This window comes from Netta rufina (genome assembly GCF_964035555.1).
Source record: "Netta rufina genome assembly, chromosome: 1".
Classification (NCBI taxonomy): Eukaryota; Metazoa; Chordata; class Aves; order Anseriformes; family Anatidae; genus Netta; species Netta rufina.
This window is the reverse complement of record NC_140123.1, coordinates 159,114,210-159,258,388: the sequence shown is the minus strand read 5'-3', so window position 1 is coordinate 159,258,388 and position 144,179 is coordinate 159,114,210. Positions and strand designations below refer to the sequence as shown.

Below are 144,179 nucleotides of genomic sequence, written 5' to 3'. Positions count from 1 at the left end.
TGAGTCCTGCTCCGTATATGTGCTGACAGTGCTTCCCAGGGGATCCTGCTTTGAATGAAGGCTTAGTCATTCAGGCTGGCAAGTGGGCAGGGGTGATCCCTACAGCCTCATGACTGTTCCTGCTGTTTTCTGCAGAAGTGGGGATGCTTTAGCTGCACTTAGACTCTTGGGTCTCATCCCAAGACTCTGGTGGGTGGTGGATGTGTTTGGTAGATGCATATCACTGCCCTCTTATGGACAGAGTCGGCAGTGGTCAGAAATCCATTATCAGTCCCCCACAGCAAGGCTCACGGTGTGCCTCATACCTAGAAAGCCTCTGTGGTTCAAGCAGTGGCAACCTTATCTTTCACAATATTAATATTATTAAGTGCATCCAGTCACCAATACAGTCTTTGCTGTGCTGTGCTGCACAGGCCAAAATCTTAGTCTTGCTGAAGATGGCTATCTGGAACCCCCTTATTCAAATGTACAAGCTGCCCATGGAACCTACTGTAAAAGCAAACTAGATTAGGAAAATGGCAATATTTGCAAGCAAACTCAATAATAATATTTAATCTGGTAGGTTAGTATTGTGCAGTCAATCAAAACCAAGACTTCACAACTTCTGTGCTAAGGAAGAGAGAAAGTGTATTCTCATTAGCTGGCATTAAACCTCCCTGGCTATATTGTTGAGCTGCTACAGTTTCAGTCACTCTCTCTCTTATTTATTTATTTATTTATTTAATGTCAGGCTGAAGCTCCATTACTCTGTTTGTGACCTCTGTCAATCAAACCTATTGGAGTTCTAGCATCAGTTCTGGATCAGGTGTTGAACACAATTCCCTGCAATAAACAGCTGCCTATTTTCTCTGTACTTGTGCACTGCTACCTAAGGTGCCCATCAGATAATGGCAGTTACATGCTGTAGCTCCCAATCCAGTGAATTACTAGATGCTGAAGAGGGAAGATCATGCCACCTCTTCACTCTGCTCCTTCTTCTTGTTGCAGAGCTTTGGCTGTCCTCTGCATTATCTCTACTACTCATCTGACTATACAGTGAATTGACTTAACATGTTAGCCCAGCAGTAAAATAACCCCAACTCAAAAACTAAGTAGAGCTTTTTACTGCTTAGCAATTTGATTTGGCTTTATTGTACAGTCAGAGCATCAGAAGTAACACAAGAGAGGAGTTGAGGCTGTTTTGTTGGGAACAGGAATACAGACAAAAAAGAGAGAAAGGGAAAATGGATGAGCAGGACCATCACTTCCCAATGCAACCAGCTGTTCTGTCTTCTCCACTGTGCATCTAGCTGTACTCTTAGCATCTCAGCACCTCTCTGTCTGTGGTCTGTGGTTGCCATTTTACAGGAGAGAAAGTGAAGCACACATAGTCAGTGAATGTTCCAGTGTTAAGCGGATGAGCTGAGACATGGCAAGAAATTGGAGTTGGGTGTTGCAAACCCAAGGTGAGTGCCTGAACCCCTCGCCATTCCTTTTTACCAGGCGGTGCAACCAATCTTTCCTCCTCTGTCTTTATTCCTGCTCTTACATACTAACTGTATGTCTGCTTATAAGCATACAGAGTTATTTTAATACTCTGCTGCAAAGGCAGAGGTTTGGAATCCTTATCCTATCCTTTTATCTATGGAACTACTGCAAATAATCTTGCCAGCTAGGAAGTAAAATGGAAGTTGCCTTCCATTTGTTGCTGCCCCATTGTAGACTGACTAGTGAGCATCTGTGGTCCTCTGTATCTGTTTAGCTGCAACAGTTTTCTAATTTCTAAGCTAAATGTGCTAGCACTTGGATTTCAAAGTGTAGCAAAGTATTTCAAAGTGTAGCAAAGTTTAGCATATTCATATGCAGGAGTGCTTCTAGCTGGAGTTTTTATGAAATGGAGTTTCCTTCATTGTCAGGATTGGGGATATGAAAACATGTCTTGCTGTTTAAAAGTCCTAAGGTAACATGTCCTGAAGATGAACTTGTTTCTACGTAATAATCATGTGACACTCTTAAAAGCCACTGTGCAGACTGTACATGACACTCAGGGACGTGTTTAAAAGCAGTGTTACCAACTTCCAGTCTGACGTTCCAGTTCACATGTATATATAGTAAGTCAGATAGAAGTGTCCTATGCTTAGGTCTCTTTAATTACCCACTTGTAAAATCTTCTAGTAGCACAGTACAAAGGCAGTAAACAGCTCATATAACACCTTGAAAATAAAGTAACACATTGGAGCTGAAAGCTTCTAAATTACAGCTTATTTGTTGCATTTAATATTAGCCTCAACTAAAATTTTTATTGGCTCTGTTTTGCTCAGTGAATGTAGCCTCTTCCACTTACGGAGTGCATCCAAAGAGACTGCGCTTTCCTTGTGCATATTCTGTAAGTATGTTTGCAGTATGGAATACTTGGTATCCACAATACAAGCTGTGCTATTTAGCTGTGATTAGTTACTTAAGTCACTTGTTATTATTTCCATTACCTAATTGGGGGAGACAAATTTATAATTAGCAGGGTGAGTTTGACTTTCTGAATAAGGCAGTAATTTGTGGGATGAGATTTAGCAGTGAAGTAGAATTAAGATATTTTCCCTTTTCTTAATTATATAGATCCTGTCCATAGAATCAATCCTAGAAAATTAAGTTACTCTTAATACTTTCAGAAGGGAACATATTAATTTTAAATACTGTATTCTATTAAAAAGGAAATGCAAATATGTTCTTGATACTAACTGAGAAATATTGTCAGTAGAGTTTGGTTTGTGTAGGTCTGTGTATAACATATGTACGATGAGTCTATTATGTACTTAGATATTTTTGATCCATGGGCCTTGGCTCTCGTAACCACCTTTAATTTGTACCTGAAATCAGTGATATAGCTGTGATTAGAGGCTGACAGTTTGGTACAGGTTTCTAGTCAAAGCCCTTCCTTGCTGGTAAGGCAGCTTTTCTGTGTTGCTTGTGTGGAACCGCTGAAATGTATTAGGAATTTTGACAATTAAGAACCACGAACTTGTTCTTTCTTCCACATTTGGTAGGACTGGAAGTCTTTCCAGGGATACATTTAATGTTAAAGTTGAAGTAGCAGTAAGAGTCTGGCCTAATTGGAGACTTCAGCTTCTGCTGAGTCTATATGGGAATATTTTACTCTGTTTAGGAATATTATCCTCAAATCTGGGCTGTTCAGTGTCAGTCATGCAGTTCTAAATATCAGCTCAGGCTTCTTTATTGTGCTGATTTTAAGAAACATAGTCTCTGGCACCTCAAGATTTAGTTTACTCTGTATTTGGCTTACAAATTATGTTTTCAACTCCAGTCAGTAGAAATGAGAGACTGAGAATGGACTCAAATGGACTCACAGACTTTCTTTAGGTTGCATCTAGCCTCTCACTGACCTATGATGAGCACGAGGGGCTGAGTAGTGCTCATAGGGCAGTCTTGAACTCTGTTGGGCTCATACAGAATTGATAAGCTAGGTGTCAGGATGAATTATCACTCAGGTGCTTATCATTCTTCATGGACTACACAGAAAAACTAGTGGGACTGGGATTCCAACTCAGAGGTCTGCATTAAATACCTACTGCTAGAGGTCTTTTTTTTTTTTCTTTTTTTTTCCTTTTTTTTTTTTTCTTTTCACGTTGGCAGTAATGCTAATGAAGATCAATTGCATAAATAAACATTCAGCACATCAGTACCAATCAAGAACTACTATTGAATTTACTCAGAATATTCTGATCAGGGGTTGCTCTCTTTGTCAGTTATTTTGAATAACATCTTGAGGTTTTTTTTTGACAAATACGGAAATACAGTGAAAAATAGGAAAGCTGGATCCAAAGTAGGTGAGTTGATTCCAGCTTTGTTCAGGCTTGATCTAAATCTGAAGAGAGTGCCTTTCCACAAGATGCTGGGTGGAGACACCCTGGGTTCTGCAGCTCAGCCAGTCTGGCTATTTCACTTGGAAAATTCTGCTTCGTTTATGCTTCTGCTCAGGCCAACTTTGTGCTAGCTTCTGCTTTCTAACAGATGTGCAGATTCACCTGGCTCCTATATATTTGGTAGAGAACTCCCCTCCTGAGTTCAATGGATGTGAAAATAGAAAATAAGCAGTACTTATTATGTCTTTCATCTATATCTGCATACTCTGTTAAGTCCTCGTACAGAAGTTCCCCTTGTAGAGAGAGGAAATTGTAGTTGTGAAGGGGCTGGACCAGGAGCTGATTCTTGCTTCTCCGAGGGTTGGGCTTGGCATAGAATTCATTAATCTGCAGCTCTGGCTTAGGCAGGCATTTTCCTCCCTCCTTCCTCCTCCTTTCCTTTCCTCCACTTGGCTGCTTGTCCTTGTCTGGCTCTCACCCCACCATGCTAGCAGAGTTGTGAGTAGAACTGCTGAATAAATTGGACTGGGGAACTGGTCCAGCTAAAAAAAGATTATTATATTGGAGGTCCAGATTATATTTCAGCTGAATCACTTCCTTAGGAGACTACACAAATGTTTGTGCTGGGAGGGCAGTGCAAGAAGCTGGATTGGACATGAAGTAGGAATGGCTTCAGCTAGCAAAAACATCATGGCTGCCAAAGCCTCAGTCACAAGAAAGTACTCTCAGAGTGAGGGCAAACCTGATCAAGTGACCTGATAGACTATTGGCAATGGACCTGCTTTGAGCAGGGAATTGGACTAGATGACCTGCAGAGATCCCTTCCAACCTGAAATATTTTCTGGTTCCATGATACAAACTTAAGTCCTGTTTCAGACATCCTTTGGCTTTCTAAATTTGGCACCTCATCTTTTCAATTTATCTGTGATGCTTTTGCACTTGTATTTTTTCAAGAGATGAATACAGAGTTAAGATCACTACTGTTCAAAAGAGGTAGAGGCCTTCTGACCATCTGGTATGCTGAACATAGTAAAAGCCAGAACACATCCATCCCTGTTTTCCTTAGTAGGAGGAACACGCTTGTGACTTTCCTTTACTCTTTTTTACCTTTTTCTTAAGTAAGAGTTGCGAATGTGGCGCTGAGTACTGTTGTATTTTGATTTGGTACAGCTTAATTGTAAATAATGTGAAAGCTGAAAGGATGTTGTCTAGGCAGAAACATTAGACAACCCCCTACCTGTTCTATTGTCACTTTCTGTGATACCCATGCTTCTGAGCCTGTTGTTGCATAGCAAGTGGCAAAGCAGGCAGTGCCTTCAGTGGTGCAGGACTGTCCCTGACAGCCATTTATCAGCTCTCTGGTTCAAGGCCACCGTGTGTTGGAAGTAGATTGCATGGGCACGTTGACTGTATACCTACCTCTGTTTCCTTTTTGTGCTGTGATGCTGGTGTTGAGACCAATGTTTATTTTCATGCACAAAGCAGGGAGCAGAAGACAGCGTAGCTTTCACTGTAGCTGCAGCAATGCAGATATCAAAGAAAGTGCTGAAAGTACCTGGAGATCCCACACATCTGATGCATCCTCTTGGGTATTGCAGCTTTGGCAGCCCCTGCTGTTTTCCAATGGGATAGCACTCAAGAAGACCACAGATTACTGCACAGAGATCCAAGGCCAAAGATGAGTACTATGTCTAAGCACTCAAGGTGCTGTGCCTGACTTTTTTGGCAGTCTGCACAATTTCAGTTTTAAAAAAAAAATATATCTTTTTCGTATGCATGAAAATTTATGTGGGAGACTTTATTCTAAACTTTTTCTGTGGCTTAAGTGAGAAACAACTCCAAGTATGCAAAGGAAACTGGAATGAACCAGTTCGAGGGTGATATACATGTAAATGTATCCAAGTTGGTATTTGTAAGAAATGGTGCAAGCAACTACAGCTCTGCTTGTTTGACATCCAGAAGGGGATTCATTTATGGATTCAATGGAGAGGCATAAGTACTCTAATACATTAGTCACCCCATTCTGAAGTAGATATATAGATTAATTCATACAAGTTGTACTCCAGAAGTGCCTCTCCACTACATTTAAAAGGTTGTCCAGATGACTAGCTCAGATTTGACTGTTTACTTAAAAGTTTTAGTGAAATGAATATCACCCCTGGTTTACTGCAGGCCTAACTCATGTCCAGCTTTAATATGGGGATGTGAGAGCCTCATCCTGCTACTGACATGAATATGTTAGCTCTGTGTGGATCTTAGCCATACTGAGAGAGGGGTATACTGAAATGCAGAGCCAGGCAGGGGGCCATCAGATATGCAAGGGCTTCATGAATTTTGTCTGTCACAACTTGGGGAGCATCCATGCAGGGGGACGTGCAAGGGATTGTCAGTAGCTGGTGCTGCCCAGACACAGGATCTGTGGGTCACTGGTGGCATCTGAAAGGTAGGAAGAAGCACTGCAGTAGGTTGGTCTGGGAGAGGGATGCTCCTAAAACTTTTTATGACAGCTCTGCCTGCATTTCTTGCATGCCAGCAAACACTGCTTCTGACCCAGAGAGAGGCACGTAAGTTGCATTGCTCAGAAGCCGACAGCAAGTTATCTGCAGCATGTGAAGGATATTTTAGAGCAAGAGTGTTTCAGAGAAGTATCGTGTAGGGTCAGGACCTCAGGGGCAGCTCAGGGATGAAGTCTGAAGAGGAATTCCCTGGTGGCAGACCTGATCCCAACCAAAATCTCTAGCCAGTTGGCCTTCTCCATGCCAGCACAGCTGTTCATATCACCATGTGGGAGAGCAGACTGGGAAACTGATGCCACAGAAATATAATGTGTTCTTTATTATTTTGCCGTGTTGTTTGCTGTCTTAAATGGCTCTGCTGCCAGTTGTCCGTGGTGAGATTCAACCAACAACCCTCGCACAAAGCTATTTTTCAAAGGCTCAGTGTAGCCCATTGGAATGAATTGCTCTTGAATTGCTTGAAAGAAAGGTCTGATGCCTGTAAACATTATTTGCACAAATAACATGCTTAGTGAGAGAGTATCTGAGGCCGACCAGGTATCTTACTTTTGTCCCCCCATTAGATTTCTGTTGCCGTCCAGTCAAGTCATTCTTGCTGGTGACTCAGGTCTTTGCATGTTTCCTGGCTACCCTTCAGCTGCTCCTCAGAGGAGATACGGAGTCGTGACAAGCTCCTTCTCTGAGCCTGGTGAGCCAGGCAATGTCGCAGTGCCTTCGCTTATCGCCAGTGACCTCACTGGAGAGACTGAAATCAATCCTCAAGGAGGACTTGCTCTTTTAAGGGAAGTCAGTGAGCCTTTACTAATTACTGGTTGGCATGATATGTGTTGGTTATTTGAACTAGAGAGGGCAAAATCCCTTGGGCCTGCTGCCCAGGCTTTATGAGTTTATTTGGGGGTGGCTGACAGCTTGCTGCCCCGGTGCTCTGCCTCATCCTGGACGTGCAAGGTGACTGAGTCAGCTGCTGCATCACCTCAGTTTACATCATGGTTATGTTCTGTGGTAGAAGAGGGCTGATTCATGTCGATTCACCAGCAGCTCGAATGTCCACGCAGTTTGGGCTGGGCAGAAAGCTGGGGCTTTACTTTTCACCTTTCGTCCCATCTAAGGCATGGGCACCTTCACCGCAGCCCTTAGGTGATTTGAATACAGGGAGATCCACTGCTCTGCAGAGTCCTTCCTGCTCACCTCAGCACCCTTCTGCCAGGGACTTTCTTGGGTCTGCAATCGCAGGAGCATAATTCTGGTGGGCTCTTGCTGTGCTGTCAACCCCTGTATGTCTTCATTTCTTCATAGCTCACTGAGTGAAATCCCTTTTCATTCCCACCCCTACTCATCTCCCCTGCTCTGCCTCTGCAGCTGTGTGTGAGGCAGCAGATTAAACCCTATCACTGCACTGCTGAAAGCCAAAAGGAACTTTATTTCTGATGGTTAGCTGCACTCCTGATTGTGATACAGTTGCACTCCTGGTGACACTCCTGATTGTGATAGAGTCAGTGGCACAGCCCCATGGTGAAGTTAGTAGTGGACAGGAAACTGCCTGGTGGCTTTGTCTTGCAGAAGACAAAGCTTTGTGGGCTGAAAGGAGTCTGTCAAAGGGGCTTCAATGTAAGAAGGGTGGGAGATCCACAGGATCTGCTCAGAGAGGCCTAAAGGACATGGTGGGGCAGGGTGAGAAGAATGGCCAGAAAGGTGGAAATGAGTGTGTGACAGCTTAGAGGGTTCAGGCAAGACTGTGAGTGCTGTCAGAACAGAGACAGGGCTAAGAGGAAGCTTTACCACGGAGAGCTGTGCATAAAATCAAGGAGGGGAGCACTGGAGGAATTTTGTTATATTTTGTTAGATGTATCTAGAAAAAGTCCAAAGACATTTCTAGGCACATCAACTTTCCAGTGGTGCAGGGATAGATTTGTGGTCCTGAAAATCTGGCTGCTTTTTTTCCCCCCAAATATACCACTTAATCAAAAAAAAAAAAAAAAAGAGGACCTCTCCTAACAAATGTTGCCTCTGTCCTGAGACCATCATAGCTCCAACAGCAGTGCTATTACAGGCAGAAGTAGAGACAGAATGAAATGTGGGGCACCAGCAATTGAATCGGAGGAAAAATTCAAAAGCAGCTCTTTCTCAAGGATATGTTAGAAACAAACCTTCCTCATGCAGTCTCTGCCCAGCAGTAGATTTTACATCCTCTGTAGTTCCTAGAGTTCAACCCAGTTTATCATCTAAAAATGCTTGCCTGTTTGTTACATAGCCAGATCCTGCTCTGCTTTCTCCAAAATTAGCAGGGCTTCTCAAATAGTAGAGATGACCAGGATTGGTCCCTTCCTGTTGTCTTTATGCACAATTTCCCATGTTGTTTACTGCATAAACTCCTCAAGCTAAATACGTCCATCAGTTTATGTGTCATGGCTCTGTCCCAAAGCTGGCCGTGGTACAGACACTGCGTGAAGGAAGTCTCATAGTGTATGATAACACACTGCCTTCGTGTTTCTAGTTTACTGCAGGGTAAGTGATGGTATATGATTTCAGGGAAGACTGCTGATCTGCAAACTCTTCAGGAAATTGTAACGTTCACTTAGACACTATCCTTAGTCTGAATACATTAACTCACTGCCGAAAAGACGGCCACAATTTAAGTTAATTGTACAGTTGTTGGAAACAATGAAAGAAAAAAAAAAGGTTTGTCATTGTAGTCAGTCCTCCCACTCATGGGATCAGCCAGTTTCATATCCTTGCTGTCTCACACCACAAACCAATGGGGAGGAAACAGTAGTTCCTGACTCCTTTTTGAATTAGAGGAGGCAAAGGAAGGACATTTTTGTATTCTGCACAGCTTTATTTTTTAGCAGTAAGTTTGTATTTCACTACAATTTTCAAGTGTTTCACGTAACATTACCACAGCTATCCTGAGAAATATCAGCACTGGAATTGTCGCTTTATTTTAAGCAAAGAAAACAAGATAAAAATAAGTGAAATTGAAGGAATTCATGACAGGACTTCCTGTCTCGATGTTTAGGCTTAGTTTATTAGAACCTGTTAAATGGGGAGGCAAGCTAATTGCAAAAGGCTTCTTGGTAAAATGCAATCAAAGGGTAATACTTCCAGACTTTTTCCTCCAATTTACAAGGTAGACCTGTGGAATAGGTAACCAGGCAGCATTCTGTTACATCAGTCCTCAAATCTGGAGAGAGTAAGATAAGGAGAAATGCTCTGTTTGCCTCTGAAATGCTAGCGGCTGATTCCGAAGGATCCCTGATCTTATTGCTGATAGGAGGAAGCTCTTCTTAGATGAAAGGACACTGTCTTGGAGATTATGGTCTTGGCCACAAATCAAGGCAAGAATGAGATATCACTGTGCAAAGAAGTTTTCCCCAGGCATTCAGGAGGGGCTGGGAACTTTGAGTAGCTCTATGCCTATTCACAAGCATATGTTCCCAAAACAGAGGTTTCTACATGCTTTCTGGGGACAAATGCTGGTGAAAGCATACACCAAAAGGTGGCACTGCATTAAGGCCAGCATAGTTGCCTAAAACAGCAGGCTGTTTCCCCTTGCTTCTTGCAGTCAGCCATTCCTGTTCTTACAGAAAGCTCCTAACAATCCCAACACAAGCATTTATATGACCCTGTGGCACACTATATTGGAAAAATTGCTTTTTTTTTTTTTTTTTTTTTTTTTTTTTTTTTTTTTTTTTCCCAGGGGCTGTTTTTCAGCTGGATCTGTTCCCTGATCTGGTTCACCACATGGCCACACAAATATTTATGATGGCACAGTACAGCAGATGATCTGGGAGTGATGTGGGAGTGGGAGAAATCAGGGGCTGCTTTATTGGCAATCTTGCACACTTAAAAGAATACCAAATTGTAGCTTAAGGAAGAAAGGAAAAGTCGTGGGGTGACACATCTGAGAAGAAGGGTTGAGGCATGTGCATTCTTCCCCAGAAATAAAAACACAGCTTCAAATGCCAAATGGTGCAATTACAGGAGGTGAAGATCAGCTAGCACAGCCATTTCAAATAGTGCAGTCTGCAGGCAGGGACATTTTCAGTATTTCATCCATCCCAAAACCTCACTTGGAGGGAGCTGGGAAGCAGAAGATGCAGACGGTGGATCAAAACAGCTGCAAAAGCAGTGGGTCAGCATGCAGATGAGTCCTACACTCCCTTGTGATCTGCAAGAGCTGTGGTGAGATCCTATGGGAGAATATCACCTACAAATTATTCATCACAATTTTCTTGCTAGGCGGGGCTGCTTGCAGTAGCCTTCTGTGCCTGGCACAGCAGCCTGGCTGAGCCCTCATGGGAAGATGACGTGGGGCTCCCTGCCCTACCGGCTGCAGTTGTACACCCTGCCTTGTGTCACCTCGCACTTGGGCTTTTCTGGCCTTGGGACAGGTGCCCTGTCTGTACCTGTCAATACCTCTCAAACAAGACTTTGCTGGGACTTTGGATGTCCTCTGGCAATTGCTTTAATATGTCTGGTTTTTATGCCAAAACATCCTAGTTCCAGGGCATCCGGGTGGAGAGGAAAGAAACTCAATAACTGTTGTTTTCTGCTTTCTGAAGCTCTACTGTGTTATAAAATGCTTCGGAGATAACTCCCAGTCCAGCAGGGAGCTCAAAAGACACTTCACCATTGTTAAATTAATGCAGTTGCCAAGTCTGTTCAGAGCCTTACAGCTCTGTGTGCTGAAAGGCTTTGCTGGACAGGACAGCAGTAAAAATGCTGGGCTACATCTCTGCTGCAGTCTCAGGCTCCAGTTCATACTTGCTTTTTTTTTCTCCAGGACCCAAAGTACAGCTTAGACACATCCAAGCTAACTTGTTAACTCAGAAGTAAAGCTACAGGGCAGCACAGAGTTCAGGAAAAATTCCTGCCAGAACATCTGGGTGAATGAAGCAGCACTGAGCTCCTTGGTGCTGTGGGTTGTTGGTTGTCTCTGCCCCCCAAAATTGGGTCTTTCCACACTGCACAGTGTTTGTGGGGCATTCAGTCCATTATGCTGTGAAGGACAGTACTTCTCACGTAGTAAGTAGGTATAAGTTTTCCCCATTTACAACCGTCTTTCAAAAGATTTTCAGGCCCCTGTTGTGTATAACCTCACAGTTACACAAGAGGTGAGGTGAGGGCATTTCTGCTCTGCATGCAGTGTCACAGAGGGATGGGCCCTGTGCAAGGACTTAGCCTGAATGCCAAGCCTGATTTAGTGTAGAGGTTCCTCTATTTTTGTTCCCGGGGACACAAGAGCCAGTTCCTTTCGGAAATGGTTTGTAATAAATGAAGTTCTGAATATCCAAGTGACTTCTCATTTTTCACCGGCACTTTGTTTCAGTAGATACAGTTTCAGTCAGTACTTCCCTATCTTTTAAGTGAATGATGTTATTATACCTCCACTTCTTCAGAGGCTCTGAGGATCTGTGGTGAGATCAAAGATTTCGACTGCTCTGTGATCTTCATTAAAATGGAGAGACAATAGGGAATGGGCTGGCTCAGGCAGTGAAAAGTTCTTTAAAAATCTTTGTCTCTTCAGGCCATAATAACTGAGCAATATCCCAGCTTGGGTAGAGGATGCAGGGCAAGAAGCAGAGCAGTGCTGGAATCAGACCATTGGCTCATTTCTTTCTTTTGCACTTTGGGAGGATCCTTTCCTGAACATTAAAAGTTCTGCGTTGCCCCTGCATCTGGCTGATGAAACCTGATGGGAAGGAACAGCCTTGGGAACAAGTTTACAGTTCCAGCTGCTACAAATTGAAGAGCAGGATTGCAGGGTCTTTAAAGCTCTGAATGAAAAGAAAGCAAAAACATCCCCATCCCCAAGGAGGTGTTCGGTACCCCCGTGCCCTGCTCCTGGCTGGGCGATGGGACAGGCCCTGCCCTGGTGGAGCCACGGGGAGCCCCCAGCCCCAGGAGGCCCCCGGCCCTCGTGGGGCACTGACAGCAGGTCTGCTTCTGCTGGAATCCAGCCAGTGCCTTTCTGCGGGCTTTTTCCCGGTGTGTTCTCAGCTACATGAATACGTCTGAGCTGACTAAAAATATTCTTATCTATTATTCAATAATCTCTTCATCTTTCACCTTGCTGCTGGGTTGCTTTGTAAAACTTTAACAATAAGCTCAGCTGATTGAAGTGCAGATAAAGAGTCAGCTCCTATGCGCAGATTTTTGCTGGGGAATGGTTTGTGAAACCCCCACGTATTCAGTCTATCTACTAGTTTCAAGACCTACAGACACCACCACATGAAAAGTGGGTGCTTGTTTGTTTCCACAAATGTTTCAAGTATGTAATATAAGACAAACATGTTATTTAGCTTTTATTTAAAAATATCCATTGCAAAAGCACTGAGCTAGACTCCAACAGCCAGGAATAGCAAACGAGCTGTTCGTTATGTGAAGCAATGTTCTCAACAGTGTTTTCACATTATCAAATATTTTCAATATTTTTTCATTTCAGTGATTCTTCTTCATCAGTGTCAGAATGTTTGGTGAATGCATTTCACAATATTTTCTTAGAGAGTGTGTGACAGCCACACGTTTGAGGCTGGAGGAGGAGGAGGAAGGAGGGAGTTACCTCGCGTATAAAGGAGAATACTGGAGCAACTTACCTCTCCCAACCCACTTCAGATTTTATGACACAATTTGCGTTTTGGAAATATGCCATTTCATTTTTTTTTCTCCAAGGGAAAAAAAAAAGGCAATACATTTTTCACTGTGACGAATTATCATTCTCCATTCTGCCCAACCTGTACGTGTGCTACATGCAGACAGTGTAACGCTGTCTCATGGAGGCACTTGTTCAGGAGTGACAATGGAAGTCTAATCCAGAGCACGATGATGGTTTTGGTCTGAAACACACTCCTACCTACATAAGGAAATTTCACCACAAAATACCTATCTGAGCTGTTGCCCAGTGTAGATAGGTGGATATCTGGCACCTTCTGCACTTTTGCCATTGAGGTGGCTGTGATAGCAAAAGCTTCTCCACTTCTTAGCAAGGAATTGCTTTCGCATCAGACATCCCTCTAGGTCTCCTGTGTAAACAGGACTGAAAGCGAAACCATCTATATTCTCAATATTTCCCTGAATCCAAATTCTGGAGGAAGGAAGGGCTAAAAGCATTTAAAGCATTAAGAAAAAAGTCTTATTAATTAAAAATGAATGAAATCCGTCTTAAGCCTCTTTGGCTGTAGCTATGCTGAGAAAAAACAACACTGAATCAGCTCATAACTTGCAGAAAATGCAGTTGCATTTAATGACATGGTAGCTTGTCACAAATTTCTGCCCTTGCCCATTCCAAGGACAAAATGAAGTTTAATGTTGTAATAGTTAGAAAGCATTTTACCTCATACATTTAACGCTGCATTTTCCCAGCGTAGCGTTGGGCTTAGTTATTCTAATTTTATCTTCAGTAATGGGTTCCTAATTTTATTGTTGTGGCTGTTGCTCCCTCAGGGCATTTGGAAATGAGAATCAGCATTTAAAAAAAACCTTAGCTATAACAGACTTTTAATAATGAAATCAATGAAAGGAGTATTCCTGACTATAAATCCTGAACACTTTAAGAAGGACACATGAAGCATCATTACCATTTGTTTAGTGCTGAGTTTTCTAGCCCTGTTGCATTTAACCACATTTTTGTCCTGAGGATATTCTGCCCAGATCTGCCAAAACCCATTCAGAAGGGCTGGTGCATGACATTTTTTTTTCAACCAAAACATTCGTCAGATGTGGCAGAGTCCAGGAAACCTTTTGAAATAACAGAGGATTGTGGTAACCAGTGTAGAGTTGTGGCATTATGACCAAGAAGCTGCTTTGAAGTAACAGCAGGCCTTTCCTCTGACACAGAAATAGGTGCAATTTTTCCATCACTTCTGTGGGAAAGTTGGTGACACCAGATGTAGGAGGAAGCATGTCTATGGCTAGGTGGGACTCTGGGTTTCCAGCAGCTCTCTTCAAAAAGGTGATCCGTGTCTCTGTATGTGTGCGTCCCTGGGAGATGGGCTTTTCTCCTGGGAAAAGTCTCTGGGTCTCCTCACTGGCTGCAGCTTTTCTGCTCTGTCTGCCCTGTGCCTCCCCAGCACCTGTGTCTCAACCACTGATGGCATTTGGAGGTAAAAGGAAAGCCTTGGTGCCACAGCTCTGGGATGGCCAGGTGCTCTCTTCCTCTGCTGCCCTTCTCCACATCAGCGGGGACCATCAGTAAAGGTGTCTGTGGGCCCCACGTCTGCAGACTTCTCAATTCCCAGGTCTGTAGATTACTCAAGTAGGATAATGTGTTTAAAAAAGGATTATCTTGCTGGCTCTTGTTTGCCAAATATCAGCCTGGAGCAAGTTTTTACAGCTGAGTTGCAATGGCCTGATAGCAGTGTTTATGATAGAAATTCTGCCAGCTATTTAATGCCAGGAACGCGCTGGTCGCTTAGTCACTGGAAGACTTTGTTGTCAGAATGACTTTTTTTTTTTTTTTTCAGATGGGAATATGTTTGGTGAATATTGCTTGGTGCTTCTAAGAGCAAAGGCTCCAGCTGGTTAGTGGTTAGCCAGCCCCACGGGCACTGCTTGCAAACGCCCCATGCAGCTCTGCCAGGAACAATAGTGGCTAATGCTTGCGCAGCACTTCTCCTCGTCAGGCTGATCACAGCGGTGGTGGCACCCGCGCTGCACAAAGCTGTGGGTGCTGCAGAGCTGCCACCACAGCTGTCTGGTAGTACAGGGCAGGAAGGGGGTGGTGGGATGCAGGACATATGCTGCCCATCGTTCCTGCGTGTTGTGTGAAGAAGAACAGCGCATCCCAGCACAGGCACTCAGCACTTACCAGGGCTAGCTACCGCATTGTGCCCACCTGGAGGTAGGACTCCTCTATCCTATGGACAAGCATGTCTTGGGATATTTTACATGGGAAATATGGCCTTGAAGTACCACAGCTATGGCTTCCTAAACTCTTTTTTTACTGCTCTTCATGTCACAGAATCAGAGAGTGGGGATTTGTTCCTTTAAGGCATTTTTTTTTTTTTTTTTTGATTTCTCATCTGATTTCTCACACTTGGAGCACTTCTGGGTAAAGAATACCAAATATGCAAAACTATATAGTACTTCTACAGTGGAGTTACTAAGCCCCATTCAATCTTGTGCCCTTGAGCAAAAATTAAAAAAAAATAATGACAAGGCAACCTCATGGCAGTGGACTTTGCCCTCATAGAATTGCAGGATAACCTTTCTGTGGATATGCCCTTGGGAGATACTGAGAGCCAACAGCCTCACATGTTGGTATGGACAAAAGCTACCTAGAACCTAGACTAAAAGGAAAATGTGTTTGCTGAGCTGCTCTGGGTAACACAACAGCTCCTACACCAATGTGTTTGTTGTCATTGGCCTGGTACAAGCAGCAGGGTATGTTCAGCTCAAACTCAGTCATATAAAAGAACATGAAAAATGACACTGTGATCCAAGACCACGGAGCTTCAGGTTACGTGGTACATTGCCTGCTTTCAGTTAAGCTCAATTCGAAGGAAATTATTGCCAGTTGTGTTTCATTAGTGCATTGAAAAAAGGCTGCGTTTATGTTTTCCAGAAAGTTGCTGAATCACATCACTGTGCAGAATATGTTCCTCAAATTGTGTCTCTCCAGTAATGCAAGGAAAAGAAAAAAAAAAAGGCAAACCCGTATCAAGACATGAAACCCTTTACATGGGTTAGTTAAATAAAAATAATACCACCTTTATTTAAAGCCTTGTGTTGCAGTGCCTGGGAGTTGAAGGGCATAGAGTGTTCCTCTTCTGTTCCACTGCTGCATGACCCTTGCTTAACTATTTATGCTGCAATCCTAAAACCTGCTCTTGCTCCCCAGGAGACAAACACTGAAGTGTTATTAGACCTTAGTGCGTGGGGGAGAGCTCTTAGTATAATTTTAATGTATAAATATTGTATGCTCTGTGCCTGTTAAGTTTTACAGACACACAAGTTAGCTGGTGCACACTCTGGTGGCCAGTCGTTCTGCAGAAGGAGCTCACAGGTATGACACAGTAAGTAGCACGTGTGTTTGCCATGCACTGTTTGCCAATTTCTCATTTATTCATAGTTATGTTTAAGCTGAGGATGCATATACTCAGTTACACATCTTATAAAAGTCATTACTTCCAAACAAATGTTTTTCAGTTGCTAGTCCTTCGATTTCAAAGGCTGAATCAAATCTGGGGTTGTTTGCTAAGTTCGACTTTCTGTCAAATTTTTTGGTTACAGCCCCCATCTCCTTCAAATATAAAAATGCCTTATCCTCTCTGTTTTGAACAATAAAATGCAACGTGAGGTGAAGGCTCTTGGTACAGATCTGTATCATGCTCAGCAAATGCAATTCTGACTAGGCTGGGCCTTCTGGGCTTTGCAGTTGAAAAAATAACTACCAACTTTCTGGGCTGACAATAACTATATCCATGGGTTAAAGGTTTCTATTTTTTTTTTCTCATGTAAATTAGAATAAACATATTTGATCTGTTGAAAATCAGGCATATAGGCTGTAGTCACAGGAACAACTCTGTGCTATTTCTGTATATTCTGTCTTCTGAATGCCATAATAATATTGATTCTGCTTCATACTGCTGCCTTTATGTTGTCTGTGACATACAGTTAATTATTCATTTTCTAATTATTCTTTTTGTTCAACAGAATAGTAGGCTTTAATTACTGCATTCTTCCCTCATTTCTAGGCAGCTGTCTATTGCTTAGGGGGATGAAATTCTTCTAAATCAAGGAATCACAGAATCACAGAATTGTCTAGGTTGGAAGAGACCTAAAGATCATAGAGTCCAACTTCTGACTAGCAAGTCCTCCACTAAAATATATTGCTAAGTTCAACATCTAAACATCTTTTAAAGACCTCCAGGGAAATCTCCATCCTGCAATGTGCAGAGAGAAGGCTGGGATGGGACAGGCCAGTGACTGTTCAAGAGGGAAATCACAGCAATTTTTGACTCCTTCCTGGGCTCAGGCGTGAACTTGAAGATGTGTAAAGGAGGAAAAGAAGGCAGATGGGCAGCTGCAGCCCTCTTGCCCATGCCCTGGGCAGGTAGGTGTTGCTGCTGCCCCTCCTCTTTGCAGGGTAACTCGATCTAGCCCTAGGGCTGCTCCCTAAGACATTTTCATCCTCTGGCTGTCCTTCTCTCAGGGTTATCACAAGCTGAAAACGGCTGTCACTCAGGAAAAGCGGGCGACATGCTCCCTCTATTGGCTTTTCTGGTTGTTGCTCTCATGAGCTGGCTGTCCAGGGGATCAGAGCCACATGCAGGTTTTGAAGGGTGGTGAAAACTCGTGAGTGCATTTATTTTAAATTTAGAGATGATTTTTGCATGTTTATATGTATACATTGGACACATGTTTCTCTATTTATGTATGTTCGCTAACACCCATGTATATAGCTACTTTTCCTGCAGAAGCCACATATGGAACATTTTTTACTGTTTAGTCTTAGTCTTTTTTGAACCAATTTATTATAGTTTTTTGTTGTTGTTGTTTGTTTGTTTGTTTGTTTTTTTTTTTTTTGGTACGAATTTTCTGTTAATGGCATTATGACAACACACTTTTGATTGCAGTCTACCTTTATTAAGGAAAGAGACCATCTGAACCAAGGCATGCTTCCGTGGTGGTGCCAGCAATCCTGATTGCTTTTCTCCCCGCTGCATCCCAGGGCCCGACCTCCTCAGTTGCACCAGCACTGCAGTTTCTGGCGTCACTCTGATAACAAAAGCAATCTGGATTAAGAACATCCTGTAAATAAAAAAGATGGTTTGTAATTTGGGTCAGCTCAGTGACCTGCAGCAGTTGCAGGTCTGCATGAGTGTGCAGAAGCAGCCTGAGGCAAGGCAGGGAGAGAAGGATGATGTTCCCAAGCTGGTGTTGCAACCGATTTCCCCCTCTTTGAAAGTACACCTGCCAGTGTGCTTCTTTTCTGGCATGGATATCAGAGGGAATTCCCCTGTAGTGCCTGAAATAACACTTCAGGGAAGAACTGCACATCTGTGAGTTATATATTAACAGTCACAGGTGACTTTCAGAGGGTGGCAGAGTAACCATCTCACTGAATTACTGATTAAAATAATGGCACTTTTTCCATTATGCAGAGCACAGATATTAACACCTAGGAAAATACTGCCAAACTCTTTCAGTTGAATGGTACCATTTTCAGTTCCTTCTTACTTTTGTAAATGTAAATAAATTGTTCAGAAGTTTTCAATGATAAATAGATAGCTCTGGCTGTTTCTTGTGGGGAGCAGAAGGGAGAAGGCAGGAAATGTTTTAGCTAGGATGTCGAGGGCATTTCCAAGGAAATGTCAGGAGAGTAACATACAAGCTTGCTTGAGTTACAGAAAAAAATCTTAGCAGTCATTCAGTGTTGTGCTCATTTTTCCTTCTCCAGGTCTGACCTTGTTCTGTGTTGAGCACTATTGGAAATCTGCTGCAGCGAAGTTTATGTACTTATGTCACTTAGGACACAAATGAATGGCTTTAACTCAAGCTTAAAAGCAAAACCCTGCCAAAGATGACAAATCTATATACCACCAGTTAAATGACTAATGATTTATTTGTCTTTGAAGCTTCTGGTGAAAGCTGAAGCATAATGAAAGAAAAAATAATGTAAGTTACATAACATCTCACATATGGAATTTATAATGCTCTGATTTAATATGGAAAAAAATGTTCTTCAGTGGTTATATATGTAGATATAATGATGATAATTTTATGCACAGTGCACATTGGACACCAGATATGTTCAGGAGATTAAGCTTTTTGACTAGAGAAGAAACATTCACAGAAGAGCCTTTTTTTGGTCAATATATTCCACTACTTAATTAAAAGAAATCTTGGTCATGTTTCAATTCAATTGTTTGGTTTTCAAGAGACATTTTTTGACCTTCAAACATACGAAAAATATCCTTGTTTTAAACCAGAATATTATCTTGACATTCATTAAAAATTGATATATACATATATTTTTTTTTTTCCAAAGATCGTCTTGTTTGCCTAGTAATACATTTGCTTCAGATTGGATGTTTGGAATTGTATGGAATTTGTGTAGCCAAGGATTTAAGCAGGCTTGCATAATTAATAATATGAAACAAAGTCCTTGTGGTGTTGAAGCAGTTATTCTAACAAGAACTCAGCTAGACAGACACCTGCAGAGACTCTTCAACTCCATCAATATGGGAAGCATGCTCTGCACTCAACAAGGCAAAATAAGAAGGGATTTGGGTGATGAAAGGCTGCTAATAAATACCAGCCATCACAGGAGATTTAAGGGTGGACCATATTCAGGGCAGTATATAGTTATAATTATAGTTGGGGAGGGAAGGGCTGCACATTAGGGATAGGGATATAAGGGCTCATATGTAAGGGTAGCTGATCCACCCCTTAGAGTTGCTACCACTTCACATGGGCCAGCGTTGTCCTGGGTGATGAAAGCTGTATCTCCTTTCATCACACCCAGACTGCTCCAAGAAAAAGAGAAGCATAAGTAAGGGAGAAGAAGATAAATAATTCTGCATAAATAGCTGGTGCTGTGGCAGCCGAGGAGGCAACCAGTGACAGGGGAGAAAGGTGAAAGGCATAGAGGATAACCAGGATTAGGTCAGAGTAAAGACTGAGTAAAAGCAGAGAGAGAAGCATAGGTACAAGAGGTTAGCCCACAGATGAATGATGCAGGGTTTTTATGCAATGGGTAGAGTCCAGGATGTAAGTGTGCTTAGGAGTAGAGTGGTGGTTATGTTTGGATGCAAGGGCATGGTATGTATATGTGCATTGCAGACACTGAATGCTGATGCCAGAAGCCTGCCACATATATCAGTCTTGGAATTGCTGCCAGTTTGCTGAGTACAGTGTGTCCGAAGGGTTATTACATGAGATCGCAGTTAGTAGCATGCAAAATGTAGCATGCTGCATGTAAGTCATACTTGCATCTGATGTTTGGGCAAAGAAAGGGGGAAGGAGATTACATGTGACAATTTTGATCAGTCTTTAAATAAATAAATAAATAAATAAATAAATAAATAAATAAATAAAGTGCTTTGTACTTGGCCATAGATTAAATTTGTGTTGTGATGAAGAGACAGTAACATCAATTTCCACCTCCTGGAGTTGTTTAACATGCAGGCTTTGACAACCTCATTTCTCCTCATGGGAGAAAGAATGTTAAGAAATTCCAGCGTTACCTTTCGAATGGTTATGCCACCATGCGACTGTATTGCACCACCAGGGCCTTGCAGAGTACAGTACAATGCGAAGCTACCCAGGCTTAAAAAGGCTTGGGAGTGACATATTCTTTACTGTACGCATGACACCATCTCAAAAAGGAAGACTGTGCTTATCATGCTAGAGGTGATGGGAAGTTGGGAAGAGTTGTTATGAACTTAATTTCAGCAACGATGTGGTTCAAATAAGAAGAAAACCATTACTGTCATTGTCCTCATTGCCACTTCTACCTGTAACTGTTCTCTTTCATTTCAGAAGAGGCAATCCCCACAAACAGCAGAATGAGCAAGTTTCCTGTGTATGAGCCAGAGCAACATCAGAGCGGGATGTGCAGAGCAGCTGGTGTGGCTGTTTGGGCCACTCGGCAGGACCAAGAGGACCACGTTCCGCGCTGGCTGCAGGGCAGAGGAGGGAGCTGCCAGCAGCCACCTCTGGTATCAGACTTACACAAATCAAACCATGTCACTGCCGCATAGAAAATACCCACATTTCTTTCTTGAATTGATGAGAGGAGCACTGCAGATGTGAGGACGTGGACAAAAGTAGCCAGTATTTCCTCTCCTCTCTACATGCTAATCAGCCATGCTAATGGGACACTGGCTAATCCCTCTGGCTTTTGAATTGAGAAAAGAAATGCTCCCAGTAACTAATGAATCATTCCTTTTAGTACATGGCATGCATGACTGCATTGTTAAAAGCAGCCTTAATCACTCACTGAGAAAAATGATATTGATCATTTCTCCTTTTTAGAGATGTTGTTAACTGTAAGCCTCGGGAACTCTGACTCACACTCGCTGTGTGCTGCAGCAAGCCCAGAATGACTACAGTAGATTTGTAGCTAGTTATAGAAGCCCCCTGAGTCTTATTCTTTGTGTCTTCCTAGTATGGCTATAATTTTGAAAGATGCTAGATTTCTTGGCTTTGTACCTTTCTAGGGATCTCTGGTCTGCAGACAGATTTGGACTGAACTTTACACCAAAGTTTGAAGAGGTGATGTACTTTTGGTAGGCAACTGACTTCTAGTGAGAACAGAGCAGAACAGTTCCTGAACTGGAGGAATGGTACACTCCATTTTGCCTTTAGTTCTGCACATCTGATGGACAAGCTACACGTGCAGCAGTTCATCCTGCTTTATGAGCATAGGACTATGTATCAACAAGACAGTGGAACGAGGACGAAGATTTAATAAGCATACATTTAAAAGTCCTTGACAGCTTCCTGGAAAGAGACTGAATGGTTATGAAGTGAGAAATACTTTCTGTTGTTGTCTAGGAATTGCCAATGGCAGAGCAAACAAAGTAAATAGAGAAAAACTTTTCAACCTGATGGGAAAAAACATATCTGTTGTTGTTTCAAATATAGACAGATGTACTGATAGAGGTACTTGTGCATTCCATGCATAGAAAATACCACACTGAAAGACTGAAGATTGTTACCAAAGCCAAATGGTCAAGTTTTCAGCTGTTGGGGTAAGCAGGAATCAAGACAGCCCACATCCTCTTAAATCAGCCCCTTTGTGCACGTATATGTATTATATGAGTATCATATGGCTGAATTATGTTATTACAACCAGGTTATTTATTAGGCCAGGACCTGAACTTGTTAATTGCTCCACAAATGCACAGGAAGATCTGGGGCCTCCACTAGGGGCATGTAAGGACAGTTCTGACTGTCAGTGCCTGAAAGGATGCTTGCTTTTACTGACGCTTTCTGTTATTTCCCCTAAACAGCCCTTCTCATTCACTCTGTGCAGAGACTGCCCCCATTTGTTGCCCAGTTCTGACACCGAGTGCCATCCTGCAGGTCCCCGCTGTCCCACCGCTGCCTTCCTCAGCTGCTAGAAAATGCAGCTTGCCTCTGCTGACAGCAGACTCTCAGGAGGCAGGAAGAGGGTAAAAAGGCAGCCGATGAACTAACGATTGCTCATGTAACCAAAAATGCATGTGTGACAAGACCTCATCATGTTTGAATGTAGCTGGGGGCAAAGGTGATGTGAAACTGCTGACACAAGCGGCTGGGGTGGAGGTGCCTGGATGCTGTGCGTGATGCCCCCTCGCCTGTGCTGTCTGGTAGGCTGAGGTTGGTGACACAGCAGCTCGGTGATTTGTTGGGCGCTGTTCAACTGTCACAGCTTTCTGTAACAAACAAGTGCAGGGCACAGTATGCTCAGACCCTGAAGTCCACAGCAAAGAGGTCTCTTCAAAGGGACCACGTTCACCCACAATGGCTGATGGCCTTTTATTTTCTCAGCGGGCCTTTCTGGCAGCTCCATCCCTGCTCTCTGAGGAGAAAGGACAGGAGGCACTCCCTCCAGGACCAGTTCAATGTAGGATTAGGATCCACTTGCATGCTGCCCAAATGCAGTAGAGTGTTTTTTATTTGCTGCTGTGAAACATCAGCCATAAAAAATAAGTGTAGGCTACTCATTAAATGTAAATTACTAATGATGATGGGGAAAAACAGAGAAAAAATATCTCCAGATAAATGGCATACTAAAGGTACTCAATAAAGGCTCTAGTTACCATCACGTGGTCTGCTCTTTGAGTTGCACTGGTAGAGGTGGAAAGGTGAGAATGGCTCAGAGATCCTGTGCTTTAGCCTGGACCCCAGGGACATGTTTGCTTGATCTGTAGATCAGGCAATCGTAGTTTTCTCTCAGCATCTTTGCATTGGAATGGAATTGGCATTGCATGGCATTGGATGATTGTGGTTTTGTTTCTTGGGCTGCCTTTGCTACAAAAGTTATTTCCATCTAAGAAATATCCTTTGCTATATGGAATGGAAATGGGATTTATCTAGTGACAGTCTCACTCCCCTTGCAGGTTGCCTGATGGATGTGGTCACTGGATGGATGCATGCTGTCATGGGGGAGCAGCCGCTGGGATCTGCCCTTGTGTCAGCTTGGCTCTCAGACATAAACTGCCGTCAGGAAGCAGATGTTCCCAGTGGTATCATGAGGAAAGAAATGACAGAGGGAGCCTCTGGAAGAAGAAAGAAATGACTGGGGGATACCTCTGGAGCAAAGCCCCAGTGACCACAGGCTGCCAGAGTTGTTGCAAGGTCTGACTGCCCTGAGGGTGCAGAGGGTGCAGAGGCTCCGGTAGAGCCACAAATCCCAGCCATCCTCTGTGGTCAGTGAGAAATACCAAATAGTAACTGTACAAAGTTCCAGCCTCTACATAGTTTTCTCTCAGTAGAAAATAACCTGGCTCTTGGCAAAGAAAAATGGACTGACCTGTTTTAATCATCTGTAAATGTTTTCACGACAAAGCAACAGTTACAGTAGCCAGCACTTGTTCTTTGTAAGTAGGGTAGCAGATGTCAGGAAACCAACATCTTTAATAGCAATCTGCAATGTGATGTTTGAATTCCTGACTGCAAATTCAGCTTAAGGTCTCCGTAATACTCCTAAAATATACTTCTGGTTAGGAACATCATTCAGCATCGTACTTTCTGCTCAGATCTGAGAGTACTTTTTAATACTTGCTTTTTGTTACATTCATAAAAATAGTAATTAAGCATCAATGGGTCCTTTATAATACAGGACTCTTGGATCACTTCACTAAATTACTCAGTACAACTAATTGCCCAGCACTGCACAAGGCCCCATTTCTGTTTCAGTGGCCTTCTCTGCAGCCCCCCAGTGAGATTGAGATATCTCCTCATCTGGTATCCCAGTATGTAAGGTGTAAGATGGTGACTCTCAATAGACTTGAGCTTTTTCCTCCTAGATCCCATGCATGTCTATGGGCAGGCCCAGGTCTTCCTGGAAGACCTCAGAACTGGGCCCTGGGGTCACTCTGGCTGTCACACTCATCCAGGCCCACTGCTGTGGCCTCTCACAGTCTGTGACATCTACAGTCTGCCTTTCCTTGTGAACAGAGCGTCTTCATTACTCATTACTGGAAATCTCAGTATTTGACCAGAAATTGCTAATATGAATTAAATATGCCAACTTCAAACAGCACACCTGTTTCCACTTCTTACTTCTCCAAATCACCTGTCGAACTCTACAAGAGATTTTGTTTTTCTAAGCACATATTCTAGCCAGTTAAACCACCACCACTGAGACATTTTGCAGGTTGGATGGTTTTAATTGGTTTTCCAAACTTTAATCTTAAAAAGATTTTTTCTTTAGAATATGCTTTTTCTTGCTTATTTGGTTCATAAACTTTTTTTGAGGCAGAGACTGCCCATGCTATGGACTTGTATAGTATATAATATCCAGTTTTGGAAGAGCCATTTTAGTATCATTACAATGCCAAGCAGTAAATAAGGAGTGAACACTTATTTTCTGAGCATATGTATCAATGCCATTCCTTCAAGTGCTCTCAAGAATCACTTATTTCTCCTGCATTGTTCTTGCTGTTACAGCTACCTAACAGCCATCCAAGAAAGGACAGGTATGGAGGCCAGGCCATGGTTCCACTGGGTGGTAAATATGGCTTCAGGGTACTTAAATACAGATTAGAAAAGTTACCAGCATGAATTGTAAAAAATACAAGTCTGGTGCAAACTCATTTGACCTAATAATTTAACATTGTTTTAAAGCAGTAGCTTTATTTATTTATTTATTTATTTTCTGGCCAGCTTTATAATGGACATGATGATTTCATTTTATTTATTTATTTATTTATTTATTTATTTATTTTGCTTGCAATCAACTTACAGTAAGCTAAAAGCATAAAACTTCTTTAACACTATATCCCACACTCCTGGTAGTTCAGAAGAAACAGAAGCACATTGGTGCACACATATTTGATTCAGATTAAAATTGTATTGTCAGTTGACCCAGTAATGCATATAACTGGCATTAATGAAAGGAAAGCCTCAGCTGTTGAAGGGTTGATTCTTGAGAATGATGTAGAATTTCATCATCCCACAGGAAATGCATTTGTTACTTTTCCCTTCATTGATTCCCAGTGCCTGTTTGTCCTAGGCTTTGGTAAACACTCTTAATTTTTCATTTGTAAATTAGCTTTTTTTTTTTTTCCTTCCCCACACTTTATGTAGTGTTTATGAAATTGCAAAACTTACCTGCTGCATGCCAGGAAAGGCAGATCAAGAATGAAAGGTCCACTTCATTATTCTTTTAGTATGTACATTTTAACATTAACAAAAAAAGGATTAAGTAAGAGATTTTTAATCCTGCTTTGGTTTTTCCCATCATTCTTCTTCTCATTTAAATCATTGCTACAATTGCTACACAGACAGGTTTGGCTAGTACTGCAAGAAAATCAAGGGTTGGTCAGCAGGGCTTTTAGCAGTGTAACACTGTGCATCTTAAAAACAGCATTTTGGATCCTAGATGCAGTAAATTTCTGACATTAAAATACAAATTCTGAAAGACTTTGAGAGGTTAAATTTATAATAATAGATGCCATGAAGCATTGTGTTGCTACTCTAGGCCTGTAGGAGTATTTGTGTATTGTTTGAAAGCCTGGAAACCTCCTTTTAGAGTTAAATTTTGCCCTCTTTATTTAGCAGCCTCTACTCTGACCATTTCAAAATATTTAACTGAATTGCTGATGCAATGCATGTACACAGTGACTCCCAACAAAGCCAACATTTATTGCAACTGCTTACTTACAAAGCCATGAACAAATCATGCATTAATTTTCAGAGAGAGTGAGGACAGTGTTTGAATCAGTGCTATATGGACCTCCATATATTTAGAAAAAGCTTGCTACTATGTTTGTTTAATTTTGTCTTTGAAAACTACTGCAGACCTTCAGCTTTTTTTTTTTTTTTTTTTTTTTTTTTTACAATTATTCAGAAGGTTTATCAAAACAATGCACGTAACTATTATTGCAATCTTTACATATCACATTGAAAATCCATCTTCTGTTTCAGCTTCAAATAAATGAGCCCTAGTAAGATTAATGTAAATGATCAGTAGTACTGGCATCCCCTACAATCTGCATAACCAAGAGCTCCTCTGGTTATTTCATTTGGAATTTTAAGTATTTTGCTGAAAAATCTTTGAAATAGCCTCAAGCATGCCTAGAATAATGGAGAATAAGCTTGTGTCTAACACCCCAAGAAAGAGAAATTATATACATATATGCTTATGTATAAATACATATAAAAGCACATACCAAAGTGAGCAGGTGAGTAAGCCCAAAGAATGTGTTCTTTAAAATATTTATGTTTTACTCTGCAGTGGAATTCCACCAATCCCCTTTCTTTTTCCTATTTATTCATTTTCTGTGCCATTTACTTGAAAGTGCCTAGGAAACTTGCCAGCAAGAGCTAACATCTCTTTGAAGTAACAGGATCAGAATGTCATGGTATCACTGCAGCTTTTTAGGGTGGAATTTGGAAGTCTTTGTTTCGTGGCACGCTTTCAATTTTATGCAGAATACTTTCTTAGCTGAGGCATTTGGCAGAGCGCTCTGCATGACTCAGCAGCAGATCTCCATCTCAGATTTTGGTCATATTAATATCAAGCTTATTTTTTACTTGAACTCATACATATTTATCATTTCAGCTCTCTTTCATGCTGCTGGGCTTTCTCTTGTTCCAATGCCTTTCTCTCCAGCTACTCTAGCAAAGCTACATGGCATGCTCCACATTCAGTCCTGGGGGATGGGAAAAGAAGTCAATTACTGCAGCCTTTTTGTTGTTGTTGTTGTAAATACAGATAATTCTATCCTGTCTGTCTTTAATTTTGGGTTACCCATGGAGAACAGTGCAAATCCTACAATGTTCAGGTTCTGTAACACCAGGTACAAATCTGGAAGGCTGTTGAATTTGTTACTAATGCTAGCCATGCAATCTTTCTTAGTACACCCACTTGTTACTCATGCAAGTAATTGTACTGACTTGAAAGAGGCTTTCTCTAGGACAGGACCTGGCCTGTAGTCACCTCTTTGTTACAGACCTCATCACATATTCAGCTTGACTCTGAAAAAGATGGGGAAACACGCTCACCCTGGCACATGCAGGCTGAAGTACTGATGCTCTGGCCAGCTTCTACAGTACCTCAAGTTAAGAATTGAAGAGTGGTTATTTTTCTCTGTAGTGAGAAGGGAACGGGTCAGGAAAGACTGGTGAGCAGTCTGAACAGCCTATAATCACCCTAGAGGTTTTGCCTAGCTCCTTAAGGAAGCAGAGAGGACCTCGTGTATCTTTCAACTTCCTTGCCTCTGCTCTCCACCAGCTCTGGACTGACCACAGCACTTATGTCTCCTGTGGAGTGACTTTTAACTTTGTGTGTCACTTTTAAAACTTTTTTTTTCTTTTTTTTCTTTTTTTTTCTTGATGTTCTGTGAGTCTCCCTGATGTCTTAGCCCAATTGTCTAACACTTATTTCTCCATATCGCAAATGTCACCAAGAACTTCGGTTTTCTACCATTGGTGCCACCTGCAAGAATGACAAGTTACAACTGGAGTTTCTCAGCAAAATGAAGAAAACATGAATTTGAACAGCACTGTGCGTAGTTAGTTTGCAAATATTTTTAATGGGAGACAGGAGTATCAATAGCTGAAATGTTCTTCAGGGTTGGTTTTCCTTCCTAAATTTTAATTTGTCCAGCCATGTTCTTAAATGACAATTCTGAGCAGGCGTTTTGATGGAATGGTGCTTCCATTTAGGAATACACAAATCCATAATTTTCTGTGGAATACATGCTCCTAAACCACTTGGGTGAGTTTGCACATTCCTGATGTTTCTCCTGGTTTCAGCAATGTTGTAAGTTACAATGTACTACTCATCTATGAATTACACTTCTGCACTTACAATACTTCCTTCCTTTTCTATTCACAAATTTACTAGCTTAATCTGTTTATGAAATGTTATGTACTTAACATATATATATATATATATATATATTTTTTTTTTTTTACAAGTGACCGAATTAGCATGGCAAACCACTCCATGATGCTGATCTAGCATTTTAGAACCCAACCTCCAGATGACAAGTTTTCTAAATCATTGAGGACTAAATGGAAGATGGTGGCTGTAAACTTTATCTGTATCTGGACTCCCTGGCTGCCATTTAATAAACATGCACAGTAGTTGTGCAAACCTTTTAAACAATTTCCAGAGCTAACAAACTTATTGTGCCTATTTGTTTAAGTATTTTAAGATAAAAGACTTAACCTGATCAATAATTTCCATATTGTAAGCTGTATTTTTTTTTTAAATATATATTTAAACTCTGTGTAGAATCCATTTTTTTCCCATTACCTCAAACATGCATTTGTTGGAGGTACTTGGGTGAGGAAGATAAAGGGGAGGTTATGGAAACTTTTAATCTTTGAAGACAGATGGTTGGCAAGTTTTTAATACTCTTAATCTTTAATCTTATTATTTGTCTTTGCCTGTTCTATGGTCTGTGATGTGGATTTCTAACATATTACTTTTACCTGCTAGTCATTATGGTTTTCAGCATACAAATCCTTTAAACCATCTGTTTTGTGCATTCAACTTAAATTCATAGAGTTTAACCTGAAAGAAAAGAGCCTCACAAAAAGATGTGGGCAAATCTGAAAGATGCTTGCTGAAAATACATGAACAGCATACAGTGACAGTCAAAAATGTACAACTTAAGAGCTAGGAAGAAAAAGAAAAAAAAATAAAAGAGAGAGACTTTATAATTCCCTTTATAAATTGGAAACTTGAAGGCAACATCTTGAAAACAATTGGATACTTTACTATTGCAGCACATCATGAACCCAATGAAATTGTGACCAAGAGATTTTGAGGTCAGGAACCTGACATGATTGAAAACAATCATCCATATAAACACTGATAATACACAGGACAGCAGCTCAGAATCTTTGAAAATTTACAGGCCACAGGTCTAAGCTAGTGTATGTGATGTTGATGTTATTGCACTTTTTCCCTATTGTTTTGTGCAACGTGCTGGTGGCTCCTTGTGGCTCTCAGGGATGGCAGAAGATTGTATGGGCATAGTGTCCTGTGTGCCACAGACCAGGAATCATTCCTTTTATTTGGCTATATGTGTAGCCATAAAACCAGAAACAAAACCAAAAGAAAAGGCAGCTCTCTGTTGGAATGTCTGTGAGGTGCTACTGCATGCTGGGCCATTCTGAATACTGCTTATACAGTCAAAAGATTGATTTTGATTGTTTGCTGAAATAAAGGCCTGCTGGGTTCTGCAGCTAATGGTATGCAAGAGGTTGATGTGAGTTCAGACTTTAAGCCTTTGACTTCTGTTCAGAGGATGAAGTACCCGCTTCCAGCTGGAACGTCCATGAAAGTCTTTGCCATGATTCTGGTCCAAGGCTCTTTTTGTCACCAATGAACTCCATAAAAAGGCACCAAACCCATTGCAGAGTTCATGAGGCTGGATGAAACTAAAATTTGCAACTCCCATGCCCAAGGGCATAAACCGTATTCAAACAGCATGAGAGTGCTACAGCTATTAATTCGTAAGCATTACTATATACATAATAATTAAAAGTGAGGAATTCCACTGGAAACAGGACTGATGAAATCTTTTTTGTTTTTTCTTCTTTTTTTTTTTTTCTTTTTTTTTTTTTCTTTTTTTCTTCATGTCTGCCCCAAGGGTGAATTCTTATGTGCATTCTTGGTATTTAGTAAAGGTAGTCGAGCTGCAGTCTTTCCTTTACAAGGGGAAATGAGTAGGCTCTCTGTCCTCTTCCTGGTTGCCTGCTGAAATTTGTAGGAGCTCAGTATCTTTGAGCCTTATCTGGCTCTGTCATATTTGATTGAAATTGGCCATTGGATGCAGAAGTCACTGAGTGAATGGACAGGGAGACAGATGTGCATGTTCACACAAACATCCACACAAAGAAACGGTCATGCATTTCCTTGCACTACTCATCTAAGAAAATCTTCCTCCGATGGACACTTTTCATTAGTGTCCTCAAATTTCTGTCACCTTTCTCTGAGGATGGAAGAATTGCCAACTTGGGAGAGTAACAAACGGGCCGCTTAAGTTACCTGGCATGGCGAACTGAGCACTCCAGCAGTTCATCATCTAAGTTGCCAAGTGCTCTTGTTGAAATACCTAGTAAAGGGAGTGACGTATTAAAATTTGCAGTCATTTTGAATAGATTTAGAGTAAACATCTGCAGCTTGGCTAGACATTTAAGTAACTGTACAGCTGTGCAAAAACAATTTTGTTCCAATTGTCAATCCCAAGCAGAAAATTCAGAAACAGATGCAATTACCAGATAGTACAGCCAATGTTAAAGCTCTTTCAAACTGTGGACACAGAAATGAAAATGATCTGATGGATGTGACCAAAGAAGTCACCACGCAGCAGCTGAAGCCAGCACCACCTCAGTGCGTGCTCTTAACCTGCCCCATGTGAGGATTTACAACAGCAGGGAACACACTGGCACCTGGAACTGGAGTGAACTCAGTTCAAACACGTAACGCTACGGTGCTTCAAGTCTTAAGCTGCTGCAGCTGAATCCTGCCTGCCCTGTGCTCATAACTCATGCTAACCCTTGGATTTTAGGATACTTAGAAAAATGTCAGCTCCTGAGTGGAAAAATGTTTTCAATCTTTGTATCGCAAGTGGCATTTAGTGTTTTCTGTGCTCAGGACAGTGTGTCATTGATCAGGTGTATTATGGGTCATGACCCTTTGCCTTGCATCACGTATGTAAAAGTTGCAGCTTTAGAACAGAAAAGGAAATGACAAATGTGTTCAGATGCATTCTGGAGGCTACTGGCTTTGTAGCAACTCTCCTGCCAAAAGCCTCATATGGGTTTTTGCCTCAGCACCAATAAGCACAGGCTCTGCCTTGATAGAACCACTCTTTTTTTAGCTATGTGTAAGCAAAGTACTAATTCCTGGTGGGTTATAAGGGGCTATGTGACGGGGCAGCCCCTCCAGCCCGGGGCTGTAAGGCAGCACGGGGGCACCCAGAATTCAGCTCCCAGCGGGTTTGGCTCTGTCGGTTGTCCACACGCGCTGTGACGGGGTTCAGGTCCTTCATCGCAGCGCGTCCCCACGGCTGTCCGGGGCGCAGGGCCCCGCTCCCCGAGGCGGTCTGAGCCGTGCCGAGCTGTGCCGAGCTGTGCCGTGCGGTCCCGCCCCGGCTGCTGCTCCGCCTCCCGGCCGCGGCGGCTGTCACGGGGCTCGGGGCCGCGCCGGGCTCCTGCGGGGCGGGGGCGGCGCTGCGCGGGGCCCCGCGGCTTCCCCTCGGCGTGGCGGCCACCGCGAGCGCCCGGCGGCACCCGGGCCCCGCCACCATGTTCAGGCGGATCCTGCAGCGGGTAAGGCGCCCGGCGGGGAGAGGCGGGGAGAGGCTCGGCTCGGCTCGGCTCGGCTCCGCTTCCTGCTGCCGGCCGGGCTCGGGGCGGGGGACACCGGCCCGGCCTGCTTGGCCGCCGCCGCTCCCTCTCCCTCTCCCGCCGGCCTGGCGGCGCCGCGGGGGCGGCTCCGTGCCGAGCCCAGCCGGGTCGGGGCCTGCGGTGTCTCCGCCCGGCGCTGGGCAGAGGCCGCGGCTCCTCCGGAGGCTCCCGAGCCGCCCGCGTCCATCTTGCATCCCCGGAGCCGGCTGAGCGCAGGGCGAGCCCCGCGGCCCGGAGGCTCCCCGGGCGGCTGCCGGGTGCTGGGTGCTGGCTGCGCCCCGCGGCTGCCGCAAGGAGGAGCGGGGGCTGCCGGGCGGCCCAGGGGACTTCACGGTGGCTGCTGGCCTCAAGCACGTGTCCCGAGTTGGCTGCTCCGTGCAGCCTCACGGGGGGAAGGTTGCCCCCGGTGTGCACGGAGAGCTGGTGGGAAGGCGCACCAGGAAGCAGGGAGACCTCGGCGTCGGTCTCACTAAAAGCTGCTGGCGTTTAACCAGGTGTTTTGTTGGTTCTGAGACATAGCAGGCCTTTGAGGAGAGGTTACGCGATGTGCAAAACACCTCGGTACGAGGGAGATTTGCCCCTGAGTGATAAGTTTAGCTGAAAACCTAAAGTCGGTATAAAAGTTTTCAGGTATTAGAAACAGCCGTTTTCACTGGAAATTTTAAACAAATAACCATTCCCCAGGGGTTCCCAAAATTGCAGGATTATAGCAGAGCCAATTGCTAACAGAGGAGAAACAAAACTGCCCCAAAATAAATAAGGAAATGGTAAAATTTGCAAGGGCCTTTTGATTGGTGCAAATAACTATGCTTTTAAAAAATCCCTATTTCATAAAAAACCTTTTCAGCAGAAGTAGTGATTGTACGCATAACCTCACACATACTTTTGTGACCCACAGTCTGCAGTTGGCAAAGTGGGAGGATAACTTCCGATGTGCTTTGGTGCTAAAAGTGAGCCTCTGGTTGCTGTCAAATTTGTGCACAGAGAAAATAAGTATTAAAATCTTTCCTATCTCTGAAGCAGTGATTTGAAAGCCAGGGGATCCTCCTCTTGGTCCTTCCTTGTGTGGCATCAATGTAACTGGTTAAAAGAGAAAAAACAAACCCTTGAAAAAACAATCCTTGCAGTCACTGAAACATTGTTTCTTACATAAGTTTTTGTTTTGTTATTGGCTTATAGGCAACAAGTAAACTTCTCCCTTAAGGTGTCTTTTTGTGGTTCAGAGACTGGCATCAAGCTGTAAAGGAGGAAGACCAAAACTAAAAAGATGCTGTTTGCAGTTTCAGTCACTTACTTGACATTCTGGTTCCTGACGTTCTGAAACATCAGATGCTTCTTTTTACACTCTTCCTGTTGGCTGATGACCTTTTTATTTCCTCCACAGTTTAATTTTTGTTTTTAGAAGAATACCCTCAGTAACTTTGGCATATTTCTAAAACAGAAAGTATTATGTACTTGTTACTACTGAACATCACTCAGTTTCTTTTTGAAGTTAGAGTCTCAGTGCTGTCTTGAACCAGGACCTCCTTTTAGGTCCTTTCGCTGCAGGCTCTTCCTACATTTTATGTGTTTTCAATGTAGTATCTCAAAGATCCATCTGTTCTGTGTGTTTGCACTGTAAAAAAAAAAGTCTTTCATTTAGGCTCTTGTCACTCCTCAGTTTCAGGCATCGTTTGTCATGCTGATCTAGGGAGAAGGTAGTCCTTCCTGAAAGAGGTCTGTGTGGAATGACTGACAGACAACTTTCCTGTCCAGATATTTTGATTTTTATCAGCCCTACTTACACGTATTCCCCGGAGAGCTGTCTGATTACGTTCAGCTCCGAAGGCCCTGTGTGGCCAGTGCTTCCCCTCCCAGTTGGGCATTTACTGGTGGAGCTGGTGACCGCTGCCTCTGGTCTGCTGAAGCAGAGAGCAGACCCCACTTCTTACGTTCACCAGATACCAAAACTTAGATGGGGGCGAGCATTTCTGTAGGGAGGAGGCATTTATTTTTAGTTCTTGGAAAACTAATTACTTAGGCCTTCTTCTTTCTCAGCTGTCCTATCTTGTGGTGAAGAATGCCTCTGGTGGGCCGGCGTGATTAATGTTTACATTAGTTTTTGCCTTAATCCTTCGTGTTTAGCAGGCTATCTCTACCTGTTAGCCACTGTGCTGTGTTTGGGTGGTAAGATGTTTTGTTTCTAACACTACTTGGTACACTTAGGTTCTTGGCAGGTTTTGCAGGCATTTCTGTATCCCAAGTAGCATGGAGATACTTTTCTCTTTCTCCATCCTCAGGACTGGAGATATTGACGTGTCTAGGGTGTGTTGCGTCTCACACGGTGCCAATGATTCTCTTTGTTACGTTTATAATTACAGGGCTGGCGCGTTTCCTCAGGTGGGTGCTGAGCCGTGGCCGTGCCGGTGCCCTCACACAGGGCGGTGGGGAGGCCTGCTCCGAGGGACGGGACAGGCAGTGTGGTGGGGGGAAGGCTTCGTGCCCCCGAGCATGGGAGTCCTTGCCTTTAACGCAGCCGAAAAACAGCTGTCACGCTTCCGAAGAAGTAAACGCTACTACTGTTCCGTACACATGGTGTACTCTGATTCTGGCATGCGAGCTAATTACTTTTAAGTGACAGTGTTATCAGGTGTGCTTAATTAGATTTACAGTGTTTTGAGACCTGGAAATCTCATAGGGAGGCCTTGAAAAGATGTTGACTGCAGAACATTGTTTTGAAGTGTGAGGTAGAATCTATCCAAATAAAAAAACTTGCTCTTTTCTTGGGAAGCTTCTGCAGAGAAAAAAATATTTTGAGTTTGTTTGGGCTATAATGTCTTTAAGGGTAGACACAAGCAAAACAGAGGGATGAAAAATGCACTGAAAGTTGTTTAATACCAGAGGCCTTTGCTGTCTTATCTTTTTGTTCTTGCATCTTGCTAGTTGCTTCAACACCATAGTAGGTTTGGGCAGTAATACCCTTATGCAGTATTTAAACCTGTGCTGGAAAAACTATATAAATCTATATTTGTTAAGACATTCTTGAGGCTTAACATATTTTTCAAAGGTTTAATTTATTCTGAATTTAAAACTGCTGAAAGAGCTTCACAAGTGAATGGAGCGTAGCTATAGACAGATAAATGACTGTGCAAAAATGAGATGGTAGAGATCCATATTTATACTCTGTCATTTTAATGTATTAACTCAACTCATTCATTATATAATTTTCTGTTCCTTTACAGAAAACAAGCTGCACTCGTCTTGCTTTCTGTTGTTAATGATGTTTCTTTATATTAGCTTGCAGTTTGGAGAAAACACAGAGAACAACATGATGAAGTTTAGCATGTCATTTCCACAGCTATAGCGCTATGAGTAGAAATGCATGCTTCTCAGCAAAATAAACAAACAGAACTTGGACAACTAGGAAAGAAATGTGTTGGCTTAGAGACTAATTTTGTGTCAGTCTTATATCTCCATGCGTGGCTTTAGGGATCGAATGTTAGTTATGTTAAAATACATATACAGAAGCCTGTGTGATTCATAAGTCATTCTTCTGCTCCCCTATATAGCCCAGAGCTTTATTAAGTAAAGAATAAGAAAGGTAACTGAAAACAGAGAACATCATTCTGGGTCTCTCCCTAGTTCACAAAGTCTGCGCCCCATTTGGTATGTTGTTCAATGTGTTATTTATTTTTTTAATGGAACATGGCATGGCAGTGGTGTGGGAGCCAAGCTTAAACATGTTTCTGAATGTATTTCATCATGGGGTGCTCAATAGAAGGAAAAAGTCCTGATGTATCGGTCCTCCCATTCTTTATTTGTCTGTTGAAGCACATTGAAATTACAGTACAGCTTTAAAGGATAAGTTAGTTGCATTTATGGTCTTGGTCTCCATAACATCCTTCCAAATTTGTATTAAATTTTTCTTGACAGTTTGTATTAGTTATCAGATGGATGCTGTGGTGCATTTCTCCTGATGTGGAAAGGTACTTAATGACCTTTTTCCTTCCCACCCTTCTTTCTTATGCATGCCACTCATGAGAAGTGTACTAACCTTTCTAAATCTAGCTTTGAATCATGCTTTCCATTTTAAAATGAGCACATTGTGGTTTTTTAAAGCATTAAAAGGATTTTACTAGGTACTGTTTAGTAATTTCTCTCTTTCATATTACATCTAATCAGACAAACCATGCAGTGCCTTTTAGTGTGATTATAGCATGTCTGAGGTGTTCCATACAGCAAGTATTTTAATCAACCTTGTAGTAATAATACAGTAATATATCATCTTTCATCCTCAAGGTTGTAATAATCTCCAGTTTGTGGTGCTAAAACTAGCAGAACCTAATATGCAAGTCTCATTGTGAAACACAGTCCTGCCACATGATAGCTGATGAACTCTGTGCTATTGTGTCGTCTAAGAAGTTACAATATAAAATGAAGAAAATGTTGTTCTTCTGTCTTAGTTGTCACGGGAGGTTCTTGGTTTGGGGAAGAAATGATTGATTCACTATACCGAAAGCATGCTGTCAGATATTGCAAAAGCAGAGGTATATTCTGCCTGCCTCAATAGATGGTCAGACCATCTGTTGCTCTCATTGTCCAGGCTGTCAACTTTTATTCAGTTTCCCTCTTCTGCTGTCCGAGGCTAGGTATGTAAAGGTATATTCTTCAGTTTTTGGAACTGAAGAGAGGAGCTAAAGGCTTCCATTTGTTGTAAAGGATTACATGTACTGCAGAGGTGCATAGCTGTTAATGCCGACACTTTCTCATCCCATTTCTACGTGTGGATGTAGGTATTGGGACAGATAGGGGTTAAATTTCTCAGCTTTTTGGGGGACAGAGGATCCTTTGTAGCTAATTGCCATACAAAATCCTTTTCATCATGCTCAGATTTTTAAAGCCTTTTGAAAAATTCCTGTCATTAAGAAACTGCTTCTGATATCTTGAAATTTCAGCTCCTTTATGGGAGAAAGCTGTGGCACCTGACTTAGTTGTGTTTCTTTATGCAGACATGTATATACATCCTCTTTGGGTTTGTTGTCCTCGCAGAACGTGGGTTCACAAATGCAGTCCAACCTCCTGCTGTGGGCAGGCTTGGCTGCGAGGTCAGAGCGGGCCACTAAGGCCTGTCCTCACTGTGAAGAAACTTCTTACCTCGAGTGGGAACCTCCCATCTCAATGATGACCCCAGAAAAGACCAGAATGAGGAGAGATGTTCTCATAGTTACTGTCACTAGCTCCTGATAGCTCGCTTCTGTCAGCCCTGCTCACTTCCCTTGGGTCAGTCTATGGAGCCGTTCTAAAATTTAACAGTATCTCGCTGGGTATGAAGTCCTTAATCAGTAAACTTGACGTTTTTATTATGTTTGTTTGATTACAAGGCTGTAGTCTTTATAAGAGGTGAAAAATAGAACCTTCTTTACAGAACACAGCAGGAAAATGTACCTCAGTTTCCAAGTATGGAAAAGCTTTCGTGTTGTACGTATGTTGTAAATCAGACTGATTTGTCTGAAAAGAAAGGATATATTCCAGAAGGAAAATCGTAAACCAGAATTTTGGAGACACCAAGATTTAGAAACTAAAACTATTTATCAAATTCTGTTCCTCTGTCTGTGGATTTCAATCTTAGTATTTTAAATTCTATGTCTTTAATCCCCCTACATTAAATTAGAAATTCCTTTATAACATTACATGTATTTCCAGATGGGCTGGAAATGCTGAAGTCACATTACTTCATCCCATTTTCAGTTGTCATCATGGAATTAGATAATGAATTTCTGTTCTTTGTAAAAACTAGGATTGAGTATCAGTATTAAGATAATTTATTTACCAGTGCTTGCTTTATGAATGCTAAACCTTCTGTCATTGGTCAAGCAGTGGAGTTGCGGAGACAAGTAAGAGAAGTTAAATTTAATTTGAAACAAAGTTAGATTTAAATAAGGTTTATAAGCAGTGATCCATCTATCCAATTTTTGAATCAAGTAGTACTTCAAATTTATCTGGAATTTATTTTCTCTGAATCTATGGTTTCAATCAGTAATGTTGTTTTCATTTCCAGCATGCTCATGGGAATTTATTTGTGTAGGTTGTCTTACTGAAAACATGGTTTAACTTAGCCATAAGTTTAACACTTGGGTATTTTTTCTATTTCAAATTACAGCACTAGTGTGCCTTCATGTCTGCTTATCACATCAGCAGGGTCCTTGCTCTTTAATTGTCTTTAATTTTTTGTCTTTGAGGTTGTAGATAAGTTGTCAAGAAAGCAGTATGGTATTGCCACTCCGAAAACGTTTATTGTGTAATTTCTGGTGTTCTATTTGATAGAGAGACCTAATTTAACATCAGAATGAGTGATGTAAGGGCAGGCTTTAGCTTAATTCTTTGTTTCATTTTGAGCGTTCATAAGAGGAAGTGAGTTAAAATCCTTTGCATTTGGTGTCTTCTTGTTGTATAATATATTGAGTCTTGGATAAAAGCTTTGTTGAAGTGTTGCACTGAAAATTAGGTAATTGGTTTGTCAGCTTGTTCATTTCATTACTCTGTGGAGGGAAAATACTTCTCTGTTTTAGTAAATAGAAGAGAGGCTTTTCCACAAGTTGCGTGCCATGCTTTGTTAAATGCAGTCAGCAGACATTTCATCTTTCCTCTCCTTTCTCTTCTAGACTCCAGGCAGAGTTGGGTCTCAGAGCTCTGATTCTGATTCATCTGCTGCACCAGGAAATGCTGTGGATGTCAACAATGAAGGCTCCTCTGAGGTACTGTGCACTGATACATGGATTTGGAGTTGTAAACCTTGTTTCTTGGGTCCGTGAAATTGGTGGGCATTCCTTTTGATGCCATACCTCAATTAACAGCTGTACAAAGTAAATACTAGCAAGTGTCATTGCATAAGAATAGGTCCTTGTTTAAATAAAAAGTGAGGGTAGATGACATAAATGTGTAACTTTTGATTAAAATAATCTGAATGGTCACAAGTAATCCTTCCTGTAATCATAGAGATGAATCATTAAAATTAAAAACAAGGAGACACAGCTTAACACTCCTCATTTATAAATGTTTTATGAGTTTGGAAATACAAGGCTCAACATTTTTACACACTTGTAATTCGTTTTTACCTTGCTTGTGCTAGCTGTAACGTATGTTGGAAATTTCCTTCTCCATGTAAAATAGAAAATGTGTTGATTTTTGTCTGTTTTTTATTTCAAAAAGCTACCAGTTACAAGTCCTATCTATTTTCTAATGTGTTGTATACCATGCTTAGCCAGCAGAATAAGTTGTTATTCTTGCTTCAATCCAATATTACGATGTCTTTAGATTTACAGTGTTGTCAAATATTAACTTTTAAAAATGCAAGCTGACTTCACTGGCTGTTGAAGCTATTTTGTGCTAACATAGCCTGATTACCTGGCTTGCAAATATGTATCAAGCTTGACATACAATTGCAGTGCAAGGTTAATTACTCCTATTACAGCATTAAAGGGAGCAAAGTGCCCTTTCTTACACTGAATGAAGTGTGCGATGATTCAAATACTCCTATGTCTGTTACGATAACCGATAAGAGAACTTTTTTCACTGTACTGTTTAAAATCCTAATTGCCTTCCATCTGTGCATCTGCTTAATTCTTAGCTCTCAAAGCCATATTAGAGTCAGTATAATCAAACATTCATTAATTTCTTGCTGCATGTTATACATGTAATGCATTTGTGAGTTCAGTTCTAGTTTGTATGCATATTTACACTGTCCCTGAAGCAAATAAATATTCTTACTTTACAGACTAAAATCTCATTACTTTTATAGTTAACAATGGCACAAAAATATGCAATTAGATAACTGTTTCTTTCCAAAGTTTGACTAAAATTGCACAGCTCTGTTAGCATGAGTGTAATACCACTGACTGTACAGCTGGTGGGTGTCACAAGGTACCTCAGTATTAATGTAGGGTTATCTTCTTGACGTAGGATGTGCTTTAACAGTGTTGGTGTGCCTGCCCTACTGCACCATTAGTTTTTCTTGCTACTGAGTTTAAACTCAAGTCAGGCCAAAGGCTGCTGTGTCACTTTCAGTTGATACTACACAACATATTAAAAAGTATTTTTTTAGTTGTCAATACTTCCACCATCTGCTGCATTAGTTACAAGTAGGGTGTTCTCTTTAGCACACAATTTCCAAATCTGATTAAAACTGAATTCATTGAAGCTGGTGATGGTTTCTCATTTTCCTGAGATTCATGCATTTTGGCATGCAACTTGAGCCTTTCTCTTGGCCTTCCTTTTCCTGTGCAGCTGTCCTAAAATGTTCTCTTTGAGAGAACTTTCTCACCAGAAGCACCTTAGCTAGGCTTTGCGGGATGTTTTCTGTCCTTCATATAGTTACAATCCCACCTGGTTCTCCAGTATTGCATAAAACCAGAAATCTAGTTGACTTGTTTTCATTCCAATTTCTTAACTAGATTTTCTAACTTGTATTTCTGTAAGATTCAAATGGAGAATAATCATTAAATCTGGATAGTTTCTCATGTTTCTTACTCCCTTCAAACCTGGTTGAAATCATTCCTGACTTTTGAGAGTTGTAGTACAAAACAAAAGGAGTGACGAAGGTTGGTTAAATTCAAACTGTTTATTGCTCAACAAGAGCAATAAACAAAAAAACTTGATTGAGTCCCTCCTGGGGCTATGTCACACATGGACCTGTAGTTAGCTCTGGATATGTATTTTATTTACTGTGCAGTCTAAGAAGGAAAAGTTTGAGCCTTTTCTTTCTTTGTACCTTAGGTCCCAGTGCAATTCCATCTGCAGTAAAGGGTTGCTAAATACTGCATGTTTGCAGTCCACCTGTGGTGTACGCTTTTGTTAGTGTATACCATGGCTGCAGTGGTTAGACAGACCTGCCACAGACCTCCTTTGTGGACGTGCACCTCTGCAGGGGCTGTGTTCAGGCCGTTCTCTCTGCCTCTTCAGTGGTCTGCCAAGGAGGTGCAGGCATCCTGCAGCCAGCAGTGTGCACAGAGACCCACAGCAGGTTATGCTACACCCAGTTTTTTCCAGGTGGTTCAGGATGTTTCTTGAGCATCTAAAGCTGCTGTTCTTCAGAATCTCATTTAACTTCTGGCTTTGGTGAATCCCTGGTTGAGAATGCTTAATCTCCTCCCTCCTCCTTTTTTTTTTTTTTTTTTTTTTAATTCTGCTTAAAAAAAAGACGCTTCTTTTTCCCTAAGTGGGAATACTGCTTGGACGTGCGGTTGCACTAGCACCTATGCCTCTCATTCTGCTGTAAATTTGCTTATTAATTTACAGAGATATTTCTGCAGTCTCGGTGTACCATCCTGGTCTCTTTCTGTCATGCATCTGAAAACGCCTGTGGGAAACTGCATGATGGATCTGATCTGATGCCTTTAATGGTCCATTCATGATTTGTTACACTGCATGTTCCTCTGCCACTTGAAGGGGGTCCCAAGGGTGTCTGGAAAACAATAATATGCAGCATGGTACTAGCTTTTAAAGTGTGTTCTAGATTTATTTTCATGTTCTTAATAACCGTTCTTTCTTTCTTTTTTTTTTTTTTTTTTTCCCCATGGAATTGATATGCAGTTTGCAAAAATTAACCTTCCAAAAGGAAGTAGCTGCAGACTTTGCTTTTAGTGCTTGTAAGAACTTTCATCATAAAAATTTGAACATCATTTGATTCCAGATCTTTTTGTGTCTTTATTAGTTTCTTAAAGACCAATATACATTTCACAGGGCTTCATCTGTCCACTCTGTATGAAAGTGTGTGTAACTTCTACTGATCTGTGTGAACATTACCAGAATGAGCACATGGGGACAGAAGGAAGACAGGAGCTTCGTGACCTTCCAGCTGTTACTGTGGGTCTTGTTTATTTTGTTTCAATAGCTTTGGTAATGGACTGTTATAAATGAACATGCATCTTTTCTCATGGCGTGGATATCAGCTTTTTTTTTTTTTTTTTTTTTTTAAGTGTGTTTCTTTTGATTCTTCACAAAAAAATAGTTGATCTCTTTGCAGGATTCAATAGCATACATTCAGCAGGAATTCATTTATGTTTAGCTCTCTGGTTTACAGTTTTGTCTCTCATGAAACATTTGCAGTATTGGGAGACTCACATTCACTAATGTGTTCTTTTCAAACAGCTTTTACTTGGCTTCCTTGTAAATGAGGCTTGCATTATTTGATATACTTCATTTGATATACTAGAGCCAGTTTCATGATAAATATAGTATTAAATCTTGTAAATCCTTTGTGAAAATACATGTTTTAAGCTTTTATTAGCTAATGTTTTAAAGCAGATTTCTAGAGGGAGACAGATACATTGCATAAAGGATAGAACTAAAGATAGGAATTTCAAAAATAATTTAGAAGTGTCTCTTCTTCAACATTTTTAGATCTCATAGGTACAACAACAACAAAAAAAACAACACCCACATCATACTGGAATTGTTTTATATCTCCAACAAAAAGCAAAGGCTGTTTCTGTTAATAGACTGTAAGTAGTAGTGTGTTTCTAAATTCTTCCAGTTGTAGGTCGTAGAATATAAAATAACAGCCTAAAGCCTTCAGCTATCTGATCTCCCCCCCCCCCCCTTGGGAACCTTCAGAGAGTAGATTTGACTTCTAAGGGAAGGCAACTTCCCATGCACCAAATGAGTCTGAAAGGAGATAAAAATTGTTTTGCATTCCTTTTGATGATCTTCTGAGTTTTGGAATCAGTGTTTATTCTTAGTTGTATAAGCTGGGTGATTTTACCCTGTTTGTTGCTATATGCATTTGCTAAGCAGTGCTTTTTTTTCCAACCTAGAACCTAACGTGTATTTATGCTGCATTTTTAAAGGGAAGACTTAAAAGTGTGGGACTTTATTCCCAAAGATACTGAATGCCCTCGTTACAGAGATTATCTCAAAGTCACCTGAGATCCCTTGTAAAGGACAAACTGTCACCTGTTACAGTGAGCAAGAGCTGTGGTAAGACTGGCAGCTGCTCTCCAGGTGCACAGAGGGACTTCCTCATAGCCAGTAGAAGTGGGAACTGCCTTCTGATTAATTCATCACTGCCACCTGTAGTGCTGTTTGTGGTCACATTGCCTTTATTTTGTCAATTTTCTGGTCACTATGCTAGTGCCTTAGTTGAGTAAGCTGTCACTAACAGTGACAGACTGTGGCATTCCTGATGCAATGGTATCAATAGATAATGGGATGTGAGCCAATAGAGATGCCTTGGTTACCTGAAGAAATCATTCTTCCATTTAATCTGGGCTGTGTTTAAGATAGTTTTGAGAGTTGCCTGTGGGTTCTTGCCCAGTAAGAGTTTTTGTTTTGCCACCATCAGTTACTTGTCACATTACAACTTTTTAACCTAATAACATTTGTGTGTTAAGTGTGGCATGCGAAAGGGAAATTCAGTTGTTTCTAACTCTTGCTGTTTGCTGTAAGCTGTATTAGTTTAGTGATTTGATAAATATCTGGGAGAGGTGAGAAACAAAGAATGCTAATATATAGGGAGTTATTTATCAGTTTCACCTTTATTATATCAGCGTTCATAGAAACATTGAAAAAGTGGGGTATTTGTTAATCATTTTCAATGCTAGAATGTAAAATTTTAAATACTTGACTACTGAGAAGCTGGTGGTTTGTATTTGTTGATGGAAAATGGTGGTTTGTATTTGCAACAAGCACATTCTTATCCTGAAACAGGAACACAACCAAGCTGTCACCCTTCATTGCATCATTGCCATTCCTGAGGCAGCATTATAAGAGTATAATCTGCTATCAGAGTCATCTTCTGTATCAGACATATGAAACATTGCTGACTTTGGCTTACTCAGACTGATATATGGCTTTGTGTGGCTTGTTAATATTACTGTGAAAAGCTCAGGTACATTTTGCTGGAAACAGTGATGAAGAAGCTCCTAATCTTTTTTATTTTTATTTTTATTTTTATTTTTATTTTTATTTTTATTTTTATTTTTATTTTTATTTTTATTTTTGCCAGTGCATTGTCCTCAAATTTAGAGACAGGAAGCATCAAAATGCCGGTGTTTAGTCTAATGTGTGATCTACAAAATGGGTCGTTGGTTGACAATTAGTACCTTACTTTTAAGTTTGCCTATTACTTTCTTCGCTAACTTGTCTTTTGCTGATTCAGCCCCCCTGCTGATCAAAATTTTAGTCAGTCAGGCCGCCTGCCACGCTGTTCTCCTTGCCCTTCCCTCCCTGTGTGCAAGGAGAGTTGGTGCCGTTCTTCAGGCAGAGGTATTCTCCCCTGGACCTTCTGAACGTGTCTGATGGCCTGCTGCAGGAAAGGGTCCTCGCCGCTCACCTGCAGCGTGATTTATGGTCTTTCCCTTAAATAGCTCTCTGTGCAGCCCTCATTTTTCAAACTAGGGACTGCTCCATATGATAACTGGTGAAAATAGCAGTGAAATACTTTTCCCCACTCCTCAAGCACTGATGAAGCCTTACCCTAAAAGGTAAGGCCTATGCAGCTGCAGGAACAGGCACCATAACGTTGGCAAGTGTATTTGTCCATATATAGTCGGCTTGGCCAAACAAATTCCTTACGGAAGTGAAACGCATCGCCACGTTCCCAAACAGGGACATTGTTCCCCAACTTTTATATATACACTGGAGCCGCTAACAAAAGCCGTGCGGTTCATTCTGTTTTGTTTTCTTTTTCCTAAAGGAATGATACATTTCTAAACTGTTTCCCCCATTTCCTGACTGCCTATGTTGGATGTTCATGATGTTTAAACAGTAAACCAGAGAAGCTTAATTTCAGACTTCCCGGTTTCTCCAGGGGCATCCAGAAAACCACTGTGTGGCACTTTTGCAGTGTTTAGGATATGCTGGCTGTTAATGTCTATTGTCTTAGCTACAATGCAGCTAAATGTAAGGCAGTTTTAAACTGTTCTTGGGTTGTTTTCATGACTTTCCAGATGCTTAGTAAATACACATTTCTTGGCTAATACAAGCAAAATATGACACTGTTTTCAGAAAAGGCTTTTTATAGCTCGTTTGCCTAGAGTGTAAATTGGAAAACTAGTTGTGCAAGAATATGTTTTCTGTCTTTGAAAATACCTCATTCTTTTTTTTTTTTTTTTCTGCTTGTCTCTTATCTCAATTGATTACATATTCTTTTTTTATGGATGCCATTGGAATGTTGCAGACTCCTTCCTTTCTTCCTTTCTTCCTTTCTTCCTTTCTTCCTTTCTTCCTTTCTTCCTTTCTTCCTTTCTTCCTTTCTTCCTTTCTTCCTTTCTTCCTTTCTTCCTTTCTTCCTTTCTTCCTTTCTTCCTTTCTTCCTTTCTTCCTTTCTTCCTTTCTTCCTTTCTTCCTTTCTTCCTTTCTTCCTTTCAACAGAGCATTGTGTCAGTGCTTTCATGCTGATACTATATTTTATCCTCTTTTTTGGCTGCTCTTTCAGCTGCTTCTCCAGTTAGGTTGCAGTTTTCACCTTGCTGGTACTTGTCTGCTTTGCACAGGAACAAAAATAATTGGCTGAGCTGCATTACTATATTAATTTGCTGCAAAATCTGAAGAATACTAAGAGAATGACGAATCATAGATACTGATTTGATTTGACTTGGCCATTTCATGTGACTTTCTTTTAAGAAATAGATAATCCACTGAATTAGAATTTCTAACTCATGACAAAATTGTAGTCTTGTAGGTTGTGACAGAACTGTAATCCTACTCATCAATAGTAATAAAAACAGAAGAGAACAGAACTAGAGATTGTTTCTTTTCACGTCAAGAAGAATGCAGATTCTTTTGTGGAAAGACATTGAGTCTGCAGTATGTTATAAAATAAACTGTAGCAAGGCACCCTTTTCCTTTTTTTGATCCGAAAGTTAAATACCTGCTTATAAAGTTGAAATGGATGTATCTTAATTTTATGGAATGTGACCTTTTAACCCACTTTTCTAATGATTAGAGAGAGATGTCATCTTAGTGTGTACGTAAACACAGGGGAAAGAGCTTTTTCTGGTGGAAGATGGGGGAAAAAAATCTGTCAATTGTATTTTCCTTTTAAGAATATATAAAAGGAATGACCTTATTTATTTGTTCTTTAACTTAAAATACTTTATTTTTATTTTTTGTCAGTATGTCAGACTTCTGAAATAAATTACAGGTGTGATCTTGCCCTTACTCTTTAGGCAGGCAGTTTAAATTGCGTTTGAGAACTTCCTGAGGATTCAGTTAATTGCTTCAATGTGTATTCAGGAAACAAAACCTAGAAACTACATGATACAGCTTTCAGCTCTGAAGCATTTTTGTCCTCTGGCCCTAAGTGTACACAGTTCTTAACCTTCTGTCCTGTAAAGTGTTTCAGCCTTTAAATCGCTGTTTAACTGGAGAATATCTGAATTTTAGTCTAGAGTTACATGTTTTCACTTAGCATTTAAGTAGTATCTGAGAAGGTTGAGGAGGTTCAGCTTCAGTGGAAAAACATGAATAGTGAATCTGGAATCTTTCCAAATAATTGGCACAGTTAAAAACTAAAATCACCTCCAGAAAGGTGTTTATGCCTCTGAGTACATGAACAGGTTGTTGAATGTGCTGAGAAAGTTTTTAAACCTGCAGAACATTATTCACAGCATCAGCTTGTCATACCAACACAGTTCTGAAGGTTTTTAATGTAAATCCGAGTTCTGAGACATTGGCAAACATAGATCATGGCTGGGAGGTATTACAGCTTTGGACTTGAATCACAGCTATCACTTTTTGTTCATGTGGCTCAGTGTAAATAGGCTGTAGGCTTGAGTGCTGGCCCAGTATTTCTGGAGGGTCAAAGATGAAGCCCAGAAAACTCAAATTTATGTAAACTAGAACCTGGTCATGTAAATGCCAAACATGCTAAAATATGTACTGGATTGGACTGAGCTGCTCCATAGTGTGCATGTGGTGGACTATCCACTCGCCTTTTCCAAATTGGTAAAAGTAGCAATTATACTGCAATTCTGTGGTTTTTTTTTTTTAGTTGTTATTGCTTATTTTTTGTTCACCACAGTACTTAAATATTTTCCAAGAAGAGTGTTTATGGAACAAAATCGACTTCTCAGTGGAAAATAGCAAAGTTCATTGGTTCTTTAAGCTTGACTCATGACGTAATTGCTGGGATAAAAATGCAAGATGTTGCAGAAGTTGTGCTTACATTAACAAATAGAGCTCCATGTGCACTATTCCTGTTATATGGCTCTCTACCACAGACAGCTGTACATCAGCAGTAATTACAGCAGGCATTTGTTTAGTTCTTTGCAGTATTAAAATGCATTGGAGAACAGAAAGTTACCCCAATTTTAAAGAAAATACTAAGGAAGCAGGGTAGCTATGACTTCCAAACTTACCTAGAGTGCCTTTTCTCTTGTACGCCAACTCCTTAAGCAAATCTGAATTCCATTCTGTAAAAGCTGTCTTTGCCCATGAGACTGTCCCTCAAGAAGAGGTGGCTTCTTTTTGCCAGATAGCTCCAATTTTTAATTTGCGAAAAAGGAGCCTAGAGTAAAGTTTGCTGTGTTTTCACTCATTAATTACTTAAGATTTACTTAAGATGGGAGGAAAAAAGCAGTTGGTAGAAGTTTAGATTTAGATTTAAGGCATATATGTGGAGTTGGTTCAAGCTTCAGTTATCAGTGATGGAGCCTAGGGAGCTGTTACGCTGACCCTACTTACAATGTACACATTTGTTAGGTCAGCTGATGAGTTTCTTGCTCCGTTATCTGTGTTGAATAGCTCTCCATTGATGGTGATTGGAGAGTTGGACACCTCTGTGTAGATGTGTTTTTTTTTTTTTTTTTTTCAATTGCATGCTGAAACCTTCAGTTTGTTGAAGAAATATTTTTGCATATCTTCAACTTTCGTTGCTACTGAGTAGGGAAAATATTGCTTATCTGAATGTGTTGTCACGTAACATAACTTCATGTTTAGATCAGGTTTGTGCAGAATGGTGAGGAAAAACATTTACAAGAAAGGTAATATTCTGAAAAGGTTGAAATTTTCAAATATATATTTTTACTTCCCTCTCTACTCATACAGAGTAATACAAGGAGCCAGAGAACCAGAATCCTTTCAGTCCTGTGCGTGCTTTTTTCTGTTACATAAACTACTTGTGAATCAGATCTAACAAGGCTGAGGGTTAGGAGGGCTCCGTGGCTGTCTGGAGTCACTCTGGCCATGTTCAGTGTGCCTACGAGACTGTGCCTCAGCTCTTGCAGGGGAGGGTTTCTGTGTGGGAGGCCAAAGTTCTTCAAACAGCTAATTGCCCTGTAAATTATATTGGTACAATAAAAATAAATACGGTAGCTCTTGTTGCAAGAGTTCCCTTCTAGTGTCACTTTTAGCATTCGGGCTTAGTTCCCCAGAAGTGCTGTATTAATGAGTTGTAAAAATACTAATGTTACCTACAAGAAATTTTTTGCTTTGTATGTCTTTTAGGAGAGAGAAGCTTAACTTTATCAGGTCTGAAAGTACATCTTAACTATTAGAAGATTTTTTGTGGCTATTTTTCCCCTCTACAGGGTTGGTCATTAGTCATTCTTGAAAAAGGCAAATAAATGAGCATCTGGTACTTCCATGGATTTCAAAATTGTTAGTAAAATTTGGCATTATAACCCAAGCTGAGAGAAGACACCTTCCTAGGCAATTTCTTAAAAAGCCGTGTCTGTTCCGCTCTGAATGAGCTTGTCTGTTTTGAAGTCTGCACTAAGGAGGACCCATCCCACAGAGAGCAGTGTGGTGCTGTGGAGGTGCTTGGTGCTATGCATGGCTCAGAAGCATCTGCCTGGAAGAGAAGCTTTTCCCTCTAGATCAGAAAATTGGGATTTGAAATCGAGTGCCTGTCTCATCTACTTTGAGCTCAAAGTTGTGTGCTGATTCCTAGTGGACTGTTTGTGCACGTATATGGTGTTTTGGTTTGGACTTATTCTTTTTTAAATATTCTTGTTCTATCTTGCTTCAGAAGGTCTGCAGTGATTCTAAGAACTGTTTCCTGATGAAAGCTTGTGAATGTGGTGGTTTTGATATTACTTTTCTTCTTCCTTAACTAACAGGCATCTGCAAAACATTTTGGATTCAAAAAATTGTCATTTATATTTGTATTTTATCTATTTATAAAAACAAAAAGCAACAAATCATCCTTTAACTTCTTCCAGGCTCTTTTCTCCCTACATAAAGCAAAAGATAAAGCCCCATTAGAAACATCAGTTAGGGAGTTAAAACTTACAGTGCAGCACTGCAGGGGTTATAAGTGATATCTTTGCTTTTATTAAATGAAGAATATTAAACGCCTTCCACTTCTCCATGACTGTGCCTTATGCAAAGTAACTCGTAAATGCATTTTTAAATGAAATCAACCAAATGTCTCTTGGCAAATACAACCTTTTGAAAACTGTAATTGTGCTTGTTAGGTGTGGTAGCTATCTTCTTCAGATACAAAAAGAGTGTTCTGGTACTTTCTCGGCAAGGGAGTCTGTTAGTTAAGGAAGCAAAATGTAGACTCACTGGAATGGAGACCTCCGTGCCCTCCTCTCCCCAGCTGTGGTGACCAGGGTGCACCTCATGGTTGTAACTGTGCAATCTCCTCTTTATCCAGGACAAGGCCTCACAACTTGATGTAAATTCCTGGAAACTAACAAAAATGCTTATGAGATTTATATATCTCAGACCATCAGTTTTTCTTCCCTTCCTCTTCCTTCTCACTCATTCATCTTTAATTTAGTGCAGTATACTTTTGTATGTTTTCAAAATACATCTCAAGACAATGCTGAGAAAGAGCTTTTTTACGGTTGCACTGAAAAGAAGAAAAAGTTAGGGAGACCCAGCACCCCAGACAAGATTCTCACCTGGGGCTAACAGTTGCAGGCCCAGGAAGGCTGTATGCTGCTGGCAGTTACTGGCTGATGCCCAGGGAAGTCCTGGTGATTCTGCTTTTCTTACTGTAAAGAGAACTGAATTAACATTTAGATGTCAGCCCTGGCTTCAGCAGTGTTACCAGCCTGCAAGAAGCAATCCAGGCCCGAGTGTGTAGGTGTAAGGCTCTGCTGTGGGAGCTGGGGCGCACGCAGCAGTAGGAGCTGGTGGTCTTGCCCATACCAGTTCTGGAAACAGGGGGAAGGTTGATGTCTTCCATCCTTCCCCAAGGCTGCCCTTTTGCAGAAGGACATCGTTCTCAGAGCTCGTGATTCGCACCTTTAGGAAGTGCTGTGTTAGCGTAGGGGCGTGTATGCAAGCTGTAGCCAGCACTGACCCCAGCAGTGCCAGGCCCCTCAAAAGCGAGGCCAACCCCGGGTATGGCAGTGCCGGTGGAGAGGCTGGGGTGGGTGGGTGACACACTCTGCCCATGGAAGGGGAAGGTGGCTCCTGGTATTAGAAGATTCTGTTATTATCTGGTGCCAGCAAGCCTGGCTCTACAGAGCTGGAGCTCCTGTCCACCGTGGGGGCTTTCACTCTCAGCCTGGTCCCTGGACAGCAGCTTTCCTCTGCATCTGGCCCCTCAGCCCTGCAGTGGCTGCAGTCACTTCTGCCTGCCTTTCTGGGAAGTCTGAGGCTGGCTTTGCTTAATAACAAGACAAATGATTGATTGCTGTCCCCTTGGGCTAATTGTGAACATAACCTATTCTTTCCTCTTCTCCAGGGCCCCTCTTTCCACAGAATAAAACCCGACCACACACCAAAAAAAACACCCATCCACCCCAAAACCAACCAAACAAAGAAATGAACTTGCTGTTCAAGTGGAAAGAAATAAAGGGCAAAATGAAAGAGAGGACAGAGCAGTTTTCTACACTCGTTCTTTCCAGATGCTCGTAATTGTGCAACGAGGAGTCTGCTTTTCTCTGAGAACTGCAGGCATTCCTGTCACTGGGAGACTAAACTGAATGCTGAAAATCGCTTGGTAGCCTTTCATCCAGAAGTATTCTGTTGCAGTGTCATTGTATGAGACTGTCTGCTTTCACCTGATAGTTAAAATACATTCCTTGCTCTTTTTGACCGCTTCTGTAGTTCACTGGCACTGCTATTTGCCAGGAATTTCCTAGCATTTCCCTCTGGTACTTTCACTGCCGTCAGGTAAATGTTATTGGGAATTTAGTACTTTAACTATCTTTCTGTACCCGTGTTAGTATGTATGCCTATATATAAATTACTTGTTTTAATCTGGAGTGGAACAGTGTGGACCAGTTCTGGAAATAAGTAAATGTTTGTTCAAGGTAAATGCTTGTTGTCTGCTGATGGAGTATGCTGTTCTCTTTAACAGAATTGTGCTAAAATTAGTCTTCAAAATAATATGCTGGATTTGAAAAGCAGCTATATTTAATTATTAATTTCAGTAAATAAATAATAGCAGTTGTGAAGTCTCTGCTCAGTGCTCTGGAGCTTCAGCCATGTTTGAATACCTGTACTTGACAGTTCTCTTGCAATAAATCCATGCCAATGTTTGGTTATTTAAGACTTAGCAACCAGGGGACCTTAATTTCACTTGCATGAGGTTCTCTTTACACAGTTTGGAATGATAAGGAGCCTTTAACAGGAGATTAAATTGTTTGCTTGCACTCTGAAATTTCTTTGTTTTGTCACCGTGGTGTATATTGGCTATGGTATAAATGAGAATTAGACTTGGAGTGGGCATGATAACCAAACGAGTGAAGAACCGAAACAAAATCCAGCCCCTAAAACCAGATGTAGGAGGTTGCTAGATAAAATGAGATGGATGAGACTTATGGTAAGTGTCAGTCTGGACACTCCACAAATATTTAGGGGTTCATAATAATAGCTGTTTTCACTTGGCTGTCATTTAATGGGTGGAATGACGATATTACTCTGATAAGTTTTTGCCCTGGTCAGCTTGTAGTAAATATCTTGGAATGAACGTGGATAACTTCAGCTTCTTTAGGCTGTTAAGATGTGATTTCCTACAGATAGTAAGTGCAATTCAGAAAAATACTAATTAATTGTATGTGATGTAAAAAGTGGTTCTTGATCTCCTGGTCTTTACTGAAATCAGTAGCCTAAATATGGTGGAAGTTGCAGTGCAGTCCTTATAACTTCTCATTTTTTGAATAAACGCCTCATTACTAGTATGTAATGCTGCTGGAAAAGAAAGCATTGAATAATGAAACATGAATTATTTAGGCATTTTCTAAATTTTTAATAGCCAAAGCTGCTATCAAAGCAGGAAATAAATAGTATGAATCTTTTTTTAAAATAACAATTGTAACTGCTACCTTTTAGATGCACAAAAAGCACATAGATTTGGGCAAGTGATGGAAAAAAAATTACTTCTCATCTCCTTTTTTTTTCTTTTTCCCCCCTTTTTATAATAGGGCTTTATCTGTCCTCTCTGTATGAAGTCTCATGGATCAGCTGAGGAGCTGTTCAAGCACTATGAAGCGGTTCATAATTCTGGCATTGATTCAACTCGTGGAGGGGAAGGTCATCTGTCACCGGAAAGGTGGAACACTACTCATTTGTGCATGTGCTTTTGTGTCAGTGTTGAGCTGCTTCTAATTACACTGAAGGCAGTATTAATTTGAAGACTTAATTACGTACTGAAGTATTTAAATGTTCGTGTCCTATTTCCAACTATAATTAAAAAGCAGCTTTAAACTTCCATTGGTTGATATTAATCTGACAATAAATGAAAACCACTTGTTTAGGTTTAAATTGTTAATTCTGTTTTTCATGCATCTGTTTTTCATGCATCTGAGAATGTAGTATAACAAGCTGGAACGATTTTTAGGAGTGTGGCAGAAAAATACTGCTTTATCCTTATTTGCATCATAGAGCTGAAATTTCATCTTTTGAGCTTGGGGCGAGGACAACCCCGACTATACAGGAGAAACCTGATTTTGTCCCTTAGTGGTTAGAGTTACTGGGTAAAAATAACATCAGTTTTTGCCTGAATAGGTTCCCATATTACCAAGCTACCTGCAAATCTGAGAAGTCTCTGTTGTACTCAGTCCCCTTCCACGTTCCAGAAACTCCATCCTCATTTGCAGAAATTTTCTCTAAATTATTTTGTTTAACTCTTTGGTCAAAAGCAAAGTGTTGAATATATTCCTAGGAAATATATCAGTCTGTTTTATTTCTGAGACCAGCAGACACTGATGAGATGAACCTTACTCTTGGTAGAACAGTTTAGGGTAGCTGCCTGTGTTTGAGTAATCCCTCATGTTGGTTTGGGGAACTTTTTCTTACGGGTAAAGTTTACACAGGGTTCATTTTCCTTCCTGCTGGTTCTTTTTCTATTTGGGGGTTATTGTGGATGGTTGTAAATGACAGTCCACATTCCTGTTTGGTCTCCCCTTCTCCCCTGACCAAACTCTCTCTTTTGGTCTGTATGCAACAGTGTCGCAGTGAGCAGCTGACTGGCCTCACTTTGCAAACAGGGGTACCCACTTTAAAACCCCGTAAGGTTATCCCCTAATAATGGAGCTGGCTTCTGCTGCTGCTGGGAAGTAAACTGTTCAGGTGTTTGTAACTAGTAGAAACATGACCCAAAATGATAAATGATCACATTGAAAAATACATGCAAGTATATAACTCGTGAAAGGTTGGTACTTTGGTGAGAAAAGTGTGTGGAAAGCAACTTATTTCAGTAATTACCCAAGTGAAGATCCTTGTCTCCCCACTGTTGTGCAGACCAAGCCAGTTAGAGCCAATGTTATCAGAGGTCTTGTCTTCATGCACGGATGGGCCCTTCCTTATGAGCTCTGTTCTTTCACAGTTGCTGTAGGTTTCTGGCTGTGCTCCCTGAAAAAGTAAATTGCAATGCTTCTTAAAGTGAGCATGCTGCAACCTAACTGTTCGAGGGGAGTAGAATTTTCTTCTTATTTTTTTTTTCAGTGGTGCTATTATTATGATCATTTTTATCCACAGTGTTCTCCAACTGTATGAAAAGCCAACAAGAGCCAATAAGATGTGGAGGATAGTTTGAAATAAAAGGAACTGTGTAGCTTGGGGAGAACAAAAGAAATCGAAATTCAGGCTTTATATATGAGGAAATAGTAGGGTACTAGCAGAGCTATTTTGGGTTTCCTATGTGCACGTTTACTCAAGAATGAGTATTTCTTCTTTGATTTAAATCTTTTCAGAGTGATATAACTTGGATCCAAAATAATACTTGTAGTAGAATAATAGCATTCACATGGGGGAATTATTGGTCATAACTATATTGTTTATATAGTTTATGAAAGATTTATTTTTATGCCTGCAAGTTTCCAATGTCAACCAGATGTTGGCTGGCAATATATATATATCTTTTCTGACTCTTGACAGTTTAAGAACAAGTGGTTTTGTTTTCTCTCATATAATTGAAAAAGTGAACAAGGTCAGGGAGCTTGGATGGAGTGAAGGGAGTCTGAGAGCTGTTGTGTAACACACAAGCTATTTCTTCCTGTTAGTGGCATTTTCACATGTTTCTCAGTTGCATGTCTTCTTGAGAAAACTCTCGTTCAACATAAACATTTTTTTTCAATACTCAGAATACTGCATTAAAGAAGTATTCCAACCTGCAGCAGGGGGCCACTCTGCTAGTGGTCTAGCAGCAAAATCTGCACATGATTCATAAAACTAAGTTTGGCCTGTGAAGTTCCTTATTTAGTCAAGAGAGAGAGACAGGTATGATGAATTACCCTGTGTCCTCCCGCCCCACCTTCAGTCAAGTACTGTAACTAGGGCCAAGAATAAATCATGTAACTCCCCAGAGCAGTTGAGCTAGGCCACTGGTACTCAGTATTTGGATGGAGGCAGCAGCGTTAGCATTTGGGAATAGAGAGGAGTGTAAGGGAAAGGCAACAGGGGTTTGCTGGATGGGGAGACGCAGGAGATGTGCTAAGAAGACAAAACTAACAGCACTAGCGGAAAGGGAGATTCAGTGAGGATTTGGATGGCAGTAAGAAAAACAAAGTTACAGGTCTAAAGTGATCAGTTACGCTTTTTTCCTTCTTTCCTGTTCATTTTCTGCTGGGCAATTAAGCCAAATTTAGGTTTTGTCTTATAAATTAAATGTCAAGCAAGACAGTGTTGGGAATATTGAGGCAACTATGGTAGAAGGGTGTTTTTTCTTGTTTTTCCCCTTTCCTCCCCTTCTTCTTCCCATATATTATGAGCTATTTTTTCAACAGTTCAAAAACTTACAAAGAACAGAGCATATTAAATGGTTTAGAATTGCAGATCTGGTATGTGTTCAGGCCAGGCTTTAATGTAGTTAATTGTTTCACCTGCCTGACATTTCATTTCTAATCTACCATGTGAATATTAGCTGATTTACTTAATACTGGTGAGAAAGTTGCTTCTGCTTTTCCACCCCCAAGCAACGTATGGGTTTTGAATTGCAGTTACACCTGTCTCATTAAAATTGTATTTATGAACCTCCAGCTTATCTCACACAGGCCAAATAATGTGTAAAAAGCAAAAAATCTTCTGACAAAAATATCCTCCCAGTATCACATCTTCATTTCACCATTAAAATTGGCAATTCTTAGAGTTTCTTTATTGTTCATTCAAGTGAACATATTTTGCTTGCTTCTTGATGACCCTGACCTGTTGCTAATGTGAACTGTAGGTTGAGTCTATTCCTTTGCAGTTTAGCTAAGAAATAACTTACTTTGTTTTGTTTTTCTCCAAAGTATGAGACAATTTAAAAGAACACCCGTGGAGGAGGGGATAATGCAGCACATGAACAATAAAATTGTATGGTGTAAAACAGAGAGAATATGTTGCTATTGTCACCCACATATACATATTCTGTGTGCCCCTCAGTTATGCCACCATACAAGCAATAGGAAAGGATTTGTTTGCATGGTTTTAATGATCTATATATTCTACATTTGAAGTGGCCATATCTCAGTGATGCAACATTATAATTGTGTGTATTGCTATCTCCTTCTGTAAGGAGAACTGAGATTTAGAAAGGTGCTGTCTAAACCACAATTTAGCCTTGCATCTTGTGTTCTTGCATGGCTGGAGGCTTGAACATTAAATTTGAGAATTTTAAATCCAATCACTTTAGGCATTCAAACTATTAAGTGAGTGTATCTGAATTGTTATGTGAATGAAAAATTATGTAACTACGTGTTTCTAAAATAGCATGCTGTCTCTTAGCATTGTTCCTTATGTGATATGGGAAATGAAGGAGAATAGACCTGTCCTTTTCATTACAAAGCGTGTTAAACATCCCAGTGCACAGCTGTGCAATTTTGAACTTGTGGTCAACCTGATGCACTGAATTAGATTTGGATTTTGTTTTTGTTTTCATGAGATTTTTTTCAAATCTATTTCTTTGCTTAGTCAGTGAATGTTTCAGCGTTTTTTGGGTGATGTGCAAAATGAACTAATAAGTATCTGTTATGCACTTTGTTCCAAATTTCAAAAAATATAACTATTTATGTAAGTTATACTTAAGTAGCATATGTCTGTAACTGTCTTGCGGTTATTTAATATACATTATAACCTGTACATAATTGACAAAAATATAACGGCTGCATATTAATTTTCTCCACTCCATGGATATATTTATTCAGAGATGAAGTATCACTGCTCCGACAAGAAGTACAAGACTTGCAAGCTTCACTGAAGGTTGGAAAGATATTTTACTTGCATGTATTTCTCTGTTTCAAATTACAAATTAAGATGTTCCAGTATCTTGATTAAACAAATTTACAGTTCTCTTTCCCCCATCTCTTTTTTTTCTTTCTAGGAGGAGAGGTGGTATTCAGAAGAGTTGAAGAAAGAACTAGAAAAATTGCAGGGGCAGCGGCAGCAAGTAATTGCTTTAAAATACTTGAAGCAGGTTTATCATCAGCATTGACATTGAAGATTAATACCTTTTTTGTAAGGCACGTGGCCTGATTTAGTCAGTTCCATAACTTGAATATTGACATGTTCTTGGAAATAAAGCTAGTTCTCTCTCCACAGTGTTAACTATACATAAATATGAAGAAAAAAAGCTAAGAGAAGATAATGATTCTTCCATACTGCTTACAACATGTTCAGTTCAGACTTTCTGTTGAGCTTCTTCAGAACTCAGCTTATTGAAGACAACAAATTGAATGTAGTGTTTCACCTGTAATGAGAAAAGTCAGTGGGGTCTTTCTTGTAAAAACAGAAAAACAAACAAAAAACGTGGGGAAGAATAGTAGTGTGATTTCACAAGTCTATATGAACTGAACAAACAATTGAAAACAAATTTGTGTGTTGTGCCCTAAGGAAACTCACTTAGTTACTTAGATAAGCTACTTAGATAACTACAAGCTACTTAGATATTGGATTGAAAATCTATGAACCTCAGAAATTATGTTCTGACAGAATGCCTTCTCAGATGTATTTAATAGTGTCTGTAACCTGTGTTTTAGGTCAGATTTCAATATTAAAGAAAAGAAAGGGGAGGGGGCTTAGAGTCTTGCAAGTCTGGAAGTTTGATAGCAATACAAGAAATAGAAAATCCTTTTCTTCCAGATATAAAAATACCTGATTTCAAACAATTATACTGCAGTATATGAGCATAGAAATCTTAATTTTTGTCTTTTCCAAAAGTGGGATGAACTTTTGAAGTAGTAGTTTTTATACCTTCTGTATAATGAAGCATTTATCCTTTTGTTTTCTTAAGGATTCTAAGTCTGATGGATTGACAACATCTGCATCTACAGGTGGCTAACATTTTATCGTATTAATTTCTGAATTATGTTGGGTTTTCTGAAGTTTTGTTCAGTGTAGCTTTTGGGTTGATGAAAAAGCAGTTTTGGTAAGCTAAAAACATAACATGCTGAAATAGTGCAATTACTGAAGCACTTGCTTGTGTTACTTGTTTTAAGACAGCTATAGTGTAGGGAAATGTTACAGAGGCTTGGGGTCTGTGATTTGTAAAAGTGAGAGTTTTCCTGCCTGTAAAAGCAGTTCTGTATTAGTAGTTTTAAACTTGTTTTAAATCATTTAATGTATTCAAGCATTCAGTTCAAGTCTTCTGCAGAGAAAGACCATGGCTGTATACATTTAAACTATGTCATTTGTCAGTGCTGGTTTTATTCAGTGTTCTTCTGTACTGATTGCTAGCAAAGAAAACGATGAATTTTGTTGTTTTACTTGTTTTCCAGGCCAATAATTTTTGCACCATGTTTGTTTTCCATGAGGTACTCATGGAATAAGTTTTTTTCAAACGTATCCATAAAGTATCTGATCATGATTAAAGAGCTTTTAATCACAGTTCAGGGCTCATACTTCAGCACCATGTTACAGTGATCTGAAGGACTATTTGTGACTGGTGAAAACCAATATGTACTTAATTTTGCATAGTACTCTACTAGTAGCAGGTTCCACTGTCATGCTCATAGATATTTAACTTGAGTAAAGTCACTCACTTTATTAAGGTAATTGGATTAGCAAAGTGAACTTAGATTAATTTTTTATCTGCTGTGGTTTGTTATTGATGTGAGTAACTGTATAACCTTGTCCTAGCAATTCTGGAAATTAATACTGTTCTTTTTATGGAAATAGAATCATTAGAACGACAACTAGAAGAGATCCAAGTAGAAAATTTTAACATTAAGCAAATGAAAGACTTATTTGAGCAAAAAGCAGCACAACTGGCCACTGAAATTGTGGGTGAGTAATGAGGTCTGATTCTGTTCTCTGCTTATGTAGCTTGTGCAAGTGATCATTTATTCAACTTCCTTCTTAATTAGATCTTAAAGCAAAGTATGATGAAGAAATCAGCCTTCGGGAAGGTGCAGAACAGAAATTGACAAACCTAACACAAGAACTGCTGAAGGAGAGAAGTACAATAGAAGACTTAAAGACAGAGCTGGTATTCATATCACACTATTAATGTTTTTATAACTTTTGAGTCAAGGGGAAATATATCTACCTTATAAACACAGCTTTAAATTAGACAAACTGTTGAGATTGCAGACATCTGATTGTGGGTTAAAAGGAGGTTCAGAACACCATTGTTTCTGCTCTTTTTCAGTGACTTAAATTTTCAACATTTTTCCAGTGTATATTAAAATTTACCATAAGTTATGTTGTAGTCTTCTTGTTTGATGCTCTGCACTTCAATAATTTTTCAGAGTATCACAGCTCTGGATATGTTACGCAGTCCTGCACTTGGTGAATGCCGTTGTTGACTTCAGGAGCTGTCTTTAGATCCCCCTTTTTCCATGAGGTGTTACACTATGACTGTCCCTGGACAGCTGCGTTCATAAGGAGTGTTCACAGGCGTGCTCCATGACATGGTGGCTAAATGTCTGGCAGCTGTCGTCTGTTAATGTTTTCCGTCTTGCTTTTGGCTGATGATACTGATATGTGCGTATTCCAAGATTTTGGCTCATGGTGACTTTTAGAGATAGCCATGGCTTCTGGGAATGATCTCCATGACTCAGAAGTTGTGCTGCTTCCAAAGCAGTGGCTAAGGGACTTCCTAAATTCTTGCTTGTCTTCCACTCAACCACTGCAAAGACTCCGGAGGACAGTAGGATGGTGGTTATTCCCCTTCTTCCCTGTAGTCAGCTGTCCTCAAGTGTTTACTGGTTCCTCTTGGCCCTGACCAGCCACTGGACCTATCCATTCCTCTCTACCTGTTTAGTTTTGTCTTCCTTTCTCCTTCTAAACTAAAAGAGGGTAAATTCAATTTAGATATAAGGAATACATTCTTCACTCAGAGGGTGGTGAGGCCCTGGCACAGGTTGCCCAGAGAAGCTGTGGATGCCCCATCCCTGGAGGTGCTCAAGGCCAGGCTGGTTGGGGCTTTGGGCAGCCTGGTCTGGTGGGAGGTGTCCCTGCCCATGGCAGGGGGGTTGGCACTAGGTGATCTTTAAGGTCCCTTCCAACCCAAACCATTCTATGATTCCACATTCCTACTCTTTTTCCTGTACCTGTTCTCTACAAACTGAGAGCACTTTTCTCATCTTTCTTCACTGCCCAGTATTGCCTTCTACTTTCCTTCACTCCATGAGTCTTCTCTTGGTAGGACTTCGTGGTGCTTTAGATATAATTACCAGCAAATTTTACGTATGGGTCTAGAGTGAAGTGTGTCTGACAGTTCCTTCAAATATCTCCTTCAGTTGCCCCCTTTTTTTTTTTTGGTCTGTTGTTTTCTGAAACAGAAGTTCTTGAAGACATAAACAGTATCATTCTAAACCTGTCTTCTACTGGATTGTTATATGTCTCAGTCATGAGAGGGGCTTGTGTGTTTTACAGCAGTATAACATATACAGTAATTTGTTCCATAGAGTAGTAGAATCAATGTAACCTACTTCTCATGGCATTATGACTTCAGATAAATTTATTGAATGGATTTCTTGTCACTTCAGTGTTTTCTCTGAGTGAAGACCTCCTATACTTAGCCATCTACCTACTTGAAAATTGTAGGAATTCAGTCTCTGGGACCTTATCCCTTTTTGTCAGCTTTAATTGATATCGGAAAACAAGTTCAAAATTCAGAAGGCAAGAACTGACAAGCAGGCATTAGATCCTATTTCCTTTGGGAACGATACATACTTTGTTTTGTCGTTGCTGTTCCAGCTATAATACTGTGTATGTCACCTTGTCTGTAACTTGGTTTGAAAGATTTTGAGAGATGAAATTTGATGCTGGAAGAATGTCTGCCAATGTCATATTGCTCATTCCTACTTTTCTACTTTCCAGCTACAAAGGCCTGGTGTGGAAGATGTGGCCGTCCTGAAAAAGGAGCTGGTCCAAGTTCAGACGCTGATGGACAAAATGACTTTGGAGCGTGAGAGAGAATCTGAAAAGCTGAAAGATGAGTGCAAGCACTTACAGGCAGAGCAGGCGAACTCAGAGGTAATAGTCATACCAAAAGACGTGTATTACCTTTGATGATATTTTTTTCATATGAAAATGGAAAATATGAATTTATAGTAATGAAAAAGCTTTGTTCTTAATAGGATCTCTAACTTATCTGAGAGACATGTTTATTCGATATTAACAGAATTATGCAATTTACTGTATTTACCCTCGAAACACCCCCATGCTTTTTGTTGCAAAACCTTTTCTTGGCAGAAAAGTTATTACAAGAGCCTAATAGCAGAGCACAAGACCTTCTGGTAGAGCTGTGTTCTTTCTACTTGGAGAGAGAAATAGAGCAGTACTTGTGTGATTCAGAGAAGCGTTTCTGATAGTGAGCTACATGTAGATAAAAACAGTTATTGAAAATTATGGCTTTAGTTTAATATTAGAGTTGATGTGTTTGAAAATGGATGCTAGAGTGTTAAAATGTATGAGAAGAATTATTAATACAAAGTAGATAATTTGAGGACATGGAATTATAGGACATGTAACTCTTAAGCTTACTGAAGATTTAAAAAATCTCAATGGATGTTATGTATATATATGGTTTTCATTTTTCTTTATCTAGCTTTTACTATTGAATTTGGAAACCTTTCTACTGCTAGTATTTATTGGAGATATATTTTGTGTGTAAGATACAAATCTCTTTCTCCTCCTTGCCAAAATCTACTACATAATAGCCTCCAAATGTTGCTTGTTATTCACTATACAAGAAAGTGAGTGATTCCCAGGCCTCTCACCATGGCTTAAAGTCAAGATGGCAGTATGTCACTTATAGTCTGTTTCAGGCAACAGCATTGTAGTTTTCTTCCCTGTTTGCTCTTTTCCTTGAGTTAGTTACTTTTTTGTTCGCATTTTTTTCTCCATAGTTCCTTGGATTTAAAGCTTTTACATTCCATCTGTAAATTGGAACCTCACTTGTTTATTTGAGTTGTGGAATATGCTGGTTTCTTCTCAGAATTACTTTCTGAAGGCTTGCTTCTCTTTTGGCTGAGTCAGTAGAAGATGTCTTAAATTGCTGATGGGAGATTTGAAAGCATTTGTCCACTTCTGTTATTCATGTATATACAACTGACGAGAACTCTGTGTAGGATGCAGAACTACCTAGCTTTCCCATACCAAATGTTTGTGGATTTTCTTTTGTGTGTGTTTTTTGTTGTTGTTTGTATGTTTGTTTTTTCTTGGTTTTGGTTCCTCTGCTTTTCCAGTACTGAAAGCTTCCATTTCCATGCAGGCTAGAGTAAAAGCAATGCAAGAGCTCTGACTTGGATTTTTTAGGTGGAATCTTACTCCTCAAACTGTCCTGAGATAGAGTCATGTCACATCTCTCCTGGCTAAGGCCTGTTTGATGTTTAACACAATAGTGAGGGAAGAGTTGTTGACAAGAAATCCTAATAAAAATCCGCTATCACCAAGAAGGCTTTGTCTAACATAATTTATTTATTCTGCAAAAGAATTCTTGTACTAGGTGTTGCATCTTACTTGTGGTTGGTGTAACTTGACTAACCATTGTTCCCCTACCACTGCAACAAGGCCAGCAAAATGATGCAGAATTATGGTCCCTAGTTAAACATGTTCACTGCAGAATTCCTCAGCTTACATGAGGAAATGAGTTTCTGTAGGATTTATACTATCCTCCATCCTGCTGAGACTTCTGAACATGAAGAATTCCTGACATCTTGTTGTCCTGGGGTTTCACGTGTCCTAGATTTCAGAAATGCAATTTTAAATTTCTAGTTCTTAATTTTCACTGAAGAACTTCAGAGAAGCTCTGCCCTGTATTATTTTAAACTCCTTAGGGCTTTCCATCCTGCCTTCCCCTGAACACTCCAACAGATATGCAGAGCTCCAGGAATTGTACAAGTGTACAGGATAGAACTAAATGAATCTACCATTGTTTTCAATTTAAAATTATGTATGCCAAGAGCTTCATCATACATGAAAAAAGGAGTATCACAGTTGAAGTTAGGAATATGATGTGGTTATGTGGCCATGTAAGTTGCTGCATAATTGTAATTTGGTTTTAACTGTGAGATCCCACAACTATGCTGCAGAATTCAAATTTCTTTTCAAAATACAGTCTTTGTAGTCTCTTGTGGTTTTGGATATCGTAGTTAGTTTTCATGTGAAGATAAAATGACATAGTGACAGAGGCGTAATGAAAATCAACTTGAAACACTCACAGCAACATGAGTTCCTGTTTCCTCAAATTAGGTATGTTTTTCTGACATAACTAGCCATTTTAAAATTTAGCTTTAACATGCAGCTTTTAACAGGAAAAAAGACAAACGAAGAAGGTTTTTCAGTCCTGATGGGAGTAATGGCAAATGGAGGAGAAGGCTGCATGATAACCCTGGCTGCTCCCAGAAGAACAGCCTAAGAAGTCTTAGATGTTATAGAAGGTTTATAAAGCACAGTGCAGTAATTATAAATTGGGTACCTATGTAGTATCATCAGTATGAGCTGTTGCATGAAAGAATATGGTATGCAGGGGCAGTCTGTTTCTTCTCAGAAAAGTTACTGTCTTCTCTGCTTAATTCAACATAGGACAACAATAGTCTAAGGCACAGGTAGCAAGACATATTCAAAATAAAAGCTTTTCTGTCGATGCAAAGTGTCAGTAGGTTACACTTTAAAAAACAAAACAAAACTGAGTTCATAGCAGTGAAAACTCTACTTTAAAACAAACAAACAAAACTACATCTTTGAAAAGTATTAGCCATAAGAAAACAAGAAGTGGAAATTCATTGGTCAGAATTAGTGCAGTTTTGTCCATAAAAGTTTGGCTGTGTTACACCTCAGCTTTGCTCTTTAAGTCAACTTCAAGGCTGAAAGAGTAAAATGGTTCTTGTGTCATCCTTGGCCATTTTGCTGGGATGGGTGAGACAATGTATATTAATATTGGTTTCCAAAGTGACACTTCTTTAAAATAAGGTAGATTTATAGTCTGGGTGAAGAGAATAACAAAGGTCTTCCTAACTCTAAGTGGGCATCTTAAACACTACAGGAAAGGGAGAACATGAAGGATAGTATACATCTGCAGTTGTCACCCAGACGTTTTCATTATTGTTCTTTCATTTTGTTGGGTGTTACACCCTTATTTCAGAGTTGTGCCTGAAGCTCTGGTGAAACTCTGGTGTCTGGTTATCTATCTCAGAACGATCATTCTGAGATACTCCTTCCATGTATAGATTCACTATAGGGAATCCTGTATAATGAACACATTATGAAAACAACTGCACTGCTGTAGAGCTAAGCATTTCTATGAATCTCTGCAGACTGGGATTTGTTTCAGTATCTGATAAATGTTCCTACAGATTGTTATGTTGAATGTCTAAGTTATTAAACAAGATTAGTAGATTAAGTTATGGAAAGAATTGATAAAGACAGGACTGTTTTTTTTTTTCTTCTTTCTTTTTTTTTAAACTAAACATAGGCATTAAACCCAGCAATATTTGACAAATTTGAGGAAGCTTATCTGCTAACAGCTTTTGTCACTGCTTATTTCCATCTTTCATCCATCCATTTTATTTTTTTTTCTGCTTTCTAATGGAGACGCTTACATTTGAGGTAACTTTTTTGAAAACTTCTTATTGTTACATTAGTTTTCTGTCTTACCAAGATAATTTTAGGAGGTTGTTAAACAGGTGAGTTCCTATTTGCTTATTGTTCTATTGCTTAATTTTTCATTAATCATATGTACACATCAACCAGACAATATCTGGAATGAATACTCATCCATGATATATTCCCATTTTAAGAATGAAATATAGGACAGCTCTTTGATTTGTAATTGAGAGAAGTGTATCTTAATGCATATAAATCATGGTTCTAGTTTGAACGGTTGCAGTGGCAACCTTAGCAAGGTTCTGCATATTTTCTGCATCTTCTCTCAGTAGTGAAAGCTGTTTTCTAAGAACATCCTGGAATGTTTGTCTGCCTAAGATATTTGTCTGAGATATTTGATATTTGAGATATTTGTCTGAGGTATTTGTCTAAGATAATTTGTCTGCCCAGGATATATTTTAACTAATAGCTATTTAATATAACAGCCTTGTAAAGTACAGGATTACAGAAACTCAGTATTAATAATGATATGTAGCCACACAATAAATGTGTTCGTATCTTCTCTTTGGTCATCCTTTTTACATAGGAAGGTCATGATATGTTTGTTGTCTACTACTTCTGATCTTCTACTTTAGTTCATTCTTGAATTCAGCATTTATATCTTTCTGCTTAATCTGTGGTTGTGAGAACAGTAGGAAAAAAATGAAGGTCATTGAAATGACGTATTTAAAGTGAGTGGATTCATACAGAACATTTCATTTTCTGTATTACAAATATTCAAGGAAACTTCATTGGTGTGTTTGTCAAAAAGAAGCTGAGCATTAATAGCAAGTACGTCAACTGCTAGCTTCTGGTAATGTACTAAAAATGTGTTTTAATTAGGTAACTCAGTATTCATTAACCTTCTGTAAAAACAATTACCTATTCTGTCCAGCATAAGAATCAGATTTTACTTTTTAAAATTATATATGGAGAGATCCCACTTTTGAAAGAATCCTTTTTTTTCTTTTCTTTTTCTTTTACTATTTTTTACAAATTCTCTGATATCTGCAGAAGGTCACAGGGTGACTGAAATACATGATATTATTTCCCATTAAATTGAGCACAACATGCTTTAGGGCAGCTTTTGTTACCCATCTAAAGTCTTTTTTGTTTGTTTTTCTGTTATTCTGTTTTGTACCAATCCTGTTTGATAGGGTAGTATTTGTTATCCTGATTATGCTGACCTGCAAGGTCAATGTATCCAAAAGTCATACACCAAGTTTGCATCAGATGCCAGACTCAAAGCTTCTAGTACCTTTTCCAGTGATTTATCCTTACAAGGCAGACAAAGGTTTTGGTAGTATAACCCCAATGATTTTTGGGGGGGAGGGGCTTCACCTCGAGCTAGAACTGTGATAGTGATTAATGGATAATCTGTTGTGATTTTCAATGCTTGTGGGCCCAATGTGGTGTTTTCTGTTGGGCTGGGACAAATTTTTGTCTTCTGAAATAGCATGTGAATTAATCTTTACTGGGAAATTATGCTCATTGGTACTTCTATAGCTGATGGTGCTCTGAGATGAGTTGAGTTTTCAGGAGTTTTTTATTTATTTATTTCCCTTCCTTTAGCTGTTTATGTGTATACAAGATGCCTTTTATTTTGCTACCAAACATATTGCTTCGGCTTGGGTTATTCACAACTTTGCTTTAAATGTGGATTTTGTTTGTTTGTTCAGGCTACCATTAATCAGTTAAGAGCTGAACTTGCCAAAGGACCTCAGGAGGTAGCAGTGTATGTTCAGGAGCTGCAAAAACTTCAAAGTTCAGTCAAGGAGCTAGAACAGAAAAACCAGGTGAGAATACTGTTATTTCCTATACTTGTCAGTTCACATTAAAATGGAAACATGCCACACATTGCCTTGGGAAGTGTTGAAGACTGTAACAAAACACTTCTTGGTGTTGCAGAAGTTGAGAATTGCTTTATCATTTCACTTAGCATATGAAGGATATTGTAATGTACAAGCAAACAGTGTTTCTTAAATGATCATCAGTACATTTCAACTTAGCTCCTCTGGCTTGTGTTTGCAGGTTTCTAACTGCTGTAGTTTATGCAGCATTGCCATCTCACACATTAGAAGAATAAAGCTGTAACGATCAAAATATTGTGATGTTTCTGTAAAAATCAACATTCAGAAGGCATTTTGAGATCTCGTTGTTAGTCTTACACTTTCTTTGCCTTTATATCAGTGTTGTACTAGTGTTGTATTTTCTGACCTTTTATTAGAGTCATGAATGGTGGAAAATTGAAATAAGCTCCTGAAGCTTCTTAGCTGATAAGTACTTCTTGAGAGCTTTTATCAAAGCCCGGTGAGCTTGCTGCATTTTGCATTTGCATTAAGAAAGCATGTAGTGTTAGGTAATAAATAGAGATAAGGAAAGAAAGGAGACAAGGAAAAAGATGTATATTGGTTATTGTTGTGCGTGTATATATAATACCGTATATATACTGTGAACGTTACATTTGTATTTAACAGCAACATTGTCAATCTTGGGGGAAAAAATGGAAAGGACAGGGACCAAGCAGTATATATTTAAAGTAATTTAATATTTAAAAACCATTTTAAAAGATATAATAGAGTACAATTTGGTAAATTAAACTTGGCTTTGGTAGTATGACTCTTGTTTTAGCTCATAAAATAAAGTGCAGAACTGAGATGGTGAGAATTACCGTGCTGTTCCTTCCACAGACCAGCAACACTGAATAAAGCTTGTGGCAAAATTATTTCTATAAAGCACAGGGCACTTGCCTGAATGTATTGCTGTTGTATTTACAGCATGAAGTGAAACAGATTGATGAATAAGATGACTATACTTTAAGAGAGTGTCCTCTGCCATGTCAGGTTAACACCAAACACCACATGAGGAACAGAGAGAGCAGAAGTGGCAGCGAGCTACTTTTCTTGTTTCAGTGACTTAAAGCAGTTTACAGCTTATGTAGCTTATGGTATGCTAGCCAAGGAACCTTGGCCTTGGAGGACTCGGATCTAGAGTATGAAAAGGTAAGACTAGCTTCCCAAACAACAGAAATTGCCCTACCTTCAGTGTGTGCTCCTTGAAGAAGCTGTCAGGAAGGCAGGATGTGCTATTAGCTGCATCCATACATGATGTTTTGCTGTGTACATCCTTGTATAATTTCATTCTAATGCACGAAGATATTTCTGTGCATTGATGCAGAGTTTTCCAAGATCATGTACAACCTCAAGTAAGCAAGCCATTTCTTGTATTTCTGGAAGCTATACTGAGAAGAGCAGATGACAAGCACATAAGATCAGTTTTCTGAGAACAGTAGGAATTGACTTCCCTTCATTTAGAAAACTCTGTAATTATGGGGCTTGGCCTGCTTTGCACTGCCAGGCAATGCTTTGGAGGCTAGTAATGGCCTGTAGCCCAGAGGAGACCTAATGTGAAAAAAAAGCATCTCTGCTGAAGTATAAAACTTGCTTTAATTTCCAACCCATTGCATGTGGGTTTTCTGTTTTCTTTTAGGAAATTTTTGATGCATTATCTACATGGAAAAATGCTTAGTTTCCAACTTACTACTGACATAACTGTTCTGAAATTCAGCCTGTTACCACAGTGTTCATTCTTTAATGCCTAACCATTGTGACTGCACAGTTTGTATTACATTCTTCTTGCATGTTTCCATGGAGCAATATAAAAGAAGGGATCAGAGTTGTGTTTCAGCTTATATCTTGTGAGCTTCGAAGGCTCAGGTCTTTGTTGTGGGCTGGAACACACTGACAATCCCTTTTTCTTTTCTGTGGAAATGAAACCCAAGCCATGGGGAAGAGAATGTGATACATGCCTTTTTTTTAAATCTGGGATGGAGCTGGGACATGCATCCAAACAGGAAATGCTACTGGGTTCCCTGGTAAAACCTGAATGATGATACATACATTAGCAGCTCTGTGGCCTCAAGTTTACTTGTGGGCTCCAGACACAAACAGAGGTAGAAGGCTGTCAGGCAAACACAGCTCTTGTCTTGAGAAAGCAGCAGTAACTGTTTGTGGCTTTGTCAGGCTATTTGTGACTGCAGAAGGTGTTCAGCTTTCAGGGGCAGAGGCTCTGAGTTGCAGCCTGTTAACTCGACCTTGCAGTTTTAAACATGAATATTCACTGTTCTATTGCTCAACAGAGCAGGGAGGGGAAGAGAAGCGCCAAATACAGGGCAGCATCTTGAACCATGTGTAGCTGCTGCTCTTGGCTGTCCTTTGTAATGAGATGGTGAAGAAGCTTTGCTTCTCTTTTGTTTTAAGTAATGCCCATGAATGCTTCCCAAAGTCTCATACTGCTTCAAGACAATGTTGGTTATTCCTCTTTCTCTTTTTTTTTTTTTTTTTTTTTTTTACCTCCCAACTTTACTTGAAAATTTGTGTGCTCTGCACTGACTCATGATGAAATAACTCACAGCAGTTCTACATTTGACATGCGGATCTAGTTATGAAGTACTAGTAATACTAATATCTTTTTTTCTAACTTGTCGAGTTCTGATGAAAAAGCTACTGTGGTGTGTTAGCATTTTGGGAACATGATTCAGCCTAAACGTTAATGATCCTGGCTGGCCGTTTCTTGGTAATGAAAAGGGAATTGCAACTTTATTTTAGATTCAGTGTGAAAGCAGTAGGAGCCTTGTCACTGACTTCAGGAGGGTAAAGGTGACAAATGACCTCATTATGTTCTTGAAGTTTTTTATTCCTTCTTGTTTTGTACATTTATATATGCCTGTACAAAAACTTCTGCATACCTGTAACAGCAACAATTTGTTTTGTTTTTCAAGAAACACTTCAAAATACACTACTTCAGGTCTTGGATGAACTATGCTTTAGAAAGTATATATTTTTAAATTGACACTTAAGGTATTAAATATATTTGTTCTCACCTGGATTGCTAAACTGCTAGAGTTGCCATTTTAAAGATCTATTGTTGTTTTCTAACATCTCTTTTAAAAAAGATACTCCCATTTATCATTAGTGTAAAATACAAGTGTGTGGTTTCTAATGGTCAGTATAGCTGTCATTCGTTAAAATCTGTAAAGAACAGATTCAACTTATTTGGATAATGCTTTTTTATTTCTGGCAAAACAGATTTCATCCCTGGATACTATGTGGAAGTGTGCTTTTAAGATGTTCAGCGTAGCCAGAATTACAGCTCTGTCTGTCTTCTCTTGGAACAGTGTTGCTCCAGAGTTGCAGAACTGTCTGAAGTTTTCATGCATAAGATTGACCTCAGCGTTGGCATTTTTTCAAGCTGACATGTTAGAAATACTCTTTCTTTTTCTGTGCTTTAATTGAAAGGGTCACTAGAGAATGTAGTAGTCATTGAAACTGCAGGAAGAACACAAGGATTTGAAAGGTGTGCATAATAATGCTTCACTGAGATACTGCAGTATCTTACTAATATCTAAATGGAACTTGCTAATACATTTCAAGAAGACAGAATGAATTACCCAAGCTGGATGGTGACCAGGGCCTCCTTGCAATTGCATTTCTGTGCTTCAGAAAATTCCAGTGGAAGTTTGAAATGGTTCTCATGGCTTCTTTGTCATGCTTGCAGATCTCTGAAATTGAAGTTAATGCTTAACCTAAGCTTGGGAGAAAACATAAACTTTCTTGAATTATATATTGCCCCTTAAGATACTTAATTTCTATCTGAATATAGTTTTGATTAGGTCATGAAAATTGGCTAAAAAAAATGTAATAGCTGAAATTTATCTATAAAGATATATATATTTGGCATGTGTCAATGTGTGCTTTCTCCAAGCAAAGGCAGTTGTAATAGCCTGCGATTTGAACTTTCTGGGAAAGCAAATTATTTTTCAGTATACATGAATGGAGCATGTATGGTGTTCTCAGAAAGAGGAGGTGGATTTATGTGAAAATTTGAAAACCAATACAACCAGGTGAAACTATGAACATTGTGGGCTCTGGAATTAACTTCTGTAATATGAAATAGAGACCAGAATTTCCTTTAATAAGACTTTTGAGTGAGTTCTTTGCTGTTCTGCATCGGCACTTGAGAAGACATTTGTATAATGTATTGAATATGTGTAATCAGAATTGCAATTGAACTGCTGTGTAACTTTGTTTGTAGAGTCTGAGTGAGAAGCTGCTGAAGAAAGAGCAGGAATACAGCCAGCTAGAAGAAAAACATGATGAGATATCTGCGAGCAAAAAGAACGTGCAGGCAAGCTTTCACCAGAAGGACCTGGACTGCCAACAGCTTCAGGCGAAGCTGTCTGCATCTGAAGCCTCGATACAGAGATTACAGACAGAGCTAGGTGAGAAGGGAGAAGCAAGCCAGAAGCTTAAAGAAGAATTATCTGAAGTAGAGACAAAGTACCAGCATCTCAAGGCAGAATGCAAACAGCTCCAGCAGCAGAGGGAGGAAAAAGAACAGTATGGCCTGCAGCTCCAGAGCGAGCTCAGTCAGGTAAGGTCATTAAACCTCCCAGACCATCATCCTATTAGGACCATTCCTTAAACCATACCATTAGGTTTTATTAGCTGTGCTTTTCCTTGTTGAAGGGGAGTAGAAAAGTAGGTAACTGGTATTTCAATAAGTCGCTTTTTCTTAGAGACTTAAGAAGAAAACAGGCAAAAAGAAGAGCCTGTGATATGAGTGCTGAAAGCCTTTGCTGTTTGTATGTCATACGAATCCTTTTCATAGGCCCAAATGCTCATCAAGGGCAAATGAACACAGCTGTAGCCCCCGTGGCACAGTCAAACTCAATGAGATCTACAATTCCAGCTATGTTTCTACATTTTTACTTCTGGGAATACTAATATAACATCTAGATATCTGTAGTATAATTCACCTTTTTCAGAAGGGGAAACTAGATTTCTGTTCTAGTTCTGTTCTAATTACCTGTCTTTACACAAATAGCTTTCAGTTTTGAAGATGTAGCTTATTTCTTGTGTTCTGAGAATTTACAGGACTCTCTTGTGTATTAATAAATAAGATTTTATTTATTTAGTGAAACAGATTTCTTGTTCATTCTCCTTCTCTTATTGCGTTAAATGAACTCTTCCTTCATCCTCCATCTTTTTCCCTCTGCTTTTTTCTGTTGGTGAAAAAGGCATAAAATTCCCTGAAATAAGGGGTGTATCGTCAAATGAGAATGCAGCCCAGAATATTGAGTTTCCATGGAAAATATGGTAATGGGCAATTCCTAAGAAGTCAGCAAGATTATTCATTTTGGTTCAGTAATGCAGCTGAACCTATAAAGAGTTGAGGCTATGAAAAAAAATCAAGTAGAGTATCAGAAATAGTAAGATTACTACTTGAAGTCAAACTACTCCATAGGAAGTGTGAAAAATTAAAGTCCTCTTGTTACATTAGAACTGAACAATTGTTTTGTTTTAAAATTTGAATAGTGAATGTAGTAGAGAATACTTAGTGTGAAGAGCAGGGATAATAAGGTCTTAATGTTGCTTCCCTTGAACCTATCCACTAACACATGTTGTCTGTGGCTAAGAGAACACCCAGTACAGTCATGCCTCCACTATCTCCATATTATTCTGCTGTGTACAATGAGTTATGGAAGCAAGACTTTCATACAACATTGAGCATGCTGACTTTTGAGGCTGCCTTCAAGTTGTTTTATCTAGCGTCTTGGGGAGTAATACATTAAACTGAAGAAAATTTGCACATCAGGAGTCCAGTTCTAAGATAGAATTATTTATTTATTTATTTATTAGGATGGAGCACTTCATTTTAAACTATAGCTATAACTTTATTACTTTAAAGTGAGTGTTTCTTAGTTTTCAATCCTTTGTCAAAGTTGCAAGCTCTGCATGTGTAGTTTATTTTGGAAGAAAATAAACTATACAGAACTTCATTTATGTATCCCCAAAATGTCTTTCCTTATCCCATCAGTCTTTTTTCGGTGGGAGAAGGGAGAGAGAGCTGTATTCTGCTTAGTCATCTGCTTAGGAATCTTCATTGGTAAAACTGCCTCAGTCTGTCTAGGCAACACATATGCAAGCTTCAGAAGCAAATACAAGAATTAGTGCTGAAATGCGGCTTCAGATTATTAGAGCATTTGGAGAGGGATTTTTGAGGTGGGCAGATGAAGAAAGATTGTGAATGATGCATGGCTGAATGAATTCCTCTGGAAGGAAATGCAGGCCTCGCACATTCTCTGGGGATACCACTAGGAAGGAAGTCAGTCTAAGAATGAAAACCCAAACATGCTGCTGGATCTCAGGGTGTGTTTTAGAATTGTGCTGTAAAAGAACAGTTGAGGAAAAAAGTCATTCACACATTCAGTTTATATGGTGTAGAATTAGGATTGAAACCAAGCAACATTTTTTTTCTCTGTCCCTCCAAACAAGTAACTATTATCGTGGAGAAAATAAATTTCTCTTATTTGTTCACATGTTACTTCAGTGGAATTACCTTTCTACAGATGTAGTCTAATAGCTTATGTTGTCACAGTGAAATGTTTTTTTTATGAAGACAGATACAGAGGTATTTAGTCAAACCATGTTTTCAAAGAAGCTGCCATCTTCTCAAAAATCCCTTAGATAAATGCAGGTCCTGGTACCAATGTACTTCTGCAAAGTGCTAACCCACCTAACTGCTGTTCTAGGCAGCAGCTGGGATTCTCTAAATATTAACAATTTTTATCCCACAGTCTTCATTGAGCAATTGTCATTGCTCACAGGCTTCCTGTCTTAAGTAATAGTAAGAAAGTTGATACATATTCAAGAAAAGCAGACTTGTATTTTGATTCTTCGAGTAACAGGAAGAGGTGCGATGCATTTTTTTTATTTTTTTATTTTTTCTGAAAAGATGGAATAGTTTTTCAGTTTTATGTGCCCCTTTCTGAGTGCTGATTTTAGAATTTGGGTGACCTGATGGAAATGATCTTCACAATGGAAGGAAGCTCTGATGGTGGCATTGGTTCCAGCACCGGGATGGGAAGAGGCTCTCACAGGGAAATAGGAACTCCTTTGATCTAGAAGAGTTGTTAGCTGCTAATAAATACAATTACTGTTGTTGAGGCAAACTTTAATATTTTCAAGATTGTATCTTTTAAAGCCTAAATATTCCTTTCTTTATAGTTAAATCTCATTTTTGTATTCTGTAATACAAGGTAATTCTGGGTTTCGTGGTTCTGTTTACTTAATGTCATTAAAAAGACTTCAGAGCCTCATGATTTTTTTTTTTGTTGTTACAAACATGTACTTGCCTTTTGCAGATTTTTTTTTTTTGTTATGCTATATGATATTCTGGTTTAGTTTAAGTATTTTGCTTAAACGTTTCACAGGGGAAAAATGACAAGACTTTATGGGTACTCTTATATTTCATAAATGACCTGCTAGAGAAGTTATTTGTGGTTAATGGCTGTTATCTTTTTTTGAGGTCATAACTTATATATATGGCCAGTAACAATTTAAAACACACAGTATCATCTGTAAGCATCTGTAACTTAACATTCATCTGTTAACTTATTGACTGATTGCAAGTTATTTCTTAGTGTACCTACAGTAAAAGTGACTTTAGTAGAATGTTGTTTGCTGATTTCCTTTTCTCCTTTCCAAATATTTTCTCTCTCAGTATCAGCATAACTGTGAACTCTGTAGCCATCTCATTGTGCCTTTTCTTTGATAGATTTTTTCCTTTGATAGATTTTTTTTTTTCCTTTGATAGATTTTTTTCCTTTGCTCTTGTTCATATTTTTAGTGAGGAAGTATTGATAATTCAGCAATTCCTGCAGAAAAAGACAAATTCATTTGTCAATTTTTTTTTGGTCAAAATTTGTCAAAAAAACATCTGTCATTTGACAAATGTTCTTGATTACTGGTATGTTCTCTTTCCATGCCCTGTCCTCTCTCTTTTTCTACTTCTTGTAACTGTGCAGTCACAGTTAGGAATCAGCATCTCAGCTGCATGCCAAACAGCTTTTCATTTGCAGTGTTGGTGGTTGTGGACGTATAAACAAATTTGTTTCTCCATCTCTATCACCTGTAACTTTTGCACTGTTTGATAACTTCAGCCAGTTTTGACAGATGGCACAAAGGTCTTCAGCATTAGGTTCTTCAGTGTTAAATTTTTGTGGAAACAAACAGCTGAGTGGAGGAAGGAGACTTATGTTTGTGTCTCACCCCCTCCATGCCTCGGGGGAGATTTAATGTTACCGAGAGCACTGTTCCTTTTTTTCTGTCCCAGTAGGCAGCCAGCTGGTGTGCATATATGGCCAGCCAGTCAACAAGTGGTAGCTTGCAGCAAGCAACAAGGTCACACTGCCTTTTGCCTAGGTATTAGTAAGAATTTGAGGTAGGGCTTAGGAAAAGGGTTTAGGAATATGAGAGGGAGGGCCAGGAGGTACAAGGTGAATGGTACAAAGGTCTTGGACATAAATTAATAGGAAACCAAGCTTCATTAATCCTGACAGCTTGTAGAAACTCCTTGCTGTGATGCAGGGTCTGATTCACTTCTTGTTTTTGCATTAAGTTGAAAGTTCATTTGTGTATCCATAAATTCGTTAGTGTGGAAGTAGATAGAAGGTTACCCAAAGGGAACAAAAATTGATTTTATGAAGCAAGCTTTTTATAATAGTAAATTGTATAAGGCCATTCTTGCACTTCAAAGATGGCGCAGTACTGCTTTTGGTGACCCCTAAAATTACAAGGGAGTTTATTTTCAGCTGGAAGAGCACTTCCCCTTATTACTCTCTGTTGCTGGGAGGAGCTGGAATATAAGCCACCCAAGTTACTGTGTACCCTACAGTGAAGGTTCATGCATGTCTTCTCAGCAGAGCATGAATGCCACTGATGTGCCTAACAACTCTTACTAGTCTAGCAATGCAGAAAACAGTATTGTTGGAGCCAGTGCAGCAGGTAAAGGCACAGTGTTTCTGCCACTGGATCTACATGGCTGAGATGTAAGATGTGATCGCTTAAGCATTACTATTTTCCTTGATAGTATTAGAAGGATTACTCTTTTTTTTTTTTTTTTTTTTTTTTAAAATCTCTGTAGCTATGTAGAAGGTCTTTTGTAGATAAATGAAGATTTTTCTGGGTCCCCCTTACCTACTGCTTTGAATATTTGTTTATGCTTGTACAGTTGATGCTGTTCTATAATGTGACTTATGTTTCTGATGACTATGATGTATGTGCATGAATTCAGGAGTTATTTTAATCTGGGTAATGAAAATTTATGTCAAACATAGCCAACAGTCCTGTATTTTAGACTCTGTGTGAAAAAATGGATTTCTATTTGCAGTTGCACAGTAAACTTCTAGAAACAGAGCGCCAGCTAGGGGAGGCACATGGGCGGCTTAAGGAACAGAGGCAGCTCTCCAGTGAAAAGTTAATGGACAAAGAACAGCAGGTGGCTGATCTGCAATTAAAGCTTTCTCGTGCTGAAGAGCAGGTAGGACATTTTCTGCAGGCTCTGATTTATACAGTTTCTGACAATAGCCTTTATATACTCATGTTATTTTGTTGTGATTTATAAAATTTGTCCTTATGAGGATTTCATTCGACTAATATTGCTGAAATCCTACAGTGAAATTGTGAAAATCTGCCTAAATATCATTTGTATTACAGATTTTGTAAGGCTAAATGCTCGTCTCATGCATGTATGTTCATGGTGCTTTAGAGATGAATGAAAGATTTTCCTTTTGCAATTTATGAGCTTTGTTTAAGTGTTCTATGAAAGACATAGGTACACCTAAGCCCATATGGAGTAATGTTTGGTGTATAGATGCTGTGGGATGAAACCCAAAACCAAATGATAACCATTGTTAGTTAATAAACTGTGTGGGGTGGATGGGTAGAATTTGCTTGATTTATTTTTTATTTTTTCATTTATTTTAACGAACATCTTGTATATGTTGCTGATTTTCTGCTACCTCTATGGGGATTGGCCAAATATGTGAGTGGTATGTTGTCAAAGCTTTAAAGCTTTTCTGTAGCTAATTTGTAAAGCCTTGAACAGTATAAAAGTGGAAATGCTACTAAACTGAAATTTCTACTAAAACTGCTAATAATAATAATGCTGTTTGTTTTATGGATACCTATATTGTTAGTCCTGTTATATCTTAACTGTTGGAAAAAAACATGCTAAGTTCTCTATTTATCTTTTATATTTTTGAGAACTAAATTACATATATGTCTGATAGTGTCATAGTTCTCGCTTATGATATTGGATCTTACCTATTAATAATAAAGAATGCTTCAGTTAGGTTTTGATTCTATAACTTAGCATCACATAGTTCTGTTTTTATACCAATTTTTAAATATTCATGTTTAGAGTAGACCCTTCTGACACTAGAGTAAACATTGAGTGCTATGAAAATACTGAATGATGCTTGATCATTCATTAGCCTCCTTTTTTCCCAGCTGAAGGAAAAAGCGGCAAATTCCACGGAATTGCAACATCAGTTAGATAAGGCAAAACAACAGCACCAGGAACACCAGACACTTCAACAAAACACAACATCAAAGCTACGAGAAGCCCAGGTAACATAGTAATATATCCTCACGTGAAAGTGTATTTCAGAATTTCATTATTTTCAATGCATTTTCTCTGTAAAATCAGCTTGCATGACTTTATAGTAGTTTCAATAATTTAATATGTAAATTTTGAACAGAATATACAGAGGATGTTAAATAAATGTATCCAACATTTTATGCGTTAGGAATAACTTCTAAGGTTGCTATAATTAAGGAAGCTACTATGTGATTTTCTAGAATGATTTGGAGCAAGTACTACGGCAAATTGGAGATAAGGACCAAAAAATTCAAAATCTTGAGGCCTTGCTTCAAAAGAGCAAGGAAAATATCTCTCTACTTGAAAAGGAAAGAGAGGACTTGTATGCAAAAATTCAGGCTGGTGAAGGAGAAACTGCAGTTCTTAACCAGCTACAAGAGAAAAATCATGCATTGCAGATACAGGTAAAAACTCGAGATCTCTTTCTTTTTTCTCTCATTATTGCATCTTATTTTCTTTATTTCTGTTTCATTAAGCATGGCATTGGTCTTTTCTATACTTTGTTTGCTGTTTCTTTGATACTGTGAAGTTTTTGCTTCTTACATTTCACAGTATTTGTGCTTTGGTGACCTCCTTGCTATCAGCAAAGAGGAAGAACTTCCTAGATGTTTCCTATGTAGACATGCTGGCAATATACGCTTAAAAAATGGTTACATACATGTTTGTTTCTCTTATCTTAAAAATAGGTGTAATTCCAGCTTTCAATACCAAAATTCAGTCTGTTGTTTTTTCAGTGTGTTGTTTTTGTTGCTGTAAGGCCAAATTGACCAGTCACTTTGCTTCATTTTTCAGCTCGTACGCTATTCAAACTGATGCCACGAGCTTCGTTGTAATAATTAAAGTTGGGACTTCAAAGCCATGATAAGATGCCCCAGAATTCAACAGGTTTATGCCTTTTTTGGTTATCCTGTTCCAGTCTTCTATTTAGCTCCTTTTTTCACTGCAGGTAACTCAGCTGACAGAGAAGCTGAAGAATCAATCAGAAAGTCATAAACAAGCCCAAGAGAATTTGCATGAGCAAGTGCAGGAGCAGAAGGCACATTTAAGAGCTGCTCAAGACCGTGTACTCTCCCTGGAAGCAAATATCACTGAGCTGAGCAGCCAGCTAAATGAAAGTAAAGAAAAAGTATCACAACTTGATGTACAGGTAATGGAACTCTGTTCTGCCTGGTGATGATAAATCCTGTCTGTGATTTCTGTATTCTCTCCAGAGAATGTACAAAGCAATTGGGGAAAAATTGCATGTTTCTACTAACAGATAAATGAAGTAGAATAAGGCAGATAAACTTGAGGATGTAAGTGGATTCAGAATAGGAATAGATGGCAAGGTTGGTGTGATTTCTTTTTTTTTTTCCTTCTTTATTGGGTGGGTGTTTTGTGGTGGTGATGGTCGGAGTTTATATTCAAGTTGTGCAAACTTGTCCTTGAGCATCTTTTTTGTATTCATAATGGTTAATCATCCACGAAACAGCTTTTAGCTGTCCTGGATTCTGTGCATCAGAGTCAGTCTGTTAAATCAGTAAGATCTTGCTGTTGCCTAGAAATTTCCTAAGCTGGTGGCTTTTATCAAAAACAAACAAACAAAAAATTGCAGGCTGCCTTTTTGTCAATTTAATTGAACTAAACAAGGGAAATCCCAAGTATGGATTCAACGTGGTCTCTCCTAATTGCTGCTTAAGCTAAAAGCAGCTAATTATATTCAGATATCATAAAGAACACACAACACTTTTTCAGACGTTTAGCAATTATGTTCCTAGATTGATACACTTGGTGCACATAGTACTGCTGTTGTTGGATTAATACACTGTGATGTCTTTTTAATTAGTGTTACTCAGTACCTTCTTCTGATGTAGCTCTGATGCTTTTGCTGTGCTGTATATTTCAGGCTACAGTATCTGACCCTGAGTATTGCTTGCAAGCACCAGCAGTATTCATACCTGCCCTATAAATTTTTAGCTAGTTAGCTATTTTGGGAAGAGTAGGAAGTTGCTCCCTGACACGCAGATAGGTACAGAGAAAAATATACATGTGGAAGCATGTTTTACTTGTTTCTTCGTCTTCTAACAATTTTATGTGCATGTAGTCTGAGGTTACTAAGGCATGCAAGAGTGTGAATGCAGTAAGTCTCTCCCATTGTTCCTTGCTTGTGAATAAAAACACTTTCCTAGAGGAGAATGAGTGGGACTGGTTTTTTGTTTTTTTTTTGGTTTGTTTTTTTTTTAAATTAAATTTGTGTTTTTATATCAAAGAAAGAACTGTGGCTTAACATCTTGGTTATTTGCTAAAACTAGAAAAAAAAATCTTTTTAAATTAACACATGAAAACTGCTAATTTTACTATTAAACTTAATTATCACAGAATCATCTAGGTTGGAAGAGACCTCCAAGATCACCTAGTCCAACCTCTGACCTAACACTAACCAGTCCTCTGCTAAACCACATCAAATTATGAATATAAAAAAAATAAAATCAGCTACAGTAAAAGAGATGTTTTAGTGAAGCATGACTTGTCTTTCAGGTAAAAGCAAAAACTGAATTGCTGCTCTCAGCAGAAGCATCAAAAGCTGCTCAAAGAGCCGACCTTCAGAATCATCTGGACACTGCCCAGCATGCATTGCAAGATAAACAACAGGTTAGGAGCAACACACAAACATAATGTTTCTACCTTACCTAAAAAGCTACTTACAATCCTACGAATAATGTGCTTACACACTAAACATGTGACTATGCATTTGAAAATAATCATGTAGGATATTTTAACCGTGTGATAGGTATTCAGTTCTTTTTGCTGTTATCTGGACCAGATACATTTTATAGTGTAAAGAACTTAATTAGGAATCCAATCCTTGCTGTATTTTTGGCTATGGTTTCCATATTGGAAACCATATTTGGTATTCTCAGTTTCCGTATTGGGGTACAACTCAATTCTAATCCATATGTTATGAAAAAAAAAAGTTATAGAATGCAGTAGGTACAAGTGAAAACTCTTAACTTGTATTGCATATCCAGATAGTTTCAAAATTAGATGTCTTTTTTCAGAAATAATTATCTGCATGCCAACTGACACAAAAGCTAGAAGGTGCTTGTTAAAACTGCATGTTTTATTTTACATTAATCCCAGTGAAGCATGCTACCAGGTACTGAATCAAACATTTGTACTGTTAGGATTAGTGCTGCTCCGATCTTAGTGGGAATATCCAGCAATTCTAAAGAGCACTGGTTTTTCGGGTGGGAATATAATTATTTGCTATAAACAGAAGACCTCTTTTTGCAGCTATTAATTAAATACATAATTACCTAATAGTTAAACAAATCAACTTGCTTGGAGAGCAAGGAGGTTGGATGTAACTGTCATCTTAGTGGTTACTAAGTGAATGCGTTTGTGTCTCTTGCAGAAATTATGTTGTTATTTGTTGAACAAAATGCTTTGTAATCATCTTTAGTATGTGAAGAGCATACTCTTCCCATGATACTGGCTTTCTTCTTCAGTGATTCCTTGATTTCAGGAAGACAGCAACATTTTCTATAAAGTTTTGTAGTGTTACTTTTAGTTATTGCTGTATTAACAGCATGCTCAAGGATCTTGAGCATTTATTGCATACAATTTCTCTTCTGTTTATAAGTAAAACCACATTTCTTAAGGTTTAGCTCACAGCCTGTAGAGTTTGAGAGGGATATGTTTAACATAGAGAATTTGTGCTTTTCCCACTCAATTTCCTGCCTCTCAGAATAAAAAACATTTTTTTCCTTTTTAATTTCAACACATTAGATCATTTAAAGCATTTATTCAGAGGACATTAGTCATTTTTGGAAGCTATTTAAAAGCTAACAACCCTCTTATTTTTATTTTACCCCAGGAGTTAAACAAGGTCAGCAGTCAGTTGGATCAAGTTACCACTAAGCTGAATGATAAGCAGGAATACTGTGCTCAGCTGGAAGCCAATCTCAAAGAACACAAAGAGCAATGTCTTTATTTAGAACAGAAAACCGAAGAGCTGGAGGGACAGCTTAAGGTTTGTATTGAGCAAGTATATAAGCTTACTGCAACTGATGTTCTCCACTGCTTGGTAGTATTTCATAAAAGCTGTGCTCAAATTACAGTGAAAGGATTTTATCAATATGACTTTTGTAGGTTTTCTTTTTCACTGGTGTTTCCTGATCTGCCCTTTAATCCTATTCTCTTCTGTGCTAGTATATCATACTAAGATTTAGGATGTTGCCCTTATGCTGTCACTTTCCACTATGTGTGCTTTTACCAACCTCTATGCTACCTGGAAAATGCTATGAGAAGGAGCACGAATACTTCTTGAAATTAAGTCTCCATGTCTATATATTTTACAAGTGGTACCAGTGAATATGTGTTACGTTGGTTAGCCCAAGTTAATAGTACCTGTCTGTTTTGATTTAATTCTGGAACCGTTCAGTAGGCCTTTCTGGGGGCTTTTTATCATGATTTTTGTGTATGAGAAATATTTTCCCACAAATTTGATCATGAGTTTTATATTCCATTTCTGGATTTGGATTTTCTCTTAAATTGCACATAAATCTGCCAGGTTTGCAGAACCTTTTGTTATTTTGCTACGTTAATGTTTTCCATTAAGGATGAATTACTCCTAATGCTTCAGTGTTTTTAAATTTGGGCTTTACATTTTGTTCAATATTTGTTAAGCATTCTTAGTGGTCAAAATCATGGTATATAAAATCATGTAATATATAGGTCTTGGGAGCAATGAAGAATTAGTTTTGCAGTGTTGTGTATCTGTTTTGAAAGAGATCAGCTGTCTAAAGTGAGTTGGGTGCTTTTTCTTGTTTATGTGCTTTTCTGCCTGGTTTCATTTGTGCTTTTATTTTTCATTCTTTTGCTAATGTATCACAGGTAACCAGTGTACTCAAATGCTTAAATGCTCAAATACAGGAATATGCTGTTTGCTTCCCCAAGATTTTATGAGGTCTGTATTAAATGAAGTGTGAAACTGAGCAGGGTTGTTGATGCTGTCAACAGGAGTGCAATTCTGTGTACAAGTCTTGGTGTCATCACCATTCTTTAGGATTATTCCAGTTGAATGCGTGGTATTAAAAATGATAGAGGAGGGAAAAAAAAAAAAAAGGCTGAAACCCTCAGGAATGTTCTCTTAGAAACTTGACCATGGTGACCATGGTGTTTTATGGCCACTGCATGAAAGCAGAAGCATCTATAAAACAGCCAGTGTGTTGAAGAGTCTAAGCAGTGCCTGGTTGCTGAGGACTCCTGTGTTCTTTATATTCCATGCAAATGAACAAGTATCTTCTACAAACAAAACAAAAGAAACCTTCTGCCAAACAAGCACAGTTTTTATTTATTTATTTATTTATTTTTTTATAGCTATAGTTCATGTCTTTGTATTTACACAGAATGGCAGAGTTGGGGGATATGTAAATCAGCAGTCATTTGAAACTGCTGAAACTACTTGTTGGGAGCTGAGAACAGGGCCCCAAAGCTGAACACTGTGTATGCCCTTTTAAAGATTTCTGCATTTTATTTACTACTTTGAAGTAAAATGGCTGCTTGGCATTTAACTTAAAGGTGATTTCAGAATGTTTTACCAAAACGGATCACTTCTGGGGGAGCAAAAGTATTGCAGGAACTAAATAATGAAAGACAAGTGGCCAGCTAATGAAATAGACTGTGTGTGAGAACTGTGACTGCTTTCTACAGTAAACACGTTTTACAGTAAATACTACTGGACGACTTCTGCTTTTTATTGTTGTTTTGTTTTATTGTCTCTGTTCTGATGGCTCTAACTTTTTTGTTTTTCTATCTCAGAAACTTGAAGCTGACATTCTTGATGCTAAAACAAGCAAAGAACAAGCTCTTCAGGAATTACAGCAGCAGCGACAGCAATCTACGGAATTAGACCTCCGAACAGCAGAACTGAGTAAACAACTTGAAGCGGAAAGAGAAGTGTATGCATACCCTGTGCTATAATACTTTTCAAAGTTAGATATAAAGCTAAATTAGAGTGGTTTGGACTACAGTTGAAATTTTATTCTTCTCTCCCGTGATTTCTTAAAATCATAAATAAAAGCGATGTATTCCCTCTGCTGTGAGAACTGAGTTATATCTCATCTGTTTTCTTGCACTTTACCTGCCATGCAGACTCCATCTGCCACATCATCTTCTGTGAATCACTGGCTGAAGTGATTTAACACACTTTGATATGTTCACTCTGCTTGTCAGCTAAATATCTAAGTAGGCTGACACGCTAAGGTCCGTCTCTAACTATCCATAGCTCTGTAACTTTCAAAGATTAATTTTCAATTTATGTATAAGAAGCAAAGGGGTAGCTTCTGTTCACAATATTTAAGGAAGGAAAATCCATCTCAGAATAGTGTTTATAGTAGCTTATATGTCTTCACTGGAGAGACAAATGCCTGTATTCTGGAAGGAAAATGTATTCTTTGAATTAATTCTACAGTTAATATATTTAAGTAGAGATGTTTAATGATATAAAGAATCTTGTGAAGGAGAATTTTTAAAAAAAGCTTTTATTTTTCTTTATTTTGCTCTGTATTTGCAGCACGTCTAATGCTAAATTGGATTTACAGAAGAAATCTGAGGCCCTTGAACAAGCAAAACAGCAAATTTCAAAGCAGGAAGAGGAAAATGCCAGCCTCAAACAAAACCTTGAGAAATCAAGTCAAGATACAAGTAAACAACTCAAGGAGTTAGACTGTAAAATGCAAGTAGCAACATCGGAGTTGCAACAGGTGAAATCAGAGAAGGATGCCCTATTAAAGGACCTTACAGCTACCAAAGAGAAGCTCTCAAAAAGTTCTGAATCCTTCAAAAAAAAGAAGGAAGAATTAGAAAAAGAAATACAAAAAGAAAAAGCAGCTGTAGCAGAAATGGTTAGTAGACTTTTTTTTTTTTATTAGAGCTTAAGTTTGAGGTATTTACAACGTGATATTAAGATTTTATTTTTGTTCTGAAAACAGTGCACATGATAAGTGCAAGAAAGTTAATTTCCTTAAGGAAAAACAGATTTTGATTTTAGTTGTTTATACATGTGTCCTAACTTGAATTTTTATCCTAACTTGAATTTTTGTCTCAATGTTTACTGTGGTAGACATCAGTTCATATCACACAAGATCCAACTGGCTGTTTTTTTGGGAGATGCCTAGCTTAAGGTTTTATAAGAGTACTAGAACTATTTGAGTTTCAGAGAGGTCTCACACATGACAGTATAGTAACAAACACTTGACCAGAGCAACCTGTTATGGTAAGAAGAGTGTACTCCCGGTAGCTTTAGAATGTACTTTTTTTTTCCTTCCCCCTTTGCTTTGTTGGCAACATGACTGACTACTATAAAAGTATATATTTTATAAATTTTCTTATACAGGTTTACTGACAGCCCTACCCTCAGAACGTGGTAGAGTTTCTTTCTCATTCCCTTCCTATTTTGCATGTCAGTATTTCAGTATTTCCCAGAATCCATGTATAGCTGCTTTTATCCTACTCTTAAACAAACAAACAACAACAAAACAATAACAACAAAAACAACCCTCCTAATACTTAAAAATAACACTTTCCTTTCCTACTTCACCTTCTTAAGATAAGCCTTTTTGCTTAGAGGCTTGATTAAATATTGTTTAAACATTTGTGTTTTTCCTAAAAGCTTGAAGGATTTTCTCTCCAATTTATACTCAAATACTATGTTTGTGTACTAATTCTGCAAATCTATTTACTCATGAGTTTTAGAACATCAAGAAATTATGGATCCTGAGGAGAGCAATGAGCCTACTGCTTGCCATAAGAAGAAGGGCTGCCAACAGCAGCTTCAACCAAGGCAATTATTCCTAATCAGAAAAACTTCTTGGCACATGTCTGCCTTGAAGTACTAAATATCAGCAGAGTTCAGCTTAGACTTATCACTGTTAATGGCTAGAGATGTTTTTAGCTGAAGATGTCTGCAACTGAGAAGAAAGACATTTTCACTAGAAAGAAAAGCATTCTTTTAGAATGCTTTGTAGCTCCTGTGAAAATACATGTCACTTGGTCTTAGAAGCTCACATAAATACTTGCTTGTCTTCTGTTTTTTTGTTGTTTTTTTTTTTTTTTTTTTAGGAAAAATCTTACCAAGAAGTAAAACAACAGCTCCAGGTACAAACAGAGTCTGTAGCTAAAGAGAGGAATGAATTGAAAAACTCACTGGAAAAAAAGGAGGGGGTAAGCCGTCTGCAGAGTTCCAAAAATCAAGAAAAGAATAATAACAAATGCTTAAAAGATTCATTTTCATTCTCATATGTTGGGATTAATGAGGAAAAAAAAAAGAGGTTGCAGTTCTCAAATTGTAACCCATCTGGGACACTGAAATTAGGTGATACAAAATTGCCTGGCAAAAGGTAAATGCTGTATAAAATTATGGAGAAAATTATTCTGGGAGTTACTGAAAAACACGTCAAGGACAATGTGGTCGTTGGTCACAGCTAACATGGGTTCATGAGGGGAATGTCCTGCTTAATGAACTTAATTTCTACCCACCTAGTTTACCAAGGGAAGCCAGTTAGTTGAAGTGATCTTTTTGGATTTCAGTAAAGCTTTCAATACAGTTTCACACGGTAACTTTATGGACAAAATATTCAGCATAGAGTTAGATAAATGCATAATACAATGGGGGAACAACTGGCTTGAGGGATCGGGCTCAAAGGGTTATAGCAAACAAGATTACATCAGGCTGGTGGCCAGTCACTAGTGGGGTGTCCCAGGGCTCCATTTGAGGGCCAGTTCTCTTCAATATTTTCATAAATGACTTGGGTGTGGGACTAGAAAATGTTTTGAGGAAGTTTGCAGATGATATTAAATTGGGAGGAGCTGTTGACCCTAGTAAGCATAGAGGCCTTGCAGAGAGATCTTGGCAAATTAGAGAGCTGGGAAATGACCAACAGTATGAAGTTTAACAAGAGCAAGTGCTGGATTCTGCACCTGGGAAGGGGCAACCCTGGCTATATATGCAGACTGGGCGACAAAAGGCTGAAGAGCAGCCCCACAGAAAGGGGTCTGGGTGTTTTCTGCATAATTTTGCCATGTTGAAAATAAGTCAACAATATGCCCTGGCAGCCAGGAGAGCCAACGGTACTCTGGGGTGCAACAAGCATAGCATTACTAGCTTGGTCAAGGGAAGTGATTGTCCCACTCCACTCTGCACTGGTGCAGCCTCATCAAGACCACTGTGTGCAATTTTGGCACCAAAGTATAAAAAAGACATAAAGCTATTAGAGAGCATCCAAAGGAGGGCTATGAAGATGGTACAGGCTCTTGAGGGGAAGATGTATGAGAAGCAGCTGAGGCCTCTTGGTTTGTTCAGTCCAGAGCATAGCAGGCTGAGGGCAAACCTCTCAGGTTACTGCAACCAGTGGACACTCCCCAACTTCGAGCAGTCCTTTGGGGGTTGGACCGGAGACTGTATCTTCAGCTTTAACAGTTTTTTCGTTTGTGAACTTGTCTGTTCACTTCTTGAGCTTTGCAATTTGTCATACACACAGTTTACATACTACAGCATGTACAAATAATGATGTAAATTAAAATTATATACAGTTATTTAATATTTTTGAATATAGATCTCTAAGCAGTTGTCGATAGAACTTGATTCAGCACGTGCACAAGTACTGGAAATTCAGGGTCTTCTGAAAGACAAAGAAAAAAGTGAGCAGCATCTTCAGGGAAAGCTGAGAGACCTAAAGGAATCTTTTGAGCAGAAGAAAAAACACAGTGAAACACTACAAGCTGAGTTAAAAACTGCCCTTTTAGAAAAGGTAAGGCTGGCCTTACTCGTGTAAGAAAATTAATATAAATTTGATACGTGCTGTGGCTTTTATGCCAATGTCTTTGGAATAAACAGCTATTTACTGTAGTCCTGCTGGAAAGGGTAATATCAGGATGTGGAAACAAAGTCTTCAATGGCTATTGCTGAAATATACAGACTCTCTAGGAGCTGAGTTTCAGTAAATTGGTAAAAATGGCTAGATTGTATGTCTTTATTTTGACCCAGGAGGATACTGTGAAGTAAGAGCTGCTGTTTTCTTGTAAAGCAGTAGACAGTTTTGTGAGAGCAGTTTAGACAAACGCTGCAGTGTTTTGGAATGTCCATGGCAGTTTTAAACTCTCTTTCATTATAGCAAAATAATTTATCTGAGTGACAGAATGAAACTAATAAACTATAGTGGAAATAGTTCAAATGTCTTACATTAGTGAATGTTGTGTTGTGTGCTGTGCACTATTAAATGTTTTGCCAGCTTCGGCTGCCCTGTACTATATGATCATACTTTTGCTTTAGCTTGTCTAGGGACACTGTATGATTAAAAAAATAAAATAAAAAAAAAAATATATATATATAATTTAAATTTAAAATGTTTGGTCTTGCTGTGTTTTACTAAGTCTTATAAAGTGAATTTAATTTTGTTGTGAAATTAGTTACAAAATATTGCTATAAAAACTGTTTATGTTAGGTTACTTAATTGCTATTTCATAAGTGTTTTTCAGTAAAAATAGTTTTTCAGTAACAATATGATTTATTGACATCATAAAACATACTATCTGTAACTTTAACTGACACTTTGTATGCCTATGTTTCAGGCAGAACTGGAGAATAAGCTGCAACAGCAGACAATTTTGTCAGCTCAGGAGCTTAAAACAGAGAAAGGAAAACTAGCAGATTTACAGAAGACCTATGAAAAATATAAGGAAAACATGGAAAAACTGCAGCTGGATCTTTACGGGAAAGAGTCTGAGTTGCTGGCGACCAGGCAGGACCTTAAGGTACTTAGAGACACTTTAATGTTATTTGTGACTTAATAGATCTGTCTGTATCCATTTTGAAGATACAGAAACAGTGCAAAAACTGTATGGGGAAAGAAAAAAAAAAAAAGAAAGCTCTTTGCTTCTATATATAGAATATAGTGCTGTTCAATCCTTTCCCCTGGGACAAAGGACATACTGACACTAATTGAAAGCCAAGTGTATTTGCCACCTTACCTGAACTACCCTTCCATTTTTGCAATGGCAATCTGACCTGTGGGTGCAAAGTGAAAGATGATTTATTTTCATATTCTTTTTTGAGTTTTTTGTTGTTGGTGGTGGTGGTGATGGTGGTATATATTGTAGCTTTCAACTAATTTAAATAGTGTAGCTAATTAGGGCAAAGTCACTGACAGCATGTGAGTAACCACTGCCTTCTAGATGATTTAACGAGAATTGTAGTTGTCAGTCTGCTCCTATGCCCTTGCCCCTTCTGCTTCTTCCTGGCTCATTACAGACTTTGAGAGATGTTATACTGATAAAAACAGTAGGTTTAGGGACCTGCCTGGAGTGCAGATGTCTGAATGTAATCCTCCAAGATTTTGCTATTCCTAAGCAGAATTTACCTGGTTTGGTATTCAGATGTAATGCCTTCAAAAAGATGTTGCTGGGAATTGAGTCGATAAGAACAGGTGTTTCTTTATCCTTTTTCCATTCCCCCGCCCCATCCCCTCATGTCAGTGCTAAACAAATGCTCAGGTTTGTTCCAAGACATACTATGCTGCAGAGATGTGTGGCTTTGGCGCTTTTCACTTGCAAAGCTGGAGAGGGAGTCATTGTCTGTGTGACACTGTTGTTTTAAGATTTCCTGAAGTTCTTCGAGTTAAATAGGTGCTTCTGGAGAACTGGTCATCCAATCCATTTTAGATGCTGGCTTCTGTTGCCTTCACTATATATAAAGAGAGCTTTTGGTGACTGGTTAGATTTAATATGTCCCTTCTACTTCTCCCAGTGTAGTCTTTTCAGTCCCATCCTTGAAATATTAAAGGTTTTGTGGCTATTTCAGATAGCTCCATATGAGCTGTGGAGTCCTCGCCAAACTCAATGTTTTGAGTTCCTTTAAGAAAAAGAAAAGTAGCTCCTTTATGCATACATCATTGGATTTCTCTTAATCATACTCTTCCTCTGTGACATTAGATTACCTGCCACATTTTCCTGCACGTCAGATTAGCTTTATTTTTGGTGCTGCTTGATTGAATCCTTGTGCAAGGGTATAAAGAACTTTGGCCTGCTTAACAAGCAAAGGTGGTTTAAACATACGGTTAGTTACTATAGCTTGCTAACCTCCTTTCTGAGTTAATTTCCCAGAATGTGTTTAGATCAACACATTGGTAATTATGGTATAATTTAAATTGGTAATGCAGTGACCTGTACAAGCATTGGATGTTCATTTAAATATTGCTTGCTGCAAAGATAGCTCTGAATAAGTATTATTAAGCCAGCTCGATGACTTCTAGTTCTGACAAATATAAAATGGGACAGTAGGTCTCCCATGTGCTTTTAAACCTGAATTGGGATGGTAACAAGGGAGAGATGGAACATCAATGCAAAAAGGTAAAATAAGGTGATGGGAACAGGTGACCAGCAACACCTGTAATATATAAATAAGGTGACTAGTAACAGGAGAATAAGATTGTTAATATGAACAGGTAACACGATTTATTATGTAAATATCTGTGGAGCCTAAAGAGCCTGCGAAATATCGGTGTCCTCGGTGCTGAGGTGATGTACCAGTTTGGAGGCTGTTTGCATGGTTGTTTATTTATTTATAGTTATTTACAGTAATTATGGATGGTGAGGTCTGCTTGGCACCGCTTTGCTTTTTTTCTGTAAAATCCAGGAGAGGAAAAAGGACAGGGCCAATATATGTTTAATCACAAGTGTGCCGTCTCATTGCAATGTTAAACTAAAATAGTAATGATATTCTTTGCTGCTTTCTCAGACTAGTTATAAAAAGTGTCAAGGAAGACTAATGCTAGTTTGGAGAGCTGAACATAAAAGTACCACTCAAATCAGAAGAACTCTGTGGCAAAGATTCATAGTCAAGCCAGTTATGTGCATTATGTTTGTCCTTAGGGGAGTTATTTAATGAAGGCAGATGATTTGAGCCAGAGCTACAAATTTTGGATGGTTTGGAACCAAGGAGGGCTGGGGTCCAGAATGGTCTTGATATTATTGGTAGACAGTAGAAGAACTTTTTAGAACTTGTGTATTAGGTAAGCTTAGATGTCTTATTGCAGGATTTGTAGCAGAAGTATGAAGTCCCTGCACAGCTGTGTTTAGTGAGCATGGTTTGAAGCCCAGTGAGCGGGGCTGTACGCAGAGCACCATCTGCTGGCTTCTGGCTGGAATATCACTGCCAGGCTGCTTGGCTGCTGGTCACCTCGGGCTGAGGGAGCTGTGAGACTGGAGTGTGATAAAAAGTGAGTAATGCTTACATGAAGTTTTGCAGTTGGGGATGCAGCACTGCGTGAGAGCTAGCTATGCCTAGCTAGAGGCAGAGCAAACGGGCAGCTGCCTGGCACACCAGCAGCACAGGCTGAAAAATTGAACGCCCCCTTAACACTTCAGTTTCTGGTTCAATAACAGAAGGTCCAAGTTATGTAGTGTTAGCCAGATGCAAACTGTGAAGCTGTAAGTCTCCCAGAGCAAAAGTGAGAAGTGTTGTAGCAAATTGTAAAGTGAGAACATAGCTAGAGTCTTATGGATACGATATGCTGCACATTCAGTTTAATTTAAAAAACCTGCCTTCTGTAACAGTAAATAAAATCATGTTTTTGTCTCTGATGGAAAAAAAGAAATTGGGCAAGATTTGAGTGCTTGTAAAAGTTATATATATCTCCTATATCCTATATATATATATATATATCATTTATATCTATAAATGGGATTCCTTTTTGTGGAAAAGACTATTTTTATTTACAAGACTTATTGAAAATGAAGAGCTGTTATTATTTCTGCCTTGATTTTGAGTTAGTGCAAACATACTTGTGCATCTTGCTCTCCTGAACTCTGCCAAATACTCTTTGGTCTTGGCATTTTTGCTTTTTGTAGTCAGTCCTAGTTTCTTCTGTGTTCTCAAAAGAATGTTTCTTTGCCTCCGATATTGGCACCACTCTCCGTGTATCTTCAGTGGATGTTCTGGATGCTCTTTGTGCTGCCAGACCTCAAGTCTCTAAGTTAGGAGCCTAAGTTGCCTGTGGTCAGTCTAATCCTACTGCCGAGGAAGTGAAGCGACATTAGGTTATCATCTGTGAATAACGGCATGCCCCTTCTGTGAGCTGGGTGGGGGGAGAGGGGCATGCAGACTAAAATTGTTCATTTGTGCACCTCACTTCGATGGAATGAATCCAGGACCTAGCACCTGGCTAGTTCTGCTGGTGGCTCCATGTGGCCTGTTTGCAGTGCAACAGCCCAATTGTACTGGACTGGGCTGAGATTTCCTTTTAATTGGTTAATTAGTTATGCCAGTCAACCTAATATCTGGTTTTATTTACACTTAGTCCAGATTGACTTCACAGAATCAAACAGAATCACTGAATTTCTAGGTTGGAAGAGACCTCAAGATCATCGAGTCCAACCTCTGACCTAACGCTAACAGTCCCCACTAAACCATTTCCCTAAGCTCTACATCTAAACGTCTTTTGAAGACTTCCAGGGATGGTGACTCCACCACTTCCCTGGGCAGCCTGTTCCAGTGCCTCACAACCCTTTCAGTGAAGAAGTTCTTCCTAACATCTAACCTAGAACTCCCCTGGCTCAACTTAAGCCCATTCCCCCTCGTCCTGTCACCAGGCACGTGGGAGAACAGACCAACCCCTACCTCGCTACAGCCTCCCTTGAGGTACCCATAGAGAGCGATAAGGTCATAGAATCATAGAATCATAGAATATCCTGAGTTGGAAGGGACCCTTAAGGATCATCAAGTCCAACTCTTGAAACCGCACAGGTCTACCCAAAAGTTCAGACCATGTGCCTAAGTTCACAGTCCAATCTCTTCTTAAATTCAGACAGGCTCGGTGCAGTGACCACTTCCCTGGGGAGCCTGTTCCAGTGTGCAACCACCCTCTCTGTGAAGAACCCCCTCCTGACGTCCAGCCTAAATTTCCCCTGCCTCAGCTTAACCCCGTTCCCGCGGGTCCTGTCACTAGTGTTAATGGAGAAAAGGTCTCCTGCCTCTCGACACCCCCTTACGAGGAAGTTGTAGACTGTGATGAGGTCTCCCCTCAGCCTCCTCTTCTCCAGGCTGAACAGGCCCAGTGACCTCAGCCGTTCCTCGTACGTCTTCCCCTCCAGGCCTTTCACCATCTTCGTAGCCCTCCTCTGGACACTTTCCAACAGTTTCATGTCCTTTTTATACTGTGGTGCCCAGAACTGCACACAGTACTCGAGGTGAGGCCGCACCAGCGCAGAGTAGAGCGGGACAATCACCTCCCTTGACCTACTAGCGATGCCGTGCTTGATGCACCCCAGGACACGGTTGGCCCTCCTGGCTGCCAGGGCACACTGCTGGCTCATATTCAACTTGCTGTCTACCACGACCCCCAGATCCCTCTCTTCCAGGCTGCTCTCCAGCGTCTCATCGCCCAGTCTGTACATGCAGCCAGGGTTTCCCCGTCCCAGGTGCAGGACCCGGCACTTGCACTTATTGAACTTCATGCGGTTGGTGATCGCCCAGCTCTCCAACCTGTCCAGATCCCTCTGTAAGGCCTTTACGCCCTCATTTGAGTCCACAACTCCTCCAAGTTTGGTGTCATCAGCAAACTTGCTCAAAATACCCTCTATTCCTACATCCAGATCGTTTATAAAAATATTGAAAAGTACCGGCCCTAAAATGGAGCCTTGAGGGACCCCACTGGTGACCGCCCGCCAGCCTGACGCAGCCCCATTTACCATAACCCTTTGGGCCCTGCCCGTTAGCCAATTACTCACCCATCGTATGATGTTTTTATTTAGCTGTATGGTCGCCCCTGAGCCTCCTCTTCTCCAGGCTGAACAAGCCCAGCTCCCTCAGCCGCTCCTCGTAGGACTTGTTCTCCAGGCCCCTCACCAGCTTTGTCGCCCTTCTCTGCACCCGCTCAAGCACCTCGATGTCCTTCTTGTAGCGAGGGGCCCAAAACTGAACACAGTACTCGAGGTGCGGCCTCACCTGAGTACAGGGGGATGATCTTCTTTTGTTCTGTATGTTTTCCTTGCATTTGGTTTTCTCTGTCATCCTAAAGAGTAATCTCATGACTGGGGTTATATTGCCGCTTTTGGAAAGCGATGTCAAAATTGAACAATAATTAACGTGAATGGCATCAGATTTTGAAGAGGTGATTTTCTGTTAAAGATGTGAGCTCCTCAGGAGTCCAAAAGAATCCATCTGAACTAGTTGGAGACTGAGCCAGGAGCAAGGACAATAACTGGAATGTTTTAGCCATGTGCTGGATTTCTGCTGATTTCCAAAGGGTGCTGTGAGGGACTTCTGAAGAAGGCAGAAAGAAAGGCACAGATAGATAGAAGGTGGATTTACTGCTAAAGTTATATTGAATGTTTTCTCAATTAAGGCCAGTAGCATTATTGTTAATCACAACACAGTTCAGAGCCACTTGCTGTGCATTAGCTGTAGTAAGATAAATTGTGCTCAAAATTCAGAGTCCCTTATATTGCAAACGTTTATGTATAAGACATTGCAGAGCAAGCTGAATACTGACTCCTCTTTTAAGGACATTTACCTTGTCTTAGCTTGGGCATAGGCACAGTCAGATTGCCTGTCCTGTACTGACACTTTGGGGATGGTTGAGGGAAGAATATCTGATAGGTGAAGCTTTTTGTTGGGCTACCCACTTCATAGCCAAATTTTATCATCCTGTACAAATTGTCTACAATCCTGTACAAAATTGTCTACAATCATACTTCTGCAAGAAGCAAATCTGAATAAAAGCCATGTCTTCAGAATGAAGACATGTCTTCATTCTAAATTTGCAAAAACTATTGGGTTTTCCTGTGAAGGTGTTTTGTGATGATGCTACACTTCCCATCCTTTCTCAGTTGTAGGAAAATACTGTACTCCACCGCCCACAGTGAAATAGAGAGGGCTTATTTTCTTTTCTGAAGGACCCACTCTGCTACAACCTTGAAATTGCAAAAGCACCTACTATTTTGCTTCATTTTTTTCTTGAGCTAAAACCTTTTGAAGTTTTAAATAGTAAACTTATAGATCAGAAGACAAATAATTGGCCTGCAAATTAATTCAAAAAGGCAGTTTGAATTTTTTAAGTGACTGAAGCTGTAGAAAGTGCTATTGGATCAGCAGTGTTCCATCAGTGGTGTTTCAAACTAAATCTCATTCTACCAGTAAAACACTTCAGACTCTACAAGTAAGGGTTAGGAAACAGAAATCAGTTTTTAAACGAAGACAGGAGCTGCTTAAAACAGATGTACAATTAAGTGAAGTCAAGGTTGTTGAAGTTTAGTGATTTTTTTTTTAAAGGAACAACAAGTACAAGAGGTTTAATTAGGGTTTAAGTAAGAGGAGTAACAGCTAAAAGAATGTAGTTTATTCTGAAAGAATATAAATCCTTATTGGTGCACAGAAGGTAATAAATTAATCGTTAATAGTAAATCTCCCCACCTCACACTGTGTATCTTAGCATAAAATGTTTACATCAAGTACCATGATTTTGGTGACTTAGAGGATGAGTTGTTTATTTTTTTCATTCTGGTTCTTTGTGAAATGACATGCTTCTAAATGTAGCTAGTCTATGGCTAAGCCAAAGGCTTTAAAAACATCACAACACCCCCTCTTCCAGAATACTAAATTAAGAAGAGCCTCAAAGTTTGACTTTGCTGTGAGCAAATAGAATGAGTCTTGGGTGTGAGTTTGAGATTGTTACTTGGGTTTCTGTGACCTATTGTGTAGAGAAGTCTTCTTCTGTATAACAAAATCATAGAAGAGCTTGTATTGGAAGGGACCTTAAAGATCACCCAGTTCCACCCCCCTTGCCATAGGCAGGGATGCCACCCACTAGATCAGGTGGATGTCCCATTCAAGCTGGCCTTGAACACCTCCAGGGATGGGGCATCCACAACCCGTGCCACTGCCTCTCCACCCTCAGAGTGAAGAATTTCTTCCTAATGTCTAATCTAAATCTATCCTCTTTTAATTTAAGACCATACCTCCTTTGTCCTATCACTGTGTACTCAACTAAGGAGTCCCCTCTCCATCCTTTTTATAAGACCCCTTTATGTATTGAAAAGCTGCAATGAGGGCACCCTGGAAATAAGGAGAGTTGGAGGCCAGTTAAATTATGGTATATAATAGATTTTGAGTGGAAGTTTAAGATCTGATTGAATTGAAATGCTGATACACATGAGACTGTGAAACATTTTGCTCTGATTCTAGCTTTTTTAGGTTGCACATTTCACTTCAGGATTTTCAAAAATTTCTTGACTGTGCTAGTGCTGGTTTCGTTAAGTCATTGGAAAAAATACAGTAATAATGAATCACTCCTGGAAACTTCACAGTGTAGCTTTTTTGTTGCTTAAATACCAGCTGTATAGAATTATAAGGTAGTACATTTACCTTGAGAATAAATCAACTTGTGTAAGCCAATTCAAGTTCGTTCTCTTTTTGTCAAACAATCACTTTTCCTTCTTTGCCCTCTGGATGTTTTCACATTTTGTCTGTGGAAGGATGGAGTAGGTACTGCTGCTGGAAATGTTTCTGGGGTACTTTGTTTTTGCTAGGCATAACCTCAAGACCCAGAAGTTCCTGTAATTATGCTTTGTCAACATTTGAAGTAAAATGTTGCATGCTATGTGACAGTTTTTCTTTGGAAAATGACTAAATGATTGTCAAGTATCTGAAGCTCTTATACTGACAGATAATTTACAGAGTTGTCTTTGTAATTAGTCCACAGAAGAAAAACTTGCTCTTGCTCAAGAAGAGGTAGTTTCCAGCAGAAATCGAATTGCTAATAATAATCAGCAGATCCAGGAACTGAAGAAAGCAAAGTCTGCACTGGAACAGGATGCATCAAAGAAGGAGCAGCAGCTGGGTGAGAAGACCAAAATGCTACAGGATCTTCAGAATGATAGGGTAAATGTCTCTGTCTTTTGAAATCTTCCCACAGAAACACACAGCCTCTCACCCTCTCCCCACCCCATTAATTCCTGGTACATCTCTAAACAGGGGTTGTTTTGGGGGCATACCACTGTTGTAGAGCATAGCAACAGCAATTTTATTGAACCTCCTGCTTGAAGACTGCCAACAGACAGCTGAAATGAATTTGCTTTAAAATAGACTGATAATTTGTACTAAGTGGTTAGACATGCAGAAAAACATTATTAATTTTAAATATAAAACTGTAAACATGCTGCTAATTGTTTGCCCTGCTAACTGTGGATAGAGAGATGTGACGGTTGTTTTCCTTCTTAGAGCTTTTGTAATTAAGGATTTGGGGTACTAGATGGTGTTTTTTTTATTTTATTTTTTTTGTGGACTTGGAAGAAGTCACTTTTCTATCACCTTTTAAGTATGTATATATATCTGTATATGTATTTTTTCTTCAAGATTTTGAAAGAAAAAGACTTGGCTAATGAAAAATGTAAAACAACAGAGCTCCAGGAAATAAAGAGTAGACTTGAAAAAGAAAGTGCCAAGCTGGGTGAAGAGCTCAGAGTCTGCAAGCAAGAATATGAGAAGGTATATTGAAACAAAATGAATCTTCATGTGCTCAGTTATCTGATCAGAAATACAGAAATTATCTGGAATGGCTTCGCAAAGGTGGTTGCTGTAAATATCAGTATTACAGATAAGGGAACCAAAGCACAGATTTCACTGGGGTTCCTGAGCAATGCTGACCTGATTAGTGATAGTACTGGAGCTCCAATTACCAGTGTGCTTGGCCAGGTAGATCATATGACTTGTCTTAGTTTCGGGGCTTTTTTTCTGTTTTACTGTAGATTCACTGCACATACACTTGCTTGACAATTCTGAAGTGTAGAAAAGATGTCCCAAAGTGTCATGAATATGAACTTTTCCAGATGTTCTAGGAACATCTGGTACTTCTCAAATATGTGTGGTAGAGTGTGAAACTTCCTTGATATGCTGTGGTTTTTAAAATGTCTTAAAAAGTCACACTTGGGGTGGGGGGAGGGACACAACATCGGGAGCCTCATAAAAGACTGTTTTCCAAAATCATAACAGTCAAATGAGATGTCTAAAGGGTAAAAATCTGTAGACTTCAATTAAATAACTTTAAGTCTTCAGTAAAACAAACTATTTCACAGTATGAAATGTGTGTACACCAACGGCGGCTTAATACATTCATCTCTTGATCTACATACAAGGATTCAGACTAAAACAGAAATTGTCTCCTACAGGCCTATACTCTAATTCCCATTTCTTGTCAGGGAATGGACTCTTATCCTATAAGATACGCTCTTATAGGACATCCTTTTGTCCTCAGGTTATGTTCTCTCTCTGTCTTTGGTTTGGCTTTAGTTTTTGTTGAAAACTTTGATTTCTGGAAAACTGGCAACCCCTGTTAGGCTCTTAGTACCTGTACATTTGGCTGTATAATTTTAAGGAAAGAGATTCCTATAAATTTAACTGAGTATTCTACGTCAAGATTTTTTTTCATATTTTTTATTACAAAAAAACAAACAAAAGTTTAAAATCAAATGTATCATCCTGCTTGCATAAAATTTAGTGCATATATTTATACTTATAAGACTAAGAGAAGCCAGCTTTTTCCCATCCGTGTTTGTTTTTAACTTGGTCATTATTATGCTTTTAACCTGATTACTACAACCAAAGAACAAAGTGAAGTAAATTTTAGAACTGACTCTAGAAAATGACAACAGTCATTTATTTTCAAAGAACAGTAAAAAAATAATCCAGCACAGCTTCTGCTAGTTTAGTAGAAAAAATACAGTAAATTTAAGTTTATTTTAAAAATTGAGCATTATTCATAAAAATTGTATAAGTTTAAAGTCTTTGATCATGAAAATCATTGGTACTCTATGCTGTAAAGTCATCCTTTCTTCCAGTGATAAAATGAAAAATTATTGCTGTGCTCTCCCTGGAAAGCAATTGCATTAGTTTTGAATTTGTCAGCAAAACTTTCAATGTTGCCACTTTAACGTTTAGCTCTGTATCCTAACAGGAGGTATCAAATCTCAAGGATGCAAAACAGCTATTGATTCAACAGAAATTAGAGCTTCAGAGCAAAATAGATCATATGAATTCAGCTCTGGAGCAGGAGAAAAAAAACCAACAAGCTGTCAAAGATCAGCTGAAAAAGAGAGAAGAAGAACTGAAGAAAGAATGTGTTGAAATTCAAGATAAACTGGTTAGTATGTGAGAGACTGTAAGACTGTTTCGTGAATGTGCCTTTGGATTTTTTCAGGGGCAGAGAGGAAGCATAGAGTTGTCTGAAGTTTTACATCACACTAATTTTTAAATGTCAAGATCAAAAATCTTTGAGGCATTTAAGAGTGTAGGAAGTTTCACTAGGATGACAGTCTTGTGTAATAGGGTTCATTGGTTAAAAGTAATGATTCTAGTATGGTAAAGACTCTTTGCCTCATTTGAGTTTAATGAATACAGAAAGAATACTTGGAAGGTTGTTTTTCACTATTTCTTGATGTTCTTAGCACACAGAGGTAAAAGAGAAAGAAGAAGAAAACCGGAAACATGAGGAAAAGGAGGCCAAGCTCACCATGCAGGTAACAGCTCTGAATGAAAATCTGGCTACCATGAAGAAAGAGTGGCAAAGCAGTCAGAGGCGAGTGAGCGAGCTGGAGAAACAGACGGACGATTTACGTGGGGACATTGCTGTCTTGGAAGCAACAGTGCAGAATAACCAGGATGAAAGAAGAGCATTGCTGGAGAGGTGAGCAGTGGTCATGATGAGGTGGAAGTGTAGTTTGGGAAATGGGTAGCCTTGCACTGAAAACTACTTTCAGTTGACTCAAGCTCTGCATCCATGCTGTACTTAAATCCATGCTTATCTGGGCTGTGGCTTCCAAACTGGAACCTTCTGTTGTCCCTGCCAAAGCGCAGCAAGCGGTGTTGTGAACGAACTGTACTCTGTGAGCTTTTACAGGGTGACCGTATTGTAGGAAATCAGGCAGGCTTATCAGAACCTTACTGTATCACTAAAGCCACATGTCTGTGCCTCCGCTTAAAGATTTATGTCCGTCCCTACTGGGCGCCTTGGAATTTTAAGGTGTGTAGGTTGTGGCTTTTCATGTCATCTGTTGCATGAACCATGCAAGGCCTGGCTCTGTTACCTGAGTAAACTTATCTTCTCTGTCACTCTGAGACTCCTTGGAACTCGATTCATTTGAATGAATCAGAATAGATGCAGCAGTCATCGAGAAACCTGGATCAGACTCATTAGTGCCTCCAATAACACAGAATTTGGTTATGGACTTCTAGGTGTGCCCGCTGCTCATCATTAGGGTATTGAACATGTAATTGGCTTAGAGAGACTTTCTAAGGTTCATATGAGGCATTTTCTTCCTCCTAAAAAGCTAATATCTTCCTTTCTCCAGTTCTTCTGTTGTCTTTACGACATAGTCGTTAAGACTTACATAACCAGAGCTGCTTTCCTTCAGGCAGCAAGAGGCACATGTAAACCAGCAGGAGTGGCTTGAATGTAGAGATTATAAGGTTTACAACATCTGTGAGACTGGAAACTTCTTCCATCCTTATTTCCTGAGATGTTTGGTGAAGGCAGAATGGAAAACTTTATTCCGTCCTGTCAAGCTTGCTGCTTGGCTTTTAAGCAGTAAGCCTTGGGAAAGGATAGGATCAATTCAAACGAGATTCTTTTTCTTTGGCTATCCCTTGTCATACTGTGCTGAACTCATCCAGTAACACTTTTACAGCTTAGTAGAAAAACACCCTTTAAAATCTGTGTTTCAAGTTAACTGAATTTCAGCTGATGAGAGGTGGCCTTGCTAAAAGAAAAAGGTTACTTTCTGCTTTGTTGTCTGAAGTGATTTGCTGCAGATGCTTTGTGAGAGTGTTCTGTTGCACAGTGATGCTCATCAGGGCGTGTTGATTAATGGGCTGCATTCAGTACTGTCCCTGGTGCTGGGAGTAACTCCAGGTATTAAAAAGCCCCAGTTATTTGGGAGCAATGCCAGATAATCTTAAACTGGTTGTTACAACAGAATATTTTTCCAGCCAAGAACTTTCACAGCAAGTGTATTTTCAGACGGATTTTATGAGGCTAACTCTTCTCAGTCATGACAACCTGCCCAAAGGAGGCAGAGCACATTGCCTTTGGACTGACTATTCACTCTTTATCCTCAGGTGTATAAAAAGTGAAGGAGAAATTGAAAAGCTTCAAGCCAAACTTGTAGAAATGAAGAAAAAGTTGGACAACACTACTGCTGCAATGCAGGAGCTAGGCCGAGAAAACCAGTCATTACAGGTATCATTTGATTTGAAGCAAATCTGTTGATTCTCTTTGTGGGTCTTGTCATAATTGTAAGTTTGCATCATATTTGTGGCAGGTTATCTTTCCACAGTGATTAAGATGTTCCTGTGGTGCACAAGGACCGTATTGCTGTCTGTAGGTTAACTCTGCTTTTAGGTTTCTCTGTGAATTATAAGCTCTCGGTATCATGGCAGAATTGGTGCTTTTATACAGCATTGGGTAGTGTATGCAATGTAATAGAGCAAATGAGTAAGAATTACATATGCTTTTTCTTTTTTTTTTTTTTTTTTTAAATTAAATAGATCAAACACACCCAAGCTCTCAACAGGAAATGGGCAGAAGACAACGAGGTACAGAATTGTATGGCCTGTGGAAAAGGCTTTTCAGTGACAGTGAGAAGGGTAGGTTTGTCTTTCGCTGTATCTGTGGGGATTTTCTTTTTCTATTGTTTTCAAATTGTTTTTCATGAGATGAAACTTTAGAAAATGGCTTTAAAGTGGTATGATACTTGGGACGTCTCAGAATACAAATACTGCTTATGGTGCCTTAAATACTAAAAATACAGTTTGTGGGGTTTACTGCATTCATGCTGCTTTTGTCATTTTAATGATAGCATTTTATAAATAATGTTAAATAGCTCAGTCCCCGAAGCAAGCAAAATGATACTGTTTTAAGGGTACTTACAGTAAACGTATTTAAAACCAGTCTGGAATGGATTTTGAAGAGAAAAAGGAAGGTAAATTTGTTGAAACCACATATATGTGAAAATATAAGACATCAGCAAGATCTGGAGCTTTGTGATTGTAAATGCTAAGTAGACAAAGAACAGAAGAAACAACTGGGTATGTTTTAGGTCTGTAGTCAGACCTTCTTTGTAAAAACAGCTGTGGTCAGTTAAGGTGTTAGCATCCCTTCCTTGGCAGGGCCTGCCCTTCATCCAGAGATTATCATCCCTCCACCAAGTGACTTGGCAATGAAGTAGGTGAGGGATGTTGGTGAGGTTCACTCTGCAGTGCTTCCTGACTTGGTATTAGGTGGCTCTCCCTGTCCTGCATTGTGATGTCCTTTGGGTAGTCTTTGAACAAAGGCTTCTGGTTCCTTTGATTCAAGGGTGTACTTCCCAGTGTGAAAGCAGATAGTTACATGTCGGATGAATGTGTTTCATGCAAACAAAATAAGTTCAAGAGGAAAAATTCAAAAGGAGAATGAATTTCAACCAGTTCAGATCTGAAACTGGTATGGGTCTCCCTTCTCAGTGAAGCAGCGCTTGTAACTGGTATTTTAAAAATCTGAAACATGAGAGTGCTGATTTGACATGGTAATTATCTCCATTATTAATCTACACCCGTAAGCCTGTAATTGATGTTCACCATGTGTGTTTTTTTCTTTTCTTTCACAGCATCACTGTAGACAGTGTGGAAATATTTTCTGTGCTGAGTGCTCAGCAAAGAATGCCTTAACTCCTTCCTCTAAGAAGCCTGTTCGGGTCTGTGATACTTGCTTTAATGACTTGCAAGGATAACTGGCTATCGTGAGAGACAAAAAAATGTTACGCTAAAATTTATAATTTCTGTTGATGCACTTCATTCTGCACTCAGACTACTATTCAGTTTGGACAATGATTGTAACACTTGGCAAAATTTAGTATATTTTAAAATGTTTATTGATACCAAGTAAAACTATTGTATTTTTTGTGAGATATGGGCTCAGATCACCCATAGCTTATTGCCATTTATCCTGGAAAGAGCTTCTATGTCTAGATTAGAAATACCAAGTTATTTGTAAATAAAGTTTAAACAGAGGAGTAACAATGTATTTTTTTATCTTTATTTTTTTTGTTCAAGAGAAAACGCGTTTATGTGATATTGCAGTTTATTCTTGTTTCCTTCAATGGAAAAGGAGGATGCAAAAATTTGTGAGGATTTTGTGTATCAAATGTTGCTGTAATAGCATAACTAATTGTTGCATTTGATTACGTATCTCATGTTCTTTATAACCCCTTTGTTTTGCTTTCTCTCTCTGATTCTTGGACTTTTCTCTCTGAAGTTCTAACTCCGCAGTGAGGGTAATGGGCTGGACTCAACTCTGTTTTATTTGCCTGCTTAGAACTTGTAGTGTCAGCACCTGAGTTCTTTCCCAGCTACAGCACTTGGATACTGGAATACCTTTACACATTCTGTACTGCATTGTGTGTGTGTGCGTGTGTCTGTGTGTCTGTATGTGTGAATTAATGATGTGACCAAGTTTAGTGGGCATTGTAGGAGTACTACACAAAGCTCTCCCATATTAATCGATTTCACTTTTACATGTTTGATGAATGGATTTTAATATTCCAGAAGCCCTTTATATGCAGGTTTTAAATAGTAAACAAACAAGGCAGATAGTAGCCTATAGCCCATCTGACCCTCTGCCCATACTCTGGAAGCCCCAAGAAGTCCTTGTGGTTCTCAGGGATGTCCAGAAATGCCTCGCTAGGTATCCTACTAAGAAAAGCTCTTTTTTTTAGAGGGTGCTGCAGTTTAGCTGACCTTTTTCTCCTATCCCTTCCTTCAGCTTTTGGTGGAACAAGTTGAACTCCTGCTAGCCCTAACAAACATCTTTTCCATTGTTCTTTCTGTTCCCCATTGCTAAGGGTTCTTAAATGGTTTGTGAATTCTATGATTTAGTTTGCTTAGGATGGTGGTTTAATTCTCCTGGTGCTGGCTTAGTTATAAGCACACAACTCTAAATAAACAGGCCAACATATATGGTTCTAGAGCATAGAAGCATAGAATGACTTGGGTTGAAAGGGACCTTTAAAGGTCGTCCACTCCACCCCTCCTGCACAGGACCCTAGATCAGGTTGTTCAAAGTCCCATCCAGCCTGACTTTGAACGCTTCCTTTGAACATCAATGGAAATTGATGGGACAGCCACAGTGTCTCTGGGGAACCTGCTCCAGCGTCTCATCACCTTGTATTTGTTCGTATTTCCTTTTCTGTACTTACTACAGAGGTTTCCTGCTGAGTTCGTATAGACTGCTCTTTTTGTTGTGCTTTTATTTACACCTGTTTTTTCTTGCCTGCCTGTGTCTAAATTTTCCTCCCTTTGAAAGGAGTATCTGGTAACTGGCCTCAAAACCATTAAGGTTATTTCTTCTGATCATTGATTATGCCTTCCAATACTTAGGGACCCTTAGTCTTCATTATCCTAGTAAACTCTCTACAACCCAAGCCCTTCTCTGTCTTAAAAAATTGTGCCAGCTGTTCAGAGAAAAGGACTATGTCCTCAGTTCCTCTCCTCCTTGCCTTCCAAGGTAAGGAAACACGTTCTGTTACACTGATAGATGCTTAGCCATCTTTAGGCAGACTTATTTACTTTTATGTATTGACAGCTTTTTATGTGAATGAAGAGGAGCCTCTTTTATGAAAAATGCCTAGTCCTGACTAACTCTCAAGTGAAAAGACTTGTTAATCCCTATTCCCCTGTAATGATCTATATGTTTCATATCCCATCTTAGCTTACCTATCTAGTTCTAAATTTGCATCCTCAAGGAGTCATCTTAAAATTTAATTCTTATTATTCCTTATGCTTGGAATACATGCATGGTTATGTGCAGTACTTACCAGCTTTTCTAGTTCGAACTTCTGAGGTTTGTTTGCTTGAAAGAAACAAGTGCTGTAATGATTCTGTATGAATAGATCCTGTGTGCTTGCTGCTTGTCCTTGTCAGGGTAACTGATTGGAATAAGAATTCTTTGACTGGGAAGTATGAACAGAATCTCTGCCTCTGGGGATTTTTTTCTGTTCAATTACTTACTGATGGAATCCAAAGAGTTTGCTTTCAAGCCTTTCTGTGTCTGATGCGTGGCTTCAGAAATCTGGCAAAGGTAAAGATGTCACAGTCTTGCTTCTGCCTAGGTACGCACCATCTGGTTGTGTAACACAGAGTGTACAGCTTTCAGGGTGAAGGACAACCATGTAGAACGGAGGGGATTTTAAGAGGGAAGAGAGAAACCTCCCACAACTGCATGAAGGACAAAACGTATGTGGTGAATGAAGATGGAAGTTTCTCAGGGGGAGCTAGGGAAATGGTTGAAAGATCCGCTTGTGTTCAGATGTTTTACTTTTGAACAGAGGAGAGAGCTCTCCAGCAAAGAGGAAATGGTAGAAGCTCTGCTATCATTGTTCTTGATTTTGGGATGCTTTGCTGTAAAGACAAGCAAAGTCATCTCACTCAGCTGGCTGCTGAATAAGTGTGTTTGGTTGGTCACCAGACAATTCAGGAGTTGGATGTTGGACTTGATGATCCTTATGGGTCCCTTCCAACTTGGGATATTCTATGATTCTAACTCAGGATGGAGCTTCCCAGCTTCAAGGTGAAACCAGCTCAATTTCTGAAGGCTTCTTTTTGCTGACTGATGTGTGTGACTGACTTCTTGAGGGGACAGAAATACTTTTCAAATACACAATTGTAGAAAGAGGGATTGCTAAGATCAGGAGGAGCAGTGCTGAGGTAGAAACTTTGATGTTTGAGACTGAGGCAAAGTTAGGAGTTCTGCAGCTTTTCACTGGAATAAATTAGTGGCTTCATTGTTAAATCTTATGCTCCTACTCTTGTGTTTATGATTTTTAGTACAGGTCTGTATTCTCTGACAATTTGTTGGTATGATAGACCACATAATACTGGCTGTCATGATGGAAGTTGTGCTCAAGCTCAGTAAAATGACCTAAGGGTATTACTATTTATATAAGGAAAACTGGAAGGTGAAAAGTGTTGTATTTGTAAATGTGCTTGTAGATTCTGACTGCTTTAAGGGGTATGTTGTCAGTAAGATGTGGGTTTTTTGTTGCACTCCTTTCAAATATAAATAATAGGAAAACCTAGCAAAAAGTCTGCTGGGTTTTACCACACTGAGATAAAGGACTCTGGACAAAGTAGTTAAATGCACTGATTTTTCAGACTACAAACATGGAAACAGAGGAAAAAAATGGCAGAAGAGACTAGAACATGGAACAAGAAGGTGAAAACGTGTGGTGATGTGTTTTAGCAGCCTTTAGCAAGAACCACATAGCTCTGATTCACCAAGGAGAGGCCATTGTAGAGTAAGATGTCAAGGGGAAAAATGGTGAAACCAATGCTTGAATCAGAAGGTATGTGGGATCCCCGAGCTGCCTTTAATTGCCAGCCATTACCATGGCATCAGAAATTGAACAGTGGATATATAGATAGAGTGGATAGAGTGTCTTCAGGGGCACATTCAGCATCTCTGGTGAAGCAGAATCTGAAACACCAACTGCTGCATGGGCTGAGACAATCTACCAAGTCATTTGGAGAAGCATAAAAGATGGTCTTGTTAAGGATGGGGAGAGGTTCTTCTAACTTTTTGGAGATGCTGCATCTCTTCCCAGTCAAACAGCCACAATCCCTTGGGTTGTTGTCTCCAAAATGCCAAATCCCCACTGTTTTATTCCGGCCTCATGTCAACAATGCATACTTCATATTTTCATACTGCAGTCCCCATGTAGGCAGAGAGCACTGCAGGGTTCAGTGGCAAGCTTTTGATCTTAGCGGGATATGCTTCACTGTTGTTTCTTCTCCCCATGTATTCCTTCCCTCCAATAACCTTCCCCTTTCTGCAAAGGTTTAACAAAGATTATAAAATTGAGTCACAGTAGGAAAAATTGCTGTCTGCAGATAAAGAGGCAAAGGGAAGTTTCTGCTGCTACTTCCAGCAGAGACAAGAGGTTTAGAGGGATCTCATTTTTCGTCTGGCTTTGCTCTGGCACAAGAGTTCAACGCTCTACCATAGAGTGCAGTTTTTTTCCTCTGTTTTTGGAAAGTATTAAGTAACCAAGTTGTTGTGGAGTGTGGAGTGCTAGGCATGCAAGAGCAATGAATGTTTTTGTTGGTTTTGGGGCCATTAGGTTTATTTGTGAATCCTCACTAGAAAACCTTTCTTAGTGAAGCAAGAGGGTACTTGGGAGTGGAAGCATGAAGTAACCTCGCTGTTTGTATCACATATTAGCAAGAATAATTGTTTCTACTATGCTAGATGTAAAAGAAGTTGTATTCCTAAAGCAGGGACTGGAAAAAAAAAGTATTTTTTTAGATTGTTCAATGTCAGTTAAATGGAAAGTTGAAACAAATGCTTTTTGCAAAACTTAAAAATTTATGACCAGTACTCAGTGGCAGGCAGAAAACTGCTGAAGCTGGAGCTCAAATAGAGCACGAACTATGTCAGGAAGAATGATACCGTGGTTTGAGTATGCTAAAACTGTTAAATTACTCCTCCAAGTACCACCCCTTCCACTCATATTCTTGTGGGACTAGGAAATAACACTGTCATTTGCACTATGCACTTTTTGCTGTCTAACTGAATATAATCTCCAAGAAGCGGAATGGCACTGCTGGCATTGCGTGTGCTAGCTGTAATCAGTGGGCAGAAGGTTTATCTTCAGCTGGACTTTCACTGCATTACATTTGGCCCCTTGCTATGTAAGGAGAATTGCACTCATAATTACTTTGTACCAAAAATAAGGTCATCATCTGGGAGCACATGTAACAAGAAAATTCATGTAGTCACTCACACGTTGTCTTTGTAGAGCTTCATTTTAAGCTTATAACGTGAATATACATTGATTTTATGTATTTTCAAGGTTCTTGCCAGTTGTCTAGTCCTTCATTTTTGAAGTATTGACCTCACCATCCCTTTTAGGATAAGTTTAAAATTATTGTCCGACCACAGCCTCTCTTGGAAAACACTAAGTGGTCTACTTTTCAAAAACCAGCAATAATTGGATAGTAAAGTCCCTCCACAGAAACTCAGTTGTGTTTCTCTCTCTTTTTTTAAAGTGGCACTGAATAAAGAGCTTTGTATCTTTAGAGAGAACACAAGATGCCACTTAGAATCACAGTAAGAAAGAGAATAGACACTGGTTAATGTAATAAACTCTGCCTTTTGTCTGCAGTGTGCCATATACTATGCACTTGCTGTGCAGCAGATACAGGAGTACCTGCTCATGTGGAGATTACTGAAGCCCTGCTAACCCCTTTAGATCAACGTTACTATGAAAGCAGAAGCCTGGTAGTCATGTTTTCCGACTTTGCCTCCCCCTGTGACCTAAACTAAAAAACAAATTCACCCGTTTCCTGCCTTTTTAGGGTAAAGAAGGCTGGGAACAGTGTTCAGTGTTAAATGTCGACAGGCCAGCACTGGCAGGTCTGGGCTCCTGCTGCTGGGTTTATGGCAAAGTGCTCTGCTGTATCACGCTAAGTCTTGAATCCTGGCACAGGAGGGATGTTTAGAAGAATGTCTCGCTGAGTTAGCAAATACCAGAACTTTTTATAGTAATGTGTCCAAAATGCTGCTTGTATAGGATTTGTCACTTTTGTAAGAAAAGGAAAAAAAATCAGAAAAAAAAATAAAAATCATGAAACCCCACCATTTGATGCCGTTACTTAAGATTTCATTTGAACTACCTCTCAGTGTGAAACTCAAACACTAGGTAAGTTTAATAGGATTTGCTCACTGTCACGTTATGTAAAAATTATAGTGAAAGCCAAAATTGCAAAAGTTTATCACCAAATAAAAAGTCTTTTTTTTTTTTTTTTTTTTTTTATATGTTTGGAAGTATCCAATAGTTTCAAGTTACTATAAACTCTGTTGAATTCTTTTAACCTCTGTAATTTCAATCTTGCAAACTAGCTGCTGGACAGGAAATAAATCATAACCACAACCTTTCATAATCATGGTCTGCTGGGTAAAAACAATTTTGTATACAGCTTTGTCATTTGAGTATGGATAACCTCATTCACCAAATGTACCATTAATTTAGCATTTTTTTCCTTCAATACGCAAGATGTGAACTTGATGAATGGTTTCTGTAATGGATGCGTGCCACAAGTAGCATTGTGCTGTTTGCCTCTTTTCAGCATTTTATTGATCGGTTTATTATTGCAGATGTGAATATCACACATACAACTTATTTTCTGTAGAATTGTATAAAATATAAATGGAAGAAGTTTTAAGTTCTTACCCAGTATTTAGAGGTAATGTATTATAATAGCCTTATGATACAATTTTACCTACAGAGTACTGCACTTCTTTTAAACTGGATCATACCATCTTGGTAGGTGTAGATAAATTTTGCATGAGTGTGTTTGGATTTTGTTTCTTTTTCATTGGAGTTTGATTCTTAAGTTCTATTTTCAGTGTTTGTGTTTACTACTTGTGATCATGTAGTTGTGCCTTACATTGTGAAAAAAATTTAGTCCAGCGTGCACTGTAATTGCTAAACTCTGCGATTTGGAAGGTGGCTGTGGATTTGGATGAGTAAATGACACCATGCATCAACCAGTTCTGTATAAACTATGATGAAATGTTATTGAAATGTAATTTTTGTTTTCTAACCTGTTACAGGAATGATGAATGACAATAAAAGAAAAAATTAGACCTTTCTAACAGACCTTTCTGTCATTCACTTCAGACAGCAAAGCTACTTTGAATTGGGGAATATATCATAATATAAGGGAACTCTTGGGAAGTCACACATGTGGGAACAACTAAATGCTTCAGTTTCTCAGACTGGTTGGAGGCTGCAACAAAAGCTTTCGCTTTCATGAGGAGGATGTGATAATGACTGGTTTTCACAAGTTAAATTCAGAGTGGTTTTTCCTTTCCTAATAACTGTGCAAATCTGCTGGTTATACTGGGTTCAGTTATTCTTTCTGTCACTGACCACATTCCTACATTGTGTTCGGTGCAGTCTAACAACTGACATAACTGGAAGGCTCAAAATTAGTGCTTGTTTTAGTTCTTCAGGTTATGTGAGGTTTCACTTATTGAATGAAAACCTCTAAAAGAGCAGAACTGCAGTGCAGAGAGAATCCAGGCAATCAGCATGTGCCCCATGATAAAGCCACTATTGCATTGTGGGGGCATTTACAAAAAACTACATTTCAAAACTGAAGTAGATCTTCCTAGAGGCTTGGTGTGTAGACAGTAGAAAAAGTTTGAGAGAGGCTTTCTTTGAAAGGGGATTCAAGTTGAGAAGTTGATTTCTGCTTTGATTGTTTTCTGGGGCATCTTCCTCTCCAGACCACAAAAGAGCCCGTTGAGTTTGTCTCCCTAAAGACAGCCTGTGTGAAAGTACTTCCTTCCCCTAGGGTATCCCCCTTAGAGATGTGCTGACCTCTGGGAGTACTGAATCTCCAGGACTATTTAGTTACCTGGTAAACTGAGCAGACCTATCTTAAAGATCTTTCTGGAAGGAAAACAACAACAACAAAAAAAACAAACAAACAAAAAAAAACACAGGTGCAAAACACCCCCTTCTCTTCTGCCAGTGCAGGAAGCACAGGGCTTAATCTGACAGGTGTGACTTCTCTGGGCTTAAAAATCTTTGGTATCATCACTGATTGCAAGATACTGAGATTCTGTAGAGGTGCTGGGGATGGAAGAGTTTGACACAGCACACAGCTGAGTGTGGATCAGTGGAGATAGAGCACAGCTGTTGAAGCCAAGCTGTGGCCAAGTGTTTGTAGCTTGCGTGGCTTCCTGGAGCAGCTCTGCTGTGTCTGCTCAGTTCTGCTTTTGTGCTGTATGCATTTACCCCGGGCATGCAGCCTGGGTAGCTGTCCTTTTCTCACTAGTCTGTGACAGAAACTTGCCTGTTGTGGGCATAAAAGGGAAGAGCAGGAGCATGTGCTGCAGTGACATCGGGAGGATGATGGACCAAGCAAGTCCACACAGCTTCCAGACCAGAGTTTGTGTGTAGATGTAAACCACTGAAGTGGAGAAAACATATCATAACATCCTGATGGGTGGAACCGGATCACTGGATTAGACACAACATTTGAATTTATGACTAATTTGATGCCAGAGCAGAGACAAAAGATAGGGAGGTATGCTGACTTAACTGTGAGTAATGCAAACAACTGGAACGGCGCTCCCAAATTCTTCAGCATAGTCTTCATCTGTGTGGTTTCTCTGTTCAGTTCACCCTGAAATAATTTCTGTTACTGAAGGGATATTCTAAAGGCTTGCTTCCATGCTTAGGGAGAGACTGACTGGGCACAAGAAGTGGGAGAAGTGGCAGGATCATTTAGACTGGTTTTAGAGAAGTCTCTCTTCCTCTGCTATGCTAATCTCAGACTAGCCCAGGCTAATGTGGTGAGAGCACCCTCCCTCTACAGGAGTAACATTGTGTCAACCAGTTACAGACTGTTTTGTGGGGCTGTTCCAGCACCTCAAAAAAAGAAAAAAACATACACATACTTGACTATATGGACCACAGATCTGGGATTGCAATGAAGTATTGAACATTTTAATATAAAAGGAATGTTTGAGTTTTTGAAGAAAAGTTGAAAAGACTGCGAAATTGAACTCTGAAGGCTGCACTGAGCGTAAATAATGCATAATGACGGATCTGCTGATAACAAAGCTGTGAAAAACTTTGGGTAAAAAAAGTCCCCATTAGAAGGGGGACATCATTGCACTTCTGTTCTTTTTATATATTCTGTAGCATCTGTAGTTTATCTGAATATTAGATGTAAAGATGACCATTTTCAAATAAACAGGGCACTAAGCAACCTTTTCATTTTGAAAATTAATTGCTACTCAAAAAAATATGTTTTTACTGATCTTCCCCCACAAGCTGAGTGTGAGATGTTACTTTAGTATGTAAAAAGGCAGTAAGTACAGGGAGCTATGACTAGTTGCCTACAATTTTAATTTTGTGAAATTTATTAATACAATTTGAATGAGCTCAGAATGACCCCTCTAGACTTCTGGTGAATAAGTTCTCCTCATCAATATAGGTGTATTCCCTGTCCTGCTTTCTAGGAAAGAAGTTGTGTTAACACTTCCCTGGATGGCAAGAGCCTTCCCCTAGCTGAAGCAAAGGAGCATTTAAGAGTGATGTGTTTGGTACCTGGCTCATTCTCCCCCTCCGATGTATTCCTATATTCTGTGGTCAAAACTCATCACTTCTGTCTAGTCAAGTCAGAAGTCTGCTAGTGTCAGAAAGCAAAGGCATGCTGGAAGAAATAACTATGTTATCACCACAATAGTATTCCACGGGATCTGTCCATGCTGTGCTGGCATTATTAAATTTCAGAGGATTCAGCTGGGGAGCAAAAAAGTGTGCTTTTCTTGGTTTCATGTTGCTTAGTGTAATTGGAGATTGCCATTTCTATCTGCGACATCCATGTTTTCTGTAACAAGAAAAATAATCTGTAAACCCAGGCAATCTGCAAAGTTCTAGTAATTCAGACAGATGAACACCCATGAGCTTTCAGCTGTATTTGGTGTTTCTTCAGGCCCTTGCTCATAATTCCTGAAACAAAAGTGAGTTTTCCCTGAGCCCCAACACTCCCCATTGCGAAGGCCACAGCACATCACTAGAATCTTTGTCTGGAGCCAGAGATTTCCAATGAAACTTTACTTTTTGTTATGAAGATGGGACTTTAATGCTCTGTTTGCTTGAAATTTTGAAATTTGCTGCAGGCTATTTCACCTGTTTTTGTGTAGCATTTATTAATTTAATGCTGTCCCTGCAGTTTGGGCTCCCTGCTACCCTGATTAAGACAGCTCCAGTGCTATCAATATTGCAAGTTGTTGGCCCCTCTGAGGTCTGTCATGTGCTGCCACATGAATTTGTTTCCTGCACCATGCTGACAGCATTCATCTCTACATCCCCTATCATCCAGGTACGAAGGTAGGGGGTAGTGGCTGGAGAGAGGGGTTTAAATACATAAACGTAACTTCTCTCTGTGCTAGTCCAGATGGTCTGGGTCACAGAAGCTGAGCTGTCTCTGAACTGCTGTGATGAGACATTGCAAATTGTTTGGCAGCAATACAAGCTGGAGGTCTAGCTGTGCTTCTGCCACCCCAGGGTTTTTGTTTTGCCTATTCAGTGGCTGCTCTCCCTGCTGTAAGGCACAAAGAGTTACTGGGCTTTGATGCAGGGCATAGAAATGCATGAGGGGCAGCTCTGCTTTGTGCTACTTTAGGATTCATAAATTTTGTTATTGACCCATCTGGTTGCTTCCTATGTGTGCTTAAACCCCAAACAAGACAAATGCATCACTTTGGAAAACAGAAAGCAGAGGAGAGAGATTGCATGCTGGCTTCAGTACGGGTGGTTGCTCTGGCCCCTCTAGAACTGCCAGCCGAAGAGGGGATGATGAGCTGTGCAGTGGTGGTTGCACAGGGTTGGCCGGGCAGGAGTAGTCCCTTACAACTCAGGGTTTCAAATGTTTAGGTTTTTGTGGCTCAGAGAGGAGGACAGTGAAGAAGGGTGGGGCAACTGCATGGATGCGCTGAGTGAGTAAGAGCAGCGTATTTTCAGTTCTGTGTTTTTGTGTGTCTGAGAGGGAGGTGGGAGTGGGGACAGGTGTCCAACGCATCTCCATTACGTACATGGTGAATACTCAGGCAGCAAAATCTGGAAGATGTGCTCCGTGTGCAGTCAATGCGGAGCTGTATTCTGGTGAGCCAGTGAACATGGGCCTTGTGAGCGAACACAGAGCCCAGGCAGGCCCCTTGCAACACTGGGAAAACCTGGGGGTGGCCTGCAGCGTAGCAGGCCTCTGCTTGGGATGGCTCAATGGGAAAATGGCACCTACGTCTTCATTCAGCTTACCATCTCTCTTGTGATGTGGTTTATCCGATTAAAGGATCTGATCAGAGCTGGCAACACTTAAGGATATTTTTTCTTAGAGCACAAGAGCTCTCTACTCCCATGTGTAATAAATATTCCAGGGAAGGTAGGAAACCATCATGGCTGAATGAGGACCTGCTGGTCAAACAGGCAAAAGGAGGAAGTGCACAGATGGTGGAAACGTGGCCATGTGCCTTGGGAAGAGTACAGAAACACTGTCTGGATGTGCAGGGATGGGATCGGGAAAGCTAAGGCACTGACTGAACTAAACTTGGAGAGTTGTGCAAAGAATAACAAGAAGGGGTTCTACAGGTACTTTTATTCGGGTAGATAATGGTGGGACAAAGGGGGAATGGTCTTAAACTGGAAAAGGATAAATTTAGATTAGATGTTAGGAAGAAATTATTCCCTCAGAGGGTGGCGAGGTACTGTCAGAGGTTGCCCCAGGGAAGCTGTGGCTGCCCCATCCCTGGAGGTGCTCAAGGCCAGGCTGGATGGGGCTTTGGGCAACCTGGTCTGGTGGGCGGTGTCCCTGCCCATGGCAGAGGGCTGGAACTGGGTGGGCTTTAAGGTCCTTTCCAACCCAAGCCATTCTATAATTCTATCTACCTCAAGGTCCTGATCTGATGGCCCTCAAAAATATCGGTTGTCTTAGGAAGATCATCGTCCTTTCTGTCTTGCAGATCATTATCAGCTAAAACTGTGAGGCTAAAACTTTGCTAAAATTAGTAAAGTTTGTTTTAAAAAACATGCTGACTGTGCTGGGATTGGGTTTAGTAGCAGAAATATAGTAGTTTATCCAAAACTGTGATGGATGGGGTCTACGTTTCTGAAGAATCAGGGAGACAAGTCAAAATGCTGTAATGTTACTACATCCATGTGAAAAGAGACTTTCAGTACATAGATAAAATGAAACTGGGAGACACAGAAGGTGGTTGTTACCTGGCATGAGTACTTCAAAAGGGAATGGTAATATTTCAATCACAGGAGATGGTAACTACTTCTTAAGTAGATATTTATTCCAAGTAGGAACCAGTGGCTTGGAAATGCAAAGAATTCACTTATTGTTTTTCCCTGAAAAAGCCTGTCTACTGTGATTTATTTTTAAGAATTAGTATTAGTGGTAGTCAGATTTTTGTGCGTTAGGTACTAGAGAATGAAATTCAACTTACAGGAAAAAAAAAACACCCAAGCTGTGAAGTGCCTAGCACACTTTCAGATGTTAAAAACAGCACTGCTGGTAGAAGTGTGATATGGTGTGAAAGTGAGGGGTAAATTTATATAACAGTGGAATTAATCATACCATCTGTTCAATCTGAAACTGCAAGAGTGTGCTGTGCATAGATGAACACAATTTTCTGATCTGGATACTACAGATATGAATTGGGGGGACTGTTTTGTTTTTGACTTCTCTGGAGGAGCTGACTGTCTTCATTTCTGTTATGCAAGAAGTGTCAGTTTTTTTTAAGCAAACAGAAATGATGTTGTTTTTCAAAAAGATATGGCTTGCTATCAACCCTGATAGAAAGTTGGTACGTGTTCAACAGTAAAAATTCTGTAGCAAATAAAATGTGTGAACCAGCGCTTTTTTTTTTTTTTTTTTGGTATGTTTGTTTTGGTTTTGGTCAAATGTCACAACTTTAATAGATTCTTAGCACAGCATGGCCACTTTCAGGCTGAGGTCCTCCTCTAGGGCAAGCGTAGCTGTGTAATTACACAAGAAAAAAGATGTATTACTTACCTTGGCAATCTCTGTTTGTGTTTGTAGCAAGAAGACTGCTATGCACTGCCGATACCTATTTTCATGCTGTATTAGGAAAGCATTTCTCAGGCTGAAGACTGAAAAAAAAAGTGAAGAAATTATATAAATTTCCTCATGCAGCTGCCACTCCAATTTCATATCACAGTCTACTAATGGCTGAAAATATGATACATGTCGTCATCTTTCCTGATTCTTAATAGGGCAAGGCACCCTTCTGGGGTTAATTTTTGTTATGCGGGAAACTTTGTTAATTCAGAAAGTTAATTCTGCTTGTACTAGTTTTATTTTTAATACAATTTTTACTCAACCATTGTGTAGCTCAGTTGCTTTTGAGTCTTGCTGAGGATTGTTAAAAGAAGCTTCCATTCAGAGTAGACTAAAGCATAACTGAAGCTAGAGAAGAACAGGTATCGACAACTTTTATCTGATTTCAAATATGTCCATTTGAAGGCTGCTATGTAGGGAAGTGGCTGTGCTCTCACACTGGTGTTGGGCTTGGTCTCTCCCTGGAGTGTGTGCAGGGTGCAGGGACCCATTGCAATGCAGCAGACTCATTTGGCATTGCTTTTTGTGGCCAGTATACATGTACACTGCTGTAAATGAAGCAACGGTGAGCAACGTGAGAGACTGCCCCCTTGCAAGTGGCAGTCCTGGACCCACACAGCCAGGAGAGAGTACAGATCGCAGACCTCAAGACTACAAGTAAATAATGGAGACTTGTGTGGCTACAGACAGTAAGAAAATTGGTAGGAACATATGGGGAAGAAAACCAGCAATGAGGTCCAGAGTGTGGGGTAGGCCATAACCAGTGTTTAGAGCCTGGCTGGGATGCAGCAGGTGATTTTGTCTGTTCTGCTGCTTGTGGCTAGGTCACGGGGAGCCTGGTTAGAAATCCCTGAATATAGCAAATGGCAGCTAGGAAAAATTCCTCAGATATTATTCTCATATCCTGTGTGGCTTTTATGCATGGTGCTGTACATGCAAGCCGGAGGGCTGCTGCCATGTCCCCAGCAGCAGCCAGAAGCTGCTGATCCTGTGTTGGGCCTGGGCTTGGGCAGGACCATGGGGCTGTCGGGGCTGCCCTGGCTGCCACGCTGCTGGTGAGGTGCAGCCACTGGATTCATGCTGGGTTGGCAAGGGGATGTCTCAGGCAGGCAGATGGCATCTGAAGGATGTTTAAAACAAGGTTATTCTCCTCTGTTTTCATCCACTTCTCATCTTTCTTCAGTTTCCTCTTATTGCCTACCTTTATTTCCTGTCAGTGTTGATGCTGAATGGTAATTACCGTAAGTGAATAGGTTATCATAAATTTTATGGGCTCTAGGTTTCTTTTCCACGTCTATTGATTTCCTACAGAGTGCTCTAGCTTCCTGAGCTTTTCCTCCCTGTCCTTGGGGTTAGGATGGCTGGCAGGCCCTGGAGCCCAGAGTTTTGTATTTCTATTTCTCTCTGATAGAGAGGAGGCTCCTGGGGTCTTTACAGTGTCAGGTCAGTGTCACTGAGGTGTGTTAGACCTTGTCCCAGCGGATCAGACTTGGAGGCCTGACTCAACCTCTTATTTGGTGACTGCATGGATGCTCCTTAGGCAGGGCAAAGCTGGATACTCTCTGTGGAGGCTGGTCCTCATTCCTACTTCACCAAAGGGCACACCAGATGTTACCGGAGGTGGTTTTCCATGTCAATGTGTTTGGAAGTCAACGAGCAGGGAAGCATTGACTTAGGGTGGGTGATTTCCATCCTCTCAAGGGCCAGTGGGGAGGTGAGTCAGTGCAGCAGCAGGAGGTAGATCATCTCTCCAGCCTCCTCACATTTTGCTGCTGTACACATAAGGACACCAAGGAGAGTAGTGCACTGTAGTGCTGGCAATTGGGACAACTGAAAAAATGTTTCATAACTACGGTGGGATTGACAGTGTCCTTTGGAAATAGCTCCAGGGATTGATATAGCATGGTAAGGTGGTTAGGGTAAGAAAATACTTGGCTCACGAGATAGAAGTCATTGGAGTCTTCATACCTTCTATGTGGTGAATATCTAGATCCGAAAGTTGCCAGTATGCATGTGAAAGTCACTGTTATAGACACTGCAGTACAAATGGATCTGTGAAGCCAACCGGTGCTGAGACATTGGCACTCCATGCTTCTGGGGGTGGTTTGTGGGCAAGCAGTGTCTAATCCTTTCACTGCTACATACACAAATGGATGAAGATGGTATTTATGAAAACATTCAAATGCACCCAGGCACGTACCTGTTACGTGGACGGGGTCAACATTTTTCAATATCAGTCTGTCCAGTGGGATGGGCTGGTCGAGGACCGAGCAAAATCCACCTTCTCTTATGAGTGACTGCAGCTCAGGAGTGAGGGAAGGACAGACAGGGATTATGCCTGTATCTGAGCCCCCGTATTTCTGGGAATAGAAAATGAACTTGATTAGCGGGTTGTATGCCATCTGCTCATGAAGTATAGGCAATAAACAGCCCTAAATTATGTACTTTGTCTTATCAAAGGTGTTCAGAGAGCTTATTTGCCTAAGCAACCCTAGAAATCTTTTCTCTGAAAAACTTATCAGTATCCGGAACTCTCTTGTCAAGGTCATGGCCTGTATTAAAACAACATGATAGGTACACAGTATAGGTACACAGGCAGGAAACAGTCAAAGGTGTTCAAAGATCCCCCCAGCCCCATTCTTTCAATATCAGGAGCTCTTCTCCCTTTCTTGGAAGTTATTTTACTGTTAGCATAAGGAAATGTTGCCTGTCTTTCATGCCTATTAGTCATCTTGTATTTTTCTTGCTGAATATCAGCCTTCCAAAGTACATTCAAAATATTTACCAAGCCAGAAAATACAATAATGTCTGCAACAACATCCATTATTACCTTTTTGTTACGTTTAATTTTGGTAATTAATAGGAAATCATCAAATAGGAAGAGGTAGACATCAAGGAGTTTTGTGCTTTCTGAGGAAGAAAACAAAAAAAGTCAGTTTGGCATGATTATTTTAAGGAATGCTAAGAAATTTCTAAATTGAGGCACATCTATGAATCATCTTACAATACTTTTTTTTTTAAAAAAGAAGCATGACTTTCAGCATAGTACACAACTACTCATCCCCTGGTCTTCACTCAAATACAGTGCTTGAAAGTCATATACGCCTTTTGATGATTTTGGCTCTTAATATTTGTACTTTGTAGCAACTACCACTTCATTATGCAAGAATAACTACTTGCCTTCCAGTAAAAGTGATCTGAATCACCTGCAGTTCCTAAGAATACAACAGCTGACATGCTACAAATCAGCAAATTCTAACCAGTAAACAGTGAAACTTCTGAAAATGTCAGAGAGAAAGAAATAGTGAAGTACTGGTACCTACAGATATTTGTTTGCAGCCCTCTGCACAGACTTTCACACTGATGAAATGTTAACTGATGATATCACAAAGGCTTTTCAAAAACTATACAAAATAGAGTTGGCTTATCTTTTCTTCCTAATTTGGAGGTTGTGAGGATGCAAGGAATATAACAACAGATGTCTGTGAGAATGGTTCTAAGTTTTTAAGGTTGATCTCCATGCCTTGATGAAAATTCAAGTATTGTTATTATATAAATAAGGGGATAATTTAACAGAAGCAAGAGTACTTTTAAACAACGTACTGCTGGGAATCTGGCTTTTAGGGTTACCAGGAAGTTCTTTCCTGAACTGGATTTGCAGAATTTGGTCCTTTGATCTCTTCCCTGTTTACAGTTCCTCCTACCCCTTTCCATGAACCTCTGTTTCATCTCCCTATTTGGTCTCAACTTACTGCCCTATGTAACTTCTAGAATCACTTCTTCTCTCTGCTGCAGGCTTTATGCTTTGTAATATCTCCTCTGACTGCTCTGTACTGATAGGGCATCTCTGGGCATGAAAAGCCTAGCTACTGTTCACTGCAAATAGGGATGCTCAGAGCTATTGCTTCCAGGTAATCTGCAGGATGATAAAATGCTCTCTTGCATGCTTGGTTCTGAAAGGCTTTGGCTTGAAAACTCATCTCACTAAGATTAAAACATTTTCTATGAAAAGGAACTACCTTGAAGAACTTACATGCTAATTGAGATTCAGCAGACCAGTTATCATGTATTAGAAGTCTTTTGAAAAATACCCTTCTGTAAGTTTCTGTAAAGTCAAAAACTTGGTATGGTGTTTTCCACAGCATCTCTTATACAGCTGTAGGCTTTTGTGGGCATTACACATGAAAGAATTATTTGTTGCAAACTCTCTCTACTGCTGCAGACCAAATTTTCTGTTTCTTTGATCTATGCTGTGTTCAGAAAACCAACGAATGACAGCAGTTGAAAGAGACCTCTGGAGGTCCCTGGCTGAATCCACCGCTCCAAGAGCAGGTCATTCAGTGTTTTATCCAGTCAAGTTATGAATATGTTCAAGGATGAAGACTATGCAACCACTCTGGTCTGCTGCACCAATATTTGACCGCCCTAATTTTAGTAAGGTTATCCAAATATCTAATGGGAATACCCTATGCTGCAGCTTGCATTGTTACTTCCCATCCTTTCACTGGGCAACTCTATTAACTTCCAAAAACTTTCCATGTTTTTCACAGAGTGACATGACAGCTTGATCTGGCGGAATGCTGATCAGGAGCTTTCTGATTGTCTTCTCTCTGAGTCCCAGTGCCACTAAACATCAATTTTTGATTGCACTATTTTTAAATAGAAGCAGACAGCAGAAACACTTGCTTCCTGAAAATTCAGACAAAGCACCAATGTTTCTTCAAACAAGATTTCTAGCATTTCCTGTGTTATCTTCCTGATGCTAGGATTACCAAAATAACATGCAATTGTGGTCTCAGAGATTGCAGTTTCATTTGAAGAAACATGGTTCACCTCAAAGACAAATTTGTCTGAATCTGTTCAGAAGTGTGACATTAGGACACACTTTTTGTTGCACAGCACTGTGTTCGAATAGTGATTTCATTTTTGTCTTGAAAGATATTTCATCTGGACAGGCGGCCAAATGCCAGGCACTTTTATACTGCAGATTGCAGGCATCTGGCTGTCTTGTTGGGTAAGATTTATGCTTATACCTTCTTCTCCATTTTCTAATTATGTACAGCAGGAAGAAATGTAGCCCCCCGAAGGCTACCCTTACCTCACTGGATCATGTGCTGGTGTCTCATCAGAAGGGCAATGAGTGCAGAGGGGAGCACTGGCAGAAGAGAACTCGGTGGCTTTCTTCCTTCTCTGCCCACCATCCCCTAAACATCAGTAGCAACCTTATCTTCTGCTTTCCATGTGCCTGATGTTGTATCTTCACCTCTGCCACTATAAATCTCCTCACATGGGAGGAAAACCAAACCCACTGATCCATGGGCTGTGCCCCTTGGCTGCTCCCTCTATGACAGTGATGGTGGGAGGCAGAAAATTTTGGGTGCAGACTCCCTTCGCCTCTGCTCCTATTGAGGTGTTGAAGAAACTGTAAGGCAGAGCTGGGCTCGTTTCTGCCAAGGCCCTGCTATAGCCCTGTTGCTTCCAGTGCCCTCTTGGATGCTGGTCTTCTCCAGGCATGGAAAGCAATCAAACTGCCCGGGCTCTGCTTCAACGCCCAAGTAGGACCTCAGTGCTACACGTGGAATTAGGGGCATGTCCTGGGAGACTGCTGGTAATGAAAGGGAAGGCACTCATCTTGTTTACACATTACCATCTTGTTCCTAGATGTCCGTCACAACAGCAGTCTGGGCAGAGATAAGTACAAAATAAAAAAATAATAATAAAAAAAAAAAAATAAAAAAGAAAACTGTCTGGACTGTCCTGTAATTTTAAATACAACGTTTAACAGATGTGATGCCAGAGAGGTGGGGTTTGTTGACATCAGTCCCCGGGTATGTGGGGCAGTTTGTATGAGACAGTCTAAACTTCTTGATGTCCTTTTGCCACATTCTTGAGCTTGACAGTAAAACTCTCCCTCTGAGTGACAGATGTAGGCAAGTCAGTCTGATTTCCTCTGCATCTGGCAGATTGAATATCCAGATGTGACAAGAAACAATCATGCAAATTACTCATCCTTTTGGTAGTTCGGGTATTTCTTGGCCTCTGACAAGCCGTATGTTTGCTTTTTCTTCCCTGCATCTGCCTGAATACTATCACAGAGGTTCATTCCAGCCCTGCCATAACAAAGCATAATTCTATTAAGCCAGCGCCTACTAGAGAGACATTTATGGCCATTACCTGCTAGTGTTAGTCTCCCTTCATGGAGGAGAAATCTGCTCGCTGAAGACAAAATGTTTTCACTGCTATTTTCTCTCAGGTTTTGTTTCAAGCACTTCACCCCAAAAAGAGAGAGAGAGGAAAAAAATAAAACAGGGAATCTTGCGTATCTGATTATGAACTGGGAGGCACCCAGCAGTTAAACAGAGACAACATGTCATGTTATATCAGCCTAAATTCACCACATAGCTGATAACTGATCATGGCTGTGTTTCTTCAGCAGTGCTTCTCTTTAAACGTGTTTAAGGTTTTGAAATATTAAGCTGTATTTTTTCATTTCTGGAGTGAGTTTAATGTTTTTTGCAGTTCTGCACACAAATAGATGTAATCCTTGAGGTAAGACCCACTTGATGATGTTACCGTAATGCTGGTTAAAGTATGTCTGTCTGGGTAAGGGAGCAACCACAGCAGAAAGGTGCATCTGTTCCCAGGGACGCTATAATTTTCTGTAATGGTATTCAAGTAGGAATTTCTTTGGGTCATCTTGAGGAGTGGAAGAGGAAAATAATTTATGTTTGCTGTGCTGCTCATAAAAGGTATTAATAGTTATATTTATCCCATTTCATTCTGCCCTCTAAAAGTAGACCCTGGCAAGTCCTCCTGGTCGTACTCTCTTTGATGCTAGCAGAGAGCAAGCCATGCTGCCATCCAGGGGACTGTGCGCAGCCTGCACGTTCAGCTTCAGCATTTGCAGTGCACAGGCTGCTCCTGCTAGAGCAGAGTCACCCACAGCAGCTAGAGCATAGGCAGACAGACAGCTTTAGACAACACTGTAAAGATAGGAAACTGCCTTCTTTCCACAAGGAAAAATGCCCTTAAAGTGCTTACCTCTGGGACAAAGAATCTCTTGTCACGATCCCAGATTTGAGGCCAAATTATGACCTCATGCAGCTGCCGGAACTTCTGAAAGTTGTCCAGCCATTTGACTTTGCCTTCCAGATCCCCTGAAATATGTAAAGCATCAGTTACTGCCAATACCGGCAAAAATAGGCTTGTTTCTAGAAGACGCTGAATACTGATTTTCTTCAGTGGAAGCCAAAAATTCTCATGTATGAAACCCTGGATGAAGTCCTCACCTCACTGAAATCAATGACTAAACTCTTCTTAGGTCAGCAGAGTTTCCCAGCAAACCCACACCATTAATGTATAGTGACGAAAACCACCTTATTTTTCTGAGACCTGTTCTGTGCTGGGTCTGTTTGTTGTGTGGCTGTAAGGCCAGGCTCCTCACAAAATCTGTCAATAAGAGAAAGAATTCAAATCCCTTGTAGGTGGTAATTCTGCCATTGGAGTATTTATCCAGGAAGCAGGAGCGGGTTTATCTATGTCTGGAAGACATGTGCTTTGTCTCATCTTCCAAAGAGACATTTAAACCTTCAGCCTCCAGGATGGGGGGAAGAACAGCAGCGTCCAATCCTTCACAGGATCACTGCTCCATGAGCAGTCCTTATTTGTATTTTTGGACTGGACCCAAAGAGGACAAGAGCTTTAATCCTTGCTCCAATGACCCACTTAAATTTGGTGGGTACTGGGGAAACACCTGGAAAAAAACCCTGTCCTTTTTCCTCCACAAAACTCAGCAAGAGTAGGAGCAAGGAACCCTCTCTCGCTCAAAGTTCAGCACTTGGAGGTCATGCTGAGGAGCTGAGAGGTCCAGACTGGGCAGCAGTGACCTCTTGCCGTGTACTTCACTGTCCCTTGGGGCATGCAGCACCCTGCTCTGCAGGTGGGGATACAGTGCTGCCAGGCACCTCTTCCTGCCAAGACTGGCAGGGTGGGCATTTTCCCCACTGCTTGTCTTGTCTTTGATTTGCATGGGCTGCGATATGACTTTAGAGAATAAACCTGTCTCCGGATAGAAGACCATAAGGCACATACAGCTGTGTTTATGGCTTCCTGAACAAGACTGAATTAATAATTTAATTACTTAAAACAGGATCCAGGAAAGAAAAATCTGCCTGGACCAATCCCTCCTTTTTCTACAGTAAGTAGGAAAAATCTGTAGCTGCAATAGCTCTTCTGCTACTTTACGTGGTAGGACCCTGTCATTTAGCAAAAGGTCACAGGCATAATATCCCCCTTGTGAGTGGTATTTCATCCTATTAAGGGTTAGCCCCAACAAATCCTCCCTAGACATAAATCCAAGTCAAAGACTTCTTTGTTTGAGATTTTTCTTTATTTGTTCCAATTTGTGATCTGCTTTTAATTGTTTCCATGTCACTGCAGATGATTCTGCGCAAATACAAGTGACTCACTGATTTGGGAGTCCTGTGACCTTGCTCAGAGAGCACAGGGGTGGCACCAATCATTTCCTACAGAATGAGGAAGGACTCAGGATTGTAGAAAGGCATGCATGTCCTCATTGCATCTCTGCAGGGAGGCCGGATCTGTTTATACTCAAAGCACATGCACAAAAAGCCACATAGCTTCCTAATTGTTAATTGCAATGACTTTTTTTTTTTTTTTTAATGACTTTTAACCTTAGCTACTTACGTATGGACTTTTCCACCTTCTCTTTCACTGACCAGATAAAGGCTTTCTCCATTTCGTCAGTGCTCCTCTTCCAGATATTGTTTAGGAGGAGGGGATAGCGGGTCAGTCGATGCAAAGGAGCAACCAGCAGCTCCGGCAGGTGCAGTCTCTTGCACTGTTCGTTTTGTTCACACCACTGCTGAAGACAAAGAACACCGCTTTTAGGCCTCCTTTTGCTCTCTGGCATGTAGGTACAGCTTTATGCAAACGTCAAACAAACAGCTTTATGCATCATCAGCTGTAATGAGACAAGGGCTAATTAAAGGACAACTATTTACACAGTGAGAGCAAGTGCAGTGTAAAGGCTCCACCTCTGTACAGGGGGATCCACACTGCTCCTTCCTATTTCAGATACTGTGGCCATGCTGCTGGATAAAGCCGTGCTCTTACTTGTTTGCCATTTTAATTTCATCAGGAAAACCTTAGTCTCATTTGAGGGCCAATTTTTATGTTCAACTGCTACTTTCCACTAGTGACCTTTCTCCTAGACATGAGTGTCTGAAACCCTTGTCAGAGAGGGAGTGATGTCCCTGAAAGCTGCAGCGTTTGCAGCTGTTACAAAAAGAAAAGCCTTTTTTAGATTTTTCTTCCTAAGCTTGTAACATTGAAGATCAGTCTTAAGCATTTACACTGGTCAGAAATAGCAGAGCCCCCTCCCCAGGAGCTCTGCAGCTACCTTGGATGCAGTTACTGCTTTTAGGCAGACACAGTGTCAGCAGAGACAGAGCCTGCACTATTGTTTTAACTTTACAAAGACTTGCCCAATAGCTCTTTTCAGTTTTATATGAGGGAAGTAAACATTCATCTGCTGGTAGTGTTTTGATACCAAGTTCTACATTTGTTCTATCTGTAGTCAAGCCAAACCATGGGGCTAAATCACTGCCATTGCAGAGTGTCTGCTTGCTGTGGTGTCCAGGATGCTGCTTCCTCTCTGAGGGGATGTGGATTAGCGAATACCCTTGAGCCCGGTCATATTCTAGAGCATGCAATACCCTATACGCTGTGATCCCATTCAACATTTAAACCAAGCTGATACACTGGACATGTATCAAAGGAAAATCCATTAGAGAGGTTTTACAAAGTGGCTTGATTTTTTTTTTTTTTAAATCCATTTCACTTTGCTAAAGTGTAGGTCACCATGTCAATGGATTATGTACAAAACATAACATGTTCGATGCTGGCAGTATGTATTTTCTGCCTGCAAAAATGCAGCCAGATTTTCCCTTTTAGCTTTCCACTCTTGCCTGTTTTAAATTACAAATACGGACTTTCACATGCACAGGGAAACATATACTCTGAAGGGTGACTTCATATGCATGATTATCCCCTGCAGTTTAATTATCTGTGTAAAATGCTACTTTAACAGTTTTGCTTCCAGTGAACTTTTCTAGCCTGCTGTTAAAATCTTTTCATAAGACAGAAAGCCAGAAGACAACAACAACAACAACAATAAAACCATCACTTTACTTTCAGGTAGATGCCAAAATCTTCTCTCTGTCTCAGGTTTTCCAAGTAGAAGACAGCGGATGTATAATTGAGGCAATAAATCTGGTGCGTCTGGCAGAGGTCACCCTGGAAAAACTGCAAAAGAGGCTTGGAATCTTGTCAAGAAAGAAAAATATCACAACAAAGGCAGGAACAACCCTTTTCGTTTTGTAACATGGTTTTACCTTAGATTTCCTTGTACATAGGGAAAGGATCTGTGCCCGCCTCTCACTTAGCAGGCACAGACCAAAATACATATCCCATTGAGATCTTAATTAGTCACTTAAATACATCTGTGGATCTGGTCCATGGAGTAAAGGAAGGATCTACACGATGGATTGAAAGGAAGCAGGGTACAGCTGGAGACAGGGTCAGGATCTGGCCTCAGGAAAACTTCTCCCACAGAGTGAGAAGCTTGGCTCTGTTGAAGGCAATGTCTCCAGAAGGCCTGGGTTGTGGTTCCCCAGAAATGGAAAATCTTTCCATGCTCTGTTCCACATACAGGGCAGCTTTCCATGACCACCTCAGACATGTCAATGAATAAAAATAAAAATGTCCTACTGACAGGAGGTACTTGAGGCTAAGACCAAACTGCCTGTGACAGATGGCATGTCCTTGACTGACTTGACTGCTTTAAGGTAACCTACATGCTATGACAAATGGTACATTGCAAAGATCTGCTGAGATTAAACAAAAAAGCTTCTGATTATGTTACCTTTCTGAGTATGGAGATGAAATCCGTAGGCGACCCTGACTCGCTGACATGTTCCTTCACAATTTCAAAAAGACTTTCCACAAAACTGAGACTTATCTAAGCAACAGGGAAAAAAAAAATAAAAATATTAGTATGTCTGATCTGCCTAAGTTTAAGACAACTTTATTTCTCATTCCTGGTCTTTTCAAAGGCTTCAAACCTCATAAGACACCTATGCTTCTCTCCCTGATGTTGCTAGAATTAGCATCAGAATTGCCTCCAGAGCTTTTTATTCAATCAGAAGATAAAGTAAATATCTACAAACACCCAGTTATGTCATGATAGTGCCATATGAAAAAAGCTTTGAAACAGTATTCTGTTTTTTTATTTTTTTCATTTAAACTTATTTTACAGTAGCAGCTGTATTTGATAGGAATCACCATAGTAAATTACAATGGATGAAAGGTATCTACTTGTAAACGTTGTGTGTGACAGAGCTGTGACAACTGGAGGAGACCATGCTATTTTGAAGGGGACACCATCTTTCATACTTTGACTTTGTTTCATGCTCTGGGAGGTGTGGGAAATTTCTATAAAATGCTATAAGATGAAACCCCCATATTCCTTGTAAGTTAAATTCAAAAGTTCTTTGTGCTTACACTATCAGTCAGAAGTGGGGGAAGGCCTGCTCCTAAACCCCTGCTCACCTCCCAAACTGTTTACACTCATGTTCATGACCAGACTGAGTTTTGGGCCAACGTTTTGGTCAGTCTCAAAGACAGAGCTGGATACGTTCAGCACATTGGCAGAGACCCAAACTCTACACTGCCCATGGTTAGAGCATACAGCAGCCTTGCACATACTACAGGTGTCAGATGTGTTTGAAGGATCTCCCAGGTCTTTATCTTTGTCATTTTCTTCAGGCATAGTTCTCCTGAAAAATTTGCATATATTACCTTGTTGCATTACCTGGTATTTGCCTGTGACCAGAAGGCAACATTGCCCTCTGTGATACTGCTATGAGTTGTTTTAGCTGTATGCATTGCTTTGTTTGATGTACTTACGGGGGCAGGGTTGCTTATAGGACAGGGTTTCTTTCATTTTAACAAGGGTTCATTTTGCACCTTTTACAGCATGCATTTTTTCCTGGATTCAGCCTGCTGTCAAGAAGAAATGCATGCTGTAAAGTGCACGAAAAAGGCATAAAAGGCAGTGAGAGAAGCTACTTTTTTGTACATTAGTCCAGTCTTCTATGTACAACTATGTACAATAAATTATCCTTTCTCATCCTCATTAATATGGACAACAAAATAAGAAAACAAAATGGAAAATACATTAAAGATAATTGTCTCAAGTCTTGATCAAGCTCTAGCCAAGCTCAAAGCATCTGTGTTCCCAGAATGGCACACCTTCTTTAAGTAAGAATGAAATAGATTAGAAATTACACATCAGCTAAACTCTACTAGGTAGCTGCTTGTATGATTTTTGTCCATGACAAGCACAAGCGCACAAATGCATTAGTTAAAATCTCTTTCCTTCTGCTTCTGAATATGGTCATCTGGTGAGTGGTCAGCTACTGAGCAAAGATGACTTGCTCATGTATTTCTACTTAATTGTTCCTGCTCTGAAGAACTTTCCTGCTCTTCTTGTTTTGCCTAAAAATTGAGATGTTAGTGGTTAAGGCAAGGGTGTAACAGTAAAGGAAAGAACTTGAAATAGCCAATTTGTTTAAGACATGATATGATTGTGAGCAGACATTACACTTTTGAAGCTGAAGAGCCCCTTCCAAAAATCACTTTGCTGCTGAGGTTGAGATGTTGAGTTTATTTTTGTCCCATAAAAGAGCTCTAAAGACAAGAAAAACTTCCACATTGCTAATGAAGCTTTGTGAAAGATATTCTGGACTTATTGTCTATTTTAACTTTCAGGAGCTGAAAATGATCTCCAAGCAACTGGCCACAAGTGGCAGAGTCAGAGAGCATCACAGCCAAGCCTTGTCTTCCTCTTCCTTCTTCCTGGAAGCTGGAGGGTGAGTGGATGCAGAGCATCAGCTCGGTGTTGGGGGTAGCCACACCAGGGGAAACCCTGGCTGGTGAGGGATGATCAGCATTTTCTTTTTCCTTGTTCTGCAAGAGTGGCTGAGTAGATAAAAAGGTCTTTGTGCCCATAAGTTTGAGAAAGGAAGCTTGTTATTGGAATTATTTTATAATTCTTAGTTTTGTAGTAAGAATTGTGTAGTTGCTGTCTGCTTTCACAAATCCTTTTAAAAGGACTTTGCTTTTGAGAAATTGTCTCAAACTGGTGTTTACTTCAGAAACAACTGTTGAATGAACTCTCCTCCATGCCTGTTTATCTTTTGCTGGAGGCATGTGAGAATTTGCATTAAAGACTCCCACAGAAATACCAAGCAGAAATGATGAAAAGACTAATTATTTTAACTCATTTCCTGTCTTGGGCATTGAGTCTGAATAAAGACCTTACTGATGGATCCTCATCTCTTTTTATTGGACTGATTGGTTCCTAATCTCAATAAGATTCCCCACCATTTATTTATTTATTTATTTTAAACTCACCTTGTTTAACTCCTCCAAGTTTGCAAAGAGTTTCCATAAATCCACATCCAAGAGAAATTCTTTACTCTGGAGGTATTTTAGAGTGTTCAAAAATATCTTTAAAAACAAAACAAATGCATGCTATTTAGCAGTTTTGCCTGTTATATATACGTAATTTTATATATATGTATATATATATATAATATTTTAATGAAAAGAACATGTAACTCTTTTGAAAAGATTTTTTGATTTTGGAGAGAGCAGAAGATGATGCTGTGAGAAATTTTTTCTGCCATGCCTGAAGGCTAAACAGGGCTTTGTGTAAGGAGCAGGGTATGAGGGTTGGCTCTGGGGTCTTTTGCAGCTACCACATAAGTAGCAATGTCCCTGCCATGTTCTCTGTCTGCCAGGGGCTGCTGATCTGTGCAGGTCTGTGTGAAGGAATTAATAGCATCAGAGTTGTAGTGTGTAGGAATTGATAGCATCAGAATTGCAGAGTTACAGAGTTCTATGACTTTTCTAAATGCTTTCCTTCTTAACCCATGCTACACAAGTTGGAGTTACTATGGAAAAGAGAAAAATTATTGGAATAGCATAAGCAAAGGACTTGTGATGGCTTTCATCTCTTTGGATTGTTCTGTTAACCTGTGTTGAGTGAAAACTGCATTTGTATTGACTGGCTGCTAGGATGCTATATTACCTAAGCTCTGACAGTGATCTTGGAGCAGTGCTGAATCTGGCCTAAGGCTGAAAAAGGCTTAAGAAACGTAGATTATTAAGTGGAATTTTTAGTATGTGTGTGAAAAGCATTAATGAAAGAAAACCCATCACCCATGTGCTAAGATTGAAGAGCTAGTGAGAGTGTTTGCTTAGCCTTGCATAATTCTTTAACTGCCACAAACAGTTGACCTGAGAACTTAGATGGGGCTTATGGTGATTAAGTCCCCTATGGGTATTCATTAAATCAGTGAAATACCTGAATGCTGGGAAATACTTAGAATAGCAAGTATCTGTAAAACTGGACACCTAAATTCAGTGTATTTCTTTGGCAGCAGAGTTTGGGAAACTGGTGTGGACTGAACATGGGTCATATGGGGCTGGTGAAGGTTTGTCTGTGAAGTCCTATATAGGACTTAGCAAGGAGGCTGCACGTCTCCTGTTATTCTCATCCTTCCCAGGATTCACTTTTTTTTACCTTCTCAGATCGCTAACCAAAGAGTCTGTAAGTAAGGACACTTCAATCCTACGTTGGACTTATTGTTCCCTTTCCCATCCTTTTCTGTGCTGCTCCACCAAGGAGGAATTCAACCTGCTCCCTATTTATTCCCTTTACTTTGCAGTACTTATTGTACCGTCTAGATTACTTACTCAGCAACAGATAAGATTAGTGAAGCATTTTCTCTGTTTTTCCTTGAACTAATACTAATATATAAATATTTTTTTTGGGGGGGGAGGGGAGGGAGGGTGGAAAGGGAAAGAGGGGTTGGGAAGCAATAGCCTGTCATTCCCCTGTAGATGCCAAAGGAGAGGGTACAGATGGCTTTATGTCTACTGTGCTGTCAACAGGGCAAACGTTTCATCATTCTTGAGAAATGAAATCTTAAGTTACCATCTTGAGAACCAGCAAATGATCCAGAAAGTAAGTGCATTCACTTGTGAAAAGTTCCCACACTGCTTCTTCTTTTTTCACTTCCAACCGGCTGTTGACATCTTTCTGCTCAGTCTGTTGAGCCTTTATAAACTCATGCCAAGATTTACTCTATTGATTGAAGAAGAAGAAAAAATAATTGACTGCCACATCAACTCCTTCAGACCATATGAAAAGAATCTAATATCTATTTACCCATATACAGTCTGTCTGACAGTATTAGTAATTCTTCTGCTGAAAGCTTGAAGTTTTCATTAAAAATATTTAAAAAACTGACATTTTCCTCTAAAATATTCATAACATAAACACACCGAACTTGAAAGTAGTGCAGAATAATAGCCTATGTTTGTAGGATGCTGTACCAAAAAATAGTGGGCAGCTTGCAAAAGCTAATGAATGTAATGTGTTGTACTGGTGCTGCTGGAAAGCAGAGATGGAGGATAGCCTCCCGTTTTTCAGATAGTAAAATCAAGGTATCAGAGGACTAGGCTTTCAGAGGCTTTCGAAATGCATTTCATATCCAGATTAATGTAATAAAGTATGGTAACTTGAAAGTAAGACAAAAGTTTTATCTCCATCTCTTAGAGCTTAACAGATAGCTTTTATGGTACAGTATACTGAGTATTTTGATACCTTGCAACAGCAGAAATCATATGTGCCGCAATCTATGATCTTAACAGTTGAAAGACAGTTTTCCAGATCTTGCTTCTGTTTGTCTTTACCCTGTTTAACAACAACAAAAAAATCACCCCTGATTCATACAGTGTTTTGAAGACCAGTAAGAAGTTTACTCAGCTGAATAACCTTGCTTTGATCTCTAAGGAGCTTGCCCTTAACCACGTGATTTTCTTATATTTCCATGCTCTCCTGCTCAGAGATGAGACAGCAATGGCAGGTTTATTTGTACTTATGGGTGGTGTGTGTAGGTGGCTTTGAGGTGTGGGTGTGTAAGATCTTGTTTATGTAACACAACGGTCTTAGGCAGGGCAGATCATTGGTATGGCAACAGACAATGGGCTGCCACCACAATACGGAACAAATAAAATATTTTGTTTCCTTCAGCACAGCCAGAATTATGGGACAGCAAACTCATATCTGAAATCTTCTTCCTGCCATCTTAGGTATATAAATCTTGAGAGATTATTTATTTATTTATTTTAATTTGAGTTTTGTATTAAAAATAACTCCTCTAGTCAGCTGCATAGCAGCGTCTGTAAAATGAGCTCTTAGAAAGCTTAAAGAGCAACTGGGTTCTGTCCATGTAAGGGATCATGAAAGAAAAACAACTGCTTTTGGTTTGGCTTTATTTTTCAGGCCAGCAGTGCCATGTAAAAAGTTTAAGCAACGTTTAGGATCCCAAATTTAGTTCTGTGAACTTAGATTTATAAGGAGTGTCACTAAGTTTTATCTGCTCTCTGGAACTATATACACATACTTCATGGATTGCTATTGTCTGAATTTTAGGCACCGAACTCAAACCAACTTTGAAATATGTATTTAACTATATAATATTTGAAATTCACAATTTAAGCTGAACTCTTAGTTCTGCAAGATATCTTGAAAAGGAGTGGATGTAATGCACCATACTTAACCAATACACTAAAAATGCATTTATATATATTAAATTTTATGCCATGTAATAATATCAGAAATCACTTGACTAAATATTAACTGTATTTTATTGCAAATTTCAAATATTTTGAAGTGTAAACTGTGATTTAGGCTGTGCTCCTTGAAATTCTGTATAAATGCTGTCAAACGAAGTGGGAACTCATATATGCTAATCCAAGTATTTGATTTACTTGCATAAACTTTTCTTTGATGGTAAAGATTTAGAAAATAAAATATAAAAAAAAAAAAGTGTAGGAAAGGTTCATGAATACATCTTTAGGGGTAGAAAGTTATCAAGACACTTGCAAACGGTTTTGAAAAGAAATTTGGATACCATTGCAAGTGAAAATGTTCATAACAGAAGACAAGGGAATGTGTTAGAAAAGGAAATTAACTGAAGGGTGTTGGTATGTGCTTTCATTGGAGAGAATCAGGGCACCCATGAGGACAGGAAAGGTGTAAGAATGCATCTAAAAAGCCAGCTGGAAAGGTGAAGCTTAAATACCTTCCATATCAGGCAAAGTAAAGTTTGGGCTGGCATGCAGAAAATACATGGCACAGTGAGTTTAAAGCAAGAATGTGAAGAATTACCAAGGGTTTTGCCTGGGGCAGCCTCTCAGGGGTGCGGCTCAGGTGGGTGAGATGCAGGATCATGACCCTAGCGACACTACCCATGGCAGAGCCTGCCACAGCCACCATGTGCTCCCTCACTCTGTTGGGGTTGGGGGTGAGTGTGCTGGCTGTCTTCTTACATGTTACGTGCAGTGTCACCTGTGGCTGTGCTGGAGTCACCCTACCTTTATTGCAGACGAACGACCAAGCAGGTGCTTGGTCCCAGAGGCAGGTTAGAATTCCATGCTCTGCTTGCCTGCTGGCTGCCTTTCTTCAAGGGCAGTAGAGTGAAGAAACTCTTTTTACCCAGGTTCAGGTTAGTTGTGTGAGAAAGCAAGGTCAGTGCAAGGGAAAAAACATGGTGAAATACTCACAACTCCCCTTCTGGCAAATGGCCACCTTGGCTTTTTGGACTCTAATGGGTAAAACAAATGTATTATCAGTAAAGAAACAAATAGCTAAAAATAAAACTGTTATTTATGGTTTTTCCCCTTAATGAAGACTGATATACCATACTTTTCTTGGCTCAAATTTAGTATTTTTGTTTCATCAGTTTGTGCACCAGACTTAAAAGCCATTAAGGCTGTTGGGATGGTGTCTGGTTGATGCTGAACTTTCCTGCTTTCTGCAGATGATCAGTTTGTGACTGACAATTTTTAACATGGGGAAATGCATCATACCTCAGGCAAATTCTTAAAGATATCCATTGTTCTGAAAGAATTAGCCTACATCTTCTCATTAGTGGTGTCTTGGCATTATGCAGGTACTTACGGTACTTTGTACGAATCTTTTAAATTTGCTACACTGTAAAAGTATCATTGTCTGTACAGAGTAGTCTCTGCAGCAGTAGGAATATCTTTGTGGAAAGTAGTGTCCATGGGATCACAGCTGTAAAGCATCCACGTATAAGCAGTCCTAAATTCCCCAAGCCTCAGAGCTGTCATGGGGCTAGCACAGTGGTGCAGGCTGTAACTCATGGTCCTCAGAAAGGCCCAGGGAAGGCTGGGAATACAGATGTAGGAATGCACTGGTGGGAGGCTAGAGATGGCTAAGGTTGTACAGCAAGAAATATGGAAGGATTTTCTGAATTTATGGTACCTACCTTCAGGCCTATGTGTCACTGGGAATTGCAGTTGAAACCTTCTTTTGAATTTTGAAGACCTTGGCCATTGTTTCCGGGGATGGCCAGGTTATTTGTTTTTGAGAAACTGATGGTTATAACCCTATTCATTTGTGGAAAATTTTGATCTCTGGTCACCAGCATATTATAGTCTTTGGCAATCACCTGTGCACTATACCATATTCCACAAGAGAGATTTGTAGAAACTGCTTTCAGGTCAATACTTCTGTGTTGGAAGTTTTCATGAACAACATATAGCGATGAGTTGGGTTTGCTACCTTTGTGATTAGAGCACTAATTGAAAAGGTAGCATGGGGATCTCTCTTTCCTCTGCTCAAACATCAATGTCCTAGAATGTGCCCAGAGAAGGACTACGAAGTTGGTGAAGGCCTTGAACACAAGTACTGTGAGGAGCGGCTGAGGGAACTGGGGTTGGTTAGTCTGGAGAAGAGGAGGCTCAGAGGAGACTTTATTGCTCTCTACAACTACCTGAAAGGAAGTTGTGGGGAGCTGGGGTTTGGCCTCTTCTCACGGGTAACTGTAGTGATAGGACTAGAGGGAATGGTCTCAAGTTGTGCCAGGGGAGGTTCAGCTTGGACATGAGGAGTCATTTCTTCTCAGAGAGAGCAGTCAGGCATTGGGATGGGTTGCCCAGGGAGGTGGTGGAGTCACCGTCCCTGGGGGTGTTCAAGGAAAGGTTGGACATGGTGCTTAGGGACATGGTTTAGTGGGTGACATTGGTAATAGGGGGATGGTTGGACCAGATGATCTTGGAGGTCTTTTCCAACCTTAATGATTTTATGATATATTTGTAACTCGACTGCTTGCAGATGGAAATCCTGACCTGGCCACTGGTTGCTCCTGTGGAGGAGGGATGTAATATGTCCTGCCTCCCTCAACTTTCTCTTACATTTTGCATTCAACAATAAAATGCAGAAAAAAAAATAAATAAGACATTTTTATGAGCACTGTAGGTGCTTTGGTTTTGCTTAACAGAATCCTCCATTGCGGCTCTGTTGTTTTGTGTGTCATTGCTGCACCGATCCTCCCCCCCTCCCCATCCCACGCGCACACACACGCCTGTTGCAGCTTTTGCAGGGCTCAGATGAGCAAACCCCACCCTGTATCTGACCTGCGTTTAGCAGCAGGGCTGCGTGGGGCAGGTAGTCCAAGGCACTGTCTGACACCAGGAGGTCTCCAGGGAATACCTCGAGTCCTGGCAAACTCACTACCACAGAGCTACGCCGGCGCTCGGCTGATCTGCAAGAGGCAACAGCAACACGTGTCAACTCTCTCCTCTTGTGGCTGCAGAGGAAATTCCTGAAGTGCTACTTCCTGATGTAGGAGGAAATGAGCTAAAATCTAAATCACAGTGGCTATGGCATAATGAACACAGTACTCGCACCTCGAGTACTGTGTTCAGTTTTGGGCCCCTCACTACAAGAAGGACATCGAGGTGCTTGAGCGGGTGCAGAGAAGGGCGACCAAGCTGGTGAGGGGCCTGGAGAACAAGTCCTGCGAGGAGCAGCTGAGGGAGCTGGGCTTGTTCAGCCTGGAGAAGAGGAGGCTCAGGGGCGACCTTATTGCACTCTACAGATACCTTAAAGGAGGCTGTAGCGAGGTGGGGTTTGGTCTGTTCTCCCACGTGCCTGGTGACAGGACGAGGGGGAATGGGCTTAAGTTGAGCCAGGGGAGTTTTAGGTTAGATGTTAGGAAGAACTTCTTCACTGAAAGGGTTGTGAGGCACTGGAACAGGCTGCCCAGGGAAGTGGTGGAGTCACCATCCCTGGAAGTCTTCAAAAGACGTTTAGATGTAGAGCTTAGGGATATGGTTTAGTGGAGACTGCTAGCATTAGGTCAGAGGTTGGACTCAATGATCTTGAGGTCTCTTCCAACCTAGAAATTCTGTGATAAGGTATTATAGGAAAAAATGAGAAGAAAACTTCAGTGATCAACAGCAGATATCCCACTATCTTTACAACTACACAGTGCTGCTGAGATTGAGGTGTTCATAGTCACGACCTGCCTCAGAAGAGGAGTACTCAGAGAATTTAAATATAAGAAATTTCTGCGTTCTTCGAAGATCAAGTAAAAAACATTTCAGGATGTTTTTGGCATTGGAGTCCAAAGGAGCAGTTACATACTATGCTTCTACTGACATGTGCCAGTACTTTTGACTTTTTGACTCAGGAGACATCAGGAAAAGACAGTAGAGTCTTACAGTTTAGTGTTTGTTGTTGTTGTTTTATTATATTTAACCTTTTAGCTAGTTTGTGTCATTCTCCTTCTAAATCTTTAAAGATTTTTCTGCTAATTCAGATATGTTGTATTTTGAATATAATGTGATTTAGCAGCCCTGCTGATCTGAAACAAGTAACTCCAACTATTGTTGTTACTAACGGAGGGCATTGTCTGGGATGTACATCCATCAAGTGAAATGACACAGGCATTTTGTATCCAATGGTGTGTTTGTGCCAGAGGCTGCTTAAATTCAAAGACAGAAATTATTGATGCATATTGAGTACTTTATTGAATTTTGCTAATAATTCACGCCCATACCTAATTAACGGTGTTAGCATATGGTTGCAGAACGACTGGCGTCTGCAGCTGCTATTCTACTGTCTACCATTGACTGATGCAAGCAGACCACATATGATTTCAAAGGGTTGGTAACAAAGTAGCTGAGGAAGGAGGTGTGAAGTGTGTGTGCACATAGAAAAATGATCTTTTTTTAGTCTCCATTTATTGTGTGTAGTAATTTTGGTTAGTTAAGTATCTTTCCTTTATATTCTTTGCCTAGGCAGCTGTCTTACTGGGAACATTTGGCCCTTTGAGCGCTTTGCCAACAGTTGATGTGAAACCTTGCAGGCATTTTTTTCTTTCTTTTTAAAATTTTTTTCCTCCTCTCTTTTCCTTCTCCTTTCCCCTCTACCCCCCCCACCCCCAAGTGCACAAATAGCCACTTAACAATTTATCATTTGGCATGTGGGTTCTAAGGTAGAGAACTGCTATTTTATTTGCATAGTAGGAAAGGGAGATTGGTGTTTTTTTTTTTTTTTTTTTTTTTTTTTTTTTTTTTTTTAATTATCTGATGGTGACACTGTTTGCAATTGCCTTAGATAAACCAGCTAAATTGTACATTGTAAAGGAAAGGTCTACTCCTAATAACTGACAGCTGCAGGCTGTCAGGAGGGCCAGGTCTGGGACTTTAGCACTTGAAACAGCATTTTAGGGCTTGAAAACTAAGAGTTGAGGAGTTTACAATGTGTAATCTATGGCTTCTCTAAAAGCTTTTCATTTTCTGATAGTCCTTCTGAATGGGGAACATAACATCTTTTTTATTTATATTGAGGAATTTGCAGTGAATCTTCTATGAGTTTCCCCATGAAATTAAACATAGCCCATGGTTTAAGAGCTTTTATGGATAGGGTCTGTTTCTTGGTTGTCTGCAAGCCTGCACCAGTGCAGTGGAGACTGCTTCCTGATAAGGTGTTCTGAGTACTATCTACTGCAATTATATGTTTTGGAAACAGTTGTATTAAGATACTTCTGAAACCACTTGTGATTCCACTATGTAATCTCTTGGTCAACTGGATTACTATATAAACTGGATGGTGCAATATAATACAAAGATAATTCCAAAAGTTGTCACTCCTGTACTGGGAAATTCAGGAGACTTATTTCAACTTGGCAAAGTTTTATTGTGAATCCAGTGTATTACTGATCTTTAAAGTATCTTGCCTACTGCAATTTCATAATATATTTTGGAGGTTGACCACTTATGTAGATGAATAATGGGAAGCACAGTTTCATTGTAACAGAGTTAAATCTTGTTATTTCCCTAGATAAAAAAGGTCTTGAACTTCAGAGACACATCTAAACAAGCTCTTCATGTAGGAATGCAAGCCTGTGATGTGTGGGAGCATGCTAAGGTCACTTGGATGTGTATCTACAACATACCCTTGCATTCTGACATGTCTGGTGTGATTAATGATTTACATGCCTAAATTATGTACTCACCCTTCACAGATTAAGGTACAGATACAGGTATCTGTGATCATCTGGCCTGGTGCCTGTAGATATATTAGGTATATTAAGTGCTTTTGTTGATTTTTACTGGAGAAATGAAAATACATAAGTGCTGCGTGATACAATTTATCAGTGTTTGGGTCAGTTTTACCATCTTTTCTTGCCTGCTGACCCTGTAGTTTTGCCTTTCTTCAATAGCTTGTATTTGATTTTCTTACTAAGCGCAGGGTGCTGTGGTGCTTGATTGGTAGGAATGCTTGTACTTTAGGGATGAATTTGATCACAAGAGGAGATATCATCTGTACAATAATTCCTCCTTTAAATCTACTTGTTTTGTGAAACAAGATAATGTTATGGGTTCATGTTACAAAGATATGGAAAATTGTTAAATATGCTGAAGCAGCTCATTGTCTGGAAAAATAAATACCCTGGATATAGTTGTTCCTAGGGCATGGAGAGTTTCAGATGACTGCTTTTTAGAGGTGTGTGTCCCAGTATGTTCATAATCTTAGCCTACCAAGACCTTTAAATGTCCCAGAGAAAAGACATTTATATAAATCCCCATACTTAAGTGAATACCACATCGAAGTATTTTAGGGTGACCATGGTACTGAGGCAGTTGTCAGTCGATGGCACTGTTAACCAAATGGCTCAGGAGGGGTATTTGGACTCCCTGCTTTAAAGTGTTTGCAGGACACTTTATGGGTATATGAGACATTGAAAGAGGAAGAGGAGTACTTCAAGATGGCTGAGCCCAGCTGTCTCAACTCACTGAAAATGACCTGTAGGTACTGAGAAGACTCTTCCTTAGCAGTATGTCTGTAGGAAATTGATCCAGTTTTGCACCCAATCCCTGATATACTGAACAGGGTAAAGAGAAAACGAGCTCAGAGTAAATTTAAGACTTTTAAAATCAACATTTCCTTCTACTGCAGTGTTGACTTTAGCTTCTCACCCTGTCTCCACCACATGCACCTCTCTCTCTGCTGCCCCTCTGGTTCTTCGGTTTGTTTATTTTGGCTGATTATTTTTAATCAGCATCAGTTCAGCATGTTGCTATGTTAACAGAGATGTACTGCCATTACTTAGAGCTGTGTGAGGGAAGGCTGCTTAAAATGAGCGCTGCTGCTTAAAGAAAGGCTTTTACAAGTACAACCTGAGAGTGAGGAGAAGAGATGTTCATTAAAACTGAGGGGCAGCAGCATGTTTTTACCCTGGATGATATGTGAGGCAGTGTCGGAGGAGGGTCGCCATCTGTCCCAAAGTTCTTCTAGACCGAGGGAATAATCTGACACTTCAGCACTTCTCTCTGGCTGTGATAATAAGGGATTAGCTGTTAAGAAGTTAGACTAATGGTTTGGGTAAGGGAGGAGCTGCATACAGTCCTTGCCCAGACTGTGGATCAAATTCAACTTGACAAAAAAAGTTAAAAGCAGAAAATAGGGATTATTATTTTACGTTTCTGCACATTCAAACATTGGTCAGAACAACAAATAGAAGTTGTAGTACATCACCTAAACCTATTTTTTCTCTTTCTTTCCTGCTGGTAGCCAAGGAATAAAGCTTGAAACGTTCCCTGTGTTATTTCTTGATTTTTTTCTTTGAATGTCTGGATGAAAGCCCAGAGGCAATATCCTAGCTGGCATGCTGGTATGTACTGGATTCCCTCTGAACCTGCCAGGCAAATGGCACCAAGAGAAGGTGTGTGCACTAAATGTTTCATATTCTCCTGTTTTTAGCCATTTAAAGTTGGTATTCTTCAAATTTTCACCTGATTTGCTATTAATCATGCAAATCTTCACCCTATCAGTGAACCACCCTAATGCTTTATAGTTTTGCATGGGGTCAGCGCAGGCTGTTCCTATAATAGGCGCAGATAAACTGTTTTCATAATTAGACAAAAAGATCTCTCACCCCTCCCTGCCACCCATCCCCTTTTCCCCTTTTCTACTGTAAATTCAAAAGGCTAAAGAGTGGTTTGAAAATTGCAATAATTCAGAAAATCTAGGAAGCCTTTTCTACAATGAACGTGTTATTTCAGGTGCATGCACACATTTGTTAAACTTTGTCTAGGGAACTGTGTTGCATGTTGATTCACGGACTGTACCAGCCCTCTTCACCCCTCAGTCCAAAACACAAACAGACTTGATACACAAACCTGTTGGCAAACTGCTAGTAATAAAAGAGCTTGTACCTCAAGAATGTGTAACTATGGGGAAGAAGAGGAGATACAGCTCAAATAATGATATCTGCTGCCTTAAGAAGTGAAACACATTACAGTAGAGTCACAAAACCAATGTACTGCTGTTTGTTGTGAGGCTCCTTCTGTCTTCTCCAAGCCTTGCTCATCAGTGTTTTTAATGTACCTGACTCACCTGCATGCCTCACCTGAAATCTGTGAGGGAATCATGCAGTAAGGTGAACAATGCACCATCAGTGGGAGAGGTATTTTGTAGGATTAATGATCAGCAGCAGTCCTAGAGCTGCTTTCCTTGCATCTGAGAACAATATTGAGCTGTTCTGCTAGCTTCTTTGCTCCTTTTTCCGTCCCACAAAGTTTTGAAGAATGCCACTCAAGATTATGAGATGTTTCACATTCTTCAGGCTGAAATTTGACCCTACTAATCCAAACAGCCAGACCTTTTGGCAGTTAGTTCCTAGTGCAGAGCTCTCTGATGATCCAGCTGAAATATTGTGTGAAATATGTCAGAGGGAGGGCCACTTTCAAAAGAAAATCTCACTAAAAAGTTTAGTATAACACGCTGGTGACAGGCATGTCACAAAGTAAATCTATAAATTAAAGTAGAATTATGCATACATGCCTCACTGTTCAGATTGTCTTAGTGAAGTTGATTAATCAAAATATACAGAAGTGAAGCTTAAAATGAGATGAAACAAATATATGCATACCTTTGTATAGGCAGTCCACTCTTCTGAAAAAAAAAAAAAAAGAAAAAAGTAAGATATCCTCATTACTTTGTCAGAAAGCAAGCAAGTAATCTAATGTTGTGGAAAAAAAAAGTACTGATTCGTTAAGAAAAATATACTACATACACCTAGACACTGGCTAATTATTTCCATTGTTGTGGATAAAGGAGCAGAACTCATTTGATATCCAAAATGTTTTATATATTTGATGGGGAGAAAGTACCTTTGGTTTGTAGAACAACACTGACTAGGTATTAAAGAGACATATACCTATTTGACACCATCCATGTTCATTGCAACCTGTCTGTGCTTTGCATGAGGATGGAGTCAAGCATTTGTCTCAATATAGCTTCTTGTGCAAGGGGTGCAAGGCCCTTGACGGTGAATCTGGCAGCAAAGCTGACTTGTGTAGCACCTTTCCTTTTCTCCTTAGGGTCTGTTATGGGGGAAAGCTGAACAGGAAAAGCTGACAAGGAAAGGAAGAGGGCTAGCTACTCTTTTGCTTCTTTTTGTTTACTGATTCTGGTACTCGCTACACCAGCGTTTCTTTTTTCAGAAAAGATTGCGCATTTGGCTGCATATAAATGGAAGGGGGCAATGAATGGCAGAACTGGATAAGAGGACACAAAGAAAGGGAATGGGACCTTTCTTAAACCTTAAGGTTTGCTTTAGTAGTAGCAAACCTCAAATTGGGCTCAATTGTGTTGAGTGACTTAATTCTCGGTTGTGCTGGGGTAACTAATGCTATTTAGTAAAACAGAATACAGAGCTGCCATGGCTTATGGAGAACCCTGCTGTAGGACTCTGGAAAGAATATAACCTTCTGAAACTCAAGCCTGTCCTGGATAAGTTACTTAGTCTTATTTTTTTCATAGCCCCACAGCAGTTACACTGGCCCACCAGGGCCAATGGACAGAGGTAGGAAGGAGTGGCCATGCCACTAGCAGTAGACTAGGCCAGTGTGGTCACTAATAGCTGGAACTGTGCTCTCTTTTTGATTTGGAAAGAAAATTCTCCCTTACTGGTGAGTGTAGAAGTTGGTCTGTTATAGAAATGGAATATGGGCTGGGTGGCAGCTCAGGCTAAGAATTAGGCCATAATGGCTCAACACCAAATATCTAAGACTGCAAAGGAGGTCACATCATACCATTCCTCTTACCTGGATAGCCTCCTGTGGCATACAGCTGGGGTGGGGGAGTCTCCTAGGCAGCGTAACAGAGTTGGCTTGCCCAGAATTTTGGAGCATCTCATTGGGACTGCCATTTCTTAGAGGATCTTTTTGCCTTGGTAACTTTAATCCAGAGCTGGCAGACTCTGGATCTGCTATGGTTGTCTCCGACTTTGCTTTGGAAGACAGTAATTTTGCATGGACGCAAGAAGGCAAAGACAGTGAGGAAGATTTAATGCACCGGGGTGGACTTTTACAAATGTGGTGGAGAGAGCTGGTGTATTCCTTTTGATTCACTAGTTGAGTTGTGTTAGTGGAGTCCTGAAATGTTGGTGCTTGTGAGGCAGAGGCCATCCGTAGACGCCTTAAAGTTGGAGAGGTGGAAATTCTGGCCAGAGCATGCCGGTCAAACTGGAAAGGTGCATGATGACTTCCAGTGCACTCCTCTGTGGGAAGCTTCAGGAAAAGAGAAGAAGACTCAGTATACCCACGTCTTCGAGTGAAGTCACTTGTAGGCATGGTGGTGTCCATACAAGCTGATACTGGTTGTGTTTCACAGGGACTGAAGACATCTTCTAGACTGCTGCTTCTACACAAAACAATATTTTCTTTATGAAGCTCATTTTCACTCTTTAGAAATTCCATATTGATGCAGGTTCCTTTGACCAAGTCTGGAGAATAATCAGAACTTTGTTGTTGCATCTTTATTTGTAGCATGAGGATTTATAGCTGTGTGCACCAAGCAAAAATGATCAGAAAAGGTTTTTAGAAACTTGCTGTATGTTTTTTTTTTTTATTATTTTTTAATGAGAGAATACATAAATTGAAAAAGTCTAAACAAGATAACGTAGGTATGTGCATGAATACAGAAACTATTGCCTGCAATTCGAATCCTGCTTAAATGCAGGTTTCAACAGCTCCAGAACAGTATTTCAGTGAACTGTGAGTGTGCAAGCAGTGTCAGCATCAGTCAGCAGAACTAATTAAATTGTAAAGACTAGCTGTGTATTTAGGAACTGTGCTCATCTGGTGCTGCAGCCACCTAATTTCCTGTTGCTACTCCCCCTAAATGAGGCTGTAGCACTGCTGTACACAGGATAAAAATGAAGTCGCTAGCTCTCAAGACTCCTACTGGTTGCTAAACAGTTTACATACAAATACTAATTACTTGCTGAAAGATTAAGCAAATACAATTTATCATTTATGTAAGGTGAGTCCAATCATTCTTTTCTTTTCTTCAGGAAAAGTATTTTGTAGTAAACATTATGTATATGTAATAAACTAATGAAAAAAACAATTTATCAAATAAAATTATCTTTTGATTGATGAGTAAATATGTTCTATGACTCATGGATCTCTATTTTAAGGTATTTTGATGACTAGTCTCTCTAAAACTGGACTGACATTTCAAATTATAACTGATGATTATTAAACCTCTTCAGCTTCTTTAATTCATCTGCTTCTTTTGCTAGGAGGAATCTTAAAAGCTGTTCATGATTGCTGGCTTGGTTGGGCACTATTATTTATTAATTTATTTGAATGATTTTATTCACACATATGTTGGCTTTTTTCTTGAGCTATTATCACATGTTGAATATTAATTTTGAGTGACTTTGTAGTCCTCTAAAATGGATTTGTCAAATGACGAGAAACAAATGCTTTCATCAGGTTTGCCAGTTCAAAATACTGTTATTTACAAACTCTTCAGCCAGTAGAAGACAGTCATTCAAATGCTTACAGGAAGCAAAAGCATATATTTATGATGGAAATGGCTTCATTCACAAGTGTAGTGAATAGCCACAAATACATTAGCATCTGCTCATTCTCCTTTAATAAATAAAGGTTAATTAATGCATATGCTCATTAAAATGGACATAAAATCACATTCAATATATATCAATATATAATTTTACAATAATGAGTAACAATTACTATATTCCAATTTTTAGTAAAGATACAATTGCATACCATTGCTGTGAACACCTTATTGCTAAGTGATCTTTTAAGACTTCTATTTTGTGAAGTGCAATTACATATAGATATAATAAGGAAAGGAGATTGCAGAATTTTATAGACAGATATGGAATTTCCAGATATTTATGTAGAATTCTGTTGTAGAAATAGAAAAGATTAAAGACATATTTTGATGGAAGTTTCATATTAAACTTAAAAAAATAAAACAAAAAATACCAAAGATAAAAGGTAATGAAAAATAATAATTTTAAAGTAGAAACTCAAGAAATTGTTCTTAAATGTCTCAACAGCAAAATATTTGTAAAGAAAATACAGTGTAAAAAATTCAGAAATATCCCCCACACATGCAGAAAAATTAGTGTATATGATTAAACTTACCAAGCTAGCTAGGTGAAGATTTACCAGCTTCTAGAATGTCATGTCCTTTTTGTGTGCAATTAAGTCAAATTTCCAACAAGTGCTTGATTAACTGCATATTAGGCTTAGGAGCAGAGACAGTGTTTTCTCTTTTAAAGCCTCCTTACTGAATGCAGTTATAGGGAACTAGTTTTTCTTCTTGTAGAGTTGTTTCTAGGGGATTTGTTTATCAGGTCAGACGGAAGTGGCTTCAGGATCAATGCCCAATTACAAATGGTAACATGATCCATACATTTTATTAAACTTAATTCCCTAATTAATTCTTATTTTGCTTTTCATATTTTAAGTTTGGCAAGAGGGATGTCAGTCAAGTACATAATAAACTGAAAGGGCAGATGAAATGCCTCCACCCCTCCAATAACACATTTTTTGCTTGTCTTGATTCATTCAACTGGATCTTAGTATGCATTGTTCATCCTTCATGGAAGAATAGTGGTGACGTTATATCCTTTGGTTACATTATTTACAATCAGATTTTTATTTAAGCAAGTGTGTCGTCTGAGTAATTCTGAACACAGACACATTTTAGCACTGGAGTACTTAAGAACTCATCTTAACATCCATAATTCATATATCCCCTGTGCCTGGCACTCTTTACAGTTGTGTGTAGTATATAAGCAGACTTGTCCACTGCCTAACTGAAATCTTTAGAATGTACTTTAAAGCTGATACTATGATTTT

The 144,179-nt window shown here is 39.8% G+C and overlaps 2 protein-coding genes across 3 annotated transcripts; one reads left to right on the top strand and one right to left on the bottom strand.

The window, feature by feature from the left end:
- The first annotated feature begins 31,700 nt into the window (after nt 1–31,700).
- On the top strand, nt 31,701–108,470 carry EEA1 (early endosome antigen 1). Of its 2 annotated transcripts, XM_084303716.1 has the most exons (30): nt 31,701–31,822; nt 38,542–38,634; nt 41,618–41,740; nt 52,204–52,331; nt 56,404–56,458; nt 56,580–56,645; nt 57,489–57,528; nt 58,373–58,480; nt 58,561–58,682; nt 60,521–60,676; nt 65,968–66,084; nt 70,382–70,720; nt 75,521–75,670; nt 76,642–76,761; nt 76,993–77,196; nt 77,739–77,939; nt 79,310–79,423; nt 80,649–80,804; nt 82,595–82,734; nt 83,349–83,679; nt 84,896–84,997; nt 86,389–86,583; nt 87,404–87,586; nt 95,523–95,708; nt 96,183–96,314; nt 97,780–97,965; nt 98,270–98,508; nt 99,939–100,059; nt 100,368–100,466; nt 101,465–108,470. In XM_084303716.1, exons 1-30 carry the CDS (start codon nt 31,799–31,801, stop codon nt 101,585–101,587), a joined length of 4,353 nt encoding a protein of 1,450 aa, XP_084159842.1. In that variant the 5' UTR covers nt 31,701–31,798; the 3' UTR covers nt 101,588–108,470. The 2 variants fall into 2 exon arrangements, with proteins under 2 accessions (XP_084159842.1, XP_084159843.1); XM_084303717.1 differs by lacking the exon at nt 41,618–41,740.
- A 2,682-nt stretch (nt 108,471–111,152) lies between these two features.
- PLEKHG7 (pleckstrin homology and RhoGEF domain containing G7) lies at nt 111,153–141,809 on the bottom strand (the record flags this gene model as incomplete). The annotated part of the gene is made up of 16 exons (XM_084305838.1): nt 111,153–111,260; nt 114,450–114,547; nt 116,716–116,875; nt 117,346–117,425; nt 120,690–120,783; nt 121,557–121,672; nt 123,222–123,396; nt 124,728–124,841; nt 125,461–125,556; nt 128,013–128,108; nt 129,601–129,750; nt 130,273–130,362; nt 132,237–132,277; nt 134,115–134,242; nt 139,922–139,944; nt 141,099–141,809. 16 exons carry the CDS (start codon nt 141,807–141,809, stop codon nt 111,153–111,155), a joined length of 2,280 nt encoding a protein of 759 aa, XP_084161964.1.
- Between the last annotated feature and the right edge of the window lie 2,370 nt (nt 141,810–144,179).

Excerpts from the sequence above, each read along its gene's own strand:
- EEA1 (XM_084303716.1), top strand. The coding sequence starts at position 31,799 with ATGTTCAGGCGGATCCTGCAGCGG. Across the intron at positions 56,646-57,488 it reads TGCAGGGGCAGCGGCAGCAA|GATTCTAAGTCTGATGGATT; the intron begins GTAATTGCTTTA and ends TGTTTTCTTAAG. Across the intron at positions 100,467-101,464 it reads TTTCAGTGACAGTGAGAAGG|CATCACTGTAGACAGTGTGG; the intron begins GTAGGTTTGTCT and ends TTTCTTTCACAG.